This window comes from Nyctibius grandis, chromosome 13, assembly GCF_013368605.1.
Source record: "Nyctibius grandis isolate bNycGra1 chromosome 13, bNycGra1.pri, whole genome shotgun sequence".
NCBI classification, from domain to species: Eukaryota; Metazoa; Chordata; class Aves; order Nyctibiiformes; family Nyctibiidae; genus Nyctibius; species Nyctibius grandis.
Window position 1 is genome coordinate 10,785,658 of NC_090670.1, and position 137,937 is coordinate 10,923,594.

Here is a 137,937-nt window from a genome sequence, read left to right on the forward strand (position 1 = left end):
TGTTACCTCTTATGTGACTGTCCCGAGCAGAGGGGACCAGGACACGGATACTTGACCGACCTGCCTGCCCGCTGCCCCCCCCTCAAGGTCCCACGCCGGCTGGGGGACAGCTGGGACAGTGCCTGCTGGGTCCCAGCCTGTTGCTGCCTCCCTCTCCCTGCCTTTTCCTTACTCAGCAGTAGCATCAACCCCCTCCAACTCATCCGTCATCCCGCATTAGCCATTAGTAAAGCCACCCATTTGCGGGGCTGCAGCTCAAATGAATCGTGTTAGTATTCCAGCTACCGCAATGAATGGCCTGACATCGAAACCGTTTTGGATCGCAGGGAGAAAGCAATCAATTATTTCATTCCCCTGCCTGCTGCCAGCACCCAGGGCTGGAGCACACTCTGATCCCTTAATGGCATTTTGAAACCCCAGTCAAGAGAACAGTGCATTTCATTTCACTCCATGCATGGAAAGCACAAAAAGGGTGTTATTACAAACACCCCACGGTGGGACAGGCTGTCCCGGCTGCTCCCTGGCCCTCTCCTGTATCCTACCGGGTGTCTCCTACTCCCTGCCCAGGGACACACACCCCTGCTCCCCTACAGCTGCCTCCTGCCACAGGGAGCACTGCGGGTAGTCCAGCCTCCCAGGCAGGCAAAGGAAAGGAGAGCAATTATGTGCAAAATGAAAAAACTTAATTGGAGTGCCCTGTCTCTCAATTCACCCATCTAAGGCCATCGAGTTCCCAGCACCAGTGTATATCTCCTGCTCGCTTGCCCTATCTCATGGATAAATATAGCAGCAATTATTAGATGACGGCTCTCTGCCCTCTCAGCAGCATCTCATTCTGCATGGAGCACTTTCAGGCAGACGGCTTGGCATGTGGTACTCTGCAGACCCAGCCGGCCATGCTGGGCAGCTGGCTGTAGGGCATCTTCTGGACACATGCTCTCCTGCTGCAGCCCAAAGCACTCCTCCCGTATGGGAAACGGTGCGAAATGGCTTAAGTCACCCGCCAGCTCCAACGTGATGCAGCATGGCTGGACTTGCCAAGGGGGAAAGCATTCTCTCTGCTAGATGCAGGCCACTCAGGGTCAAAAGAGCGACCAGGGGCAATGGTGCCATGTCTTGTTTTAAGGCACTGTGTTCTCCAAACACTGTCCCTCTAGACAGCCGTCCCAAAGCCATTGTCATTGGGAGGGGATGAGCAGGAAGGACAATTTCCCTGCCCACTGCCTCAGTTTCTGTGGTGCTGGTGAGAGCACAGCTCTTGGTGGTGGAGCCAGTGTTCGCTGAAGACAACTTGTTGCAGCAGTTTCTGTTCCTGTGGCTGCGTGTGAAGAGAAACAACAGGCTGGGACATGCCAGGCTGCTCCCAGTTCCCCTCAGCTGTTATTAAATCCAAGGAATAATGATTTCAGGGCAAACAATCCCATTTCCTGGTTTACAGCACTCATTTTCAGAAGTCTCCAGCTCTTTGGGATCCTGAGCAGACACACTCTCCCCTTGCTGAGCTCTGCCTTTCACCCGCCATGAAAGATGCCGAGCTCATCTCACACTCACATAGTAAGTGGGACTCTCAGCTGCTCCCTCCTCTGCTCAGTGTCTACATGCGCCTTAATGATTTTGCACTTACTTGGAAGACTTTTTCACTCTACAACAATGCACAAAGCGAAGGAAGTGTCATAACCGAGCTCAACAGCAAGGCAAATGCTACGGGACATGACATCCTCCTTGACACCGCATCCCAACTCAGCTGCAGTGGCAGGGCTGGAGGATAGTTTTCAAACCCTTCTGTGAACAGCAAGATCGCACGGCTTTTCTCCATGCAGGTGTTGAGAAGCAGATGGAATGGAAGGTAGGAGCTAAATATAAGCTGTGATTTAAAAGATAAGTGATGGTAAGTGGTTTCATTGTTTGGAAGCAAGAACCTCCAAACTGTTCACTGGGAGAGGCACAACCAACCCCAGCAGACCCAGTAATTAAAAGCAACTGTAGCCCAAAGCAGTTACAGCATTAATAAAGCAATGAATGGAGATTACGCTCCCCCTGCTGTGACTGTAACACCAGCACTCCTCAGCAGCTGAGCATCCAAGGGAGTACCCAGCTGCAACTGCACTGACAGTGCTGATCGGAGAGGAAGATTTCTCTCCATCCTTGCTCATGGGACAGTGAGCCAGCCCGAGGAGCACCCACGTGGGAGGAGGGGAGAAACGCAGATGCTGCAGCTGGAAGGATACCAGAAATCCAGTGCTGGTAGCCTCACCCGCAGGCTTTTTCCCCCCAAGTACCACCCAAAGAAAGCCATTTTTGCCCCAAATGGTGAAAAAGGCTCACATCAACCCCAGCTGAACAACACAGCAGCCTCCTAAGGATCTGTGTGCCCTGGGAGGTCATTCACCAGCCACCCCAAGTGCCCGTGGCAGGGCCCGGGCCGATGGGCAGCACCACCGTCCAGCTGCCACTTGCCTGCCCTTCACCAGTCCCATCACCCCACACGGACAGGGATCCCCAGCCTCCCAGATGCGAAGGAAAGCATTTCTTGAAGGCGTAATCTTCCCTGCGCTCACTCAGCCTTATCAGGTTTAGGAGCTGGCTACGGTATTTAAATGAGCTGAGCTGAACTGAAAAGATTTAAGAGGCAGCAGGAGGCCTCTTGAAGAGAATGAAAGGAATCCTCTACAGCAATGGGGAGAAGAGATAGCGCCTGGACGGGAAAGGAAAGCTCTGACAAGTGGTGAGCCACAGGGCTAGTTAGACACTGGCAGCACAGGGGATGCTGTGGACGTGTTTCATGTGCCAGGGTTGTGCTGGCAGCGGTTGGAGTCCTGCGGCTTGACGCAAATGGAGTATGTCCGCCTGTGATGTCAGCCTCCTTCAAAGGCAATCTTCCACCCCATCTGCAGTTCAAGAGTCCACACAGGTTCTAAGGTACTTGAGTGAGGAGGAGTGTCCCTTGCAACTCCTCTTCAGGACACCTGGTGCCCTTTACTTGAAAGCCAGTCAGCTTTGACATAGGGATGGCTTCTTCACGCAGGGTGAGAAACACCTCATTGGTTACCGTGGGTACATGTCCCCAGGCATGAGAGGACCTCGGTACTCACAAAACTGAGGTCTCTAGACCTCTGCTAGCCCTCTTCTGCAGAAGGTAGCAATGTTGTCTCCGCTTCACAGCTGGGGAAACCAAGGCACAGAACAGCTCCAGGATAAAAAAAAAGAAAACCTCAAAAGTGAGATCAAAGGAGTCTAGAGCAGCAAAGGGACAAAACACATACAGGCAGTTACAGCAGCAGGGATGCTCCTGCTGGGCACCAACAGCTCGCAGCTCCAGAGCAGCTGTGGCACGCAAGGGGTCTGAGCGTGCTGCTGGGGGTCTGTGTTACACGTCCAGCAGTGGCTGTGACCTGCTGGTGAGCAGAGCCTGGGGGAACATCTCTGGGGCTGCTGTGGCATGCCTAGCTCCAACCCCACTCACCACAGGGAAGTAGCAACCTCCAACCACCAGCATTTTCTCACCCCAGCTCCGCTCCCCTCCCTGGGCTCTCCAGGGGAGAGGGCATTGCCTTGGAGTTCTGGCCACACAGGGCGTTGAGTTGCTACTTTGGAGAGCAGGAATGACTGCTTACCCCAGGCCCACAGGATTTTCAAACACAAGTGTCACCTCAGTTCCTCCCATCCCAAGGTACATAAAGAGGCTGAAACAATTTGAAAGCCAGGGCAGATACCATGAAGCCTGGATAGCAGGTAGATGCCTCTGTAGGCATCTAGGTCCCCTTGAAAATTTGAAACTGGCTTGTGACTGGGATTGGGGTCTTAGAGCATATAAGCAGCTTGAACAGAGGAGCTTGCTCAGGGGAAGCTCGCAGCCAAGGCAGGAGCTGGAGGCAGATACAGTGAGTCCCAGATGCATGCATTAGCCTCGAGATTCCCTCCCAGCCTGTGGGGCTTTGCAACCCCCTTCCCCGTGTTCTCAGCCACAGTTTGCCTCCTCTCCTCTCCTCTCCTCTCCTCTCCTCTCCTCTCCTCTCCTCTCCTCTCCTCTCCTCTCCTCTCCTCTCCTCTCCTCTCCTCTCCTCTCCTCTCCTCTCCCCTCCCCGCATGAAAGCTGTACCCTGACATCAGCAAAGCTAAGTACCTGTCCAAGAGAAGAAAGCAAGATTGATTTGACTCCAAATGCTGCCAAATGCATAAAGCCAACACACTGGGAAAAATAAGGCAGGCAATTTTATCCTACTCGCTTTCAGCAACAGTGACATTAGATGTTATTTGATACAAGAGAAGAGCCAATATTTCCAAACTGAAGGGCAATTATTTAAATCGGTATCTTTAGAGGATCTGGAAGCAGTTCAGAACAGGAGCACTGGGGAACAGTTTCTGACTCAGGTTGTGTTTATCGAGGGCCCAACGCATTTCTTGATGGTTTCCCCCTAGTCCAGACTTCCCATTTAAAGAAAACCTCGGGCAAGGTTTCCAAAAGCAGCGTTGTCCCGACTCCTCTCTGCCATTCGTAACTATCAGCTGGGTCAGCGCTAAAAGCCAGTGCCGAAAGCTTTTGCAAACCCCATATTTCCAGCTAGGAGCGAAGGAAGAGCCCCGTTCACCTCACCGAGCACGAGCTCTGGACCCCCAGCCTAACAACATACACGTCAGTCACTGAACCTCCAGCCGGCCTTTGTGGGCGTCTCTGGCACAGTAACGCGTTGCCAAGATTGTGAAATATTAAATGAGGCATTAGAGTCAAAAGAACAAAATTACGCATCTGAAGGACGCTTTCCAATCCCCTCAGGGTTTGGCTCCGACTGCCTGTGACGTAAACGGGTATGGATTTATAGCAAACCTGCCCCAGCACGGGCGCCAGCACTGGCAGGGAACAGGAGGTGGCTCCTGCGGGGTCCCTGAGAGCCCGTGTCTCACGCTTGCCGGAGGCGAGTGCACGTCCACGAACTCCAGCCTCATGCTAGGTGTGCTGCTGCACTGCCCCTTGCTAACGCCAGGTCCCTGGTGATCCTCAGAACCCCCCCAGCTCCCTCCTGTTTCAAACAGGAGGTGGGGCTTTCAGGGCTCAGAGTTCCCCACAGAGCCTGAGGCAGAGGAGGGTGATGGATGAAGGCTCCCCAGTGCCAGGCTATTGCTTTCCCCATAAGTTCATTCCATTTTGCCACAGGAATAGCCAGCAAGCCTCAGCAGGAGGTTACTGTAGGTGCTCATGAAAAGCCCCAGTCAGTGCCTTGGTACGTCCGCAGGCACCAAAGCAGCCTTGCAAGAGTGAGCTTTACAGACCTGATCTGCAAGAAACAAAACAAGGAGGCTCTGCCAGAGTGGCAGAGACATCCTGGAGAGCAGGCAGGAAAACAGAGCAGGTACATAGGGAAGAGATACAGAGATACTGCAGCCATGGAAATCCAATTCCTTGTTAAACTGGGAAAAGGCAGGGCTTTGAAGATGATAGAGTTGATCGGGTAACATCTCTCAAACAGACATGAGGCTGCAGGTTGGAGATGCAGAAAGGCACTTGTGTGCACACATGGGCATGTAGAGGAAGATGATTCAGAGAGCCCATAAGTGTAATACTGGAGAATATGGAGATTAACACAGAAAACAGCCTGGGAAATTCAAATAACCGGTGCCACGCAATGGGCTGAATGCATTTTGAGCAGCAAGCTGCTGAATGCTCTGCAGCTAGGCAAGGGAGATGGCTGCTCCTGACGTCTTGGGCATCACATTAGGATCACGCAGCTTCTGAGGCTTTTTAGGAGCTATTTTTGCAATTCTATGCAGTTATTCTGCAGGACGTTCAGCCCCCATCCTTCCCCAGAGAGGCTCGTCTTTTTCTCTTGGCATAACCTCTCCATTTGTTTGAGGTGGAAGATGGAGGCCTGGATCACAGAGCCATCAGGAGGGCAGGTTTCCTGGCCTCAGATCTTCAGCCAGCTCCTTGCAGCAGCAGAGCCCAAGGACACCTAGAGGGAGGTCTCCAACCTCATCCCAGGGGATGAGGGCAGGAGGGAGCTGTGATCCCCCATACACCAGCTGCACCAGCCCTGCAGCTGCTGCTCCAGCACTGCCCCACCAGTCCCATCCTACAACACTGTTATTCACAATAACCTCTCTGCCATGTAGTTATGGTGGGAGCATGGGCCATTACTCATCAGCATCCTGGCAGAGAGCTGGGAGCTGTAATTAGTCTGCTCTGTGAAGTCTCTCGGGTGCTTCAGCTGGGTACAGTGTTCATCCTGTCCTTGAGTGCCACGTGAAGCTGCCTCCTCCCCTGGCACTGTAGCCTCCTGGGCCAGCACGGCTGCTCTGCCTCAGCTCCATCAGCAGTCTCTCGGACCGGGGAAGTCCTGCACACATCCATGCCTGAAGCCAAGCACCCCAGCCTCAAAGGGTTCGAACCTCACAAGGGGGGTCTGGTGGAGTCAGTGCTCACCAAAGCTGGGTAAGATCTGGCATGTTGTAAAGGAAACCACCTCTCCTTCAGAAGGAGAGGGAGGGATGTTTGCAAAGTGGGACTGAGAAGTGACAACCACAGGAGTCCTTGCCACCTTCAAACTCCAACTGGTCCCAACACACCAGCAAGGATGAAAGTGCCAACATCTCTATTCTGTTAATGAGGAACATGGCAGATGAAGACCATGTTTGCAAAAAATATTTAAAGCACAACTATTTCACCACTTAATCTCCCTACATCTGTGTTGAACCAAGATCCCTTGATGCTCCTGGTCTCTAGGTCCGGACATTTTACCTGAAGTCACCACAAAATTGCCATTTCACACACAAACCCTGAACTCTACTTCCTCTCCTACACCCGACGGGTCCATAAAACTTACCATGCAGCACTTGCACCGTGGCAGACAGGTGAGTGGAAGGGGGCAGACACAGGGAGGGCTACAGGGGGCCAAGCAGACAAAAGGAATCCCCGGGATCACCAGCCACTAAGGACTGAGTAAGTGCTGTCTTAGCAACTTGGACCCCACAGGGTTCCACAGTGCCAGGGATGCTATCCAGGCAGCAAAGGTCTGATGCATGACACCAAGAAACCCACCTCCCTGCCTCAGAGATCTCTGCCTTGCGTGCAGAAGGGTGATGGAAGGGCAATACCCCAACCTGCAAATCTCAGGAGCTACTGCTCTCAGAGCTGCAAGGACAGGGGCTTTAACACAGTGTGGATATTAAGTGAAGACATTTACAAAGTGCAGCACAGACATCAAGTATAAAGCCCAGGGCTGTCTATGGCAGTCAGAGTCCTGGGCTGCTGCAGAACTGATGCGTTACGGCTTGAGGACTGCTAACAGGAGAAGAGGCTGTGGGTGAAGAGCTCCTGCTGGGATAGGCAGGGCTATTTCCAGTCCACCTGTCACAGCTCTAAACCAGCGCTGCAGGTCTTACATCAACCAAGGGAGCTCATATGGTTGAAGGGAGAGAAAGACTTAAGTCCCCTTCTTAATCATAGTGTGCCCCAAGAGACAAGGGCTCCTGATGATGTTGAGAGTGAAGAAGAACCAATGATAGCGGCAGGATGTTGAGATAGGAGATCCAGGCTGCCCTGGAGAGAGGCAGCAGCTGTCCTTGCCTCAGGGAGGCAGGAAAGCATCTTTTAGTATTGCATGCATACAGCTTGGGAATTTCAAAGGGGGTTAAGGGCATACAGTCCACATCTTCCTAATCTTAACTCTTTTTGTCCTGCTTCTCCTAGGAATGAATTGGGAACAAACGCCAAACATCTTTTCTGTTTGCCCAGGTGAATTTACCACAAGAGCTGCAGATCAAAGCTCACCAGTCCCGTCTCAGCCCCTTCGTGGCCTGTGAGCAGCCCTTAGCAACTGTCTCACTGACTATATGGAGTCTTAACTACAGGCTCACGTGGTGCAACTGGTCCTTTTGGTTTCTGCCAAGTATCTCTGAGGATGGATTCCTTCACTCACCAAACCCTCACAAGTCTTTTTGAGACTAGCTCTCCTGCAAAATTAGTTCTGCATAAATAGTCACTGTTCTCTGCTTGCAAGTATTTTTGTGCCTGGAAACGCATTGACTGAAGGAAAGAAGGTCCCTGCAACCTTGACACCTGTCCCTGAACTTGAGAGCACTATTTCTGAACAGTGCCAGACTTTTCCCAGCCTAATTAGGGCTGTCTGAGTCTGAGTAAAACCAGTCCTTCCTTGTGTGGCCAGCTGCTGCATTGTGCCACTAGCCCAGAGAGAAAGCAAGCAACTTAAGCTGTACTGACAGAATTCCTAATGGAATAATTAAACTCAAATAATTCAATTAACACTGCAACTGAGTAATTGCATTTAGAGCATTGCTGTAATTGAGCAATATTTATATTGTCCCAGCAATGAGGATGGGCACGGCAGAGGGAGACAGATGGTGCTAATGAAGGGCAGAAGATAAATGTGAGGTCACTAGATTAAGTGCTCTTCCTTTTTTGGCTAGAGAAGAAAGTCAAGCCATTGTGATCCTGCTGCCTTTAAAAGCCTAAGTAACAGAAATAGAAGAGACTGCAGGATTGCAGGAGCCCACTTTACCATTAATTACTTTTTATTGAAAGCTCACAGCCTGCTTGGCATCTTGTCAACAAGCAGGCAGCTGTGGGCCCTGCCCAGCTAGTCTGTTATCTTAATCAAACGCTGCTTCAGAGTTTAGACATAGCAGCAAATGGGGAGCTAAGACTTCGGGAGGAATTTCTGCCTCCCTTAGCAATCTGAATGAGCCTGCAGCAAGCGTCAGACCAGAAGTCAGGAGAGCAGATCTCAGTAAGATAGAACAGAGACAGAAAAATAAAGCATTCAGTTTTAGGATGCCTCACGTGTTGTGCTAGGTGTAGCTGCAGGACTGAGACCAGTGAGGATGCTCTGGGTCAGTGAAGATGGCAGTTAAATGCCACTCCCACTTCCATTGTAGCCCAGTTGTGGGGAAGAGTGTTCAGACTGGCCACCCCACTATCTGTCAAGTTTGACCCAAGCAAATCCACTAACTCTTCTTTCCCGGAAAAAAAAAAAAAAAAAATTGTAGTGAATGTAAAATCCAGTATCTCCTGTTTTCCTGTCAGTACAGGGGCTTCAGGTGCTGGGTGTTTGTCTTTCCCTTGAGGCTCAAGCTGGTGATCAGCCTTGGGAGTACAGGCACTTGGGTTTTCAAGGATTAGCCTCTCACCAAACAAGAACTGCAGTTTACAGATTCCCTGCCTGAATTTGGAGATATGGGTGTTTCCTGGGAACCCAACTTTATCATTTAGCCTAAGGTGCTGGGAATGGAAAGGTTAACAGCATGGTTAACCCCTTCAAGTCTGTGAAGCCACTGCAAGCAGAGTGTACATCACCTCTAGCTACTCTCATCTGGGTTCTTCACAGCTCTGTTAGTACCACAAATCCGCCTCTCTCTTCCTCTCCCCAAGCAGTTGCAGTTTTGTTTCCCGACTCCCAGAGGTCTCTAAGCAATTTCAATTTGTTTGGCAGATTTTTTTTTTTTAAGAAAGAGTCAGCTGACACTATTGTGCTGTTTGCAGCTCCTCTCCCCTCCCTCTCAGCAACTTCTGAGCTTGGTGGTTAATTACTATGACACCTCTACACCTCTATCAGTGTGAGCTGGAATGATGTTTTTTACACCTTGCGTATCAAGGAACTAGATGGAAAAGAAATCTACTGATGCTCCCACTGTTGGGGAAACCAGTGTGCTGATTCAGGCTCTATCAGGCATCTGAATCCACGTGGATGACAGGCACATCCCGCTCTGCCAGAGCGCTGTGATCACCAAGGTCCATATTAGGTTCTCCTATGTCCACTGTAAGACAAATCCATTGAAACTAGGCTTTGTTAACTCAGCTCACTGCTCTCCTTTGAGGCAAGTTGTCCACACATGCAAAGTGGACTCTGTTTAACTGTACTTGATATAAATTGTGAAGGTCTTTTCCCAGGCTCTTATAGCTAGGAAGGAACACGGGACCCTCTCTGGGTGGGAGAGGGCTGCTAACAACCCAGGGTCTCTTCCAGCCTGTGATCTGGGAGGGCAGCTGGCCATGGGCTGCGGGCATCTCAGTCCCCATGCTGCCACTTGGGTTTGCAGAAGGAGAAAACAGAAGCAGGTCTGTTCCTTTGGGCGCTGAATGTCTTGCTGCAGACCTGTGGCAGAGTAAGCCACAGAACCGAGTTCTGGCTCCTTTTCCTTCAAGGCACACAGCAACACAAGTATGAGAGGGGGACAAATGTCCTTGTGACTCGAAAACCACATGATGGTGACGAGTCTGGATCTGACTCATAGCCCAAGCGATGCTGTAACATACCACCACTGGCCTGCTCTGTCCACCCGAGCACTGAGGTAGAGCTTTAGCATTCATGTCCATGTTTACTGTAGGACCCCATTGTCCCACCACAAGAGCAATCCCAAATCTAGGGGGAGAGTTATCCTTGCTTACTGTAGCAGCTTATGTTCCGAATAAGATCTTGCACACAAACTCATTCCCAGCTCTCTCAGGGAAATATTACCAGTGTTTCTTCAGTTGTGCTTGGGCTTTCTGTGTGCTTTGGGTTTATCAGGTGTTTGAGTAAGAACAACTAGCATTAGTGTGCTCCAGAAAATCCCAATGTGCAACTCCAATAAGCCCAGACACAACACACTATGATGGCATCATCATAGGAGCAACCCTAGTAGCTCCCTCTCTGCATGCTCCCTTTGAAAGCAAGGACTGCAGTAACAACAAGATAACAAAATCCCTGCAGTGGCACTGTTTTACACTGAGGCAGGTCACCTGAGCTGACTGATACTTCCAATAAACACTGGAAAAATCTCTGCAGGTTTGATGAACCCTGCCCTAGGCTTGGGGGAGGGAGCAAGGTCTCCTCGGCTGAGGAAGGTCCCGAGCAGATTGTCATCAAGAGCTGTGTACTGAGATGGCCGATTCCTAAACTCACTAAATGCAAACAAGAGTTGGTCTGTTCCAGCAGGTTTGCTGGAAAAGTGTATGGTTTGGGGTTTCAAAGCTGCATTCTGGCTTCTGTAGGTGGGAATGCAGTTGCCATTAGCCCCTGTTTCTGCCAGCAGTCTGTAGTCAACGCACTTGCTCAGAAAGTGGGTAGATAGATACTGGAACATTTTTTTTAATAGAATGAGTGAAAAGAGTGCTGATGTCTGCATGTATACACACATGTGAAACATACAGCTCAACAACAGGAGGCAAGAGTGCACATACAACTCTCTGACTACCCTGTTGCACGCTAGCCGGTGAAAAAGCAGTCTCAAGAGCCTAGTCTCCAAATCCCCTTGCTTTCCTTGAAGAAACCCCAAACCAGCCGATTTTCCTTCAGACCAAAAGAAGGATTTCAAGTAGTGGGAAACAGCAACAGAAAATTTATTTTGGCAAGGAAAGAGGAACTCATAGTCTTCCCTCACCCCTTGCTTTGATCCAAATTCAATTTTTCAGTTGTGCTTCTGGTCTTGAAAGGTGGGGGGTGGGAAATAATTATTTGCACAGCCCAGTTTAATATCTGATGACTTGTTTCATATCAGCCAGTGAATAGCCCATTTGTGCTTGGAAAGGTATCCAGGTCCCAAAAGCCACAACCACTGTCATCTGTCAGAGTCAACAGCAAGTGCCAGAAGCCAGCTGCATGATGAGGGATAAGCTGCTGTCCATCCCTCTGAGAACCCCTCCAGATCAGTGGGCCACTGCTTTTGACTTTGCTGCAGACCTGTTCTGAAGCCTCGGGGAAGTTGTTCTCCCCAGCCCTAAGACAGGACTCAGCTCTTGTGCAGCTTCCAATAGCAAAATCTCCACTGCACAGAAGAAAGCGATACCTGCATGTCTAGCAGGAACAGTCTGGGAGAGACCGAGCAGCGTGGCTCTCTCTGGTGGTGCGATGCAGTACGCCAGCTTCCATTTCACCTGGCATCGCACGCTCTGCCTGGAGGAGAAGCTGTCACCCAGCAGCACTGGAATGCTCTGACACTTCTAAGTCAGGGAACTCGCTTTCTGAAGACAGGTTAAATACGGCACACCCTCTTCCCCCTTCTGTCCTCTGCAGTGATATCTCCTGCTTCTGTGCCTGCAAATCTGGAACTAAGTTTCTCCACCTCCTAGCACTAAGCAAGCTGATCACACAGGCTGCCCCTGTCCTGCCATACGTTCCAGGGTTGTATCATGTTAAAGGCTGACAGTACACCCTTTCTTCCTCTCGTTTGACTGACAGCATTTATTTTATAAAGATCAAAACACCACTGCAGGGCTGTTGATCTGTGGGGGATGAATGGCATGGTGCACAGCAGGCCCTCGAGTTAACTTGTTCTCAATAGATATTCTCTGTACAGAGGCCTCAAGTCCCACCAGCTCAAGTGTCCACAGCATGTAATGCTTATCACAGAAGCAGCCTTCTCCATTAATCTCTTAGCAGCATCCTTCTGAGGGAAGATATGGCCCTCACCACTTCTATGCCTGTAGGTACAATATACAATGAGTAACTGGCCAGCAGAAAGTCCTGCAAGTTAGAGTGTCTCCAATAGAAAAATGCAGACATAGCACAGTTAAAGAGCACTGCTGAAGCTGTAGCAACCAGCGAGGGAGTGAACGCAGGGTCAGGGCTTTAAACTGCCGCCCTCCGCCCCGGGGACCTGCATGCCCTTCAGTTGAGGAACAAGGTCGTAGCCCACCAGGACTCCTCCAAATCAAGAACCAAGTGGAAACAGCTGCTCAACAGATCACTGCCTGCAGTCCACCACCCCATCTTGCTCAGCAGTTCACCCCACAGGTGCTCCGATTGCAGTTCCATGCAGATCACTAGCACATGCCTCCAAGTCATTCTGGACTTCACATAGCAGGGTAACGCCTGAAACACAGCGCACAGCTCAGCCCCATCTCCAGTCTTATACTCTCCAGTGAGTACCAAAGCATGAGTCTGCTTCCAGGTGACAAATTATTGCATGAAAAAAACACACTACCCAATGGTCTTATTTTTTTTTTTTCCTTTTGGTAGGGCATATAAAAAAGTAGATGCTCTCTTTTGATCCACATCACACTTTCTCCTATTTTTGTCAGGTATGCTGCTCTATTACACAGCGTACATCTTCGTACCAAGAAATACTATAATAAACTCATATGTAAGTGGTATTTAAGCTGGTCCATGATGCTTCCAGGGAGAACAATACCAACAGAAAGAAATCTAGCTTGCTGCCCAGGAACAGCCTAAATCATCCTTATGCTGCACTGCACAGCCTTCATTAACTTACAAATGAATTCCTGCTGTGTCTCATGGCTTTCTTCAGATGTTATTGTTCCAGCCTCAAAAGACAAACAATTCTCTTGATTTAAGGAGCTAGACCGAGATACTGCTTGACTGTGTCTTGGGAAGGGGCAACAGCATTGGAAATGATGTTTTATTCAAGAAAACAGAAAAATTACTTCCAAATAGAGGTCCAATTTAAATAATCTCACACAGCACAAGCTGGGGAATTCATGGTTAAAGAGAAAAACAGAAATGAGGCTTTGTCTCACTTCAGCTATTCTCTTCATTCAGGACTCACATCACAGCAAATAGTTGATCACCTTCATCTCTCTCATCTGAGCACTGCTTCAGGACAACCTTGCGGGGTCTTTCTAGATGATGAAACCCTTTTCTTCATCCAAGAGATGCCCTGCCCCTGGTCTGAAGGTAGCATCTTGCTGCAGAATAAGAACCACTCTAATCCCCTCATTTACCTATTTACCTATTGTTCTCAGAGCAAAGGTTTTTTTTTTTTTTTTTGATAAACAAGGCCTGCTCTAAATAGGCAAAAGGATAGAGTCAAGAAAGTGTATGCGTGTGGGCCTAAAACTAGATGTGACATCCACTGTTGCAGGCCAGGGCACAGCAATCTGTCACCCAGGCACTTCACAGACTAACTCTGCTTACCCAGAACCAGGTGCAGCAAGGGCAACACAGAGAGCCAGGCTGTGGTGAGCATTTGAGAGGGTTCATGAACTGCAGCCACATCTCCCACTCCTCCCACACCGATTCCCCTTTCATCTACTGTTGATAAAAGTAATTGCCATGTGTCACCTTGGGCTGACCCCCGAGGCAAGACAGGGTTCCCAGCTCGATACATCTGTGCGACCTTAGCACTCAGGACCTCTTAGAGGCCTCATAGCTATTCCAGGCACAGCCCCCTTCCCGCAGCTTCTTTTGGCACAGGATTGCTGGGGCTGGTGACATTCTGACAAGAGTATGCTCACCTGTTCTGAGCTCAAGGTGATCAACCGTCTGCTTCAGCACAGTGGTTTTAAAGAAACTTTGATAATTTCTTTCTCCTCCCAGTTGTGCTTTTGCCCAATGCACATCACTCCCCCACTTTCATTGTCTCACTCACACACACACCATTTAGCCTGTCACTCATTGCCTTACAACACAGCTCCAGTCCTATGTGACCCCCTACGTCCCTAGCCCTCAATTCCCATATAACTCTGGGTCCAGTCCTGTTCAACTTATTCATCAATGACCTGGATGAAGGAACAGAGTGTACACTCAGCAGATTTGCTGATGACACAAAACTGGGAGGGGTGGCCGATACACCAGAAGGCTGAGCTCTCATTCAGCGAGACCTGGACAGGCTGGAGAGTTGGGCGGAGAGGAACCTAATGAAGTTCAACAAGGCAAGTGTAGAGTCCTGCACCTTGGGAGGAATAACCCCATGCACCAGTACAGGTTGGGGGCTGATCTACCAGAGGGCAGCTCTGCAGAGAAGGACCTGGGTGTTCTGGTGGACAAGTTCACCATGAGCCAGCAATGTGCCCTTGTGGCCAGGAAGGCCAATGGTATCCTGGGGTGCATTAGGAAGAGTGTGGCCAACAGGTCAAGGGAGATTATCCTGCCCCTCTACACCGCCCTGGTGAGGCCACATCTGGAGTACTGCATCCAGTTCTGGGCCCCTCAGTTCAAGAAAGATAAGGATTTACTGGAGAGAGTCCAGCAAAGGGCTACAAAGATGATCAGAGGACTGGAGCATCCAGTTAACACACCACCATAGTTCTGACAGAAGGCAGGAACAAGTCAAAATGGGAATGGTGGCTCTGCCACCAAAACTGGAGGACAGAATGCATGAACAAGGCAAGATGACAACCTGCAGTTTAGTGGGATACTACTGTAAACTCTATCTCATTTCCACAGCTACAGTACCCTCTACTTAACTGCAATACATTTAATCAAGATGTTTCTTAGGGAACCAAATAAAGCTTGATGATGCTTAATGGCTGGGGCTTAATGGCTGGGTTGTTTAACTGGGCTCATAATTTTGATTAATTAAGATGCCTGCAGGTGTTGGAGTGGTACTTATACAACAGTTTTGATGTTCAGAGGCAAAGGGGGTTTTGTAACCCCTTCAAAAAGATATTTGCCAGTGCTAGTTCAGCAAAGCAAAACTGCCTTCAAGCCCTTGCAAAAAAGTTAACTCTCCTGTAGCTGGCAATAGCCCCCAGATTTCTGGGAAGCTTGGCAGCCTGCATGTCCTTTTGACCAGTTTCCTCTCGGGATGATCTATGGAAAAAAAAAAACCACAACCTTTTGCCTAGGGCAGCCTCTGTCTCCTTGACAGGAAGAAAGTAAGAATGCGAGAAGATCTCCAGGTGATGGTGCATTCAGGCAACGGACCTGATCACAACAGCAAATTGCCCACCCCCAGACCAGTGTTTCTACTCTATTGAAAACAGCAGTAGAGCTTGTCCTTTTGAGCAGCAGAAAATACAAAACCTGGCTTCCTATGAGTTTGTCCCCTGTGTTCATACACTGTAACAGGGCTTCCCCCTGCCAGCATATCTCCCTTTCCCTGCAATACCTTCCCTATCCTGCTATGTCACCATTTTACCAGCTTTCCCTCATGGAGTGGTGTGGATGACCTGCTGTAGCCTGGAGTGTGGGTGTACAGAGTGACTGGCCAGAAGGTACAAGAAATCACACTAGGACTTCCCCCTTTGGCAATACTAATTTGTATTTCCCTTTTCTATTCAGCAGACAGTTTTCTTATAAAACATACTTACCTCAGATTTTTGTCTCTTCAATGCAGATAAAATGCCCCCAGGTTAAAAAATATTGGAGGAGAAAATAGGACACGGTGTGGCATATGCTCATTTCCATAGGAAACTAAAACACCGGAGAGAGGCACAATGAGCCAAATGCATTGTTGTTTTCAGTATCAAACATTGACATTAAATTAAGCAGAACTTGATGATTTAAGGCTTAGTAAATTGCTACTGCCACCTATAAAGGCAATGTTACCTTGCGGATAGAGCATTGGAATAGGGTTCAGAAGAGCAGAGTTATACTCTGCTTTGTCATGGATTTACTGAATGAATTTGGGCAAATGTTATCTTCACATTTATGTGTATAAATACAGGTCAATCTTCCACTTGTAATCTGTATAAGAAATGCAAAAATGAAGCAGCATATTGTCTAGGGAGCACAAAGACAACCTTTTCCCAAGAAACAGTCTTACTGTAACTTCTTGGCAACCACAGGCAGTACAAACTGAGTCAGGAGGAATGATCTCAGCCTTTTCATACATCTGCATTGGTCCCCTCTACACAGCTTTGTAGAGTTGGAATAAGAGACATTCAAGTGCAATTTATGGAAACTTAAGCAAAGACAAATTGGAGTGGCCCCTTAGTGTTATCAACATATTCGACAGCTTGTGATGAATCATAACTGAGGTATCTGCTTTCCAGTGCATCACCACTAAAGCAGAAATTGAATAGTATTATTCTGACCCAAGCAATGGGTCCACTTTTAAGGGAAGTGGTTGAAGTGTACAGACACCAGCTTTATTTGTCCTAGAGTTATAATGCAGTATATTACAAACATGTGAATTCTGAAAATTCCTGACAAAACAAAAAAATACACCTGGAAACTCACTGTCAGTCTTCAATCCGTCACAGAGAATTCATCTTCTCATTAAAGCCTGCCACAAATTTAGCTGCATAGGTACTATCTGCAACATAGCTGGTCAATTATGTTCCTCTGCTTCTACACCAGAAGAATGCAGGACCTAAGCCATTTTGTTTTTAAAGTGCTTATACGTTTTTGGTTAAGTGTACCTCAAGTCCATCAACATGCAAGGCCCTGCTTGTCCTCTCCACTTTGATCATTGAGCAAATATATTTTGTTTCCTGCATGATTAACAATGTTAAATGAACTTATTTGCCCAGCAGCTAGTAAGAGAAACATTTTGGTTACCCATCTCTGTAGATGGACCTGAAGGCCAAGGAAAAGCTTTTGCTGCATTTCAGCCCTTCAGGTGATGCTTTGTTATGCAAAGTTCCTCTTATCTCACTTTTAGGAAGTCTCTCATCACATAATATAGAGAAGGCAGAGTGAAAGGTAACTGGAACTGTTCATTAGAACACATTATTATATTAATTAAGAAAGATCAGAAAAATAGCTGGAGGGACAGCAGGTGAATAGATGACACTGAACCATACATTGTCAAAAATTGTTCAAAAGAGCTGAGCTGTTCAACAACCCAGCTATAGTTGGTTGCCTTGTTCTGCCAGCATAAAGGAGCCTCAGATGTGGATATGGATCCCTGAAGAGCTTTGATCTTCTCATCAAGAAGGAGCTAAGAGGAGATTCTGAACTGGCCCCAGTCCCAGCATTGGAGGCCAAGCAAGAATATTACCACATGCAAGTCTTGCAACAGTAACGAAGCATCAGACTCATTGGCCAGAGCCTCATCGTGCTGCTCATCAGCCATAACGCAAAAAGACTTTCTCTGGCTTACAGAATTGTAATCTCCCGTTTTTCTGATTCACCGAGAATCAGACTGAAGGAAGAAGAATGTTAACCAGAGCAGTGCAAGAGCGGGACAGCCTCAGCTTATAGAACCTATGGGTACCATGTTCCTCCTGACTCATGCAGTTTCTCCAGGGATATTCCCCCTGAACTGTTCAAGGGAAACAATCTACTACTTCATGACCAGTTAGGTTTCAAGAAGACTTCAAACTAAGAGATTGCTTTTGCAAACTTTATTTCTCTATCCATCAGACAAAATTTGTGAAATCAAACTTCCTTGATATTCTCAAGGTGACTTCCAAGGTCTCCTCTTCAGAAATAAAACGAGCTTTACCATTCTTGCTGTCTACAGGGTAGGGGAGGTGCAGCAGCAGCTTCCTGTAAAAGAGGACACAGTGAATTTCAATGCATCGGACCAGGTGAGCAACTGTGATGGCATTGCCAGTTACTCTTGCAATTCGCCAATCAGTATACCAAGGAATGTTCGTTCAGTATATCTCGTTCTCATGACACGTTGGGGGTTCCTGCAATACCTGGTGCACAGCTACACAGGCCCTGAAATATTTCCGACACTATTCCTTTCTTTTGGCTGTGGCTATGACAACGGTTTCCAACGATGGATTATGGGCTCTTGCTTTTGCACAGTGCTGCATTTTAAATGCAGAGGAAGGAGGAGCTGCATTGATAACGCTCTCCTGGTGGTAAAAATCTGAATAATGCCTAAAGCCTGAATGTGCCTTTGGGAGTTTGTCTTCTCTAGTAAAAAGAAATAAGTGGTGCAGCCTGATTAGAGATTCTGGACGGTCCAGTTTCACAAAGGATATGTCTACACTGCAAAGCACAGTTCAGGTATGAGAATGGACTTACACCTATGAAGTTGCTGGGATTTTAACCTACATTGAAGATTAATTCCGCGATCCCCTACCTGTGGCTCAGGCACATAATACACAAAGAAAGGCTGGATCTTGGACTCAGGTACTATTCCACAGTCCCTCGCTCTGTTAGACATACAGCTGTTCCTGCAACAGCTGGCAAGCCTCACGAGGATGTCTGAGTCTGAACCCAACTCTTCTCATTGACAACAGTTCAAACTTACTTGCTCATGAAGAGTCTGGACTCTCTCCCCTCTTATCCCAGGCGTGTATACTAAAAATATGAATGATGGGCCAGTCTTGGACCTCTATTCTATTGACAGTGCAAACAGAATCAAGGACACTTTAGAATCAAGAGATCTGCCCAGACAAACTCTATAAAGCCCAACAAGACAACACGGTAGCATAGATGGGGGTTACTTTAAATTGGGGTTTAAGTCATGCTGATTCTTTTTCAGATCTTTTCAGCTGTCTTGTAAGACCCATGGCTGAAAGAGGTACAGTCAAAACACCTTTGCACCACACCTCTGAAGGTAGCCATTTGCTATAATTTGGAGAAGTCCTTAAAATCAGTTTGGCTTAGAATCAGCCACAGGACTACAGAGTTGGAAACAGTTCCTTTGAGCCCTCCTACACATCTGTGAGATACAGTGTATTTCTGTAAGTACAACTTGAAATCTTGTTTGGTTCTTTCATACTTGCATTTATATTTGCACAAGATGACTTGCGCTTATATTGGTGAAAGCAGCACTGGCTCAGGCTGTACCCAAGCAACCATTAGATTTATGGCAAACTTTTTGTTTGCGAGGCTTGTGACTACAGACAGCTGGATACTAAGAAAAGGCAGATCTGAGTCACCAAAAAGATAGAACTGCAAAAGAAAAAGGATGCTGAGGTTTTCCTACATCTGTGGTATTGCATTAAGCTACCTCTTTCACTACGTATAGGTTCTGCAAGTCACTAGCTGAACAATTATTCCTCTTGATTTTCCAGTTTCAGAGCTAGCACTTCCAAACATCCTTCCACTCCTGTTGCATCTTTGGGTTAAATCCAAGCAGGGGGTAATCGACTCAGCCTAGTTTTGTCTGTGAGAAAGGTGGCTTTTCTATAGTTAGTCCACTAGGGACAGAACTTATTTGGGCCTTAATCCGTGGCCTGCACTTTGAATTTATTTGCAGGAAGCTATTCACATGTGGATCTTCCCACATACCATTCAATGCAGGAAGTCAGCTCAGAGAGGATTAAGCTTTCCTATGAAAGCACTCTATTGTGAAGAATGACTTAAAGCAAAACAGACATGGGAATTATCTAGAAATCTCAGGCAGGGCAACTCCACACTGAGGGAAATAGGGAGGAAGACTGAGAAGTCTGAGAGTGTATCAGTCAGTTCATTATCTTTGTAGGTTTGAAATAGCCCTATAAAAAAAGAACTCAAAGGAAATCTCTCTAGGGAAACCCTGTAAAATTTCTATCTCTGCATCCATGCCTGGGTATGTCCACAATTTGGCTTTCAACTTCTGAAAATGTATCTGCACATTTTTTACCATCTTCAGTTACATATTTGTACAAATGAGTATTTAGAAAGCAAACTCCCATGAAGTCCTTCGAGACCATGGGCAGTTTTTTGCCAGAATTCAGGGCCCTTGAAGCCTTGCTGTTCACATACCCAAAATCTGTCTTAAAGCTATTTTTGCTAGAACAGTATCACAGATTCAAAGCTAGCACACTATATACCTACAGGTGGACTGTGGTTGGTTTTGTTTATATCTATTTCTCATGTGCAATTAATAACCTGATCTTCATCTTTAGCTTTGCTTTCCACACAACATTGAGTTGAAGGCTTGGTTAAACCTCCTTTCAAACAAAATCTTAACTGTATTTCTATCAATTCTGTTTCACTTACTTTTGGGGAGTTCGAAGGTCAAGAACCTTGTCCTGGATATCTAATGTGATGTCCGAGTACTTTGTCTCTGGCAGGTTGATTTTAATCTGAAATGATGGGCAGAGGTAAAGCTGTGATTAGATATGTAGCCCTACAAGCCCTAAAAGATGTCATCCTCATTAATATTTTGATGCTAGTGTCAAACAACAACATTCTGAGTAGGTAATTTGTATCAGTGAAAATATGACAGTGATAATCATTGCTTTCAATAGCTCAGTGATGTGTATTGATATCCTATTTTCTTCAAAATCTTGAGCTGATAACGTACTTGGCAGGTATTCTACCCCCAGCAAAACCCCCTGGCTTTGTGTATTCCAAGGACAGCTTGCTTCTACTAGAAAAACTGCACAACAGTTCTACCTGTCCTGAAGTTCAGAAAGCAGGGAGGTCTTTGATCATATAACAATGGGACAGGATCTCATACCTGTAGCTTTAAAGACTCTCAGTATTGTAGCATTCTGCTAACTTGTGTACCTTGTAATAAACACAGGCAGATGAAAACCATCTCCTTCCCAGCCCCTCTCCTCTCCAAAATTGTGTCCAAGATGAAACTTCATCTTAGACCTACTTTCTGTTTCCCTCAAGTCTGTATGTGGCATATGCATTTGCACAGATTCTCTTGAGTAGATACACGGGTTTTTCAGGTTAGCAAGTGTAAATATCACCCACAAATGCTAAGAAGAAAGAACAAAGAACTACAAGAAAATCCTACAGGAGGCCAAAGGCAGCAATACAGCTTGGTGTTTGCATTCTGTCCCTCAAGAAGGCAGCAAGATTGAAAAAGGCAGAGAAAGAGCACAAAGAAGGGATGGGAGATGCAGGTTCAGCTCACCACCATATCTTCACAGCAGGCTGTGGAGGGGTCTTTCCCGCTCATCCCAAAGAAGACATCCTCTGTTCCCACAGACTGTTTGAATAAAATCTGATACCTGAGAAAGAGAAGCAGTTGTCTATTAATACTGGAGAAGGGGCAGGAGACTAAAGGAGATCGTATTTCTCAGAAGACTGTAAATATCCTCATCACATTGTCTCTCTGCATTTTCAGTCTCCCTTCAAGTCTTCAGCCCATCTGCACTGGGTTTCTGTTCAGAGCCATGACTGAGTTAGCTAGAAGACAGGTGAAGATCATTCACTCCACCTTCCAAGGCACTCACTTTGCTGCCTCTACTTCACTAAACAGCCTTTGCAGGACCCGGAAATGCATCCTAAGTGAATATGATACTTATCAGTTCGTCAAACACCACAAACTCTTGGGAGATGGATTTGAAAAGGATGCTGTGGCAATTATGTGTGTTCTGTTCTGTCATTCAACACATTCTTGCAGCCTCAGCACAACACACTTTTGTCGAATTTTAATTCTTTTGCATTCGGCCAACATTTATTTTCTCCCCCTCCACATCTACAAAATGTAGAATCACGTACTCCCTTGCTCTTGACACTTAATGAATGGGGAAATACAAACTAAAGATTGTATTTAGAACATACACTACTTCCACTAAATTGAGCAAAGTAAGTGGAGTGAGTCACTTCTCTAAGCTGTTGGAAAGAGTGTATGGAAAGTCTTTTTCACATCTGAAACAGGCTGCTCAGGGAGGTTGTGGAGTCTCCTCCTTTGGAGATATTCAAAACCCACCTGGACATGACCCTGTGCAATGTGCTCTAGGGGAACCTGCTTTGGCAGGAGGTCGGACTAGATGATCTCCAGAGGTCCCTTCCAACCCCAACCAGTCTGTGATTCTGTGAGGATTCTGGACTACAAACTAGTGTACAATATGCAGCTTCATGGGCTTCAGTCCATCTGCTCCAGCATTTAGCCCTCCAGGATACAGCATCAGAACACAACGATTAGAAATGCAAAGGCTGCTTTGTGGATTGTCCCTGAAGGCTTTCCGACCTCTACAAACTACAACTAACATGCCTGACTGTATCTATTTCAAGAATGTTTTTGTTATTCTTTTTCTATAAGCAAGGGACAAGAATCTTCCCCTTCTAAGATACAGGTTTTAGGCTGTCCCTTGACAGACTCAGATTGAATGACAAGATTTAAGTTCAAAACTGCCTGCATATAGCCTTTCTTCCTGTAGTACTATTTGTCTCTAAAGAGCTTAATTCTTTGAAATGCAAATATAAGTTGGAGTACTTGATGAATTTATGAGTATGAAAAACGAATGCATCTTGCTTGCAGCAGCAAAAGACAGGTATTTCACACAAATGGCATTTTTGAAAGCTAGTAAATAATTTTGCTGGCCTACTTCCCCTCCTCATATCACTTTATACAAGTGTCTGACACTGCAAATAATCTTACAATGGGAAAAACCAACTCTACGTTTCTGTTATGAGATCAGAAGCTCCCCAAGGGAGAGGTTAGAATCACTCCTAACGTGTTGCCTTAGATGCAACACCGATATCCTTCCTTTCTCCTTCCGTGACACAAACCTTTCAGATGGCTCTTTCACTCAAATGCAGGAGTTTACCTCCTCTTTCCATCAGTGCTATGTAAGCAGCCATGCTCAGAGTCTCAGCTCACTTACTCTGGCTGTTCTCTAGGGTCCCAGGTATCACCAAATTCAGATCCTTCTGGGACCTCCTCTGTATCCCAAATAGCTTTCTTGTTTTCAGATTTCACTTGAAAAGTACCTGGAAGTTATGAGAAAAATCACACTGTCATATTTTGGAATGTCTCTGTTCGTCTGGGTTTGCTGAAAACTTAGATTTTTTTCTAGGCTTTAGAAAAGTCTTTGTATTAAAAGCATTCCAGTTAATGATTACAGTCTCCTTCACCTCACTACCTTATGAATGAGAATTTGCAGAGGGAGGATGTTGTCTCTTCCTTTCCCTTAAATATCCTTTACCCAATTCTATGTCAAGGAAGTCCTCCTTTCAGGCATAAAATATCTAGCACTTCAAAATGGGTGAAGCATAGAAGTTATGAAATATCAATCTTCCCCAAGCCCCCTGACATGAGATTTTTAAGTGAGCAATTTACAAAAGGACCTCCTCCTCACATAGAAATCCACTTCTTTCCATTAATTGTTGAGCACAGCCCAGCAAGGTACTGAAGACACACAAAAGTTCGTGGGCAGAATACTATGGTTTATGCCTGCCCTACTTGGAAAGATATTTTTTCTAGGAAGCTGGTAAATCTGCAGCTTGGAGGTTTTTATAGTAGACTCTCTGGTTCTTGTTGGAATCCCAGGCAAACATACTCCAGTTGTTATATTTGCCACATTTCCTTTCCTGCTACACTCATCCTCATCCTTGTTGGCTTTTCTTATGGCTCATAACTAAGCTGCCCGATAATGTGACAGCATTAGCTCCAGGAATAACTCCACATTAACTTTGCCAGGACTAAACTTGTCTCCCTTTCTTTCCTGAGTACAATCCAAGGTGTTGACACAAATTTAGGAACACTCAAAACATTTGTTCTCATCGTCTGAGAGTCTGCCTTTCCATATGATGCCAGAATACCTGGAGTCAGGTAAAGCATGGAATTGTCCAGGGTTTCCAGGCAAAGAACTAGATGCAGGAAAGAGAAAACTGAAAACCGTCCCGGCCTGTTGAGGGCAGCACTGAACAAAGCTGCTTTTTCTTCCCATGTGTGGCCTAAATAGGGCTGTGAAACTTTTTGGGGGAATACGGTATGACTGTGTTTCACAGAACAGTTCATAGCTCTTCCTCCTCACAGGCACAGGTTCAGTTACACGCAATTTACTCCACGAAGATCCTTTCAGGTGAGTACTTAGAAGTCCATCTTCCTTGTTTGCTCTGAGTGAGCATTAACAATTCCATGAGAGTACTTACATGGAGCTTCTTGCTGCTCAGTTATGATTCCCCTCAGCCCATGACTAGGCTGTGCTCTGTTTACCTTTGCCACTTGAGCTTATTGTGCTCTGGAGTTACCCCTTTCTGCTTCTCTTTGTCTATTTTGCAGTTAAGCTTTCAGGAAAAGAATAATTTTACAGTGTAATAGTAAAAAGGTAATGCTCTTTCCATCTCAAAGGTCAGTGACCACTCTCTTCTGGAAGCAAACCCTGTCAGTGGTAACTTACTACAGCTGGTATAGTCTGCTAACATGGGACTGAGTGCTAAAACATACAAACACTCCTCCTTACCAGTGGTCTCTTTCTTTACTGGTCCAATACTACCAGGAGTCATGGTGCTAACAGAACAGTGTGGCTGCAAAAAGGGCAAATGGAACTTCAATCAATTTTCATAGAGCCCAGCTCAGGAGCAATGATCATGTCAATAAATATAAAATGTTATCTGAGGTCAAACAAATCCCTGCTAGAATCCAAAAAACATTATCCCACACTTTCACAACCGAACCACTGAACACTGTCTCTTCTTCACTCTCGCCCAGCAGAAAGGGACCTTGACCCACTGGGCTGAAGCAGGAGTCCCAGAAGCACAGTATTACAGACAGATGTGCTTTTTGAGTATTAGTTTCCATGGCATTTTGGCATAATTTCCATGCTTTGCCTGCCATGACAATATTGCAGGAAACCAAGGGTGCTATGTGAAAAGCCCATCACAGCATTTAGATTCCTTTTGACAGTAGAGATCATATGAGGCAACAACATTTTCCTCTAATTATGAATCAATTTAGTGCTAATAGGCCAATGTGAGGCATTTCTCTATAGACGAAGATTCCTTGGTTTGATAGCAGTGCTTCATATGCACAGAACATTAAATCAAATCAAAATAAAGATTTCAATTTACCCAGATTGACTCAGACTTAATTGACATCTCTTGTGGCAATTTTCCATTTCTGTCTCTGAAGTGTCATTCATTTTATTAATAAGATGTAAACAAATCCCTTTAAAATCAGGATGTTTACTGCAAAGATGTACAGCAATAATGTCAGTTTTAAAAGGCAGGCATTAAACAGCTGAAGGGTAGTTAGAGTGTGAAGGACCACATCTACCACCTACTGAAAGGAAATTTCAAGGGATATGCACCCTTTTATCCCAAATATTACTCCCTTGGCACTACTAGTGCACAACTGCTGGGTCAGCCAGCTGGCTCTTTGTGGAGGAGTGATTTGGAGGAACACTGAGGCATTTGCCATTTTTGTTATCCATGTCATAACATGACTTGTTCAAAATCCTAAGAGACTTGGCAAAGTTCTGAGCCTTCAGAGGCCTCCTACACTGCGATTGTTGGCACCTGTGGCCCTCCTGGGATATTTCTCCCTAGATAAAAGCAGCAGTCGCATATTGCAGGAACAACATATGTTTTCCAAAAGCTGTGATTTTCATCTAGTCCTGAGATGAGTTGATAAAGAGGAATGGAAAGATAATCATTAATCATTCTCATTAATCAATCTCATTAATCATTCAGATCATTCACCTTAGAATGATTACTCACCCTTCCCTATTCTACAATCACCAACAAATCTATTATACTTCAATGATCAATTATCTGTACAGTTCTTCAATGCCTGAGACACAAAGTTACTACACTCAGTCACCTCTGGATATTTTAGTCTTTACTCAGAAGTTGAGCAGCAACTTTTTTCCCTTCATATGAAGTATTTAGCAAAAATTGCCTTCATCTCTGGCAGACTTCAGGGAAAAGTAGGGGCAAGTCTAAAGTATCTAAAGCTCTTTCAACGACATGTTCTCATTTCCCTGAGGCTGAAAAATTAAATCTACTTCCCATTTTGTGGCCACAATCTCTCCTTGTTTTCCTGGGGCATCTTCCTTACTCTCTCCCTCAAGAGCTTGTTATCCTAAAAGTATCTCCTAGCTGTTGCAGTCAGTCCAGAACCTTCTAAGGTTTTCATTCTCTTTTTATTCACTCACTTTTTACTCACAAAGAGAGATTTGCTTCTCCTCAGTTAACAAGGTTAGGCTGTGGTACAACACATGAAAGAAGCAGCATTTCTCGTTAAAGACTCACCACATGTTCATCCTCCTCCTTATCATCATTATCTTGAGTATCACGAAGCAGTTTGGCAAGCAACTGCAGAGAAGAGCCTGAGGAAACACTATCCATGTCAATAACCACTGCTCACCTATGCAGAAAACACAAGTGACAGATGAAGAAAGAACAAAATGTGTTCTGTATTGTCCACAAAGCACAATTTTCCTGCTGTGTGTTCTGGAAGGATAAAGTGTAGTGATGTCAAAACACATATCATGGAACATAATCAACTGTCCCTCTCTGTGCTCAGATGATGGACTCTTTTGCTCCACAGGCATTAGTTGCAATCACAGCTCAAGTCTTACAGTGACTATTAGCTCTGGAAGACCCCACGTCAACATGGATTTGCAGCTACTGCAGCCAGGGCGAGGGCAGCAGGGTGCCTTATAGAAGAGAACCATAGCATTGTTTTGGTTGGAAATTACCTTTAAGATCATCAAGTCCAACTGTTAATGTAGCACTACCAAGTCCACCACTAAACCATGTCCCTAAGCACCACATCTACTCATCTTTTAAATACCTCCAGGGATGGTGACTCCACCACTGCCCTGGCCAGCCTGTTCCACTGCTTGACAACCCTTTCGGTGAAGGAATTTTTCCCGATCTCCAATCTAAACCTGCCCTGGTGCAACTTGAGGCTGTTTCCTCTCGTCCTATCACTTGTTACCTGGGAGAAGAGACTAACTGAGGGGCCAGGCAGAGCTCTTCACACAGGTTCTCTGCCCACCCGCCTTGCTCCAGGCAGGCTTGGGACGGCCCCAGCTCCAGGCCCAGGCGGAGGGAACGGGAACACCGTGTCAGGGAAATCCGCCCGCAGCACGGCCCCGCTTTCAAGCTGCACAGCGGCTCCCGACCCGGCGGGACGGGCCCCGGGACAGCCCACCGTCCTACAGACGCACCGAGCGCGGCTCGGGTCTCCAGCGGCAGCGAGCGGGCGGCCGCTCCGGCCCGCCCAAACGCCCCGGGGCCCCCGCACGGTCTCCGGTCTCCGGCCTCCAGCCGCCCTCCGGCCCCGGCCGCGGCCCCGTCACCGCAGCAACAAGCGCCGCTGCCCCTCGGCGCCGCTGGTGGCCCCGCGAGCCAATCCGACCGCGCCGCCCAGGAGCGGCGGCGGCAGCGGCCAATCGCTGCTGAGGGCGGGAAGCCCCGGCCAGTGGTTGGGGGGCGGGGGAGCGGGGCGGGTGCAGAGTGGCGGTGAAGTGCGTCATCCGTGCGCGCGGGCGGCGCCCGGTGCTTGTCGGGGCTCGGGGCAGCCGGGGGTGGCTGTGGGAGCAGGGCCGCCGCCGCCGCCGCTGTCCCCCTGGGCCCGGCGCTGCTGACGGCGGCGATCGCTCTTCCCGCAGCCGCCATGAGCCAGTTCAACTTTGGGTCGGGCGCGGCGGGCGGCGGCTTCGCGTTCGGCACGGCGAAGGCGGCCGCCACCACGGCCACGACCGGCTTCTCCTTCTCCACGCCGGCCGCCGCGGGGGGCTTCAGCTTCGGGAGCGCGGCCCAGACGCCCGCCAGCAGCCAGCCCGCCGGGCTCTTATCCTTCAGCACGCCGGGCACTGCCGCGCAGCCGGCCAGCTTCAGCTTCGGGACGCCGGCCACGGCCACCGCGACTCCGTCGGCAACCGCGTTCTCGCTGGGGTGAGAGGCCGGGGGCGGGCGGGTCCGGGGGTGGGGGTGTGGGCTTTGCTGAGCGGCCCTGGCCGGGGGGGGGTGCGAGCGGGTGGTGTCCTGCTCGCTGCTTGGGAAGCGCTTCGCAAGGGACTCTCGAGGCAGCAGCCCTGTTGCTCTGGTGCCTCGGAATTCCCGCTGCTCTGTGGCTCGTTCGGGAAAGCGTCCAGTGAGAGCTGCTATTTGTCGGTGCTGCCTTTCTTAGATGGGTTTTGAGAAGAAGCTGTTCCATGCTTCAGTCTGTAATTGGTGTATTGACGCTTGCGTGAAGAAATGGTAAGACTTCGTGTCCAAGCATAAAACATCTTGTCATTTCTGATCAGAATCTGGACCGCTCGGAATGTTTCTCCAGCCGAGTGGGACCGTTTTGTCCTTAGGCAAGGCTGTAATCTGTGAGGTGATTCTTCAGAACTGCTGTTGTCGTAGCTTGCCAGATGGGAGCAGTGGGAAGAGGGCTTGAGTGGGGACCAGCAGTAGAAGTTAGTTGACAAAAATAGTGTTATGTAGAGGAGGTGAAGAGGGTGCTTAGGAGCAGAGCGAAGAAGCAACTTCGTGTACACTGCTATAAATGTCTTCTGGTGTCTGGGTGGGTGGAGGTCATTAAGGGAGAGTCAAAGTATAAAGAGACTTAACAGAGGATTGCAGGTGACAGGAGGTGCAGTACAGTATTTGTCAAGATTGAAACGTTAACCTGGTCAAGTGCAGTTCTTTTTGAAAGGTGGTTTCTGCTGTCAGTAAATGGTCTGTAAGAAAGCTGACTTGGTACTTGACTGGATGTGTGTCTCAGATGGGCTTCTTTTCTTTTCTTCTCTAGGGCAAATGCACCAAAGTTAAACTTTGGAGGCAGCACTGCAACTCCAGCTACTGGAATCACAGGGGGCTTTGGCTTTGGTAGCTCCACACCAACCAGCGTGCCCTCAAGTCAAGCAGCAGCCCCTTCTGGCTTTGCATTTGGATCTGCTGGCACCACCACCACCACCACTCAGTCTGGGACAACTGGAGGCTTTACTTTTTCCAGTGGTACCACAACTCAGGCCGGAACAACCAGCTTCAACATCGGCACTGCAGCTCCGCAAGCAGCGCCAGCAGGGTTGACCTTTGCAACAGCACCTGCAGCTGCTGCCACCACTGTTGCCAGCGCAGGAGCTGCAACACAATCAACAGCCCCCTTCAGCCTTGGGGGGCAGTCTGCAGGTGAGTGCCTGGCCTTGATATGGCACCTGTAGTCAGGAAGCCTGTCAGCAGGGAGGGCAGCTGGGGATGGTGTGGAGGTTCTGCTGCCTCCTGCTACTGCTGGTGTGAAATGAAGTGAGTGGCTGGAATCAGCGGTTTTTCCAGTATGCTTATTCAGGGTTTCAGTGATGAGTAACAATTGCTCTGTAGCCTTTGGCACACTGTTTTCATGGGAAGTAGATGTCTCCAACCTCATGTGTTATTGAACTTGTATTGATCATTTGTTTTCTTGGGGCCAGCAGGTAACACAGACAGACAACCCGATCCGTTAGGATGCCAGCAGTTGTGCCTGAGTGCTTTTGTTTCTTCACATTACAGTAATAGGCAGAGTTTGAATAAGCTCATGAGTTTGTCTCTTGTCTAGGCCAGTCTGGCCAAGCAAAGCCTGTATTTGGGGAAGTTTCTCAAGACAGCACCTTGGTCTGGCTGGTTTTTGTGATAAACCACTGTATACCTTCCCAGCAGCAGGAACGTGCCCACTCGTGCAGAGTCCAGCAAAAGTTCAGTTAGCAGCTTTTGATCTACTTGTTGGTGGCAGTGTGGGCCTCAGAGGGAAGGTCATCAGCTCTGGGGTGAGGGTGATGTTCATCTGTATTAGAATCCTTCTTGGAAGCCTTTATAGGCAATGAGCTTGTTAGCCCTGGTTCATTTCCTGGATAATACACAGTATTTGCTACATTGAGTATTAACGTTTCTCTTATACTCTTATTGTTTCTAACTTGACTCTCACTATGATCAGTGGAAACGACAGTGTCTCTGTAGTGAGAGGTTTGTCTTTTACTTATGCTACTTGTTCCAGTTCTAAACTTTGGGTCATTGCCTTCAACAGCAGCTACTAGTGCCCCCACAGCAACGCTGACCACTAGTACCACCCAGGCACCTGCTCTGTCCTTTGGAACCAAACTTGGAGGTAGGAATTGATTTCTGGAAACAATTACTCAAAACTTTAGTTACTCTACTATCTTCTGGGAACGATTTTTTAAACTGGAGTCTGGAAATGGGCTTAGAAGTGTTTGCTACTGTGATTTGCGATGACATCAGTAATCTGTGACAGTTCATACAGCCATTGACCTTAGTATCCTGTATTTTTTCTTGTGTCCCACATTCCAAATTCCATTGTGTACTTATTGCTGGAGCGTAGTGGAAGGGAGCCACAGGTTTAAAGGGTACATTGGAAAAGAGGGAGTTGAGGTAGAATAAAGAGGAAAAATAGTTTAAAATTCTTACATCTATAAAAACCTGGTGTAGATAGGCAGATTTATATTGCATTCTCAGCATGATTCTTCTGGAATGGGTGAGACCTTGATGTGGTCTGGTTGTACAAGATGGATGCTTTTTCTGTTTGTAGTAACATCCACAGCTGCTACAACTGCCGCTACCACCACAACCTCCGTTCTTGGTTCAACGGGGCCTACACTGTTTGCATCTATAGCGAGTTCTTCAGCCCCGACATCGTCTGCCACCACAGGCCTCTCACGTAAGACTCAATATACAGATTGTATCTGTTGGGGGAATAAATGAGCAGCGTGGTTGGTGCTACTGTCAGTAGTGGAGCTGCACGTGCTGGGGTAATGTGGGAGAATTCAAAAGGCAGCTCTTCTTGCTGTTGGCTGCTTTCCCTTTTTGTGATTTCTGGCAAACTGTCCTCAATGGTGAGGCATGGCGGGTTTTGTTCAAACCAAAGCTCGCTAGATTCAGAGCAGGCAAGCAGCATGGGGCAGTTTTAGCTGTACGTGAATTTTTTGTTTCTCTGTCTGGGAAGTATCGCCACGAGTGAGCTTTCTAGCGATGTTTTAGCTGCTGTCTTTCAGACCCCAGTGCCTTGATATGCCATATATGCCAGCCTAACAGCTTGTATTTTTAGTAGCTCTACAATGCTTACATTGCTACTCTAGTTCCAAAGCTGACCTTAATCTTAGTGTTTAAGAATGCTTTTAAGCCAGTGGGCCTTCTCTGTTTTATCAGGATGTCTGAAACCTTGTTCTAAGATGATACTAGGTGGGTTGTTTCCAGGCATCTGAGATGTGACCAGGGTGTTCCCTGCGGTATGTGCAATTGTATTACTTATCAAGTAGACTCATGCAGTGATTGCATTTCCTGCCTGCCAGTGTCCAGTGCCCTTTGCTTATTTTAGCATTTGACAGCAGTTCAATGTTAGATAATTGAAAATAGGTAAAGACAAGTGACAGTAGCTTGGCACCTGGGTTGATGAAGTTTCCTGGGAGAATTGCAGAGCATTCTGGCTCTTTTATAGCTTCAGCCTGCCTTTTTTCATGTCGTGCTTGGAGGATCCTTCACCAAAAGAGTGATCCTGGTTAATACAAATAAAGTTGGGATGGAGATGGGTGAGCAGGCAGTGTAGAGCTTTTCAAAGGGGCACAGTAATTAATGGGTTATGCCAACTCTTGATGTTGTCTTCTGTTCACAGTTGGTGCCCCTTCCACTGGGACAGCCAGCCTTGGAACGCTTGGGTTTGGATTAAAAGTTCCTGGAACAACAGCTGCCGCAACAAGCACTGCCACTAGTAAGAACTAGATGCTGAAAAAGAGAAAGAAGCCAGACTTCAGTGCTCTGTAGTAGTGTAATGGGCCACACTGGTGTAGCAGCACAGCAGTTCTAATTTCTAATGTCCTCCAGTAACTGAAAACAACACAATATTTCTTTTTCCGATCCTCCTTTTCCATCTCCCCAAATGCTCAATGCCTAGAAGTGCCGTGTGACTGGCTGACAGTACTATCTGACAGATGCTCTTAGCCTTGTGAAAACGCAGAAATCTCATCTTCTGCAAAGGTGCAGGAGAGGAACTGGGTGTGCTGGTAGTTGCTAGGTCTAATATTAATAGATGAGGAGATTGAGAGGGGTGTGGGCTAATGCTGTGTTTCTTTGAATAATACCCAGCTTAAGTGCAGGTTGACAGTTCCTCATTTTACTAGAACTACTAGTCAGGCATTTATGGTCCACTACTTTTGTGTCAAGATGTGCTTCGTTCCCTTCTCGACAGACATGGGATTTGCTTTTTGTTAAAGGGACCCATTTGAGCTGGTACAGCACTGCGCTTGGAAGTATATATTGGACCTGTTCTGGATTAGTTAGATAGCAGGTGTGTACTCTTCTGTTGCTTGACTAGAATCTCTTCTTTCAGGCACTACTTCTGCTGCTGGCTTTGCTTTGAATCTCAAGCCATTAACTACGACTGGTACCATTGGAGCTGGGACTTCTACAGCTGCCATAACCACAACAACAACCAGGTGAGTATTTTGTTATAATGGACTATTTCCCGATCGGGGCAAGAGGCAGTATTAATGCTGGTGTCTGGTGGAGGAAGGGTCAATGAGTTGTTGTCATGTTGGTATTTTGTGTTTTGATCTTGTGTTCTGTACTGTCTCGCATTTCCTCTCAGCACGCCTCCAGTGATGACTTATGCCCAGCTGGAGAGTTTGATAAACAAGTGGAGTCTGGAACTGGAAGACCAAGAGAAACACTTCCTCCATCAAGCTACGCAAGTTAATGCCTGGGATCAGACGCTGATAGAGAATGGAGAGAAGGTAAGGTGACAGTGAGTGTAACCTGATTTTGTCTGCTTAGGTCCTTAAAGGCCTTAACTGTTACAGATGCACCAAGCCATCTAGTGGGACTTTCTACTTGTAAAAAAATAGATGTGAATGATATCTGGGTGCTTTTGAAAGACTCGGTGTATGTCTGTTCTGGTCTGTACCCATTTAAGCTTGGAAATCTGTTCTGTGAGTTCACACTGTAAGTGGAGCTTTCAAAGCCAAACCTCCATTATTCAATTTTTGGTCTTTAAATGTTTGTTTCTTGTTTCTAGTAGACATTTGTATGGTGCTGGCTTTCTCAGTTCCACCACTCTTCTTTTATGAGTGACTTTTGAGTTTTCATAATATAATTGTCTTCTGTTTCCAGATTACTTCATTACACAGAGAAGTAGAGAAAGTGAAGCTTGATCAGAAGAGGTACGAGACTATGAACACCTGAAATGACGCAAAAAAGAAACAAAATCTTCTTGCATTGTGGTATGGCAGATCTAGAATGTATATAACCTGTAAGTTGAGTAGATAACATTTTCTCTTTTCAGACTGGATCAGGAGCTAGACTTCATTCTGTCACAGCAGAAAGAGCTTGAAGACTTGCTGACCCCTCTGGAGGAGTCTGTGAAGGAACAGAGTGGGACTATCTACTTGCAGCATGCAGATGAAGAACGGGAGAGGACGTAAGACAACAATCTGCTTGGAACATGGAATGAGCAGACTAATGTGGTGGTGATGAATGAGCAAGAAGTAGAGTTGGGATGCATGACAATACTGATCTATCAATGTCTTTGCCAAATATGTAATCCTGCTTTATGCACGGCAACTTAGATTTTAGGAATTAGAAATAGGTTACTAATTTTGGCATAATCTCTGAAAATTAGTGCTTATTTAGTGATATAAGTGATGAGAGCAGAAGTCACTATGTGTGGCTGAAGCATCCTTGTAAGCCTTAAGTGTTGAACTGTAGCACAGTAATTAAAAGAAGTGTTTGGTTCAAGAGAGATGAATCTTGAAGAATCTGGACTAGCTGGTTCCTTCAGTTCTGACCAAAACTTCAAGAAAGCCCACCACAATATTGCTTGTCTGTCTCCATGTATCTATCAAAAGAGAAAGAGGTTAGGAGTTGCTTCATCTGTGTAATAGAATGTCTCTCATGGTGCTGTTCCCACATATCTGCCAGCCTTGGTTGAAACGTGTGGAAGCCAATTCTGATTGCCCAAAATTGGTCTGTCTGGTAGCAGATCTTCTGAAGTTCACTTTAAATGTTCTGACCTTGGTTCCCATGCATTTTGTAGCTATAAACTGGCTGAAAACATAGATGCTCAGTTGAAGCGTATGGCACAAGATCTGAAGGACATCACTGAGCACTTGAACACATCAAGAGGCCCAGCAGACACGAGTGACCCGGTAAATCCAAGCTTTATTTTTTTTGTATGTTGGTGAATAGACCAAGGATATTTAAACAGTCCTAACTCTTTGTTTATCCATTCATGGAATCATAAAGTCATAGAATTGTTTTGGCTGGAAAAGACCTTTAAGGTCATCAAGTCCAGCCATTAACCCAGCACTGCCAAGCACTCATGGATACTCTGCTGCTTGCAGTTTCAGCCTTGGAAGGGCATTTTGTTTTGTCCTTGAGTTTGTTCTCTTCTGGTAAAATTTTCGTTATAACACAGCACAAGCCAGCCTGACTCATGTACTTACTCTGCAGTTCTCTTAATAGTTTTCAAAGTATCTCACTGGTATGAACTCTGGTTATTTGCTTGTTTAATTCTGCCTAGATTACAGCTTGTTTCAGAGTCATTTTTCAGTAAAAATTTCCTTTCAGTATTGCAGACTGAGTTGTTTCCCATTCCTTTTTACTTTCACCACCTGAAGCCCAAGATGATTAATGTTGTGATGGTTCCCACATCTGAATTGGAATAAGCCTAAGCCATGGGCATATACTCTAAACCAGTCTGTTGTCTTGATGATGAAGAGAAGCAAAGCAACACGGTTGCTGCACAGACTTCCCTGGGAAAGTGGCTGCTAAGTTAGTGGAGCTGTACCTATGAGAAATTTGATTGCAGCATGTTCCAAAGGCAGGGACAGGGAGGCTGTCTTTTACTGCTCTTAGTTTTTATGTACTGTAACAAATGACTTGCACCTTCTCTTTCTACTCAGCTTCAGCAGATCTGTAAAATTTTGAATGCCCACATGGATTCACTGCAGTGGATTGACCAGAACTCAGGTGAGTGGTGTCTTGCAGCTTTTTGGGAATGTGAATAGAAAGCCTGTAGCATGTGTGCAAGTGTTTCTTGAACATAAATGGATTCCTGAAGATCCCTGAGGAATCATCATCTTCTCACCTTCAGTGACACTGTCCCTTCTATGCTTGAATTCTCCTGATGTGTGTTAAAGGCCTCTGCTGACAAGAAATTCCTGGCAACTGCTAATGTATAAAAAAGCACTGCTTGAAACACAACAGTGCAAAGCAGAGGACTTGAAAACCTTATACTTTGTTCTGTCAAACTAAGGTTAAATATTTCAGCTTCTAAAATGTTGCGGGGTTTCCCTTTGGAATGGGAAAATTGGTGAGGGGGGGTGTGTGTGTGTTTAATGTTACCATCCTCCCTGCTATGGGAAGCTAAATCCAGGTAGGACTGAGCAGCATGTATTTATCTGCGGGCACCGTAACTGTAGAAATTTTGCAGTAGCAATAACTGGAGATGTAGTGCAGAGCAGATGATGCACTCAATAGTGAAAACTAGATAGTGGAGTTACTATTGTTTCTTGCCTTGGATTCACCCTTAGCTAGTGTAGCCTGGTGTCATGCTAAAAACAAACAGAAAAAAGGAGCTGTTCTCACAGGGCGTAGCTCCTGGTGAGGGATTCAGGAATTCTACACAGTTTTGATTTTAACTGATGTGAGCAGCCACACGGGGGCATGGCAGAATAAAGCAGTGCTCCTCTCACCAGCACCACATTGCACTGTCTGTCTGCTTTGCTGTGAAAGTGCTCATACCTGGTGTACTTCTTGGGTGAAAGCACGCCCATGCTACTATTCATGTTTAAACAGTAGTACTGGCTTAGGTCGGGATTTAATTTGGCTTTTTCTCCCAGACCATATATGCTAACTTCTGCATTGCAGACATGCCTTTATCAGCAAATCTGGTGCAGCTCCTATGGCATCAGAATTCTGACTTTAGAGAATGTGTGTGAAAATAGCAGTTTCCTTAAGTTTTCCTAGAAAGGAGAGCCATTTTTTCCTCTGTCATTCAGTACTGAAGAAATTGTCTTATCAGTTAATAATGGTTCATTCTCTTTGCTGGAAAATGTACACGTAAAGAACTAGTTCATCTTCTGTTCACCTTCAAACAAGAAAGAAGCAATAGGCGTAAGAAATTGCTGGTTTTGAAAAAGATTAACGTATATCTCTGTTTCTGTGAGGTTCTTAGCAAGGAGAAGAATTCCTGTTTCTGTGTGCACTTTGGTGGTACAGTGGAAAAACAATGCAATTTTGAAGTAAGCCTTCACGTGGCCCTTGCCATTAGTAAATTGAGTAGGCCTGGGAAGGCCTGAACATCTTTTTGTATGAAAAAAATATTAAATCCACCCCGACCAGAACTAGGATATGTGTGCTGTAGGTAATGTTACCAATTTGCTTCCTATGAAACTCCTCCAGGACTGTTTCACACCAGCCACTGATGTTTTCTAGGCATACTCCTACATAGTGGCTATTATCTTGTCTGACTTGTTAAACAATTATGTGCAACTGTGGCATTTGATTCAAATTAATGTTAACCTACGCTGCCACAATTAAATGAACTTGCTGAAATGGATGCGGGGTGGTGCTGCTTCCACAAGTGAAGGGAGTGTTTGGCCAAAGCCTTGTTCTGACCTTCTGCCTCCTCCTGAGAGAACCAGAAAGTGTTCTCTTTCGTAGTTACAGCTGAAATCCGAGAGAGATCTGTGAGACAGTGAAGCAGACTGCCATTTTGTGCCCTAATCATTTTTGCGTGGTGATTTTTTGAAAAGTGACACACTGAAATATGTTGCTTCAGGTGTTACTGGAAGATTCTAGGTTAGGCATGCTGTACGAAATAAAACCTAACCTGGAATATCTATCTCCAAGCCACAGGCTGACATAATGCCGTAGCCCTGTCGAATAGCTTCTGATAAGCTTTCATAGAATGAAATCAGCAATTGCTTTAGCTTGTGCCGAGGTTTTTGTATATTGTGATGCCTGCTGCATTTAAAGTTGGTGATCAATGAGTGGCTTCCGTATTTCCAAATAAGTGATCTGTAAATAACAGATGATCTGTGTTGTGGCTGCACGTCCTCTGCAGCTCTGCTGTTGGATTGCACTGTCTTTTCTGTATTTACAGTTAAAAGCTTGTCATGGCTGTGTGATATCCTGCAAGAAAATATGTATATGCTTCTAACAGATTATGTGGTTCACTTGTAATTTGCATAATTCAAAGCGAGTTTAGCAGGAGGTGGGTAGATGAAACTGCTTTATAGAGCAATAGCTTTTTCTCAAGCTGCAGACCAGCTTACAGTTCCTGTTCAGGGAGGGTTTGCGCTGCTCTCTGCTGCAGTGCCCTGAAACTGCAACAGACTGGCATGGTAAACTGTCAACAGCATATCCCAGGACTGCTGTGATTTGGCCTGCTGGTCCCTGAATGCCTCAGGATACTTTTTAGACAATCTTCTTTGCCTTGGAGGGTTAGCAGGGCTTTGTGGAGGAGAACCCAACTTCTTTGTGCACTGACAAATCTGAGTGACTGTCAAAATTGAAATGTCTGTCTTTCTCCTTCTACAGGCTAAACTGCGCAGGGTTGTGTTTTAGGGTGATTGTAAGATTAATCACTTGTTTCTCCCACAGCTGTGTTGCAGAGGAAGGTGGAAGAGGTGACAAAGGTTTGTGAGAGCCGCCGCAAAGAGCAAGAGCGCAGTTTTCGGATCACATTTGATTGAATGACTCTAAAGGATTGACCTAAAATCTCCATAGAGAAGAGAGGTTCTTGGGGACCCAAGTTTCAAATTATGATCTGTGTTTGTTCCTTTTCTTGCAATAAAATTTGTTTGTTCCAAAGCCACTATTTGCAGTGTCTTACTGGATTTCACCCACTCCAGTCTGAGAGAGACTGCATGAAGTTTGTGCAGAAGGTATGTGCTCTTCATCTCTGTTCTCTGTAACTGCATGCAGACTGGTGAGATACACAAATGCTGCCCTTGAGGGATTTAAGGGGTATGTGACTCCATGGCTGAGCTCTCCAGTACTTAAATGTAACTTGAATATCATAGAGTCATAGAATCGTTTTTGTTGGAAAGGACCTTAAGATCATGAAGTCTGACCGTTAACCTAGCACTGCCAGGTCCGCCACGAATATGTTCAGTTGGGACTTCATACGGTTTTATTCAGGTCCTTACAGCGATGGTTTAATGAAGAGCTGTCCTCAGAAGGAGCTGCAGCGGTCTGAGAGACTCAGATTCCTCATATCACTAGCTGGAGTTTGTGTTTAAATTCGGTGTGCTTCCACTTCTGAAAGTGGGCCTTGTTTTCTGCACTTTTGGCAATAAGCTGTTTTTGTGCTGGTACCTGTAAGCAGAATTTTTAAGCAATTAAAACTCATTATATGGGCCAGTAGGAAAATGGTACTTGTGTGGTGATTTGGTGTAGTGTAGCTTGTTCAGTCACAAGGGTGCAGGAAAGAACATCAAGTCTGCTGCAAAGACTTTTTAAGAGACAGTCCTATCACTGCTTTTTGATAAAGTGTGACTTATAATGCACATTCCTGTATCTCTACTAATAGAGGCAAGTGAGTGATCATATTTAGCATATATGTGATTCATATGTGCTCACTGGATTCTCCTTTGCCTTTATGCTTTGCTTCTGCAGAATGCTGAAGGGGTGCAAATAACGCATGGTGGGCTGTACTGTGTCTTCACCCTCTGCCTGCACCCAGCTGCCTTGTTTTATATATTGTCCCCTAGAAAAAAGGCGAAGGCCTGCTTAATAGAGTAATTTATTGACTTTAATGTGACTTGTGAGTTGCTCTTTCCCTTTTCCCTGTGTGCTGATTTCATCCTGTTTAAAGGAGAGGGAGGGCAGTCTCGTAGATGCCGTAGAGGAGACTGCTGAGGGACACGGGGGAAGCCCTTGCAGCGGCCTCCAGCCCCTTCTCTGCGGGTTTTCATCCGCGAGCGGAGCCATTTAACTGCCTCAACCACTGCGAGCAGTGACTGAGTTTTAGCTGCGAGGCTTGCACGGAACGGCACATGGAAAGGCCGGGCCCCGCCTGCGGCCCCGGCCCTGCCCCGCCTGCGGCCCCGCCCGGCCGCCCCGCGCGTCCCAGCGGCCCCTGCGCTTCTGGGCGGTTCCCGCGGGCGCTGCTGGGAGTTGGAGTCGCGGGCGGCGGCGGCGGCCGGGGCTGCGAGGCCATGCGGAGGTGAGCGGGGCCGGGAGCGGGGGCTCCGGGCGAGCTCTCCCCGTGGTTCGGAACAGGCAGCGCGGAGCCCGTGTCAGCCCGTCCTCCGGGTGACCGCGCGGCCCGGTTCTCAGCCGGCGCCTCAGCGGGCACGGCGTCGCTGTGGCGGCGGCGGTGCCTCGGCAGGCTGCCGCCTTTTGGGCGGTCCGCCGGGGCCTGAGACCCTCCTGGAGCTGCCGCGTCCCACAAGTGGCACCGGACGCTGTCACCTGAAGCTGGGCGGCGTGCCCACCCCTCGGCGGTGCGGGGTCGGCCCAAAACGGCTTCCCGGGACAGGCGTGGGTTCCCCCCCGGCCCACGGCGGGGCTGAGCCGCGCTGGTGCCCGCGGCCTGGTTCTGGGACACCCGACGGCCCGGCAGAAGCCCACGGTGTAGGAGCTCTGTCCCCAAAAGAGGGGTCAGCAGGGCCTCTGCTGCCGCACAGAAACGCGTGCTGTCTGCAGGGTGACGATGGGTGCGGTGTCCGTCTGTCTGTCTGCGTGGAAGCAGGTGACCCCAGGAAGGGAAAAGGGGGCTTTCCAGAGAGTGCTGCTCAGATTCACTGTTTGTCTTCTCCCTTATGGTTTTCTTTCTTGAGTCATTTGAAACTGGAAGTGTCTGTTTAGATACCGGTACAAAACAACTTTCCAGCAATAAAGATTGCATGCGATTTTTTTTTTTAAAAAAGCTTCCTGGGGTATATTTAGTGTTCTCAAAGTAGTCCCAAATCTATTGGCTTTTCTAGTTAACATTAGTGGGAGCTTCGGTCAAGTAGTTTTGGTCCCTTGTTGTGCTTTAAATTCTGTAAAAACAGTCAAGGAGGTAGGGAGGCTGTAGCAGTGGTGTGTTTTGAGCAGTGTTTTCCCCGTTGCCTTACTGACCCCCTCCTTGCTGTGCTTGTGTGCCTCAGGGTCAACAGCAGCCTGGCCAGCGATGAGCTCCTCCTGGAAGACTTGGAGACAGAAGGAGAGAGGCAGCTGAAGAGCCTCCTTCACCACCAGCTCGATACCACTGTCTCCATCGAGCAGTAAGTCCTGATCTGGCCCCTGGGGGGCTGCCGGGAGGGGCCAGTGAGCAGAGTCTGGCCACGTTAGGGGCACCAGCAGCATCGCCTCACTGGGGCCTCATCCCCAGGGAGCTGTTTGGTGCAGGCTGTTGTCTGCCAAAACAGCTGTGCAAACCCTTCCTCCTCCACTAGGTCTCCTGCCTGGGCACTCCAGCAGGAGAGGAGCACTCCTTGTTTTCCTGGAGCAAATGCTGGTGGTGAAAATAACCAGTTTGCCTGGGCCAGATGCAGGGGTGAATTTCTAGGCTGGCGAGCTCATCCCCACCAGGCTGGCCTGCATTTGCACCTGCGGGGTGCTTGGTGTTAGTGTCACGTGGTGCCTCCTGCCTATGTTGGGGCAGCATCCTGCCCTGCAGCATCTTGTGGGCTTGGAAAAGGGTCAGGAGAGCGTGGCTCAAGTGTGTTTTGGAAATACGGCAACTCTGCCTAGGTGCAGCAGGAGCAAGTGTGGTTTGGGGGAGAGGCCAGCCCCTTCCTATTCCCCCACTTTCTCAATTCAGTGCTAAGTTTTTTCTGTTGTTCTGTTACGTTGGGTTGTAGGTGTAAGTCAAAGCGGAGATGCTTTGCCCCTGCAGCTTTTTACAAGCCTTTTGGGGAAGAGGCTGCGGGGGCTTTGACCTTGTCACAGTTCCAAGCCCTGCAGGAAAGCAACAAAGAAACTGCCTCTCTCCGGGAACTGGGGCTCTCCGACTCAGAGATCCTGCTCTGGAAGAACCAGGCTTCAACAGGGAAGGTAGGCATGCTCTGCTCTGATGTGAATGTGGTCAGGTCCCTCTAACTCCTTGGCCTGTGGCACCCGCGTAGAAAATTCAAGTCCTTTCTAAGCCCTCTGGTGAAGAATGGCCACTCCACGAATCTCTTGCCTTTAGGCCAGCATGATCCCACATTTCTTCTGGCCTGTTTTCTTCGATGGAATGGTCTGTGCTAAAAGGTATGGTGGAGAGAAGAGATGGTTCTTTGGAACGCAGCAGGACCTGACTATATTCCTGGCTCTGCCTTGACGGTCTCAAGCAAATCATTTCACCTGTTTATACCTGTGTAAGAAGGCTTTAAAGGCTGGAGGACAAAAAGGAGGAAATGTTTCAAAGTGCCTCAATCTCCTCCTTTCTGTATTCTGACATCCCTGGATCCCATGGCTGGCCTGGGATAGCTGTCTGTAGGGAGGGTTTTGCACATTCCCCTCAGGGACTTGCAGATGCTTCAAGGGACTCGAAACAGCCATGTGAAAATAGCAGTGCAGAGCTGTTAGACCAAGCGTGTGTTTGCAACGACGTGCTCCTCTTTGGGTGCAGTTTGCAGCAGAGCAGTGCCAAAGCAGGTTTCTCCCCTTCCCCACTATCTTCACACTTTTCTTTCACGTTCCAGAGACAAGGGGCTTTCGGGGTTATCCTGTGTCAGGTGCACGGAAGTGTCCTGCTCTTAATTTGGTAAAGCAGAAGGTGCAAAACAGAACTTGGGCTGACCCTTGGCTTCCCTCTGGCTCTCCTCCTCCTCCTGAGCAATAGCTGTGTGCAGGAGGAAGCTGTTTCTGGTAATCATGGGTTTGTGTCTCTTCAGCTGAAGTCATTACTTGGTTTGGTGTTGCAATGCAAACCCAGCCCTGGTGTGGCCTGCATTAAAGCTTGGTTAGAGAGGGGTGGTGTTAATTTAAGAATGAAAATTAATGTCAACAGTACCAGCTGTTCTATTTGGTATGGAATCAGTTCTGGGATGTTTAGAAATAACAATTAGCATGGAAAACACTACTGTGACAAAAAGAACCAGTGACATTAGGGTACGTCTTCTACAGCTTGTGAGAGAAGAATATTTAGAGAGAAAGCCAGAGTCAGGTAGTGATGTGCAGCTTTGTACATGGAGGCCCTGAGTGAAAGATTCCACTAAGGAGGAATCAGCTGAGACAGAGGGGACTTCAGATTGTCTGCGGAGCTCTTGGCAAAGTACTGAGTGAAGGCTTCTGTTATTTTCAGCTGCTAAGTTGCAGCTTTTTTTGTAAACAAAGTACTAGAAATGATTTCCCAGAATTGCCTTTCCATATAAACAGCCTTTTGTGCCCCAGGGAAGCTGTGAAATGGTGAAGGGAAGCCCTGCAGATGTGGGCCCATGCAGTCAGGCGGGAAGGGAGAGATACCCTTGGGAAAGTCTTTGTTAGATTGTGCTCAGTGCAGGGAGCAGGCTTGGTTTCTTGCCTGAGGCAGAAGGATCTGCTACAGTAATTCTCAAACAATTTGAGAAAAGAAAATCCACCTACAGCCCCATAAAAGTGTATTCTCTGGATTCTGATAGAGGTGGATGGGGGAACAGAAATGCTCCTGCAGAAGTTGGGGTTATGTCTCTCTGCTTTGGCAGCACGGGTCTGGTGAATCTTAGCAGGTGCCAAATGGCAGCTTGGGGTCCACTTCTCAGCAAATAAGGTTTTCTCAAGTGACGCCAGGGTCCTAGGGCAAAAGCTTGGTGGAAACTTGAGCTCAGGGATGCTATAGGCGTGGCAAAAGAAATGCCAAAGGGGGTTTGTGCAGTTACTGTAGGTGGCCTTAGAAAATGGCTATAGCTGGCAGAGGCAGGGACTGCTGGGACAGAGGGACACAGGCACCATCAGACAGTGAGGCCAGGGGAGGGAAAGCAGCACAGAAAGGTCAGGAGAAAGGTGCTGTTTCTCCACTTCTCTCAAGAACTGAGGCTTGCTGAATGGTTGTATTTTTGTCCTGCCCTTGCAGAAACAGGACCTCTTGGTGACCTGCTCTTTGGGGGATGGTTGCTAGTTGCACCCACTTCAGGGCTGGGGTATGTGAGGTTTGACTGCTGGCTGAGCCTCTGAAAAGGAGACACGTGCCATATCTGAGCAAAGCTGTGCCTGTCTTCCAGGGCTCTGGGCTGGGAGCAGCCCCGCAGGCCACGCAGGACCGACTCCATGCCATCCAGGAGAAGATGGAAGAGCGTCAGCGCATACTCGCCCTGCCCCAGAGGTTTGCTGGCAGCAAGCAGCTGAGCCGGCGGGAGATGGAGATTGAAAACGCCCTCTTTCAGGGAACAGACCGCCACTCCTTCCTCCGGGCGCTCTACCACCAAGGTTTGTGGGCTCAAGGCTGTTCCTGCCTTTGCTCCAGCATGGAGAGCCGGGGTGTGTTGGAGTCCAACACATTTCTGTCTGGCCTTCTGTCCCTGAAGACATGGTTCTGTTTTGGCACTGTGGGGAAGGAGATATTTTCCTCTCTTACATGAGCAGATAGAGAGTGGGCTCTTTGAAGGGTTTAATATAGAGGCTTGTAAAGTCCATCTCTGTTTGGAGAGCATGGATCTCATTGATGTGCTGCTTGTACTGCAAAGCCCAGCTTGATATGTGGAAAAGAAGCTGGGGTTATGCTTTGGTAGAGCCCAGAGGTCCCCACCGAGCTGCACTGAGTGACACGAGGTGCCTGTGTGGGGCTAGAGATCATCCATTCTCTGATTTAACTGCAGTCTAACAAGGGTAGGAAGGAAGCAAAGGCACAGAGCAGGAAAGAGTAGGAGTGACTTGTTAAAGGCCCCTCCCAGCAGCCAAAGTGGAAATGGAGCCCAGTTGCTGATTCCCAGTACTGTGTCCATGGGATGACAGCACTTCTCGCCCCAGCAGTATTGTCCCTGAGCATGTGGCTTAATATGACTTTTCTGGATGGAGAGTCAAGTGTTGTCCAGAGATGGCAAAAACTGCTCCAGTCTGCTTTAGCTGGAGAACATGCAGGCATGAAGCTCCAGCCCAGAATGGTTTTTGTATGTAAGACAGTATTAAATAGAAGATGAAGAGGAGCTTCTAAACTCCAACTTGTAAATACTGAAACACCACTTTGATCAGTGTTGACGCTGTTCAAGCTATAATGTCCATCTGACCCAGTGTCCTCTGGCCCCTGCTCCCTCCTTTGGTGTCAGTGTTGTGGCGTTTAGCAAAATGAAGAGGCAGCATGGTTGAGGCTTGTAGGCTGGGAGATGCCCCTCTCACTTCTGTCCTCATTCCTATTAAATAAAGGAGATCTCATTTGTCAGTCCGTTCCATGGACCTTTAAACCCAGGAGCTTAATCTGATGTCCTTGGAAGGAAAAAGTTTATTTCCTTGTAGTCGTGTAGAAAGGCAGCATGGCACATCATAGAGTCATAGAATTGTTTTGGTTGGAAAGGACCTTTAAGATCATCAAGTCCAACCGTTAGCCCAGCACTGCCAAGTCCACCACTAAACCATGTCCCTAAGCACCACATCTACATGGCTTTTAAATACCTCCAGGGATGGTGACTCCACCACTTCCCTGGGCAGCCTGTTCCAGTGCTTGACAACCCTTTTGGTGAAGAAATTTTTCCTGATATCCAATCTAAACCTCCCCTCGCACAACTTGAGGCCATTTCCTCTCATCCTATCACTTCTTACTTGGGAGAAGAGACCAACACCCACCTCACTACACCCTCCTTTCAGGTAGTTGTAGAGAGCGACAGGGTCTCCCCTCAGCCTCCTTTTCTCCAGACTAAACCACCCTAGTTCCTTCAGCTGCTCCTCATAAGGCTCGTGCTCTAGACCCTTCACCAGCTTCGTTGCCCTTCTTTGGACTCACTCCAGCACCTCAATGTCTTTCTTGTAGTGAGGGGCCCAAAACTGAACACAGTATTTGAGGTACAACCTCACCAATGCCGAGTACAGGGGAACAATCATTTCCTTAGTCCTGGCCGTGCATGCAGGAGGAGGGAGGTGTGTTGGAGGAATCACTAGAATGTGCTGAAATGTGGCTGCTATTGAGGACATCTCTGGAAGAAATGAGCTCTGTACAAAGCACTGGTGGAGCTACTGCTCTCTGCACGTTCATCCTGAGCTGGAACACCAGCACTTGCTGGCTGCTGGGACTACTCTTCTTGTTCTAAATAACCTGCCGGCCTGGTTGGCAGATGCGTGGAGGCTGGGTTGAACAGGGTTTCTCCTGTCTGCGTCTCTTTCTGCAGTCTGTGCGTTTTCCAGGTTCTTAGTGGTAGTCACATTACCGTGTTTCTCCGTTGTGGACTAGATGACACTCAGAAGAGGGTAACAGATGAAAAGGACCCCATGGTTCATCTGGAGAGTGTTTACCAAGAGCTGCTGAGCAAGAAGTGGCCTGAAGAAGTCCAGCCTACCAAGAGTGAACCATGCTTGTGCCCTTCCCTGGCCCCGCAGGGCCCTGTGGCTGAGGAGTCATCGCTTCCAGATGAGGAAGAGCGGGCAGAACAGGCAAGAAGTCCCAGCCTTCCTGCAACAAGGCCCCACCAGTCCCCTCCAAGGCATGTGATTATCAAAGAGCCTGTAGAGTTTGTCCCAGAAGAGGAGATCTGCAAGAACCGCCTCTCAGAGGAAGAACTCCGGAATATACCCAAGTTCTCATCCTACCATCCTGGGGAGCCCAACAAGGTGTGTTGAGATGAACCAGGATTTATTATCTTCCTCTCTAGCATGCCCTGAAGCTGCTTCACCAGGCAAAAGCTCCTCTTTGCTTGTGACTGGCTGTTTGGAGGGTGCTTGGTTGATCCTCCTGGCCAAGGGAAAGCAGCCTCCACTCTGGGAGGGAAGGGGACCTTGGATCTATTGGGAAGTTGCTGGGCTTGGCAAAGAGCTGTACTTCAGACCCCAGCCCTTCCTTGCTCTGGCAGGACACCACTCATGATGCCCTCTCCCTGTTTGGGCCTGACTGGGACCAGCCATGACTTTACTCAAACTGTGCTTAACTGGTAGCTGGAGCTTGTTGCATTTTATAAATAACGAGCTATCAGCACGTGGTGCAGGCAAGCATGATGATGCCTCGAGTCCAGAGCTGCCTTTCTCCGTACACCCACCTGTCTTCTAAACTCCACCTTTAGCATGTGGGTGGAAGGAGGACTCTGGGATGGCAGAGGGGCGGAACTAATTCGTACCTTTGAGGTGTACGGACTTGGGACCAGGTTGAAAGATGTCTGTTTGCATGGCACAGGCTGGCTGACCCTCTGTCTCTCTGGAACAGGTGCTGTATTTGAAGAACCTGAGCCCTCGAGTGACGATGAAGGACCTGGTGTCCTTGTTTGCTCGGTTCCAGAAGGAGGACAGCCCACCGATCCAGTTCCGCCTCCTGAGTGGCCGGATGAGGGGTCAGGCTTTTATCACCTTCTCTGGTGAGTCGCTGCCTTGTGCCTCTCAGTTCTTCCCTGACCCACGAAGGTGCCAAATCTTTCCACAGTGCACTGAGCTGGTGCCAAGCCTGCTTTCCAAGGGGAAGGAGAGGAGTTCATTCCCTCCTCTTCCTGTCACCTCATAGTCGTTTCCCTGGACTGGAAGGGGGTTCATCAAAACAGAAAGGATACAGTCTGTTACATGGCTTATTTATATTCAGCACATCGCTCTGGCTGGAGGATCCCAGCACAGCACTGGATTGCGGTGCAGGCTGAGGGTCTGTGAGCCAGGAACATCTGTGTGAACACCACGTGTGTCTGCCAGAACTTGCCATGTAACCTGCGTCCATTCTATTCTCTTGTTGCAGATATTCAGTCGGCCCAGGATGCCATGCTGTTGGTGAATGGGTACAATCTGCAGGGGAGGCCGATGGTGATTGAATTTGGGAAAAGCAAGGGGCGTTTGCCAGAGGCTGACTCTGCCATCCCCTGCTCCTCTGCTGACTCTGCCATCCCCTGCTCCTCTGCTGGAGAGAACCCCCCTGCCAAGTAAGGGGTGGATAACCAGGAACCTTGTGCATTTGCATGGGCCATGGGAACTCCTTGGTCGTAACTGGGACAGTGAAGGACTGTTGGGAGTTAACATGTAGGTCCATAAATCTCAAAGTGGGGAAGGGAGATTGCTGGGGACTAGGCTCTTCCTTGAGAGAGATGGGCACTGTCTTCACACTGTTGGGGTGTACTGGCTTTTTCCTCCTGTTCTACATGTGTCTGCCTTCTCAGCCCTTTGTGGTGAGGAGGGAGGGAGGAAGCCATGTAAATAAATGTATTTATTACGGTATTTCCTTATTCACCTTTGTCCCGTGCACATCTTCTAGAGCCAAGTGTGCTACACTCTGCTGATGCAGGACTGTGTCAGCAGAGTTCAGTCCTGGGAGCTGGAGTACCTGACTGCTGCGGGGACTGGTGGGGCTGCTGCCCTGTCTCTGGTGGCAGCAGATACGTTGCTTTAGGACAAAAAAGAAGGCTGCCCCTTTTCTTCCAGACACTTTGGCTGCACCAGGTATCTAATTACAGGTGCTTTATGATCACAAAGATGTCTTGGCTCCTCACTATTGATCCCTATAAAGCCCTGTGGCATGGAGGATGGTTGTTCTGGTGGGGTACCATTGTGGCAGACGCCGTGGTTTATCTGCTGACCTGTTTTAGTGCTTTTTGTGAACAAGGCGAGCTAACGTCATACGCTTCCCACAGTATCCCAGCGCTCCTGGGAAAGCAACGTCCGAGGTCTTGGTGATGGTGGCTGAGGGAACCCAGGCTTTCCCAGCAGAGCTGAGTTGCAGGCTTCCTCTGCGTACCTACATACAGCCATGTGGACAAGAGGAGTGTTCCCGAGTGCCGTTGTTTTTCTCCCTGCTGCCATCCCCTCCTTCAGGCTGCGTGACTCCCCTCACAGCTGTCCTTCTGGTAAATGCACTTGCAACAACACACAGATACACTGATCTGGCCAAGCCTGCACAGGATCTGGTTCAGAGCAAACTGAAAATGGAAAGAGAAAAGGGGCTGTGGTGTTGCTGAGCACCAGCTTTGCCCTGGTGCTGGCAGGCTTTGCCCTGTACAAGCGCCAGAGGAGGCGGCATTGCTGTGGGGTGGTTCTGGGCCCCAGAGCTGCGAACAGACCATGCTTTGCCTGCCATGTCCTGGCAGGAGAGCGGGGCCATGGCAGCGGTAGACCCCGGGGCTGCTTTCAACCCTGTCCCCAGGAGAGTCACCCAGGCCCAGGCCTGTCTGGGCCCACGTGCCCCTGGAGGTGCCGGAGGCTGAGGCTGCTGCCGGCCCCCTGCCCAGGCTGGGGTTTGCTGGCACAACCCCTGCCAGCCCGGCCCGAGCACCGGGACAGCCACCGGACTCTGGTTTCTGGCACCTTCACCCCCTGAGGGGAGAGGCTGGGGCCTCCCCGCGTGCTTCCCCCGGTGCCTCCCCGCGTGCTTCCCCCGGTGCTGCCGGCTCGCCTCATCTGCGGCTGCCACCGGGCGCCGCCATCTTCTTGTACGGCTCCGGGCGCCGCCATCTTCTTGTACGGCACCGGGCGCCGCCATGTGGCCGCGCCCGGCGGCGGAGGAAGGGGCGTTACCGCTGTCAGTTGCCCGCCCGGGAGCCGCAGTGGTGCTGTAGGGCCTTACCCCTTGGCAAGTCAGCAAGGAGAAACTTGCCCTTTTTTTCCCCTTTTGTTGGTCTAGGGAGCTGGACGGAGAGAAGAGGATATTGTCGTCATCATCCGGGGAGAGCGTGGAGCAGCAAGTGAGGCAGGAGGGAGAAGGCTGCAGGAGCCAGCACAAGGAAAGCCGTTACGCGTGATGCTGCAGGGCTCTGCAGGTCCTCAGCCCTGCCTCGCTGTTATCCGTGTTTCCTCCTGCCAGGAGAGATGTGAACGCCTGAAGATGTTGAAGCATCATATAAAATGAGACTTTGGTTCTTATCTGTGTACAGCTTGGACGTGCTTAAAACTCCTAACAGTAACAGGGATCAGGGCAGTTCCAGTCCCTACACTCAGTCCTACCCTGTCCTACCTAGTCCTAGTGTGTTCCTGTTCCTTCCTGCCTCTTCTGGCTAGAAGAGTATGCAGAAAGCTGAATGCTTCCTCTCTTGGGGTTGCAGTACTGGTCCTGTGTGGCCTCTTTCCCCATTTTCAGGTTAACTTGTTATATTAAAGACTCTGATGTTTTGAATTTTCAGAAGTGTCTTTCAGACACGGCTGCCCAGGATGGGTTCTCTGGGCAGCTCTGTGACACTGCAGCAAGGGACCCTGTGTGGCAGTTGGTGTTTCGAAGACTGCTGCAAATGGTGAAGCTCCCGTTCAGCTCTTCCCTTTTGGATGGAAGGCAAGACGAGGCGAGCAGCTCCAGTGCTGGCACGACCCACAGTGGAGCTCTGTGGCACAGTGTACCAGGGTGTTTCCTGAACTGGGGAAACCTCAGGGGGGCGGAGAGACCTGCCAGGAGCCAGCAGCTAGTGTGAGAGCAGCTGATGAGACCTGGATGGTGCCAGGAGCAGCTGCGGCCAAGCCCCCACAGCTATAAAAGAAACCCCTGAGGAGTGTCAGCCAGGGCATGGCACAGCAGGGCACGGAGGAAGGGTGCTATAACTGCTGGCTCAGTCAGGGAGCAGTGGTCTCTGCCAGGCAGAAGGCTATATCTGCAACTGATGCAGCTTCCCAGACAGAGCTCTGGTGGGAACATGCTGCTTTCCAGGTGCCAGGCTGCAGGGTGTGCCCTACTCTTACACCAGTACCACCAGTGAGCACACCTGTGGGAGGTGCACCCTGGCAGAGGAACTCCTCAGCTTAGTGGCAGAGCTCTGGGTGGAGGTGATTAGATTGAGGAGTATCAGGGACTCTGAGAGGGAACTGCACCCTACCTTCCCTGGGATGGGCCTGTCAGGCAGACGGGACACATGATACAGAGGATTCCCTATCCTCTCTCCATCTGGCAAAACGTGGTGACTTAAGGGATAGGGGGGAATGACCAGTTCCTACCCAATGCAGCAGGCGCATCTCCTCCATAACTACCCCACCTTCCCAGGTGCCCCTGCATAATAGGTACGAGGCACTGCAAGTGGAGCCAAACAGTGATGAGGACGATGGTCCATCTAGGTTGGAGGTGTCGACAAGGTCAAGTTGGCTTGCACCCCACATCAAAACCACTTCCATTAAGAAAAAAAAACAGGCTATTATCATAGGAGACTCTCTTCTGAGGGGAACAGAAGGCCTAGTATGCCGACCAGTTAGTGGGGTCCCCTAGGAATCTGCTTTTGAAGGTATTGGTGTCCGTGAATGCTGGTCATTTTTTAAGAGCACAGAAGTAGGCAATTCCAAAGTGTTGGAAGTCAAGCAAGTGGGGCAGAAGGCCAGCTTGGATGAGCAGGGGTCTTCTTCTAGAACTTAGCTGGAAAAGGAAAGTGTATAGACACCGGAAGCAAGGACAGGCATCACAGGAGGACTACAGAGATACTGTTTGCCATTGTAGGGAGAAAATTCACGTGGCCAAAGCTTGATTAGAGTTCAAGCTGGCCAGCACTGCAAGGACAACAAAAAGGGCTTTTTAAAATATGTTAACAGCGAAAGGAGGATCAGAGATAACATTGTTCTGTTGATGAGGTCAGTCACCTCACAAATAGGGACATGGACAAAGCGGAGACATTTAATGCCTTCTTTGCCTGTCTTCAACACTGATGATGGGCCCTGGAACCCCCGGAGCCCTGTGTTGGAAGACTGTGACCGGGGGGATGATAAACTTGCAGCTGACCCTGAACTTGTTTGAGACTTGCTGCTCCAGCTGGATGTGCTAAGCCTATGGCGCCCGATGGGGTTCATCCCAGGGTACTGAAAGAGCTGGCTGATGTCATCACGGGACTTCTCTCTATTATTTTTCAATGGTCTTGGGAGTCTGGAGCCCCCAGTTGACTGGAAGCTGGCAAATGTCCGAATTTTCAAGAAGGGTAAGAAGGAAGACCCTGGTAATTACAGGCCTGTCAGTCTCACTTCAGCGCCTGGTAAAATTACGGAGGTGGTTATTCTGGGAGTTACTGAAAAACACTTGAGAGACAATGTAGTCATTGGTCATAGCCAGCATGGGTTCCCAAGGGGAAAGTCCTGCTTAACCAACTTAATTTCCTTTTATGACAAGATCACCCATATAGTCGACCAAGGGAAGCCAGTAGATGTGGGGTTTTTTTGAATTTTAGCAAAGCTTTTATACTGTCTGTCACAGTATCTTTCTGGACAAAATGTCCAGCACACAGCTAGACAAGTCCATAACATGACAGGTGAACAATTGGCTGATGAGTCAGGCTCTAAGGGTTATGGTAAATGGAGTTACAACAGGCTGGCAGCCAGTCACCAGCGGGGTTCCCCAGGGCTCACACTTTTTAAAGCTCACTTCTTCCCCAGGTGCCATCCTCTGCATCAATGCCCTGGCCTGCTTGGACCAGCAGTTTCACCTGCACTGTGAAGCTGGAAGCTGAAGAAAACGGTGCATATGGGACTGCTGTTTTTCCCCTTTTCTCAAAAAGATGACTGGAGTCTAGAGAGGAGATGGACCGCAGGAGAAAATCAGATCCTTAACAGCAAGGTAAGTGATAGGTTGCAGGTTCTGCCCCACACCATATTCTGTCCTCTGTCCCTTGTTTGGAGTCTGTACTGAGGCCATGTCAAGGTCTTGGTGAGATGCAGTATGCTGGACAGAGCCCTGGCCAGAGCTAGTGGGTCTGCCCTGGGTAGTCTTCTCTTCCCTCCCTTTTTGAGAGAGGGGTCTGCAGGACTCAAATGCTCCTTCATCCTCCTGTGTCCAGGCAGAGGAGGGGAGCAGGGTGGAACAGACGGAGGAACAGAAATCCTTGCCAAGTTGGTGTTTTTAAATCCTTCTGGTTTCTGTGTATCAGTGTTAATACCTTCACACCCCTGTGTGTGGTTAACCATATCAGCTCCATGTGTACAGTTCTCCAGCCCCCTGGTCAGTCTGGATGGCAGCTGACGTGACTGCCTCTCCACTGCTGGAGAGTTCATCTCCGTCTGTCTATGAATGGCTCTGTACAGAGGACATCTTTACCCAAAAGAAGCCAGATACCTTTTGGCTTCCAGCAAGGAAGCAGGTTTCTGGCTGAGAGAATTTCTCTGGATACGTCTCACGTTCTCTTTAACTTTTGAGGGGGTTGAGATAGGATTTATTGATTGATTGATTGATTGATTGATTTTCAACTTCTCTTTCTCCCCTTCCTGAAACCTGTACTGCCCATGTCATGAGGGAGCAGTGTGGACTGCTCCCACACGGTGGCACTACCTGCCTGTGTCCCGCACTTGTCCCTTCTGCCTGGCCACTGGGCCTGCCCACCGGTTGCCCAGGGAAAGGCCTGCAATGGGGCTGCTGGGTTGCCATGAGAGCAGTCGAGTGGACCTTGGCACCTCTCTTTCTGTGGCCCTCTGCACATGATGCAGCTGGTTGGTTTATCATACATCTATCTGTTTGACCTTCTGCTCCTCCTTGCAGGATCTTGGGGAGGGAGAAGGCCACTGGGTTACACCAGCTTTGAAAACATTATGTGATAAGAACAGTCCTGCTCATCCCTAGCTGACTCAGAGCAGTAATTCTCAAAGCTGCTTCTCTCATCAGATAGTGGGGCTCAGAGCTCAGAAGATGGAAGGCTTGCTGTGCAGTAAGAAGTACACGTGTTACTGCCAAGCTGTGTGGCAGAAGCGGAAAGCAAAGGTGGCGAGGTCCGCAAAGGAGAAGGCTGAACTGACGGAGAGACCCAAGAATACAGAGATGCAGTTAGGGGTGCTGAGGGGGGAACCGGTGTCCTGCAGCGGCCCAAAGAAAGAAGACGTGAAGAGATCGGAGCTGTGGGTTGGCTGGTTGGCAGTCCCTGTCATCCCTAAGGTGGGGGGAGAGGGCAGGAGTCATCGTGGGCTGCTGTTTCCATAGGACACTGCTTCCCTGGTATCCATCACCCTGCTGTACAGGTAAGTGGGTTATAAGGGAGGATCCTGCTATTGTGAGGAGGTAGAATCACCAGATGAATCCAAATAATTGATCCAGCTTCAAAGACATCCTACCGAAAGGTGCTTTGTCCATACTGTATCTCTCCTGTACTGTGGCACCTTGCTGCTGGATCCCTTGCACAGTGTTGGGTCTGTAACGGAGATAAGAATGGGATGGAGCAAGGAACCCCAGTGCACATGGTACTTCTGGTAGGAAGGGGGATAGCAGCTGAGTGTGTGATGGGAAGTATCAGATCCAGGCTCTCACCACTGACTCTCCTCTTGGCTTTTGCCCTCTTGCCCACAGTGTTATGTAGAAGCTTAAGAACCTGCATATGAAAGTGAGCTGGCTTTTCTCGTTCATCCTCCCCCACTTGGAGCTCCAGGATTTTAGCTTTGAGTCGGATCAGGTGGATGAGATCTTGCAGACCATACTGGAGGAGACTAGCCTCATATTGTAATAGTCCCCTCTCTCCTATCACTGTGCCTTTTGCACATGATCATTAACAAAACTGTGGTTTCTTTACTTGTGCTTTAGGTCATCATTCTGGAGGGGCAAGGGGTTCTCCTCACCCTCCTCTGATGTTGCAGGACCAGCATGGCTCTTCTGCTCCCCATTGCCGGGGGGCTGGGTTCCCCAGGTGGTGGAAACCCAGAGATAGTGTGAGCAGAGGGCACTGCAGCATGGGCACGGCTCTGAGCACAGCTAGGCTGGGTCATGCCTGGCCAGTGGACACCCCCAACAGCCTCTTTGCTGCACTCCTTAGCAGTCTGGGTTGAGTAGCAGAGAGGTGGGGAGACCCTGGCTGTGGCTGCCTGGCTCCTGGTCCAGGAAGTATCCCAGGAGAGTGCAGCCCGGCCACTCCTCTGTGGCCATACTGGAGTCTTCTTGTGATTAACACAGCTGAGTGGCTCGAGCTAGAGCAGCATGGTGCTGAGGTTCAGGATTTGGTCCCTTTCACTCTGGGAAGCAGTCTCAAGTCCATAGGTCTGATCAGCCCACGCAGCAGCTAAACTAGGTCCCTGCCTGTATTTTCCTCTTGAGTGCGTCTGTTTGTTTCTTAAATAATGTAGCAACACATTTCTTGAACTAAATTTATCTTCCCGTGTAGCTATGGGAACAGTCGGTGGTACGGTGACGCTGGGGCTTGCAGTTAGATCCGCTGCAAGGCTCTGGGCTAGCGCAGCTGAGCCCAGCTTCTTTCAACAGATACTGTCCTGTGTGGGAGCTTCGCCTTTAAACTTTCTTTTTAGGCTTATTTTCTTAGACTCTTCTTTAGCCAGCAGCATGACCATCCTTTTAACCTCTGAAATGTCGAGGACAAGGTGTTTGGAGGAAGATGTGAAGTTTGAGAGCAGCCAGACAAGACACGGGAACAATTGCACTCAGACCAAAGGATGCTGCAGCTCCCTGTCCTGCCTCCAGCATGGTTCATGGGACGAAACTAAGGGCAAGGGCAAGTCCGTATAGTTCAATATTGTTCAAGCCTGTACTTAGTTCCAGCTCAGAAGCTTCCTGAATCAAACATGGTTTCCTACAGGTATAAGAATGACCGGTTTAAAGGAGCTGAGGAGAAACCTCCTTACAGTCATGCCTTCACTGTCCTTCCTGAAGTGCGTTCTCTTGCCCAGATGGTGGGTATGGAGGACAGTGCGTGGGTGGCCAGCACAGCATTGCTCCTTTGACTCAAACACTTAATTTATCCTGGAAAGGCAGGAGACAATGTGACAGAAACCAGCAGCTTAGGTGGTATCACCAAACAGCTATGTGGACAGAGAGTGCCCCATCCTGCATGGTAAGGACTTTACCACGTCCTCTCCCCCGTGGCTGGACTTACACACATTACCACATAAGTTACTTTCACTGTTACTGGTGGAGATAGAAAGGATGTGTCTACACAACTGTTTTTCCTGCAGTCTGTAGGTGCTGTCTCTGTGTCTGGCATTCCTGATTTCCTGTCTTGTTGAATGCTGTTTCATTTTCAGCTTGTGTTTCTAGATCTCAGAGCTGTTTCTGTGTCGTCTCTTGACGTTTTCAGATTGTGCTGTTGTGGTAGGTTGACCTTGGCTGGACAGAGATTTTCTTCAAAGTTTTGGAGCCAAGAAGACACTCTCTTCACAGCTGGTGTGTCCGTATCTGGGCAATACATCGTTGCCAAGCTGTTAGAATATGATGCTGGGGCACTTTGAATCACCTCCCTCCCCATGGCCCATGTGCACAGGACATCGTCTGGATCTCTGGAGACCTCATCATTGTCTAGATCACTGTAGATGACTTCCAGCACTGCTAATTCTCTCAGGTACTGGATGTCTTCGTCTGCAGTAGTCCACTTTCCTGGGGAGTTCACAAGATCTTCCTTGAATGGATATCTTGCCCTCACACTTGAGAGGAGCCGTCTCCAGAGACTGCAAATCGCTGCCTCTTTTCCAATTCCTCTCTCTGTTCCCCGGTTTCTAGCAAGAGCTCCCATCTGTTGAGCTTCCCTACCCGATTGCTGGCTGTTGGCCCTGTTATCCCAGCATCGGAGCAGCCAGGCAGCCATCTGCTCACCTGGCTGGCGGCTGTAATCTCTCCGCAGGCCTCGAAGTTCTGATGAGGTGAGGGACTGGGTAGTTTCCACTTCTTGTCTGAATCCTCTCATTCCTCCCTCCAATTTCTTTGCCGAAGGACCGTCTTCTTGATCAAACCTTTCCTCTTCTTCCTCCTCCCTCACTAATTGAGGACATGGACCTGTTGACCTCCTTGTCCCCCATTTCTTTTCCACTACTGGGACCATTGCTGTAGTTGTTGTTTTTTGGGTCCCTGCCTCTGCAAGTGCTGACCTGTGGCTCAGTAGGCACAGGCCAGGCCCCAGTACAGTGCTGGGAGCTGCTGGTTTTCACTGGGGGAGGCGAGGCACCCTTCTATCAGGTGGTGTGTCAGTTTGCCAGGGTTACTGGCCTGTCCAGGTGTAAAGTCCCAGGCTATGGGAGGTGACAACCGCCCTCGGCACCTGCCCAAATCCTTCCACACACCCAGCTGCCCAGGGACCGGCCGCCTCTGGGCATGTTTCAGTGTCGCCTCACCTGAAAGTTGTCTCTCTTACACCAGGACGACACCAGATTCCACAAACCCCATAATATGCCACCAGTGTTAATTAGCAGTACTGAACAGCTCACGTAAGGGTGAGTGAGGACCTCGGGAGCCTGCCTAATGAAACCACCCACATCAGTCCCGGGCAGGAAGAGGGAGGTGCATTCCCTCACCCTCTCCACAAGACAGCTCCCGCGGCACGGCAAGGCCATCGATGCCAGGGCAAAGCACGTAGCCGTTGTTTGTGTTAACGTGTTGCCAAGCTCAGCAAAATGAAGAGATAAGCAGTGCAGCCAGCAAACTCCGTGACCCGCACAGGAGCTTGCCGCTTCATAACTGCTATGGCTGTAGCACGTGTGATACAGAACTGCCGTTGCCTCGTGCCCCACGTCGGGTGCCAAAAAGGACCGTGGTGGGTTGACCTTGGCTGGACACCAGGTACCCACCAAGCAGCTCTATCAATCCCCTTCTCAGCATGATGGGGGGCAGGGGGAGAAAATAAGATGGAAAAGAACTCGTGGGTCAAGAGAAAGGCAGTTTAATAAAGTAAAAGCAAAGGCCACGCATGGAAGCAAAGGAAAACAAAAGATTTATTCTCTACTTCCCATCAGCAGGTGATGTCCAGCCACTTCCCGGGAAGCAGGGCTTCAGTACACATAGTGGTTGCTCCGGAAGACAAAAGTCATAATAACAAACGCCGCCTCCTCCTTTCTCTGAGCTTTCACTGCTGAGCAGAGTCACATGGTATGGAATCTCCCTTTGGTCATTTTGGGTCAGCTGTCCTGGCTGTGTCCCCTCCCAAGATCTTGCCCACCCCCAGCCCTCTGGATGAGGGGGGAGCATGTTGGAGAGCCAGCCCTGATGCTGTGGGAGCACTGCTCAGCAGCAGCCAAAACACTGGTGTGTTATCAGCACCTTTCTAGGTACCACTGCAAAGCCCAGCAGTGTGAGGGCTGCTAGGGGGGAAATTAACTCCATCTCAGCCAGACCCAATACAGCTCTTTACTGTTCTCAGGTCAGTACTGTGGGTGGTAACACTTGAGCTTGAAGGTAGCTCCCTTATCCTTCCATTCATGGTGTGAAGGTAGCGTTTCTTATCTCCATTCATGTATGTTTTTTTGCTTTTGACGTCTTGCCAGCTGGTCCTTAGACCACAGGACTATGCCCCATCACATTTAATTTTCAATAGAGCTGTTGAGGAGATGATTGAATCTGGACCAGGATATCCCAATGAGTTGAAGTTTCTTTCACAACGTTTGGGACACTTGCATTAGTTTTTATGGTTGTGTGAAATATGGTGTGTGAGGTGCAAAATAGCCAGAGATCTTGAGGAGCTATCATACTTCTGATTGTGCTTGGAAGTTTTATCCCAAAAGCCAGTCATCCTTTGAAGCATCCCCCCCGGGCAGGGGAGGAGACTGACCTTTATTTTCTTCTCCAAAGCTGCTTCTAAAGCAGGAAATGTCCACACCTCCTTCAGGCTTCATCTCAATGCTCTTCACAGCACATACGTGTTGAGCTAGCAATCTTAGCTGCTGCTGCTGCTCCTCTTTGCATCTTGTTTATTGCATCCCGTTATAACTAGCTCTGGGATTTGAACTTTATCCCTAATACTACTTGACCTTATTTTTTTAGAAGATTATTCACAGACATCCCTGACGTTTCTCGTGTCACGTGCGGAGCCAGCAGGCCAGACCCTGTGTCTGGGAGGGAGCTGTGGCAGAGCCTGCACAACTCAGAGCTCCTCCTGCTTAATTTCTGCCACCCGGGGAAAGGAGAACCCGTTTGCATGGTGTACAGAAAACAGACGCTCAATTGTTAGTGATAGGAACGGGATTTGCTGAATGAGGAGGTGGTGAGCAAAGGGCAGCTTTGATGCAAGCATCAATCGGCAGAGATCCGTGAGCCTGTGGAAGCGTTTAACAGCTTGTGAACAGTTAGCAGGCTTCATACTCTCACCTCTCTGTGTCCCTCATTACCAGCAAGGCAAACTATATGCTCCTTACAGCAATACGTGGGTCTTCTGACATTTCTTGAGCTGATTTGTTTTCCTCAGTGTAAAGAAATAACACACAAAGCGGTTCTGCGATGGAGCGTTTCCTAAATGGATGTAACTTGGCGAACGCTGCAGCTATTAATTTTCCTTAGATAAGCTGGTATCAAAGTACCTGGTTTTGAAACTTGGCACTTCTCTCCGGCATCTTTCAAAGCTTGCTCAACAGTGCCCATGCCAGCAGATTGATGCCATAGTAGTTTGAGGGGATTAAGTTGTGTAGTGAAGATAAATACTTATTGCAGGTGAGTAGGTCAGAAAAGCATCTCAAAGATAAGGCTGTTTGGCAAAGCTTTCTCCTCCCAGAGCTCTCTGTGTCCTCCCTGTCAGTATCGTGTTGTGCCCCACGAAGTCCTGGGGCTGTAGCCAGCAGCCCTGGCAAGGCTTGGCAGGGAAACCCAGCCTGTCCTGCCCTTGCCTTCCAGTGTTGTGAGGTGTGCGGAGCAGGAGGGTGGTGCGAGGAGCCAGGGACGAGCAGTGCCGTGCTGCCCCTTGGCTTACGCTGCCGCGGGCGGTGCAGCTCTTCATCCCACCGGTGAGCTGGGAGCTTTAGCGCCGTGTCTGTGGGCAGCCTCCTCTGCTTTGCGAAGATCTCCCGTGGGAAAGGGTACTGTGCTCAGGGACAGCTGAGGATAAGCTTGTCTCTTTGTACAAGACTGGGCTGCCTTTACAGAGTGTTTTGCCCTGGTTATTCCCTTTTTTTTTTTCCCCTGAGGTTTTTACTCAGCCAGAAGTACTGAAGTTGGGTGGATTAACTGCATCTGCCTGTGACCTGTGTGGTAAAAATTGCCTATTTCCAATTGCAGACTTTCAAGCCAGAAATCAGCCCATGGGGCTTACGTGGGATGCCAGTCACCCTAGCGCATCTGGGAGAGGGGATGTGTTGGTGGCCATAACTCACAGCAAGGCCCTTGTTTGTGAGCAGGCCCTGGGACATCAGCTACAGGGACAGGCCTTCTGTAGCCAGCTCTGCCCAGGGAGGTGGGAATTTAATGTGTGTTAGTGGGCTCCTGGCAGCCACAGTTCTTCATGTCTCAGTCCCTGGGGCTGACCTGCAGGGGCTTTGTGCTGGGAGCCGCTGTCCCCTTCCAGGGCCTTTGCTTTGCAGCAGAGAGGTCCTTCTCCTTGCCAAGGAATGTCCCTGGTCCCAAAGCACCTGCTTTCCTCACCTTGAAAACAAGGAGCTAATTGTTTTTTCCATCTGCTGTCTCTTACCTGCTGGCCTCCCCTGGGAACGGGCAGCCTGTGCCTCTTCCGCCTGCATGGAGATGGATAGAGCAGCCTTGCATGGGCCAGCGGCCGGACCTGCCAGCTGGCAATCTGGAAACACCATTAAACGAAGGTGGGTTGGGAAGAGCAGAAGGCCAGTGAGGAAGCACTCAGTGGCGGGGAAGATCAGAGGTTAATTGCCTCCTCGCCTACCCACGCTCTGTGAGATGCGGTGCCTGGCCTCCGCTGCAGCCGTTGAGAATACAAAGAAAAAGGGCAGCGCCCTCATTCCTGTAAAACTGTACTGGAACAGCTCAAAGGACACTGGAGCATCACGGTCGTGGAGCCAGTGGTGGCTGCGGTCTGCCCGTAGCTCTGTAATGCCTGCAGACTCCCTGGGCTTCTCTACAGCTTGGAGAATACTGAAGGCTGGAATTGCTCACGCACCACCCCCCCCAAAAGGAAAGGGCTAAAAATTCGGGTAATGAAAATGCATCTGTCAGAGCAGTCTTGGGCGCACCTGCCAGGCATAGCCGGTGGTGTGGGACTTTGCTCCAGTCACCTCAGAAACCCAGAGAGACAGTTTTTCTAGGAAAGCGAGTTCAAGGCAATCATGCTGTTTGTGACGTGGGTCTTGTCCTGGTTTTAGCCTTTTTTAGCAGGCTGGACATCCCAGAAATAGAGGGTGTTGTAAGTTCTGTAAAAAAAGGCACCTGCCTTGAGGAAAGATTAGTTCTCCGGTGTGGGAAAAGCTTCATCAAAGCATACCCTTCCTCTGAAATCCTCAGTGGAGATAAGAGGCAATGCCAGAGCCGGTGAAGCCTCCTGTTTTCCCTACTTACAGGGTGACTTGTTTCTTCCAGACTCCCAGCACACAACAGAGAGCTTGGAGGGGCTCAGCCATGCCTGGGGTCTGAGTGTCTTCTAGGTGTGAACCCAGGTTAGCAGCTGCCAAAATGTTGGTGCCCTCAAGTGTACCCTGAGCACGGAGACGACAGGCTGGTAGACTGGATTGCTTGGGATGACTCTGCGGACTGGCTACTGTGGTTGCAGCTTGGTTTATCCATGTAAATGTGTTTGGGATCCTCTGGTCTTCATCTCTTCCGTGCAGCACGGTGCTGTTTAATCGGCAGTGGAGCGGCCGAGGGTGCAGGACAATTTATCTTTAATTCTCTCGGTCAGTTCTCCAGGACAGATTTTGGCTAGTAATGGAGTCTGTTTTCACTGATATTTCTGTAAAATCCCTGGAAGAGCTTATGTTTACTCCACTATAAAAGTGTGTCTTGCTGATAAAGCTTATTTTGCTCACTGAATTGGTGTAGGTTCTACTGATAAAGCCTGCTCTCCCTGCTGCAGATTTCATGTATGCTAGGTTTGCTGAGATGGCTAACGTGAAGTTCCTCTAGCGTAGATTAGGCTCAAATTACGGAGAAATCTATTTGTGATGTTAATGTAATGCCTGGAAGATCAAATCTCCGTGTCCTCTTCACAGGTATCATGGTTTTCTGAGATAAACACTTTTATGACTCTCCTGATAGATTTCTGAGCTGTTGTTCAAACTCAGACAGGAAGGTGCTTTCTAGCAATCTCCTCTGGTGCACCCAAAGGCCTCTGTCCCCTGCAGTGCCACGGAGTTCATTCCGCCCTGTTTCCCTCGTATCTTTCTTTAAAGACCAAAAGATCCCTTAAATCACCTTTAAACAGGTCTGTTCCAGGAGGGTACGGAAAGCCATGAGTTTGTGGACAGGCTTTGCCTCCGACTGAAGGAGGAGCTTCAGAAGAGGAGCTGGTTTCTCACTACCCCGCACCTCCATTGCAACGTCTCCCATTAAAACCAGAAGAGCCAGGCACCAAGGGACTCAGGGCAGTGTCCCGGCTGTGTGACTCCAGATGGGGCCATCCCCAAGGCTTCGGGAGGGCAGGAAGCCTCTGAAGGTAAAGCGTGAGTGCAATTACAGTGGAGCATCATAGATGCCCTGAGGTGAAACCATGAGGCTGTTTCCTGGGCTAGAGCGTGGCCACCAGTGGGGACATCAGGTGGGGCCTGGGGCATGGCTGGGGTGGGGTGGTGCATCTCCCATTCCCACCAGGACAGTCCATGACTTGAGCTGTTGCTTAGCCCAGCCTGGGAGTCAGGATTTGAAGTGCCTGAGAGAAGCCCCTCTTCATAGCACATCCTCTGCTGCTCCTGATAAGCTGCTCTAACGTCATGGGTAGGAAGAGTTTGTCCTCTTCCATGCTAGCCCTGGCTTGCCAAGGGGCCAGGAGGCTCTGGCGCGGTGCGGGAGGCAGCTGGGAGTGTGCCGCGGCTGGGAGGAGGGTGGAGGAATGTGGAGGCCTTTTCCAAGTGCCTCGGCCCATCAGGAACTTGGCCTGAATTTTCTTCCTCCTCCTGCCTTTCCTATCTGAGCACTTCCCAGGGGCTGCGGGCAGAGACGGGCTCTCCCGGCACCTGGCCTGATAATGCTCAGGGAGCTCGCGTGGATTGTTCACTGCTGCTTCAGATCACCTGCGCTAGGCAGGAACGAGAGGCAGGTCGGGGATGCCTGAAGGTGCTAAGCTCTTCTTGCCTGGAGGGCTCTGGGGAGGCAGGAGGTGTGGGATCTGGCCGTGTCTGGGACAGACCTGTGCATGTTCACCTCCCCGGGCATCCCTACCCAGTGCCCTGCACGAGACGGGGCTCCGCTTGCACGGGGCAGTGGCTGGGCGCTGCTGGGCCACGGATGCAGGAGGGTGCTTTGGCCAGGGCATCGCCGGGGTGCTGTGGGTGGGGGTGCCCGGTGGGCAAGGGCTGGCTGCAAAGGCCTTGGAAATGAGTGGGTGTCGTTCCCTCTTCAGAAGAAGTTGGGACTTTTTGCGTGTTCCTCACGACCACACAATGAGGTTGCAGCCCCTGACCCAGGTGCGGCTGCGGGTTTGAGTGAGCTGGGCATTGATAGTGCCTCTATTGCTTTTGAAGATAAGGGCATGTTAATATTTTATTGCCCCCTTTCTTCATCTGAGGCACCATCCAGAGCAAGAAGAAGGGAGGGGAAGGACTTGTTTCCTTGTGACAGGGAATTAGTCATGGCAGCCTGGCCCTCCAGCGAAGGACTCCCTGCTCCCCCATGCCGTCCTGCCAGGTGAGGGGTCCAGCCCAGAGCCCGGAGGAGGGAGCCCTTCCCCACCCAGCCCTCTTCCCACCCCTCCTCTGCTTTCCCCCCAGCCACCCGTTCCTGCCCTGAGTGGGGCTGTGCTCCTCCATGGCTTTCCTATGGGAAAACCTGGAGCACCCTCAGCTCTTCCCGCTGAGCTGGTGAGGGGCAGGAGGTGACCCGAGGGGCCGGCTCAGCTCCATGGCTTCACTCACTCTCGCTGCTGGCAGAGCTGGCTCCCGGGGCAGTCAGGGCTCCCGTCCTCTGTGGCCCTGGGCTGGGCCGCATCCAGCCTGCACTCAAGGACCCGGCTTATCAATAACAGGGAACATGGCTATTGCGTGAAGCAGAGATAACCACGGCCACCGCATCTGTGCACGCGGCCCCCTTCCCTTCCCTTCCCTTCCCTTCCCTTCCCTTCCCTTCCCTTCCCTTCCCTTCCCTTCCCTTCCCTTCCCTTCCCTTCCCTTCCCTTCCCTTCCCTTCCCTTCCCTTCCCTTCCCTTCCCTTCCCTTCCCTTCCCTTCCCTTCCCTTCCCTTCCCTTCCCTTCCCTTCCCTTCCCTTCCCTTCCCTTCCCTTCCCCGTTCTCCGCTCCTGCTGGTAAAGAAGTGGAAAATCCTTTTCAACCTGCCTTGCCCTGTAGCCAAGTTTCACATCTTTGGGTGCGTTCAAGTTAAAGGCAGGAAAGCTGGAGGGGAGAAACCTTCCCCTCCCCGAGCCCACCCAGGGATAATGCAGGGGCTCCCCCTTGGCTCAGGGGGGCTGGGGAAAGGCTCACCCCCCTTTTTGGGGTGATGCTCGTCAGCTCCTCTCCTGCTGTGGCGCAGCTGAGGCCGGCGTGCTGCACCCACGGGACAGGCACCTGGCATTGCACGGGTGAGAAAGAAACCCAAGGGGCTGTTGGGGGTGCTGGGGCCCCGTGCAGTGCCTCTGCCCGGCGCTCGTCTGTCCAAACCACGGGTGTTTCTGCACCCCAGCTCCAAGCTCTGCCTGCCCTTGCTTGTGCCCGCTGCCTCTCTCCTTCGGGGGGGAGCCCTGCAAAAGCTGACTCCTCTAAAACCAGAAATCTTCCCTTCTGCTGCTTGAATTAAAATGTTAATAAACCCAGCAGCAATCAAGCTCTGCATCAAGCATTTCAAACGCCCCTTTGTTTAATTAGCAGAGCCCCTGCCCGCAGACACAGGCAGCGCTGTCCGGCCCCGCCGCCCGGGGTGGGAGGCGAGGGGCGAGGACGCGGCGCCCAGGAATTCCTCCTCTTCACAGGCGTGACCTCTCGTACCAACTATTTTCTTGCCTCCTCTCTGCGTCAGCTGCCCAGAAACAAAACTTTTATGGCTGAAGGACTTAAATGAACTCGCGGCATCTCCTGGGGGGCTGCAGCTGGCAGGCTAAGCCCCTTGTCCGCTTCCCATGCCCAGCACCCAGGGCTCTCATTTCCCCAGGGCAGCCATAAGCACTTCAGCCAGCCCCGGGCTGGGGCGGCGCTTTGTTCCTTGGCCATGGAAAGGGCGTGCCTGGCCTTTGCCTTGAAATCCACCCGGGTCCCCTCCAGCAAGTGTCACCGTGGGGATGGCTCCCTGGATGGCCCCTTGCTCGGTGAGGAGGGGAGAAAGCATGACTTGCGTTATCAGGAGCCTGTTAACCCCACGGCAAACATGATTTCACTGGTGCAAGGGTGATGGTGGTGACGTCTGAGTGGGGAACATGGTCCCTTCCTCTCTGGGACCTAATCTTAATTGCTTTATGAGAGGCCAGCAGGTAGACCAAAGCCTCCTGCTCCCTGGGGGACAGGAAGCCAGGGCAAGGGAGTCCCTGGGCGGCCCTGTGCTGTGGGACGGCAGAGCGGGGGTTATCTCACCTCTGATGGTGGGACATCAGAGGGGGCACGGTGGTTAAAAGGTTCTTGCTCCTCGGTGGGCTGCGGGGCTGGGCTCCTCTGCTGCACCTCCTCTCCTCCTGCTGTGCCCACATGCCCAGCAACCCTCGGTGCCACCGCGTCCCGCGTCCCGTCCCGTCCGCGTCCCGCTGCTGCTGGTGGCTGTCACGCTGCTGCTACTGTGCAGGGCTGCAGCCACCAGTGCGTCCTGCCGCTGCCAAAGGGTCGCGTGGAGCCCTCTTGGCCTCCGCCTGCCCATCCCTTGTGGCTTACTGATGTCTCACTGGTGGTGTTTTTCCTCCCAACACAGCCCCTGCAAGGACCCCCGGGCTCAGGATCTGCCTGCGAGACCCCTCTGCAGCTGTGATGGGTGCTCAGCCTCCGCCGTGGCCAGCGGCTGCTTCGGGTGCTGGGGACCATGTTGCCTCCTGGGTGCCGGTGCTCACAGCATCCTGGGATGCACCCGGGGGGGCAGCAAATCCCCCTGTGGGCACCCCAGTCCCAGTGATACCTGCACCCTTAGAAGTGAGCAGTGCTGGGGGGGGGGGTTGCCTGCCATTAGCCCCCGGGGAGCTGCACCTGCCCCTGCTGGCACCCTTGCAGTGGTGGCACGTGGCAACCTCCCAGCGCAGTGCCCAGGGACAAACCGTGCAGGGGAGTGACACCCCTCCCACCCCACCAATAGTGCTCCCACCTGCCTGGGCTCCTGGGTGGCAAAGCCACGGAGGCGGGGCGGGGGGGGACAGGCCAGAGCAAGGGCCGGGGGTGCCCTCTGCACTATGGACCCGCCAGGTGGGCGAGTGCGACCCCCACCACAGCCCACCCTGCCAGGGGAGCTGCCAGGGCCCCTCCGTGCTGCAGGAAACTCAGCCACAGCCTGGCTAGAAACACATGATTTATTGCAACATCAGTTTGCAAACAGCGCTCAACCCCCCCCCAGCAGCAACTCCAGACCCGCACGGACACCCTGACCCCCCTGTGATGCCTCTGTGGCCAGCGGGCTGGTCCCTGGGGGCACAAGCCCACCCACCCCCATCCAGGCAGGCTCGCTGGGGCTGCGGGCTGGGGTCCCGCTGTGCCAGGGGCTGCCTGAGGGCTGGCAGCATGGAGGAGGGAACAGAAGCCGGATTCAGGGTCCTTTGCTGATGTAAGCCACCAGCTGGGACCTCCGAGCAGTTGCGAGGTTCTTGGGATCCCTGGGGATAGAGTGGGGTCAAACCCCCAAGCCTGTGAGCTCGAGGGCTGAGCGTGGGAGACGCCACCGTGTCCTCTCCTCTTACCGCGCTCTCTCGGTGCTAGCCGGGATGCTGTGGGGAGCCAGGAAAGGCGCCAGCCCGGTTCCCACCCGCAGCCGCTACACGTAGCCTGTCAGGTTGTAGGAGTTGACCTCGCTCTTGGTCTTCTGCATCTGGTTGACGGAGGGCCGGGGGCTCTTGCCTGCCAGCAGCCGGGGCTGGTAGGTGCTTGCATAGGTGGCCGTTGGGTCCCGGGGAGGGCAGGAGGTGCAGAGGATGAAGCCACCGATGAGGGAGAGGAGGGAGGAGATGATGCCCAGGTAAAGCGCCTCCCCGAGCTCGAACTTAATGCTGTCGGGGAGGATGGGGTTGTGGAAATCCCGCAGCACCACATGGATGTTCCACACCAGCGGGATGAAGCAGAGCAGCCCCCCAAGGACGAACACCACGCCGCCTGCCACTGCCACCCGGTCCTTTCCCGGTGAGCCCTGGCTGAAGACAGTGCACCTCATGCCCACGACGGTGAGGAGGCAGGCGAGGGAGGAGACGGCGCAGGAGCTCACCATCAGGGCTTGGGCTGCCTGGATGTCGGCGGGCAGGTTGAGCAGGGAGCTGTAGATATCGCACTGGGTGATGCCCGTGCTGTACGTGGCGCACTCCATCCACAGCCCCTTGGTGAAGCTCACGGCCGTCACGATGCTGGAGCCGATGTAGGAGCTGGTCTTCCAGCTGGGCAGCAGCGTGGCCGTCAGCGTGCCGATGTAGCCCAGGAAGGCCACGGCGTAGCCCAGCAGCTGGAGCCCCATGGAGACCATGGTGGGGGCTGGCTGTCACCTCCCTGGGGCTTGCGGCTTCTCGCCCGGCTCGCCGGCGGCTCGCTCCCACGTGCTTACCTTCCCATGGCCCCGCTGGCAGCTCTGCTCGCTACACCGCAGCTCCACCCCGCTCCCTGGGGTGCTGGTTTTGTGCGGGCACCGGCGCGTGGGTGGGAGCCGGGGGAAGGAGAGGTTACCTGCAAGAGTGGAAAGCAATCCCTCCCCGATTAACGATTGACCCAAGCCCGTGGAGGAGCGCCAAGCGGCCTTTCACCTCCGCTATCTCCCCAGCCAGACTTCAGAGGCAGAGCAGCGCTGCCCGGGAAGGACGCCAAAGCCCTCCCTTGGCCGGGGCCGTGGGCAGGGATGGAGAGTCGGTGGCTGGCGAGGGGAAAGTGCCTGCTGCCTTCCTGGGGGTCCCTTGTCTTCTGTGATGTCCTGAGCCAAGGAAGCCAAAAAGGCTGTGCCCTGTTATCTGGGACCTGCCGGATGCGATTTCAGGTGGTGGCCCTGAGGCTCCCCCAGCTGAGGAAGGGGGATTGCGCTTCATTCCCACCCGCGCGGGGCTCACCCAGGGCATCTGCAACCACCCACCACCCACCCCAACCTGCCGGGGCTCTGGAGGGACAACGGGGTGCGCCCACCTGAGATTGAACCATGGCTATTGGCCTTTCCGTGCCGCTGGGGACAATGGTGGAGAGAGATGCATGTGATAGCGATGCCTGTGCCCCCAGGAGAGCCTGGAGGGCCATGGAGGGCAGAATTGAATCAAGGCAAAGCATGCTGCCTGCACCTTGGGGATGCTTCCCCGAAGCACCCTGGCCGAGCGGGGTGTCCTGTCCCTTGGTGGACTGAGCACAGTGGGGTGGCAGCTCATGCTCGCTGCCATCAGCGGGGGTTTTTCTGCTGGTGCTGTCTCCTGCCTGCAGCCCTGGGTGCAGGCAGGGGGGTTTGGCAAAGGCAGTGCAGTGGAGTGGTTTGTTTTCGCTCTGCCTTGTTTCAAAATTCCCAGTCCCACAGTGTCTTGCGAAACTGGACTGAGCCCGTGCCACACCGCACCGACACTGTGGCCAGCGGCCTCACGCCCTGGGAATGCTGGAAGTGCCACCACCGCCCAGTGCCTCCGCTCATCTCCCATCCCTGTGCTGGCACCTCAAATGCTTGGTACCAAAGTTTCCCAACTTTCTGTCTCCTTTCCTGTGTGCTAACCAAGACCTCCCCCTCCATTCCAGGGGTGTTGCTGCAAAAAACCACCTGGGGTGCTCGAGGTGCCGGCAAAAAGGCACAGGAGGGTCATGCTGGAGCTCTGTGGTACTTACGGGGGCGGCTGGAGATGCAGTGCGGGACCGAGGGTGTCCATGGCTGGGGCTCGCCCGGGACCGGAGGTGGCTGGTCGGAGCAGGGCGGGCAGCCGGGGGCCCCGGCCCGGCGGATCAGGAGCTGTGAATTGTTTAGCTACAGCTTTGCAAAATCCACCTGCAAATCTCAGCCTGGATCAGAGGCTTATTGCAGATCAGAATTAAACCCTTTCAGTGTCGGGAAGGATTGGGGAGCTGGGATGCCTCGTTTTGCTTCTTGTCTATTAAATATCAGAGTAGGTTTGCCAAAGGGGCTCAGGCCTGTGGTTTGCTGTCACCTTTCTGGCCAGCCTTGGTGGCTGGCAGGTGACTGCGTGCCACCGTCCATGTGTCCGCTTTGGGCTGCGTCACCCGTGCTGAGGTTGGAAGGGCAGTGAAACGCCAGCAGGTTCAACTCCCCATGCCCACGGGGTGAGCTCGAGCTTTTGGTTTGCTCCTCCTGGCCCTGCTTGTCCTCCGCGGGGTTTGTTGTTGTAAGACTCCTGGCCCAAATGAGGAGCAAATGGAGACGGTAATGAAGGCTGCGCTGGCCCCGTGCCCCCTCCTGCTCACCGGCTGCTGCAGATGGAGAGGGGCAGAGAGGGCCCCTGGTGACAAATTGTGCTCGGAGCTGAGCAGGGTCTGGCTGGCGTTTGGACAGGGGTGTTTGGATGGTGATAGCAGAGCTACAGCAGGGACCATTTGCTATTTTCTTTCCTTGTCCCAAATTGAAACCCTCCCGGGAGTGGGAGGTGACCTGACCGGCAGGAGCAGCGGGCAGGGATGGGATGCGTGGCAGTGCTGGGCATGGGGGGTGAGCTTTGCACCCTGGAGTCGAGAAGCTTTTCTGTACCTCCCAGTATGGTGCACATCTCAAAAAGCCAAAGGAGAGGGCAGGGAGCACAGGCAAGCGCATGCTCTGCCCACTGCGCCAGCAGTGCGGGAACAGGGCCTGGCAGATCTCCAGGGCGATCCGAGCAGGGGCCATGGATGCCTGAGCAGGACCATTGCCCTGCCTGTGCCTGCGGGTCCATCCCTGCTGTCTGTCTTCCCTCCCTGTCCTCTCTTGAGCATCCCGTCACCTGCCCCCTGGTTGCTCTGTGCTTGCCGCCACTGCAGCCCATCACACTGTGCCCACCACATGCCCATCACACTGTCCTCACCATGCCCATCACCCTGTCCCCAGGGCATGGCCATCACATGGTCTTCATCATGCCCATTGCGCTGTCCCCATCACAAGCCCAGCACACTGTCCCCATGGCATGCCCATCAGGCTGTCCCATCACACGGCCGTTGTGCTGTCCCCATCCCATGCCCATCATGCTGCCCCAGCACTCCCCATCCCTTCCCCACATCCCCCCCTCCCTTATGCAAATAGCTACAAAGAGCACTTAATCATCCTTGTTAATTGTCTCTGCCCTCCCCGGTTCCCCCATGGGGATTTTCTCACAAATGGTGTCTAACTTTTCCCTTCTGTGTTTTGCTTTTCCACCAGAGATCGCAGCCCTCCGCCCCCAGCCTCCCCCTGCCCCTCTGTTTACACAACTGGGACAAATTTCACACCCCAGGGACCACTGTCCCCACACCCCTAGTCCCTCACTCCCCTGCCCTTGCCCCTGCCCCTGCCCTGAAGAATTTGTGAGTCACCGGCCGGGGCAGGGCTATAAAGGTGTCCTAGCCAAGGCTCTGCAGCGTCGGAGGGGACACCACTGCCTGCCACCATGGAAGCTGCTGGCTATTGCCTGCCCCCCCAGGGGCTCCGGGTGCCTGTGGCCAGTGCTCGCTCAGCCCTGGGGCTGGAGCAAGGGGGAAGGTACGTGGGTGCTGCGCAGCCTGGGGGGGACAGGGGAGGGTGGGGAGGGCAGGGGGTGAGCGGGAGGTGGGACGGGGAAGGCTCCAGCTGGATTTGGATGAAGGCTGTGCAGCTCCCTGCTCTAATGGGGACCCTTCTGATCCTGGTGGCCATGGGTGGGAGAGAGGGTGCAGAGCCCGGGGAGCAATCCTGGGGTCTCCCAGGAGTGCTGGAGCAGGGCAAGGAACACCAAGGCCAAGGTGGTATGAGTGCACCTGCATGTGCCCAGCACCCCAGCCACGCACTCAGGCAGGGGCTGAGCCGGGCAGGTGAGACTGTGGGGCTGGGGGGGAACAAGGCAAGGGGGGAGCAGGGCAGGGTGGGCGGCTGTCACGCTGAACCTGCTCTCCCCACCTAGATCCTTGCCTCTCTGGAGACCGTGGCTGCCCCGAGCAGAGGAGGGAACCGGGCGGCGGAGGGAGCAGACAGACACTGTGAGTTCTACACTCCCTGCTGGGTCCCCCCGTTTCCCACTGGGAGGGTTGGGGTCCTTGTTTGGCAGAAAACCAGCCTCTCAACCCAGGCCCCTTCACCCCCGGCCCTATTGCACAGCAGCACTGTGTCCCCCCACCTTCCCTGGTGCATCACCCCTCTGCCCCACGAGCCACGCAGACTCACCGGGGCAGGGCCAGGCAGACCCCCCCCGGCTCGGCACAGCCGTGCGGCAGGGACCTGAAAGGGCCGCCTGTTCCCAGGCCTGGCGGGCATTCCTCAGGGGGTTAGCGGGATGCCTGGGCATGAGCTTTTGAGCACGGCGGGGAGATTACACTGGCAAAAAGCCCATCAGGGAGGGGGGTAGATGCCAGCTTCCTTTGCGGGGGCATGAGGACCTAAACCCAGGGGCAGAGGAAGGGGGAGAAGCTGGCTTCAGGGCAGGGTGACCCTGCAGGGGTCTGCCAGGTCTGTGGCGTGTCACCCCTGACAATGGGAGAGAAAGGTCCCTGCCCTCGCTGCCGGCTGGGGTCCCCATGCGCCCTGTGGCTGCCATGCCAGGAGGAGGGGGCAGCAGGAGCCCCAAGGCAGGTACCACCCCGACCGTGTCTCCTCAGGCTTGGACTCGAGCAGCGGCAGGGGATGGCGGCCACGACAAAACGCTGGCGTTCTTCCAGCACCCGGTCAGGTATGACCCCTGCCACCGGGCACCCCGGCCAGGCCCGAGGGCAGCGGGCAGGCAGGGGCCCTCAGCCCGGGGCAGGCGGGGGCCCTCAGCCCGGGGCAGGCGGGGCCCTCAGCCCCGGTGTCCCCCCACAGGCTCCTTTGGCCCAAGTCCAAGTCCTTTGACTATCTGTACGGCGTGGGGGAGAAGCTGCTGGAGAACTTCCCGGTGCAGGCCACCCTCTGCCTCTACGAGGACTCGGGCAGCGAGGAGGAAGAGGAGGAAGAAGAGGAGGAGGAGGAAGCGTCAGGGGACGTGGTGGCAGGGCCCCCGCTGCAGGCGGGCAGACCCGGCACGCCGGTGTGAGGGCGCGGAGCAGCAGGCGAGGGCAGGCCCGGAGGCACCGAGGAGGCGTGGGGCAGGCAGCGGGCACAGAGCCACCGCCCGGGTCACCGCGCGGGCCACCGGCCCCAGGCCCTACCCGCCCCCGGCCCGGCGGAGACCGCGCCCCGGCCGGCCCCGCAGCGCCGCCATGACTACACCTCCCGGCAGCCACCGCGGCACCTCCCGGCAGCCGCCGCCCTCGCTCATTGGCTGTCAGTCTCGCTCGGGTTGTGGGAGGAGCGCGTGGCCCCGCCCACTCCCCGGCTCCGCGGTCCTATTGCAGCCGCGGGAGGCGGTGCGCGCGGGCTGCGGGCGGATCGATTGGCCGAGGGGCGGTGCTGGGGCGGGAGGAGGCGGGGCGGGGGCGGGGCCTTCCCTCCCCGTCGGCGGGAGGGAGCGGCTGCGGCGGGGCGCGAGGCGCGGGGCCGCCATGAGGTACGGGCGGGGCGGCAGGCGGGGGCACGGGGCGGGGGCACAGGGGCTGCGGGGCCGCTTGTGGGGGGCTGGAGGGAAGGGGCCGGGGCCGGGGTGGTGGGGGTCGGGGGTCCTGGAGCCGGCAAGGGGTGGCTGGGCGTCCGGGGGAAAGCCGCGGAGGTGGGGGTGACGGTGGGGCAGGGGGTGACGGTGGGGCGGGGGGATGTGGCAGTGGGGCAGGAGGTGGCAGTGGGACAGGGGGATGTGGCAGTGGGGCAGGAGGTGGCAGTGGGGCAGGAGGTGGTAGTGGGGCAGGAGGTGGCAGTGGGTGGGGTTCATCTAGGACTAGAAAGCCCTGCTCAGCTGGGCAAGTTCACATTTGGGCTGATGGTGCAGGTGAGTTGCAGGGGGACCCTGCTGTGGGGTGACACTAGAAGCTGAGGGCGATGGAAATAATTTGGAGTTGGGTTTGGGGAAGGCAGGGCTAGTGCTGGGATGGAGGGGCCGGGGCAGGGGCTGGCCAGGGGCAGTGCAAGGATGGGCAGTGTGGGGTCGGATGGGATCCGAAGGCTGTTTTGGGAGGGTGAGGCATCCTGGCACCCCACGGGGACCCCGCGGTCCCTGGCAAGTGGAGCCAGTGCAGCCTCTTCTCCTCACTGTGGATCTTGGCACGGAAAACCCCAAATATTGCTGGGATGCTGCTGAGCGGCTGGCAGCCGCAGCTACGTGATGCCAGGAGAGCCGGCAGCCTCCCTGCGTGCCGTGGCACGTCACTGGTGTCTGGATCCCCCTGACCCATACCTGTGCCCCCCAGCCTGGTGAGGAGGTGCCGCCTCCCAGTGTGCCCCCATAGCTGCCTGAGGTCTGCGGGGGGCCGGCACCGCACATGCACCATATTTTACCAGCACGATTTCCTCCTTTGGCATCAGTGACGGGAGCGGGGGCGGAGATGGGGGGAGCCCGGGGGAGACACAAATGTGCGACTGCAGCGTCCTCGCTCTCATGGCTGCATCCCTCGCGCCTCCTCACGGTTGCCTTAGCAACCTCCTATCGATGGGGTATTTATAGAGGAGGCGAACGCGTGTTGGGAAGCCGGGGAGGGGGGGGACTGGGACTGGGTGGGCGTCTGCTAGGTCAGCCTCCAGCTCCAGGCTTCTCCAGGCTTGCGTGGCTGTGCGGAAGCAGGAGGGATGCTGCTCGCCTTGGCGTCAGCGCGTCCAGCTTTTCCTGCTCATTGGAGCCGGGGTTGGTGGTTAGGAATTTGCGTGTGGAAATAAAAAATAAGTGTCTGGGATGTCTGCCCTTCTCACAGGCATCGTTCATGCTTGTAGGCTTGCATAGACCGCGCTTATTGTTGCACTGGAATAAACCATCTCTGAGCTCTGACACTGGGTGGAAAAAAAGTTAAAGATTAAATCTTCCTGACGCGTTAAACGTTTTGCCCGATGTGTGATGTGGGTTATGGAGCTGGGGGTCCTGCCAAATCTGGTCTGGAATGTCCTTAATTCTGTGTCTCTGTTCTCCTGTCTGTCAAAGGGGGAGAATGCCTGTAACAACAAGCGGCACAGAGGCTTTGTGTGGAAACGGTGGCAAGTTTTCCAGGCCCTGCGTTCTTTTATCCTGTGGGTTTGGGTCTCCCAGTAAAAAATGATGACAACAAAAGCAGGTCAGGTAGTCCCTGCTCAGAGCTGACGCAGCCTGTGGGGGAACGCACGGACCCGGAGGGCTCTCGGCTGCTCCCACATCCCCCAGAACGGCTCAGAGAAGCGGGGTTGGGCACGCGGTTTCTCGAGAAAAGGCCTCCTGGCGTGGGCTGTGGGGTGCGGGAGGCGGCAGGCCCCTCCCAGGTGATTCTGGTGCTCTGCTGCTTTCCCTCGCTCCTGCTTGAGCTCCAGACTGAGGTTTGCAATCTGAGTTTCACAAACTGTTGGAAAGAAGCTGCTTTCTGCTTCTGGAGACAGCTCCAGGCTCGCTTGGCCTCTTGCCGCTTTTGGTGCAGGAACCTCAGAAACCACAGGACACCTGGTGCTGGCAGGGAGAGGTGCTGGGTTTGCTGAGAAGGTGGCTGTTGGTGAGGGTGGTAGTGCCTGCTGTGGTGGTGTGCATCAGCCCTTCCCTGTGTCCGGATTCCTGCCTTTTACGTGAAATGAGAAGTGCGTTCCTCGCCCTGCTGACCCCGTGCACGGCTCTGTGCTGTCCCTGACCCCGCTCCAGCTGAGCGGATTCAAGTGCTTTGGGGATAACTCTGAATATCTGAAGTTCTGGACCTAAGATCAGCACGTGGTTTAGTTCCTGCTGTTTCTAACCACATTTGCTCATTCATAAATCCCTGTGGGAGCTGGTTAGTCCTGTCCCCTCTGTCTCCTGACAGAGTTGTGGCTTTGCTGCAGCAAGGTGTCACACAGGGCTGGAGGAGATGAGTTTGCCCAGAACAGCCTGATCAGTGGGGCATCGAGCACAGGGAGAGGACAAAGCATGAAAAACAAGTGAGTGAAACTCTTCCTGTGAGCAGAGATGGATGTACTCTGCTTCTGCAGGACTTCAGTTTTGCTCTTGTGGGGTTTTGTTGAGTTTAGTTTTGCTTTTGAAGCACAAAAGGTGCTTTTCCAGCTGGAGAGCTGTTGTCCTGGGTGTGCAGGGAGCTCTGTCACTCTTGCTGCTGCACTCAGCTTGGCCCATCAACCTTTAGGAGATGCATATCCTTTTCTTTCCTGCTGTGTAGTCAGCTTTATGGCCATGGAGAAAACAGTATGGCCCTGTGTATTGCAGATTATGGGTAGGAGTTGCAGAAGTGAGAACTGGCCCGGTTGTGAAGTTGATTTAAAACAGGATGACTGCTTTACCTGTATCCATCAATCTCTTATGAAAGGGAAGAGCACCAGGCTGCTCCCCGCAGCTTCTGACACGCAGGTCATCTTGTCTGCTGATGAGATATGGGGACTCTCCTTCATCCAGTTCTTCCTACTTTGCTTGTCTGCAGCCCTCTGGGCTTCTTGGGCAGGGCCCGGGCCCTGGCCCTCCCTGGGCTGGTGCAGCACAAGTACAGCATAGACCTGCCCCAGGCTCTCAGAGAGCTGAGGGTGCCCTGGGCCCCTCCGGTCCCTCCAGCCGTGCAATGAGTGGGGAGGCAGCGTGAGTCCTCTGAAGAGGCACCGCTTTGCTGGGAACTGTCCTGGGTCCACCAGCCAGCACCCTGCTTTCTGCATGAATCTGACCTTGGGTGATGGAGGTCTTGGGCTTCAGGGGGTGAAATTTAAGCTGTCAGTGACTCTCCTGTTTTCTTCCCCGCAGGTAGGCAGGAGCCCCCCGTAGCCGAGTGAGGCAGCATGGCAAGTAAGTGTTCCTCAGTCAAGATGGAGAGGTGGTGGTGGTGGTGCTGGAAGAGAGAAGGGGGATGTTTGACAGCCACCTCTCAAGGGGTGCCTGTGCTTTTTGGGGGGTGTTATTCTCTGTGGGGAGCAGATGCCATCAGCTGTTATCCCTGGATGAGGTCTGAGGTCCGGCCTGACTTGTGCTTCTCTCTCCCCTGCGCAAGGTGGGAGTCGAGAGGAGGTGCTGAAGGGCTGACCTCTCCGGGGCTCCCCGTACGCTGCAGCATTTCTTTATTTCCGTGACGCTCGCTGTGCAAGGCAGGGCCTCCCTGAGGCTCTTTGGACTGACTGGCCCCTCTGCAGAGGTTGCTGGTCTGCACTGACATCTCCTAGCGACGGTGCTCCTCGTGGCCCGTGACTGGCATCCCATGAGCTGCCCATCCCGGGGGCCACGCTGCCTTGTAGCCTGTGTGGCCGGTGGCACCCGGGCTCTGCGTTCCCCGTGGATGGGCAGTTGCCTGACTCGGCCCCGCCGGGATCTCACTGCCTCTTGGCGTCTGAAGGAGTGCCTGGCAGATGGGGCTGCTCGGGGCCAGCTGGGCTGAGGCTGGCGAGGGTGCAGGGTGGAGGATGGCGTGTGGTCTGTAAAGAGCTGGACTGAACCCTCCCTCGCTCTTCTGGGCAGCCTGCGTGGAGGCTGCGTGCAGCGATGTGATGGGAGCTCAAGGAGGACGGCAGTTGTGAACGGGGAGATGTAGACATCTGGCTGGGATCTCGGGATTTGCTCGGGGTGTCGCTGGAGCCAGCTATGAAGGTGGAGGCAGTAGCCACGCTGGGCAGGAGGAAGATCGAAGAGATGACAGGTATGTTGCCTCTCATTATCTGTGCTGTGCTAAGTGGGGGAGGGACAGGGATCTCCAGGCAGTGTTTTTAAAAGGCAGTTTTATTCTTCTGTTTGTGAGGAGGGTACCCAGCTGGGTCCCTGCCTTCCTCCACTGCTGCCTTTTCTCCCTCCCAGAGCTCAGGTGCTGGCTCACCAGCACTTACTGGTTGTGGGAGGTGTCCCCTGTGGTGGCAGAGTCCCCTGCCAAGCAGTCCCCTTCGTGGTGACCCTGACGTGCAGGAGGGGGGTGTGGTGGTCAGCATGTTCACCATCATGCGCTCTCTGGCAGCATGCAGCCCTGGATGACCCTCCGCAGACACAGTCGTGTGTCATTCTGCTGAGAAGCAGCCCCGGGGGTGTCCCCACAAGCCGGGCAGCAGAGCAGTGGGGTGGCAGTGTGGCCAGGCCTGCCTGCCACCAGGGGCCAGCAGCACCTCAGGAAACCCAGCAGGGATGCTGTGAGCCCAGCCCTCGCTCCTGCTCCCCCTGCCTACAGCTCTGATCTTTCCTGAGCACCGGTTCTCCAGCTGGTGTGGGGAGACTTGGAGAGGCACAAGCGGTCAGTACTGAGGCTGCTGGGCCTTGGGAAGTCCCCTCTGCCCTGCGGTTTGGGGGCAGTTCCTGCTCAGCTGTCTGCTCTGCGTGTCGGCTGGGGATCCAGGCTGGCAATGAGAGTTGGCAAGGCTCTTGTTTCCCGAAGGCCATTGGTTTTCCTGCTCTGGTCCCCAAGCATGTGGGAGCTCTTTGCACTTTCCGTGTAAAAGAGGGAGCAGTGACTTAGTTTCTGCTCTTCTGCCATTTCTAGGTCCCTGAGGGAAATTGGATGTGGGGAGAGGCACACACCTCCATCACAGCATGCTCTCAGTCGGGACGTTGCTCATGATACCTGCCTGCCTGTGTACCTGTTTTTATTTCCCACCATAGTGGCCAGTTCAGCCCGGCAAAGCAGGGAAGGGGTCAAGTGGCTGGTATCTGCAGGGATGGAATACCCTGACAGCGAGATCTGCGGCCAAGCTTGTTTCTCCAAGGTGTGCTGAGGAAGTTGGAAAGAGGCTCGGACTCAAGTGCCGAGGAGGGGAGAGTTGATACTACAGCCTGATCAAGGTGGGAGACAAAGGAGGTGAGGCCGGACTTCTCCACCAAAGGATGGGACATTTGAGGAATGGATGGTGTCTTTGTAAAATTTCATCTCATTCTGGAAAAGCTCAAGAGAAGGTGGGTCTGCCAGCCTGCTCCCTCTCCAGCCAGGATAGCCCTCCTCAACTGCGAAAGCCAAGGCAAGCTGATCCCTGCCCTCCTGCAAGATGCCTTCTGTGCCTCTTGAAAATGCTTTTTTGGTTGTCCTTGTTAAAAAAAAAAAAAAAGAAAGGTTTGCATAATAAAGTTAGTTCTGAGGGAAGGTCTCTGACTCACATCATTCATGCTGCTCTTCATTCACACCTCAGTGGTTCGGCCCTCTGCAAACTCTCACTGAAGCAAGCCATTAATAAATCACAGGGGGAAAATGCACTTACACAGCACAACGAGAGCACAGTGCCTCCAAGCAGGGCGTGGTGTAGCGCAGTAGTAGTTGCTTGCGCCATGATCTTGTCCCTGCCTTGACATTTACAGATACTCTAGCAAATACATTGCTGTATTGTTTTACGAGCAGGACACATGGAAGGTAAAGCAGAAGGAAACCTGCTGGTCTCTTGTAAAAGGCTCCTAATGAAAGAAGTTGGTGGCTTTTCACTAACTGTTAAGTTTGATCTTCACCAAGCTCCTTATCGAGGGAGTATTTCTGTGTCACAGCCAAGCTGGTCTAATGGGAGATGCTACCTGTCCCCTTGCCTCCTTGTCCTGCATCTGTTGATGTTGCTGCAGTGTGAGTTGGTTCATCTGGTTGATCCAATGGAAGATTGAGCCTGAGGGCAAAGGAGGTAAATAGGTTTCTGTGGATCAGCCAGCTGAACTGATTCATCTTCCTCAAGGGAAGCACCATGATGATGTGGCTGGGTGGGAAGAGATGGTGCCAGTCTCCAGATGAGCGTGTTGAGCTGCATTACGGAAACACTCTTATGAAATGTGTGCAGGGGATGTTTGGATCCTGGAACGGTTGTGGTTTGTGTGGAGTTTCTGCTTTCTGGGCAACAACTCGCTTGCCTCTCCTGTGCTGCTGCAGGTCCTGGTAGGTACTTGCTCCCTGCACCCCATGGAGGTGTCCTTCCTGCAGAATATGGGGGGAGAGGTTTTGAAAGGGCTGTGTCTCTTGCAGGCAGGAAGGTGCTGTTCCTGCTCAGTCTGGCTCTCTCACTGCATGGTCTGTGGGAAGATCTGATATGGGCAACAATAGAGCCTCCCGGGCTTTGGGATCAGAGGAAGGTTTGTGAGGTCTCTGCACCAAAGTGTAGTAGGGATGAGAATGTGATGCCATGTGAGGAGAGGTTGCTCAGGCCCCTTTTGGTATCTGACTCATGACCCCCTGTGCTGTCCCTGTGCATTGGGGATATTTGTCCTTGTTGGGCCTGGGAGAAGACACAGTGGTTTCTCTGGGACCTGAACAGAGCCCCTGAAGCCACCTGAGCTTGCGTGACCCCACAGTGGCCAGCAGCGGGGACACCAGCTTCCAGCAGGCTGTCTGCCCTCCTCCTGGGGGGCTGTGGAGGCATGAAGCAAGAGAGGAGGCTCTGGGGCGATGCACGGCGGGGGCTGTGGAATGATGTACAATGCACTGTGTGCTTTGAGTCTGTCTTGGTGCTGGCCCCGTGTCTTGGCAGAGGCCTGGCTCTGTGTCCCAGCCCTGCAGGGTTTTCCTTGCCCGGTGGGATCTCCCTTGCTCTGCAGCAAAGGGGCAGCAAGGTGAAATCCTGTCAAGGGCAGGAGATTGAAAACAAATCTTTCTGGAGCCTTCTGTCTCTCCTTCAGCTGCCCTGTGTGGTCTGCAGCTGCTGCTTCCGATGCCTCCAGCATCTCAGCCCCGCTGGAAGGATGCTCCAGGTGCTGTATGTCTCTGAGCAGACCCCAGGAGTCCTGTGCCCCTCTGGCTGTGCTCCCCCTTGACGGGCACTCTGCTGTGCTGACTGAATTGTAGCCCTGGGCTTTTGGTGTTTGGGATGCCTGTATCAGCTAAATCCCATGGGAAGCCAGGTGGGAAAAGCTGGCTGGGCAGAGGCCAAGTGTGGGGTTGTCCTTGCTCAGCATGTCTCTGCCTTGTGTGTTGCAGTGTTCTTGGGGGCCAGGAATGCCCACTCGGTCCTGAAGCGCTTTCCCCGAGCCAACGGCTTCCTGGAGGAGATCCGGCAGGGCACCATCGAGCGGGAGTGCATTGAGGAGGTCTGCAGCTATGAGGAGGTCAAGGAAGTGTTCGAGAACAAGGAGAAGACGGTGCGTTTGTCCTGCCCTGCTCCCCAGTGGATGTGTGAGGGCTTACACCTTAGCAAGCTGGGGACAGAGAAGGAAAGCACGGGAGGAACAGCCTCTCCTGTGCCCTTAGTCCTCTTCCATCTGCAGGCAGCACGCTGTGGCCTCGCTTTCCAGCATGACTTTCCCTTCCCAGGCAATGCCCTCACCTTGGCATTGCCAGGACACCTTGCCCACAGCTGCATGTCAAGCTGTCACTCCCATAGCACGTGGGAAATTTGTGCTGTGGTCCTGGACTCTCCACGCTGGCGTTGGTGTCAGCCAAATTTCCCCCTGCTTGGTGTGGGGGCTGTTGGCCGCTGTTGAGGGGTGTCCCCATGATCTTTTGTGTTGGTTCCCACAGCGCCTCAGATGCGGACAGCCCTGGTGAGAGTGGTAGGGGATGGCTGAAAAACTGCCTCTTTTGTGGGCCTAGGGAGGGTAGTGATTATTGCTGGTGGTGGTGATGAGGTGCTCGTCCTATCTGCAGCACATGGCGGTTGCTTCTCTGTTCCTGCCACAGATGGAGTTTTGGAAGGGCTACACCAACTCTGTCTACTCTGTCAAGGACCCCGGGCACAGCACGGAGCGCTCAGACGCTATGTACGTGGTGGTACCCCTCTTGGGAGTGGCGCTTCTAATAGTCATCGCCCTCTTCATCATCTGGAGGTGCCAGCTTCAAAAGGCCACCCGCCACCGCCCTTCCTATGCCCAGAACCGTTACCTGGCCAGCCGAACGGGACGCAGCCTCCCCAGGGTCATGGTGTACCGGGAGCGGTCGCAAAGCCAAGGGGAAACCCAGTATCAGCGAGAAGCGAGCAACCGGCTGGCTGGAGATGGCAGAGCTGGGGGAACTCCTCAGCAAGATGGCACCCTCTACCCACCGGAGCATTCGGTCTCTGTCCTCTCCAGACTGTCCAGTGCCACCCCTCCGCCTTCCTATGAGGAGGTGACGGGCCACCCGGAGAGCAGCAGCAGCGAAGAGACTAGTGTCTCCTACAATGACCCGCCGCCCAAGTACGAAGAGATTGTGGCCACTGCCCCTGCTGTGGGCAAATAGCGGGTCTGCCTCCCTGCGGCCTCTTCACACACTCACGCTCACCCACCCACCCTCCCTTTGCCGTGCCCAGGACCCCCTTCAGGTGCCACTCGGCACTCCGTCTCACCTGCACAAGCTGGTGCCATCACACAATAGCCTTACCCTCCTAACCAAAAATAGCTGTCCCCAAGTGGGGTGAGGCTGGGCTGCGGGGACGGCTCTGGAGCCAGCCAGCCGTCCCCTGCCCCTCACTCCCTGCTCACATAAGTGCTGTAGCAGCCAGAGCAAAGCGGCAGCTTGTTCCTGGCTCAACGAGGGGGTCTCCCCATGGTGCATTTGATTTCCTCACTTCCCCTTTGAACAGACATTACATTTCCCATGATTCAAACAGCCTCGCTGCCTCCCTGGGGCACTGCTCAGCCTTACCCCATGTCCTCACCAGGCCCTGTTTTGCTGCTCGGGGCTCTGATTAGGAGGTGGGGATGCAGGAGGGATGTGGCGAATTTCTGTCCATCCCCACAGTCAGTGTCCACACTCTGTGTCTGGGCAGAAAGTGCCTCCCTTGTGTGTACTTGCTGCCAGGTGTGAGTGGGGAGCCCGGTCCATCCTGCGGTGCCTGTAGCGATATTCGCTGTCCAGAGATCAGGGAGGATCAGTCAGGGAGGTGCTCTCTGATCCCCTAGATCCCTTTGGAAAGGAAGAAAGGCTCGTGGTGGTCTTCTATGTGAGGTAAGTGACTTCGGAGTAGCAGATCCTTTTCCTGATGCTCTCTGCTTTCTCCCTGTGGGGTGCCAGGCAGCTGGAGGTCTGGCTGTGGCAGAGCTGGCTGATGGGGTCATCTCTGACCTCGAGCCAAAGGTGGTCCCATGGCTTTAAGTGATGGGGATGCTCCTCTTTCTTGGAGCATGGCCTGTCTGGTGTCTGTTCCAGAGCTGGGACACCGGCACAAGGAGATTGCAGATGGGCCAAATGTTCCCTCTCCCAACCCCAAACCTCTCCATCTTGCCTGGCCCCTCTCTTTAGGGCTCTTTGTCCTCCAGAGCAGGTAAAGGGGAATGTGAGACCCCACTCTCTTCCAGGGCCCTCTGGTGGGCAGAGTGCTTGGTGGCCATGGCCATGGTGTGGAGGGCCTGCTGAGGGAGGCGGCTGCAGAGGTGAGAGCAGGCTGATTGTGCCACGACCCGGTGATGCCGGTGGGTCAGAGGTAGGGCCAAACTCTGTTGTGCCTGACCACTGGCTGGTTGTGGTGCCAGGGCAGGGCAGAGCCAGGTCCTTTGCTGTGGGACCAGCGTGTCCCCTTTTCCTGAGCAGCTGCTTTTGGGGTTCAAGCAATGGGGCTGTCCTTTCCCAGTCGTGTCTGATGGGTGAAAAAGGGGGTTGTGCTCTCCAGCCCCCCAGGAGTAGCCCAGAAACTCCCAGCACTGCCACCCCTCAGTGTTGACCCCAGCACCAGTCTCTCCACCAGCACCGAAAGGCTATTGTACATGCATCGGCTGCCTGCACCCTGCTCGGTCCCAGCGATGCTCACACAGCAGGTGCCCTCAGCCCAGAGCTGAGGCTTGCCTGGTGTGGCCATTCCTGGGGCACGACACGTGGGGTTGGCAGCTGCTGGCACCTTGTCTGTCCCCTCCCAGGCCTTTACTCTGCCTTTTGGCCTTAGCAAATCGGGGTTATGGGAAGACCTGACAGTGAGCATTGGGGTCAGAGCCTGGAAAAGACCGGAGGGAGACAGAAGGGCACTTGTCATCCTGTCTTTGATGCTCGGTTATTATCCCTGCAGTTTGTATTCTGTAAAACTTGGTATATTTCTGTGCAAAACAAAAGGTATTTATTAAAAAACCCTCACTGTCTGAGTGGCACAAGGTGGCTTTTTCCCACAGGCGGGATGTCTCACTGGGTACAGCTGGATTTCCTTCTCGTGGGGGTGCTGGGGCTCAGCTCTGCGGGGTGATGGAGGCAGCTGTGGGACGATGGTACCAATACCCACCCTGGGCATGGCTGCAGCACAGTCCCCAGTGAGGAGGGGACCATCTCCAGAGATCAGGTGTGTGCTGCTGTGGGGCTGGGAATGAGCCCCATGCATCTGACAGGAGCCTTTGACTTCACTGGGCATGTGGTGCAGCTCCCTGTGAGAGCTGGAGGGTGTCCTGTGAGCCCTGAGCGGTCGGTAGGTGAAGTGCAGAGGGATTTCCTAAGGTCTTTGAGGGGATTTAGGTGCACAAGTTGTCCTGCCGTTCCTCTGTGTGCTCCTAAATCTCTTAGATAATCCCCTTTAAATAGCAAGACTAGGGCAGCGTGGGATTTATTTTAAGCCCCTTTCAAAACCAGATTTTACGGTCGGGTCTTGGACTCTGTCCCCATTCAGAAATGTTTAAAACTGTCGTTCATCCCAAACGGATCGTTTTATGGATGCGGACTCCACCAAGAGGCAGGATAGATGAGCTCGGGCACAGCTCGGCGCTTGGATGGCCGCCATCTCCGCTCCTGCCCCGGCTCCCAGGTTGGCATGGGGACATGCTGTGGCTGGGACCGCCACGGGCAGCACCCCTGGGGTGCCGAGAGGAGACGGGCTGAGCCCTCACCTGGCAGTGTGGATTGGTTTGGTCGCAAACACCCCTGGGCTGCGTGTGCGTGGGGACACGGGAGACTGGTGAAGCTTCTGGGTTTGCTTCTGTCCCCCAGTTCTGCCCCTGGCAATAGCCATCCTTCTGCTCTGGCAAACTTAGAATCATAGAATTGTTTTGGTTGAAAAGGACCTTTAAGATCATCGAGTCCAACTGTTAACCCAGCACTGCCAAGTCCACCAGTAAACCATGTCCCTCAGCACCACATCTACTCGACTTTTAAATACCTCCAGGGATGGTGACTCAACCGCTTCCCTGGGCAGCCTGTTCCAATGCTTGACAACCCTTTCAGTGAAGGAATTTTTCCTGATATCCTATCTAAACCTCCCCTGGCACAACTTGAGGCCGTTTCCTCTTGTCCTATCACTTGTTACCTTGGGAGAAGAGACCAACACCTGCCTCGCTATAACCTCCCTTCAGGTACTTGTAGACAGCAATAAGGTCTCCCCTCAGCCTCCTTTTCTCTAGACTAAACAACCCCAGTTCCCTCAGCCACTCCTCATCAGACTTGTGCTCTGGACCCCTCACCAGCTTCACTGCCCTTCTCTGGACTTGCTCCAGCACCTCAATGTCTTTCTTGGAGGGGACCAGAACTGAACACAGGATTCAAGGTGTGGCCTCACCAGTGCCAAGTGCAGGGGGACGATCCCTGCCCTAGTCCTGCTGGCCACACTATTTCTGATACAAGCCAGGATGCTGTTGGCTGCCTTGGCCACTTGGGCACACTGCTGCTCACATTCAGCTGGCCATTGATGGACACCCCCAGGTCCTTTTCCCCCAGGCAACTTTCCAGCTACTCTTCCCCAAGCCTGTAGTGGTGCATGGGGTTGTTGTGCCCCAAGTGCAGGACCCAACACTTGGCCTTGTTGAACCTCATACAGTTGGCCTCGGCCCATTGATCCATCCTGTCCAGGTCCCCCTGCAGAGCCTTCCTACCCTCCAGCAGATCCACACTCCCACCCAGCTCGGTGGTCTCTGCGAACTGACCGAGGCTGCCCGCCGTACTGAGGGGCCCGTTCCCACCGCCGCGCCAGGCCGGGGGGGGTGCCCGCTGCCCCCGGGGAGGCGCCGCGCTAATGAGTCGCAGCTCGTTAATTACCCCGGCTGCAGCTTTGAAAGGGCGGCGGGGGGGCCGCGGGGAGGGGCGGGCTGTCCCGGAAGACACCCACCCCGCCCCGGCTGTTTACAGGCCCGACAGTTGCCTCGAACTGCAAAACAAAGTAAGTGTGTGTCCGTGTCCATGTCCCCCTCCCGCCGCCCCCCTCTGCCAGGCGCGGAGCCGGGACGGGGCTCTGTGGGGAGCGGGTCCGGCAGCGGGGGGTGCTGGGGCGTCCCTGGGGGGCGAGGGGCGGGATGGCTGCCGGGGAGGGCAACGGAGCCCCCCGGGGCCGGCCCCGCTCCGCATCCCGCGTGTCCGAGCCCCTCACCCCCCTCGCGGGGTCCGGGACCCCCTCCGCTCCTCAGCGCACCCCTGAGCCGAGGCCGGGGACGCGGGGGGCGGACAGGTCACCCCGGCTCTGCGACTGTGGCAGGACCTGAGCCGGGTGACAAAGCCCCTTCCCCTCCCCGCTGGCCCCTCTGTGCCGGGACAGGTCACAGCCCCGAGGTGAGGGGCAGAGCGTGGGTGAGGTCAGCTGCTCCCCCCAGCACCCCCTCCTAGGAGGTGAGTACGGGGTGCTGGGTCAGGCTGGTACCCCCACCTGCCTCGTGTGGAGCGTCCTGGGCTGGGGAGGGACGGGGAGAGGGAGGTTGTGGGGTGTCCCTTCCCAGGGCAGGTTTTCCTGGCTTGCAGGTCTTAAACCTGCTCACACGCTTTAGTGTGCCCGGAATTTCCTGTCGCTGCAAAGCCGAGGCCGAGGAGCAGTCGTGTTCCACCGGTGAGGAGGGTTGCTTGGCAGTAGCTAGAAAAAGCCCTAAAGAAACTTAAAAGGAGGAAATTCAGCCACTTAAGCATTCTGTTCTTATGGATTTTGACAGCTGTGTTTTTTTTTTTTCTTTTCTTAATAGCTTAGTCTCTCAGAGCCTGCTTCTCACTCCGCTCCCACACCTCTGCTCTTTGGGAGCTGCAGCGGTTTCATAGGTGATTAGAAAAAGAACCGATTTGCCCTATCCAGATTTATTGTTATTAATATATGCTGGTTTCCCGGAGAGCAGGCTGGGAAAGCAACACAGGGTGTTTGCTTCTCTAAAGCACCAAAAATGTGAAGGAGAAACTTGGTGGTCTCCATGATTGTGGACCGTGGGTCTGGGTGTCTGATGCAGGTTTCTCCTGTGGGACTGACACCGCTTTGGGACCATCCCTGGACTTATTGCCCCACTCCTGAGTGGGGGGTTCCTGCAAAAATCCACTTTCTTCGAGGTTTTGGGGAAAAGCAGGGCACATGTGTGTTGTGACACCATGGGCCGGTGTCACCCATGCCACTGTTGGGTCTGGGCAGGGTGGTGGAGAAGGTGTGGGGCAGCGGGGGGCTGCTGTGCCCGCGCACACGGTGCCTCTGGGGCAGACCCTGTTGCAGAGATGGGGATCTCATCTCTGCGCAGCTGGAAGCAGGAAATCGCTGCAGCTGATGCTGGGCAAATTGCTGTCTCTTTAATTAAAAGGTTTTTAATGACAGAGGAGGAGAGAGCAGGGTGAGGCAGGTGAGTGCTGGGCGTGCTGGTTATTGCAGATGCGGAGCCAGTTCTGCCGCCCTCGTGTACCTGGAGTTACAGGCCTGGCTGCTGCAGGGGATGGCTCAGGGGCCGCATGTCCCGTGGTCCTTCGGGCTTCGAGAGGCGGTGCTGGTCCGCAGGGATTTCCCCCTGCTCCTCTCCCCTGGGTCATATCCCAGGGGGTGTCAGGGGGCTGGGGCAGGCGAGAGGGTCTGGGGCGCCCTGAGAAGCAGCAGCGAGGGTGGTGGTGGGCAGCCCTGGCTGCTGCCGGCTGGGAGCAGCATGGTGGGCTGGAAACGCAGCGTCAGACACCCAGCTGCTAAATATAGTCCTGGACGTGATCAAAGAAGGCAGGGCCTGTGCTCGCTCCTGCTCGCTCGCCTCCTCTCGTTTCCCCCCCTGAGCTTTGAAGAGGAAAACCTCTTCTTCCTCTGGCTGTTTGGGCTGTGCTGGAGCAGGCAGCTGCTCTTATGGTGGAGATTTTGACCTGGAAGTAAAAGGGGGGACCTTTTTGGGCATGGTGAGCTCAAAGGGCAGCAGCAAGGAGGGTGCAGGGTGGCTGTGCAGGCACGTGGCATGTCTGGGACGCTGGGGCAGCGCTGGGGTCCAGCTGGGGTCTGCCAGCCTCGGCAGCCCTTGCTTGTTGGGGTTTTCTTCTCGGCTGCAGCTTTTTGAGAAAGAATAAAGAGTGCATATGCTGGGAGCCAGGGAGGCTCCTCCCAAAAATGTGCATTGATTGCCTTTTGCTTGCATTGCTCAGTGACCTTGGGACATTGTGGCCCCAGGGCACTTCTCAAAGCCCTGGGACTTGGCAAAGGGGAAACTGAGGCACGGGGCAGTTGTGTGTCCTGAGCAGCTTCAAAGCCCCAGATGGTGTCCATGTCCCATGTCCTGCTGCTGCTGTCGGCTGCCCCCAGGAGCAGTGAGAGCTGGGGACTGTGTCCTTCCTCAGTGCCAGTCCCCTCCTGGGTGAGAGCTGAGCTGGCAATGGCCTGGGGGAGCTGACGTCTGCTTTTCCTTCCCCTCTGGGAGGATGGTTCAGCATCTGGCAGTGCTGCTTGGGGCAAAGTCCATCTTATTCAGCTTGATGTGGGTCACTCGAGGAGACAGGTGCTTGATTGGGCAGGGAATGGGGTATGGCCCTGGGGATACCGCAGCAAAAGCGTGTGTGGAGAAAGAGTTTAGTGCTCAGTTCTTCTTGTGGTAACCTGGAATCTTACCACCAAAATGTGGGTTTTGTTTTTAGAAAGCCTCATTTTTTCCTTGAAGGTGTATGAACACAAAAATGTGCTCCCAGCCCTCCAAAACACTTCTGGATGGAAAATATTTTTTTTCCACTAGTGTTAGGGTATACTGAACTGCTCTTCTCCCACAGGTTGTGCTGAAACTATTGCCCTTTCCTCGATATCACCTGAGGCAATAGGTGCTTTGGTTCCAGGAAACGTAGGAGTTTTCTCCTTCCTCACCCTGCCAGTTCCCACCTGCAGCGGCCCTGTGCCCTTGCCCCCACCAGCTGGGCTTCGTGGGACACCCTGTTCTCTGGGACAGCTCTGACGGTGTCTGTCTTTTGGGTTGTTTCTGCCTGTGTTTTAGCTGTCTTACAGCATGTGTGTTGTCCCTGTGCAGGTGCCAGTTTGGACGAGCTGCTTGCTACCGCTTTTGCTCAGCTTTCTTTTCCTCTGTGTGAAACCCCAGGGTGCTCAAGCAATCAGAGGACAACAGAAAAGATGTGGCCATTTTGGGGCCTGGACCTGAACAGAGTTCGCTGTGATCTGGTCTTCACAGAAGCCATCAATCAAAGGATGCAGGTTCCCAACAGGCTGAAGGTAGCAGATAGCTTCAGCGCTGCGGACAAGGAGTCGGTGACAGAGGATGTACCTCCTTCCTTTCGGATGCACATTCCTGACAGGATTTCTCTTGAAGGTAATGTCCTGGGTTGTCTTTCTGGGTGGCTGAAGGTTGGTGGGGCTCTGTATCATCCTAGGGAGTAGGATCCTCTTACGAAGTTGCTTTCCAGTTCATGCCCCTCTGGGCTGTCCTGCTGCTCACTCCTGCGGGACATGGTTTTGGATGTATGTCTGGTAACACTAGACACAGGGTTGGCTCTCTTACATGGGTGGATCTCTCTTCTCTCCTGTCCTGAGGGCATTCAGGTTGGTTTAGTTCTTGCCTCTCTCCTCTCTAGAAATATCAGATGCCAGTTTGAGGCCCATCCTGCTGAGCCAGCAAAAGAAGGTCCCCTGTGTCATGGTGCACGTGTCCCCAGACTCCTCTGCGCAGCCCACCTGCCTCGGGGAGCTCCCTCTTCTGCACGGAGCCAGCAGATCAAGCTCCCAGAAACGCAAACGATCGGTACTGTGTTGAGAGCGGATGGGGTTGCCTGTGGTGGGAAGGGGGAGCAATTCCAGTGCTGGGTTTCTCCAGAGGTCTGTTATCAGCCCAAGCCAGAATTCATCTTCCAGAGTGCTACCTCCTCCTAGGAGGTCCTAGGATTGAGGCTGTAGGGGTGGTGGGATCTCTTTCTGTCCCATAACCAGTACACACCTGCGTGCTGGGACATTGATTCAGCCAAATCACCTACTGCATTTTGTGAGCAGGAGGTAGGCTGAGGTAGGGGCAGTCCCCCCACAACCTCCTTCTGCTACTTTTGAAGTCCCTTTTCAACCACTGTTTCTCCTGGGTGAAGTATGAGATGGAGCTGTTTCATCATTGTAGCGTAAAGGGTTCTGGTGTCAGAGTTGAAAGCAAATTTTAACCTTGTGTGAAACTAATTCAGAGGCCCCTGGCATGGGCAGGCAAAGGCTTGGTTTGGCTGCTGGAGCTGCTGATCTACCTTCTCAAGTGCTTTCACCTCTGTGAGATCCAGGAGCCGTTCCCAGATGCATTAGGTTCAGGATTTTTGATCCGATAGAGATCGGATCAGCAGGCTCCTTGCTGGTGACCCTAGCTCTGCTCTGAGCATGTCTCCCCACCTGCTCCAGCATCAGCTTATCAGGTTTGGGGCTCATGTAATGCTCCCACCGCTGAGTGCTTTCCCTGCACTGATGGGCTCCTGCCACATGCAGACCATGCAGGGCACCGGGCTGGGCTCGCCCTGTGCAGGGTCTCTGTGCTAACGTGGTTGTGTTTGATGCCAACAGGGCCATCACAGCAGCAGGTCACAGAGGGAGAGGACTTCAAGTGACTGTGCCCAGCTGGCCTTAGCACAGCCCGGGCCAGCACCATGAGCGGTGAGCACAAACCCAGAGCTGTCTGGGACGGGTGGGGATCAGCATCTCCTGTCATCTGTGCTGCTTTGATGCTGCTCTGGTGTCAGTGCCCCGAGGTGGGGGGGTATCCAGATCAGAGCAAGGCAGTGCCTGACAAGTCCTACTGTTGCATGAGAGGAGCATGGCTTCTGGTGTCAGAGAGGCTTGTGCCAGGCAGCGTTGAAGGCAGCTGCGTTGGTCCCAAGGATGATGAGCTCTCTGCTGAGATGCACGTGGGACAGCATGTCCCTTCTCACAGCAGGCTGGGAGCACTGTGGTCCTGGCCTGGCCATTGGGCCAAGAGGACCTCGCTGCCTGCTCTGAATTGTCACGGTCTCTCTGCTCTGCCCATCTTCCTCTCAGTGCTTTGCAATGTGCTCTCTCTGCTCCAGCACAGCATGGCAGAGTGCTGGGGGCTCTGGGCAGGTGACCACTGGCGAAAATGAGGCACCAGGGCTTAAACCGGGTTTCTACAAAGGTTGTTGAAACTTGTGGTGCCTTGCAGACAAGGTGGGCTAAGAGCACACTTGCTTTTCAGCTCTTTGAGTGTAGCTTGTGAGCAGTAGCGTGGTGTTAGTGGTTCTCTGCTCATGGCCTTGGGCTCTGGAGTCTATCCAGTGGAGAAATTGTCTCTAACTTAATCCAGAGCAGAGCCACTTTTCCCCCTAGAAGTCCAGGTTGACCTGGGTAGCAGGAGAGGTGCTTCTGCAATTCCTGTGAGAGCAGGCTGTGAAGATCTGGTTATCACACAGCCATGGTTGGCTTCAGAGGAGTCAGGTGACTGTCTCTGAGCCTGGGGCTGCTGGAGGGAGTTCTCCCACCTGGTGACACAGGGGTCCTGGGTGCTTATGGCATTGCTCAGAGATGCTTGGAGCTGCTGAGGAGATGAAGGGCACCATCAAATGCCAGGCTGTGCTGGTGCTCTACGAGGCCAGGAAATAACAGGGTGTGATTCTGTGTGCACCCCAGGCGCGGACACGTGCCCTCCTGCCTCGTGCGCAGTGCCCCGCTCCCCTCCTTCCAGAGACGGGCAGGATATACTCCATGCAGAACATCTTCCAGACCATGTACCACCTGGACCAGGTGCTCTTCCACCCGTGTCCAGGACTCCCTGCCAAGACCCAGTGGCCGTCCAGTGACTTTGGCTTATCTCAAGCCACCTCCCTGTCACTCTGCAAGGACTTGCCTTTACCTCACTAAGGCAGGAGCCAGGCATGAGCTGTGTAAACAGCAGGCTGCACGGTGCAGGAGCAGGATGGTCCTGCCCCAGACTCTCCTCCTCACCTGTCCTGTCTGCTAGCTCCAGATGCCTGGCCCAGGAGCGCCTGGTGCAGCCAGCCTGGATGCACCCTGCTAACCCAGTCCAGCTTGTGTCTCCTGCTTAGCTTAACACCCGTCTCCTGGGCACCCTGAGTGATCAAATGCCGCTGGTGACTTTGGTGGGATTTCAGCTGCTCTTCGCTGCTAAGCAAGTGCTAATTTTTCTGCATGCCGTGATAGCCTGATGGAGAGAAATGTGTGAAGGGAATCAAAATCCAGAACAGACAGCTTGACCGAGGTCCTGTCCCTGAGACACCTTCTCCTGCAGTCTCCCAGCACCCTTGGCTGTATCTTGGTCACTCTTAATGAACCTTTTCCATGATCTGGCTGCACAGAGTTACTCATCCCATAGCCGATGCCTCTGGCCAGGGTGCAGTATGTCTGCATGCTCCCTGGAGCAGGTATGCAGTGACCTCGGTCTCTCTGGATGTGCTGGAGCAACTATCTCCACCACACTCTTATCTGTGCAAGTGTAGTAAATTTAACATGTTCAAAGACATCATTGCAGCCTTAAGGTGTCCCCACTGCTCTAAGGCTGCTGAGCACCCGGAGGAATGTCTAAATACTTCTAATTCTCCTTGAGCAAAGCCTCCAGGCAGAAAGGGAGGAGAGCGACAATCCATCATTGGTGCCATCAGTGCCTTCCCTCCCCAGCCTGTGCGGAGGTGCAGGCAGCAGAGCTGGCTTCTGCCTGTGGACAACGCAAAGTGGTGTCCCTGCTTTCAACCACAGTAGGCTGACTGTCTTCAAATGTTGCTTTTGGTTTTGTTTTGTAATGAAGCCTGGGCATTCCAACAGATCTGGTTAGTGGCTATGTAAGACCTTCTCCCTCCTCCCATCAGCAGTGGAAGAGGTTTAGGCCATGGTACCGTGAGAGGTGGTAGCTTGCAGAGCTGCTGTAATGCAGTGGGGTGAGTCCCAGGCCTCTCCCCAGGTCTCGATCTCCCTTTGAAGCCGTCCATCTTGGAATGCCTCTTCTTGGTACTTCGCATCACTTCGGATGCATACGGTATCTCTTCTATACAACAACTTTGTACCCTTATGCAACAATAAAAATAAAAAAACGACTGAGCTGACTTGTTTGTCCTGAAATTTTAATAAAGAAAAGTCTGATCTCGGACAGAGACTGGAATATTTGCCTGGCAGTGACCTCTTGAAGGGTATGAGTCAGTGGGAGCTGATTTCTAGTCTCTAAAGGGTGTTCAGCTATATCAACTGGGCTTTTTCAGTCAAAAGCTGCAGGATAGGTCCCTTTTTAATGGCTCCGTGCTGGGGGAAATTGTATTTTCTTTGTGTTGTGACTTCCATTTTACACTGCAGCTGCATTACGTGGAGGTATTATCTCACGAGTGTATTTTCAGACAGAGATTCACTGAATCTCTGTGTGCTGTTCTGGCTTGTCTTCAGCGAGATCAACATCATGTTGCAAACAGGAATAAATACTCTCTCCTCCCCAAGGTCTCCGAAGGAGTGGTGTTAGACACTCATTAACCTGTACGGTATCAGTGAGGGCCCATGTGAGTTACTGGTGTGCATAGGGGAGTTTTGGTTATGGAAGAGCTGATGTAGGCCTAGCCTGTGGTGATAGGAACAACAGACCAACCATGGCAGTTCTGTTTTCTCTCACTGTGGATCTACTTTATTTTGTGGTTTTATTTTGTGGCTTGGTGCTGTGGGCCCTGCAGCAAGGCTGTGTCTCTAGGGCATGCCCTGGAGATCCATGGTCTGTGTTGCCTCTGCGAGTGCAGCAGCTAATCCCAGTGGTGCCCCTTTTGTTTCTGGGGATGGAAGAAAGTGATGAGTGCTTGGGTTGCTTGTTTATGTTTCAAGTTGCAGGTAAAATTTGCTATAAGAGCAAAAAGTGATAACTTTTTTTGTCAGGGAGGTGGGGAAAGTGAGCTTGTGGTGTCTGGGGATCCTGGAGAGGAACAAATCCTTGTCTCAGCAAACACAGGACCCTTTTCTGCTGGCTGATGCAGTTGCTCAGATAGTTCCCCCCGGCTGATGGCTGCTTCCCAACAGTGGGATCCTCACCTGCTGATGTAAATGAGATCATCCCTCCATTTCGGCATTGGCCCTGTGATATGTATTTACCTGACTGGCTCTAAAGATGATTTGTCCAACCCTCAATGAATTCCTCTGACTGTAGAGAATGAATTTTTGGTAAATACGACGTTTTCTCTCTGTTGGACCTCTAAAGAAATCCAAGCATGCGTTTTCCCTGTTGTCTGTCATGGCATGTGCCGTATGTTTTGTTGTGGTCACTATGGGGTGCGTGGTGGAGGGGTATAAATATGCATGATGGGGGTAAAGAAGCAATGAGTAAGTGCTGTGCAGGTGCTGTTTTCTCTCTCCTGATGCTGCATCCAGACAGCACATCCTGGGCACGCACACGCTACCTGCATGGCTCGGCTCCCCGTGGCAGTGCTGTGTATGCAGGAAGGCAATTGCACCTCTTGAGCAGTGTTTGTCCATCTGCATCTCTGTTTTTCTTCCCCAGCTCCCAGGAGGCTGGACCAGCCCCAGAGAGTGCCTTGGAGGAGGTCGGGGTGGCTGAGATGGCAGCAATGAGAAAGCAGGTGAGATGGGGGTGAAAGGCTGCAAATGTTTCCTGGGAAAACCATAGGTGGGTGGGTGAGGAGGCTCCAGGGGTCTGTTGCTCAGTCCTGATGGCTTGGCATTGCCAAGCTAGTCCTGGCTGATGCTGCTAATGGGGAAGCAGGGGAGGACTACATGTCTGTTGACCCATCAAGCTCCTACCCTGAGGGACTGTAGGGCTAGTGGAGACAGCCAGACCCCTTTGTCTGCTGGCAGTAAAGGGCTCAGATGCTCCTCTGATGGGAAGGACCTTTTCCTGAAGCATCTGCTCAGGAGCTGATGTTGTGCTGCTAATTCTCCCACACAAACATAGCCGCTGCTCTGGAAAAGGAGGACCTGGAGGAGTAGGCAGCTCCCATGCCTCCATTCCTTGCTGTCCCATGCCTCTGGGAAGCAGCCACTGTCCTGCACTTTGCTGCAGGGCTGACAGTGACCCCTCTGCTTCCCTTGCAGCTGATGAGGATCTCGGGGAGGCTCCGCGTGCTGGAGGAGCAGTGCAATGCCTGGCGTCAGAAGGAAACCCTGGTCTACTCCATGCTGATCTCTGCCTGCCTCATCAACACATGGCTCTGGCTGAGGAGATGATTTCCCGTGCCCCAACCTCCCCTGCCCAACCCTGGCAGGGTGGGTGAGGGCAGGGAGAGAATCCTTGCTCGTGTACTTGCAAACAGTAAAACTATGTTTCTTCTTAACTTGACCTGCTTTTTGCACTGTAGGACCTTGAGGATCTGTGTCCTTTAGGCCCTGATTACAGTGAAAGTGCCACCCCTCTCCCATGCTCTAGCATCAGAGGTGGGTGAGGGAGACGATGAAGCTGGACCTTGTGCCACAGCAGCTGGAGAAGGGTGTTAGGGAGAGGTGGAGTACAAGGAGTATGGCCCAACAGGTGTAGTTCCAGGGCTGGGCTGTGGCTGCAAATGCTCTACAGTGTACACTAGCAACCACCTTGTATGTTTGGTGAGGTCAGTGCTTGTGTGGAAAGCTGCTGTGAAGGGCCCAGGTCTCCTAAGAAATTGGTGGCTGATACAGCAGGTGTCCGTCCTGCACGAAGCAATGGGAGACCCTCTGGCCCTTGGGCTATCTGCCAGAGGAGATGCAAAACCAAGGCGTTGGGTGTTTGTGGACGTGGGGTCCTGTTACAGTCTTGGACTGTGGTGGGCTGAGTTCCCTGACCAGTCCCAGCTTGGATAACTCAGTTCTGACCCCATAAAAGTCCTCAGCCAACTGCTGTGGTCTGTTCCTCATCTTCTACCCCAAAAGCTTGTGTAGAGTGGTTGAGTGTTTTAAACTGCTGGTGGGTTTTCTTTTCTTCCTTGTGCAACTGCTCTTTGGTGGAGGTGGTGCTGCCAGTTCTCCTGTGCCATAGCCGTTGCTCTAGGAGGCATGGAGCTGGAGGAGCCAGGTGCTCCCATCCCTGCAACCACTGCTGTGCCACTGTCTCTTTGGCCCCCATCCTTCTTGAGGCAGTTCATCAGCGGGTTTGCAAATATTCAGATCCAAAGTGACTGGAAGAGCATTGCTGAGGTTTGGGTTTATCCAGGAGCTTGGCTCTTTCCTAGAGAGATTTACATGGGAAACCTCCCCATGGTGACTCTCTGGATTATAAAACCTCATACCAACAGTGACAGCACCAGACAGGCCGTGGAAAATTGCCCATCAGGGCAGCCGTAGATATTTGTTAGGTTGCTAATGCCAGAGGACAGGATCGCTCCCAGGTCTGCTGCCAAGCTGTAACTTCAGCGACGGTGCAAGAACGCAGGTGAGGGGAATTCTTGGCCCAGATGCTCTTTAGCTAAAAACAAGCCCCGTTCAACAGCTTTGACATTTCTTTCCTTCTGTGGAGTTTAGTAACACTTGGTTGAGATGATGTTGAGATGCTTTTGGTGGCTCATCAGCACATCTGCTGGAGTCGTGCCTGCAGGCTCTGGGGGCAGGTTTTGGCATGGCCTAATGGGACCTCTGATCCACCTATAAGTAATTGTAGCTGGATCTGCATGTCATCCAGATGTCCCAGGAGCTTATTTACAGACATGGACGCTTGGGTGTTTTCTGCCTGCAACTGCATCAAGCATCTGTGACTAAATCTGGCAGCTGGACATTGACTAATAAATAACTGTCCCACAAGGAATTGCAGGGCTGAACCCGTGCCTGATAGCAGAGCTGAGGAGAGCACTGAGATTTATTGCAGATGAGGGCCAAGATGGTGTGGTGGGCTTGGCGTGCTGAGCTGTGGCAGGGTGTCTGTGAAGGATGGGAGCACTGGTGCAGGGGTGGTTCCTCTGGCTCAGGGATGTGGTCAGGGTTACCAGGGGACCTTACACAATGGCTCTGTGTGAGGGGGCTGCCGCTGTGTGACTCATGCCAGGAAAGTAGGTAAATCGTTTGGCTGGTTTCTCTGAGAGGTGCAAACATGTTTTGGAGGAAGTTTGTGGTTTGTTTTTTAAGCTATATTTTAGGGTGAGAAGGGATGGCCCTTTGGGGGACACACCACCTTCAAAGTGTGGATTGAAGATGTTTGGAGGAGAAGGTGATCAAACTGTATGTGTTCTCACAGGCTAATTATTGCCAGGTTGTAGGGGATACAATATGACTTTTATGTTAGGCATAAATCCTGGTGTAAATCTAGAAACACTGACCCATAAAACGCATATTTTAATAAAATCCTTGTGTTCTGGACATGTTTCTTCTACCAGCCGTGGAGTCTGATTCCTGGTATCCCAGTGGATGGGAACAGGTAAGGTTCATTCCCTTGGCAGCAGGACTCTGACCTGGTGGTGGATGTCTCAGCCATGCATGTTTATTTAATTGGACACTGGATTTCTGACATCTCTAGAGCTACAGGCCATTTGGCCCGCTGGTGTAAAACACGCATGCCAGCCACCCTGGCTGGGGGGATCTGGAGGAGAAGACTTTCTGGTTAATGACGTCCCTGTTGGGGTGCGATGCTTTTATTTATTTCCTTTCTCTCTTCCCTGCCTCCTCCTCCTCCTGGCTCTGCTTTGTCCAAGGGCAGCACATGTGGCAGGGCTGGGTGTCTCCTGAGGTCGCTGCCACAGCGATGAGCACGGAAAATAAAGTGTCTTGTGCAATACGGTGCTCAAGGGAGCAGCGAGGGAGCAGCGAGGGAGCAGCTCCTGGCGTTCCCGTGTTGCTTTTGAAGGCAGTTGCAGACAGGGAGCAAAAGGAGAGGTGGAAGAGGAACACGTGCCGCTGCTGGTGCTCCTGGTCCGTGATCTGTCCCCAGTGCTGGGGTCTGTGGCGTGGGGACAAGAGCAGAGTGATGTGTCCCTCGCTGCTGGGTGCTCACCCAGCCAGCACCCAATGCCACCAGAAGCACCAGCCAAGGCTGCATAAATTCTCTTTCTTCCTTCGGGCTCCCTGCTGTCCGGGTTTTCAGTGAGATCAGAAGAAGTGGAATTTAAGGCTTTGAAGGAAAAAAAAAATGTAAAACTTTGATAGAGAAGGGACTTGCAGTGCTGGTGCTGTCAGATCAGCACCCCACGCATGTGGCAGGGACTGATCCAGCCTCGGGGTGAAAATTAACCTCTTCCTTATTGCCTTGGAGATGCAAATTTTTTGCTAACTGGTTATTGCAATGGCTTTGTGGACAAAATACAAGGATGGAAATTGGTGAAAGATGCATTTCATGATCATCTTCAAACTCTGCAGCTCTCTTTGCTGGGACTCCAGAGCAGCACATTTGGTCTCCTGCTCCCTGAGCGTGAGAAGAAGTAACTGGATGAAATGGTGTTAAAATGTGTCTACTTCTGCAAATTCTCCATCATCATTGCAGTAGCTGTGGCGCAGCCTGTGAAGCAGGGAAATAGTCACTAGCTTTGGTTTTCCCTGGGGCAGAGGGCTGGGAGGGGAGCAGAAGCAGACGGACCAGGAGGCAACCCCGGTGTGTCCCCTCGTGCGGCAGGACCTGAGTCCAGCTGGGGGTCAGCTGGCTGTGCCTGGCCCGGGTGGGCAGCGACCCTTCCCCAGGGTTTGCTGGGGGCTCAGCAGCCCCTGGACCCGAGCTGCTCAGGACGGCTGCGATCTCCAGCCGGGCTCTGCCCTGAGAGATGTCTGGGGTCCCTCCAGCCACCAAGGAGGTGGCAGGGGGAGAAGGGGACGAGTGGGTAGGGAAATGGAGCATCCCTGAGCAGCGCACTTCCCTCCTCCCCTTTCATCCCCCAGACACAAAGCTGGCTGCTATTAACTCCTCTGAAGGGTGCATTGCTGCTCAGGGCGTCGAGGATGCTCAGGGGATGGGCGTGCTGTAGTGACGAGACACATACAAACGTGTGCATCCTCCCCGTGCACCACAGAGGACCCTCTGCCACTGCCGGGGTGCTGCCTGGCCACCTCGCCTGCTTCCCTGCTTGGGCAGGGACAAGGGCAGGAGCACAGGCAGCTCCGCTCGTGCTGGCTTTGCTTTGCACCTCAACACGTGTTTTAAAAGCCTGAGTACTCTGGAGACAGCCCGGGAGGCTTCTGGGGGAGGGATGATCCCCAGCCACACCTGCTAGCCGCATTAGGCAGCAGCCAGGCGTTGAAGCTTCGGGGGACACCAGGCTCGTAAGTGGACAGTGGTGGCTTCTTGGCAGCAGCTTTGCTGCCCCGGGGAGGTGGCTCGCTTGGGCGTGCGTGACCGTCTATGTGCGTGCAGCGTGGATGTTGTCTTTGTGCGTGTCGGTAGAGGTGTACAAGGCGTTGCCTTCCCCCAAGCAGAGCCTCAGCTGTGGGCTGCACCGTGGGAGAGCACGAGCGTGTTGTCTCCTGGAACCTGCCCCATCTGTGTGTTGCGGGTGTGGAGGGGGTACTGTGCCCCGAGGGGAGCAGGCAGGGCAGCCAGCGTGGGAACGCGTGGTCTAGGCAGGGCTGGGCAATGCCTGCATGCCTTTGAGTCCGTGCGCGTGCAAGTCCGTGTTTCTGTGAGGTGTTTTTGCATGGTGTGATCTATACTAGGGTGCAGCAGAACAGTGAGGGCTGCATGTGATGCTGGGGCTGGGCCTCATGGGCACCTCTTGCTTTTTAGATAAACAAACCCCAGTGAAATCCCACCCTTAACAGCTTCGCAGCAGCCTCCATGTATTAATGTAGGGTCTTCTCTGCTGCTCTCTGAAACCAGGTGGTAGCTCTTGCCAGCAGGAACCTCAGAAAGGCTCTTTTTAACTAGCAAACCTTAATTTCCAAAGCAGGGGACGTTTCTGCAGGGACGAGAGGTGGGGCTCCCTGGGCAGACCACCGGCAGGTTGCAGTGCCCTGGGGAAGGAGGGCGGTTGCTCAGGTGCAAACACCCTTGCACACGCAAAGTCTACCCTGTGCTGCTGCATGACAGCAACTCGCTGCCCGGGCTGGCCTTGCACTTACATCCGTTACAAGTCTGTTTTCTTGTCCTTGGGCAGGCAGTGCTGCTGAGAGCCATGGGCTCGTTGTTGTGGCACGGCTCGTTGGGGATGCTGTTGCCCTGGCAATGGCTGAGGAGCCTGAACAACGAGGAGAGCATCTTTCATGGGCCACAGGCAGATGTGGGATCTCTTGGGAAGGGTGGAATGCTTTGCAGGACAGGACTCTTACTGCAGCATCAGCGATGGCTAGTGGTGGAAACCATGGGGTGGGCACATCCCATGGGGTTTGACCCTCTCTCTTCCCGTGCCATGCTGTATGACTGTGTTCAAACCACGTGATGTGTCCTGCATGGCTCTTCTTGTGACTGTTTTCGTTCTTTGCAGGTCTCGGGGGCAGGGTGTGTGCCCGTGGTCTCCTCACACGGAGGATGACGGCCAAGAATAATGGTCTGCAGATCTCACCGGCCAACTGCCACCCCTGCCCACCCACCCGAGCCCGAGTGGAGGGTGATGTGGAGGGGACAGGGCTCAGCGCCAGGAGGTCAGGCTGGTCCCTGGTTTGGTTGAGGGAGGCAGCGGTGGGGCAGGGGAGGGGAGGGCCAGCTCGGTGCGTCTGCTGAGGCCTGGCGTGGGCAGACGCTTCCTCCGGTTCGTCTGGCTGTGGGCAGGTGCCCTGGTGGCACAGTGTGGCTGTGACCTGCCCCTTCTCCCCACTGCAGGACCTGCTCAACCCAGGATGACACCTCCTCAGAGCTGCGCAGAGGGGCTCCCCCGGACAGCGGGGAGCAGCCGGCTGCCTCCGCTTTCCAAGGCAGGCGAGCCTTGGCCAGGTACCTGTGTGTGCCGCTGGTCTGGGGTGAGCCCCAGCCTTTTGTGCCTGGCTTTGACACTGGGGACTTGCATGAGGGTCGGGATCCCCTCCTGCTCTATGGCATTCCAGGGTTGCAGGAACCAGCGTCTGTGGATGCTGCTCTGCGTGTCCCGGTGCCCATGGAGAGGGCTGCGGGAGGGGATGGCTCCGTCACCCCTGGGGCCCCGGGAGGCCTCGGGGGCTCCGTTCCCTTGCAGGCAGCCTCATTCCAGCCCAGTTGCCCACACATTCCTCAGTCCCTGTGGAAACAGCAGCAGGACTGGGGACGGAGCCGCGGGACTCTGCCAGGGTGGGCTCTCTTGCTCATATATTCTTGGTCCCACACCATCACCACAAGGAGGGAAAAGGGAAATGTTTGGGCTTGAGAGGGAGCTGTGAGAGTTTTCTTCTCAGCTGTAGCCTCCCTGCTTGCTCTCAAGCTTTTGCTTTCTCCTTGCTCCGCAGACACCTCCTGACTCTGCCTCTGTCTCCCGTCCAGGATAGTCCGGCTGGTGCTGGTGCTGAGGGACTGGGCCAGCAAGAGCTTGCATGAGGAGCAGCAAAGGCCAGACCCCTTCCTCGAGCGCTTCCAGGGCCCCGAGCTCCAGACAGTGGCTGCAGGCGCTGGCAATGATCTAGAGGATGAGGAGACCGAGGAAGAAAACAAAAAGTAGGGTCCCTTCCCTGCGGCCCCAGCTGTCCTTGGCTGGAGATCAGCCATGCATGGTGCTCAGGGGCTCCCAGCAGTGATGGCTAACGGAGGTGGATGGAGATGGGAAAGGGGGAGGTAGGACGCAGTGCTGGGAAGGGTCCTCCCTGCCCTCTCCAGCCCCTGTCCTGGCAGCCAGCCTGGCTTCGCTGGGCTGTTGTGCAGGCACACAGGACCTGGTAGTCCAACAGAAAAAACCTGGCCTGTCCCTCACCCATAGGGTCTTCTCTCCCCTGGTCCGTGTCCTGGTAGGAAACACACATTGCATGGCTCATGACAGCTAGCAGACCTCCCCGTTTTCAGAGGCGTTCAATGCTAGGGTTGGCATTTGGAGCCAGCCCTGGGTCTGTAGAGATGTACCTTCAGCTTGTGCGTATGAGGAGCCGGGGACAAGCCAGGGGATGCGGGGTCTCCACCCAGGAGACCACAGCAAACACAAACGCATGGGATTTGCCAGTCTCATTCATCATCTGCAGAATGAAGGGAGATGAAGGGAGTGTGTATGCTGCCCGTGCCCCCGCCAAGAGCAGACACTGTGACGGCAGCTTTCTGAAAAGGCTCTTTCAAATCCAGCCCTTTCATCTCCTCAGCTCACACTCCCGGTGAAAAGCAATAACCTGGCTTTTCTTCTGCTGGCTAATTAAAGGGCAAAGCTCACGGACTACTCTGGACCCTACCATTATACATGGTAATTAATACACCAAAAAATGATTGCTTTCTGTAGGAGAAAAATATCTGAGCCTTGTATCTGGGTCTTTACTAGTAATGGAAGAAAACATTCTGCCCTGCAAGGTTAAGGGGAGCTTATTAATTATTAGAGGCAGCTGAAGCGTGCTGTGAAAGGGCTGCTCAGTGCCAGTGGGCTCCTGGGGAGGCTGTGGTAACTTCTGCTGTTTTCTAGGTCCTCGGCTCCACAGGTAAGAAGAGCCTCAAGTCTGGCAACTCCGAACACGAGCTGCTGTTCACGGCCGTGGGAGCCTCCACGGTTGCAGGCTTGGGTGCAAAGCCTTTGGGAAGAGGCAGATGATTATTCCCTCTTCCTGGGTTAACCCAGAGCCCTGTTTCTCCAGCCCTGGCCCTGCTGTCAGCGTAATGTCAGTGACTCTGGCCACCTGCCGTGGGCAGCACTGATGATTGAAAGCTGAAATGACTGATGTAATTAACACCATTATTGAGGTTATTAGTGCTTGTGGGTGTTACAACAGTACTGGCTGGCTGCAGGTGAGCCAGTGCTTCCCGTGTGTTGGTGCTGTATGTCCCAGGGAGCAAAGTGCCCTTTTCTCAAAGAGCATTTGACTCACACTTTCTGAGCAAAAGACAAGCCCTTTGACTGGCGGGATTGGACCACCTGCCTGTCTGTGGCTGTACCCAGAGCGAATGGGAAGGACCGCTGCTGGCTTTGCACCGAGTGCTGGTCCCCATGCTCCGGGTGCCGCAGGTGCTGCTGCCTTTGCAGCTGGGGAAGGAGAGTTCAAGGCAGAGGTTTTGCTTTTGAAGCTGTCAGAAGCACTGGGGTGGGCACAGGAAATCTGTTGGCAAGTGGGTTGTTTTTTTCCTATCACGGGAGGGAGTTTTGCATGTTCAAAAGCTGGAAGGGAGGGGAGGGGGAGAGGGAGTTTTGCCCTAGCAGGCTGCAGCAGCTAAGCCTATCAGCCCAGCCACAGAGTTTCTCTTCCCCGGCTTCTCCAGTGAGATCTGGTGACTGGAGTGCACACATCTTAGAGCCCCAAGATGAGCAGGATCAAACACTTGGGAGCGGTTCAAAGGCTGGACCCAGGACTGAGCAAGACTGCAGGCAGGCAGCTGTGAGATCGTGGTCATGGCAGCCTTGCAATGCCAGCCACCCCCTGGGTCGCTGCCCTGGGGCTTGGACATCCCCTCCCGGTGCTCCCGCTGATCTGCAGCACACTTTCCTTCCTGCTTTAATTAATCTTCTCTTAAGATCTGTCTGGCACTAATCCATATCTCATTTGGGAGAGGCAATGTCATGTAATGAGAAGTTTTCTGATCACCCTCTTCCGTACATCTGTTTCTGGCTCTGCCACTGGGGTGCTGTGTGCATGTAGACCACCTGCCTTGCCTTACCGTCCTACAATTTCCTCTTCTGCAACATTACTGAGCCCGGTTTTGGGGATAAACAAGCTTAAACAGTGCTGGACATTTTTGCTCAGCACTGCTGGGATTGGTTTTAGCTTACAGGCTGGCACTCAAACTGCAGCTATGTTTATGCCAGTCTAGTGCAAGGGATGAAGGATGTGGCTAGGATAGTTCCTTCCAACCCTATTTTATGTTTAGCCATTTATTCATACATTGCCAGCTCTGGCTTCTCTCTGCTTCCAGGAAGAAATGGCAGATCTTTGTGGTGGACCCTGCAGGGGACTGGTATTACCGTTGGCTGGCTGTCATTGCACTTCCTGTTCTCTATAACTGGTGCTTGCTCGTAGCCAGGTGAGCTGGGAGGTTGTAGGGTCCCTGTCTCCTCTCATCCTCCTGTTCTCCTGGTTGTTGTGGCTCAGCCAGGATCAGACAACTGACACTGGTGGAGCTGGGGCTGGTGGGAACCCTGCTATCACTGTGACTGCTGCGGTGCAAAGGCAGAGCATCCGTCCTCTGGCCCCAGTTGGAAAGGACCACGATTTTGGGGTAAAGCTGCAAGGTGCACTTGGGAGGTAGTTTCAAGACATTGCTTTACCTAGGTCAAGGTAGGGCAGATTTTTCAGAGAAGCGGGTTTTACTTTGTAGAAGAAGGGCAAGTGCCCAAGCTCTGTTGCAGAGAGTTAGGAGCCTCAGAATCAGCTTATATTTAGCTGTAATAGTTGGAGATGATATGAAAATTTGTTGGTCTCACCACCCTCTTTTATGACCTTCCTCAAGGGCTTGCTTCAGTGACCTGCAAAAGACCTATGTTGTCCTCTGGCTGGTGCTAGACTACATCTCAGACTCTGTCTACATTGGGGACATAGTGATCCGCCTGCGCACAGGTAAGCAGAAGCAGCATCCTGCCTTGTGAGTGCTTTGCTTTAATCCCCTAAAAGTGGAGATGAGCTGCAAGGGAGAGGCCTCATCTACAGCTCCGTTGGAAGGAAGGCTTTGTCTACCTTGGCATTCACTAGTACGAAGCAGTATCCGGAGAAAGAAACTAATTCAAAGATCTGAGAAATGGAGTAAGTTTCAGAATGAAAGATTAATCATCCCAGTTTTCAACTTCACCTTTGAATAATTGTACAAAATTACCTGCATTACTATTAGTATTCGGACATAGTTGAAGGTCTGTAGCTCTGATTTTGCATCAGTTAAGCTAATGAATTATCTACACAGAAAAATGGTAGAATTTAATGTTCTCAGAATGCGGCAGGTGGCTGTACATTTTCTGTCGGAACTGCAATAATTCTTGATCTGGAGGATGGAAACCTTTGTGTCCCCATTTCATCATGGCAAGAGTAAATCCCTAAGTGGTATCTTTAGGTGGCTTTTGCCAGATGAAGGGCTTGAGTAATAACAAATGCTTGTAAACTGAGTAGATCAGGTGGGACTGGTAATATTTGGATGACCCTGTGTATGTGTGCACACACATGCATGGCATACCATCAAATGTTTCTCAGAAGTGCTTACAAAGTCTGCAGAAAAGTTGAATATAAGCCAAGATAATTCTGTCATTTGCTTCTCTCTTAGGTTTCTTGGAACAGGGCCTCCTGGTTAAGGACCTGAAGAAGTTACGGGATAACTACATCCACACCTTACAGTTCAAGCTGGATGTTCTCTCCATCCTGCCCACAGACCTGGCATACTTTGCTGTGGGATTGCACTGCCCTGAATTGCGTTTCAACAGGCTGCTGCACTTCTCCCGTATGTTTGAGTTCTTTGATAGGACTGAGACCAGAACCAGCCACCCCAACGTCTTCCGCATCAGCAACTTGGTTCTTTATATCCTGGTCATCATCCACTGGAATGCATGCATTTATTATGCCATCTCCAAGGCCATAGGCTTTGGAGAGGACACCTGGGTCTATCCCAACATCACAGACAGTGAATATGGGTCTCTGACCCGGGAGTATGTCTACTGTCTCTACTGGTCTACGTTGACCTTGACTACCATCGGAGAGACCCCTCCCCCTGTGCGTGATGAAGAGTACCTCTTTGTGATCTTTGATTTCCTCATTGGTGTCCTCATCTTTGCCACCATTGTGGGGAATGTGGGATCCATGATATCCAACATGAATGCCACCAGGGCAGAGTTCCAGGCAAAAGTTGATGCCATCAAACACTATATGCAGTTCCGCAAGGTAAGCAAAGACATGGAAACCAAAGTCATCAAGTGGTTTGACTACCTGTGGACCAATAAGAAGGCAGTAGATGAAAGGGAAGTCCTCAAGAATCTCCCTGATAAGTTAAGGGCAGAGATTGCCATCAATGTTCACCTGGAGACACTGAAGAAGGTGAGGATTTTCCAGGACTGTGAGGCAGGTCTACTGGTGGAGCTGGTGCTGAAGCTTCGCCCTCAGGTGTTCAGTCCAGGGGATTATGTTTGCCGGAAAGGAGACATTGGGAAAGAGATGTACATCATCAAGGAGGGGAAGCTGGCTGTGGTGGCAGATGACGGAACGACACAGTATGCTTTGCTCACTGCAGGAGGCTGCTTTGGTGAGATCAGCATCCTCAACATTAAAGGGAGCAAAATGGGCAACAGGCGCACAGCCAACATCCGTAGCTTGGGCTACTCTGATCTCTTCTGCCTGTCAAAGGAAGATCTTATGGAAGCAGTCACAGAGTATCCTGATGCCAAAAAGGTCTTGGAGGAGCGTGGCCGGGAGATCCTGATCAAGGAAGGGCTGCTGGATGAGTCAGCTGAAGAGGCAAGCACAGAAGGGAAGAGCACGGAGGAGAAGCTGGACAGGCTGGCCTTGAACCTGGACACACTGCACACCCGCTTTGGCCAGCTCCTGACAGAGTACAATGATGCCCAGATGAAGCTCAAGCAACGCATCACTGTTCTGGAGTCCAAGATGAGTCAGCAGGATCTGGAGGACTTCTTCTCTGATAGCTCAGATGGTCTGCTTGAAGACGAGGAGAAAGTTTTACTTGGTGGGATGCAATGAGGGGATGCAGAGGTCAGCTGGATGATGTCTGGCCTTGTGCTGAAACAGTGTTTACTATTTCACGAGGCAGATCCTGTAGCTGCCTTGTCAGGGACTTCTCTCAGGTCCTTAGCATTGCTGCTGCCACTGCCTTGATGGCAGCTCCTGAGATGTCTCGAAATCAGTTGATTGTCCTAGGTCCTCCTCTAGCCTGTCCCTTTTCCTATTGCCTTGATTGGAGACCTTGGACTTGGATCATTAAAAAGAGGAGAATGGCTAATGCCACTGCTAACATTTCCTCCCAGCTTCTGCAACAGGTCTGTGCCCATCACACCTCCTTCCTCCTATTTGCCTTAGTAGAAGGTGGGACGTGAACCTTGCATGGAGGGGTACTGGACATGCTGAGCTCCCACGTATGCTGAGGAGATGCAGAGTTGTGGTGGACAGAGCCTGCCTGCCATGTGCCAGGGACCAAAGAGGAGAAGGGCTTTGGAAGATGACGCATGCCTTGCAGATAACAAAAACACCCCAATGAGAGACCAGAACACAAGCCAGATGTTTACAAATGCGTTTTGGGTTCAGCCTTTATAACTCACTTTAGGTAAATAGTCTCCACTGAGTGCTGCAGACACTCAGTCTGCACCGAGAGACTCCTTACCCGCAAGATCCCAAAACTCAACTAAGCCAGTCCAAATGGTGCCTCTTACATCTGCAAATGGGGAGGCTTGTCTGGGTCACTGCCACTACCTAGGTCATCTCCACCACCCACACTGAGGCTGGACATCTAGCTGGAAGGGCGGGCAGCTGCCATCCTCCTGCCTGCTTCTCTTTTCCCTTCTGCTATATTTGGTGCTGTCAAACGGCACCTGCCGCGGGCAGCTTGGTACCCCGAACACCGGACCTTCCTGGGGGACAGCGTTCCCAAGCCCTCCCGCTGCGGAGGCAGTGGGGTTTCCATTTGGGCTGTGGATGTCTCGGGTGACAAGTACAATACAGAGGTAAAGACCGTGGCTTGCTGGCCCGACAGCGCCTGTTGTGCTATGTGCAGCAGGGAGACCGTAACTGTCTCTCTCCTCTATCCAATGACGGCCAGATGTGCCAGGAAGGGTTTGACTGAAATTACATGTTTTTAAGGAACAAAGCAGTGTTGGGATCCAACTGTGCTCGTATTTGCTTTGCTGTGGGGAGCTCAGAGAGAATGCAGAACACATTTATTTTCTTAGGCAGGAGGTTTTCTTGTACTCAGCAGGAGTTTTGGGGCTTTGCAGGCCCGTTGCCTTCTGGAGGAGAAATGAGTGGCAGAGCCACAGGGGTACACATGTGCGAGGGTGAAAACGTGGCACCATCGCATGCGCCAGCAAAGCTCTGCCAGGCTGTGCTGCAGCCCTGTGGGCTCCATGGTGCGAGCAGCTTGTTGGTGAGGGGTGCAGCGCAGGAAAGGCCACCAAAACCCTACAATCCACAGCAACCTCAGCACAAGCAGTAACGCCATCCATGCCTAACCGTGCTGTGCAGGTGCTGGGACTGGGGGATGCAACCTCACTTCTCGCTGTGGTTGCGTAGCTTGCTCTGACCCGCATGTAGACATCTGGGACCTCCTGCTCCTGCCCACTGGGTCTGTGGGGTGGGCTGCAGCTGTTTTCCAAGGAGAAGAACGTTTGGTGGAGAAGGGAATTTTGGAGGAATTCATGTGCTGGGTCAATTTTAGCCAGTTGTTTGGCTAAAATAATGGGATGACACATGGAGAGGTATCAACCCAGACAGGTTCATGGTGGAAAACTGAGGGTACTTGCTTTGTCCTTTCTTTTCCCTCCAGTATGAGACTGCCTCTCTCCATTTTGTACGAGAACTTTCCATTTAAAAGTAATGGCCTTGCTTTTTGGGATTGGTGGGGGAGGGAAGGTTAAATTACCAAAACTGGAATTTGGGATAAGATTAAAAAGTCGTTTGTCTGTAAATTAAATTGTAGGGTTTCTGGTTTGGTTTTTTTTTTTGGGGGGGGGGGGTGTTGTTGTTGTTGTTTTTGTTTGTTTTTGTTTGGTTTTGGTTTTGGTTGGTTTTGTTTGTTTGTTTTTGTGGTTGGGTTTTTGTTTTTTTTTTTATTACTGAGATGATTTTGGTTGACGATGAGGTGGTTTCTGTTCTGCTTTTTCTCATAACACCAAGAGCCCTGGCTCCCAGCTTTCCCCTTTCCTGGGATTTATCCCTCCTGAATTTACCGCTCATTCCTTGACCACGGCAGGCAGGTAGCTCGCAGAGCATCCTCCCTGCCGGGAAGCAGAGGCGGGCGGGCATGGCACTGGATGCAGCCCCGCAACCGGGACCCTCCGTGCGGGCCCTGTGTTCGCAGCCACTCGCGTTTCGGCAGGCGTGGGGCAGCCGAGCGTTTGGCAACACAACCTGGAGTGTTTCCCGATGGAGCTGGAGCTGAGCTGGAGCCTCTTCCATCACCCCGGCGCTTCTCAGTCCCCTTCTGCCTGCCCCCACGCACCTAATCCGTGCCCCTCTCCAGGGGCTGCAGGTTGGGGGTCTGTGGGCTTTGCTGCTCTGCTGCTGCTGAGCAGGGCTGGCCGGGGGGATGCTTAGGGTGCCTGGTAGCTTAGGGGACGTTCTGGCTTATTCTAGGGAAAAAAAAATAAAAAAGAAACAAGACCACTTCCTCCTCCAGTTTTAATCCGAGATAATAATCCACTGGGGAAATTTTAAGCCTCCAGGCAAATTACCCCAGAGGATGGCTTTGTGAATTCAGAGCAGATCCTACTTGTTTCCTCAAGGCGGAAAGCCAGGAAATCATAGATTGATGAGCCGCTTGATGGGCCTGCTAATGAAATTAGCAGCAGCTCCGTGATTTTTTTCAGTGAGCAGGACACCGAGCGTTAGAGAGAAGCACACAATGGCACAGCTGCACTTGCGGGCTGCCTAAATTCCCAGCAGAGCGGACACGGGGCACAGCAGATGATACAGCTTTGGCTGTGGTCCATTTTACAGGTGGTTTCAGTACATACCTCTGTCCCGTAAGGCTCTCCTGGAGATGGGGCTGCCAAAGGCTGCTCCTCAGGGCTGGCATCCAGGAGGAGAAGCTGAGGGTGCTCAGTGTAAGGGTCTGCTCAGCACCCTGCAGAGACTTGCCTGTGCACCGCGGTACATTAAACTGCTTTGTTCGTATATTATCAATCGTTTCCTTCTTTTAGATCTCTCCCATTGCAAAAAATAATCCCCTATACAACAGAAACTTTCTCAGCTGTGTGTTGTGGGTGGGAGACATCAAATACAGAGCAAATTATTGACCTCCAGAGAGGTCAGACTGGGGGGAAACGTGTTCCTCACCAGGCAGCCACCCCTTCCAGTGCCACTGAGCCAGGGAAGCCCCCTGACTTCTGCGACAGATGTTTTTCACAAATCTGCTGCTACGAAAGAGTAAATCTTCAGACCTTGCCTGCCTCTACCGCAGGAAAAGGGCTGGGATTCGTGGGTGAATCAACCATAAATGTGTCGTGTGGTGTGGGTTTCCCTCCTTCTCTCTGAACACCGCTTCTAGGAATGAAATAATCATCGCTGGGTGATACCCAGAAAAAGCACTCTCATCGGCTTCTGGGAAGTGTAAGTACCTGTTTTGCAGCTGGGGGAAATGGAGAGAGCTTGCCAGGACGCAACAGTGATAGCTCCTGCCTCCTGGCTACCTGCTTTTAAAATGTTCATGCCCCAAAATAACCTCTTCTCCTTAGGCTGTGGACAGCAGAGCTGGAGACTGCAGCGCAAGAGACCATCTTTGGGGCTTTGCTCCTTCTCCAGAGGTAAGTTAGGTCAGCAAGCTGCAAGCAGGGTTCATATGAGTTTGGACCATTGGATTTTGGGATTGCAGAGTGGGCCTGGCTTCAAGCCCAGGGTCTGGCATGAAGCCTGAAGCCTCTGAGTCTTGCAGCACAGCAGACTCACCCCAGTGAGACCTGTTATGGTGCATGCAGTGCTGGACAAAGGTGTGAACCGCAGAGGTTGTGGGGATAGTTGGCTCACAGCTCACTGGGATCCCCAATGACTGCGGTTCTGGCATGTGGGCAGGGGCAGCAGTACAGCTGCTCTTGGTGCTGCTGAACTTGGTGATGGTCTTCATAGTGGTGTGCCACTGCAATAGTCTGCTCTGCACGGCTGAGATGGGGTCTGGCTGTCCAGCCGAGACCTCAGCAGTGGGCAAGCTCCAGTCTTTCTCTGTCTTCCTGACTGCATTGTGTCTCTTCTATGGGCTCAGCTGGACCGAAGTCTCTTGAAAATCAGGAAAGTTTGGAGGCAGCTCCAAGCTCTCCAGCACAGGCCCCTCTGAGTGCTCCCTAGATGGCTTTGCCTCTGCCAGCTCCTGCATCCTCTGCACCCAAGGGAACCAGGGCTGCCTGTGTGCTGCTGGTGCTGCCTTCCCAGGAGTGAGGCACTATAAGCAGGGGGTTGCTGTGAGCAAGATTTCCACCCGTTCTCCAGGGGCTGGGATGTGGAGGTGGTGAAGGTCATGAGACTGCCATGCAGCAGTTCCCTGAAGGGGGATGGATTGCTCACGAACATTTGGATTCAATAGTTCTGAAATCAAAGCACTGCCTGCTTCTCCTGCAGGTATGAGTGGGGTTTCAAAGAAAAGGCTCTATGCTCAGCTTGTTCTCATGGTCCGTGGGCGATGCTGGATGTGCTGTGTCCTGGGGCTGATCCTGCGAAATGGCTGGAGAGGACAGCCATCACCCACCAGCGTAGGAGCTACTGCCAAAGGGGTTTTGGTGGTGCTAGGCAATGTGTGTTTTCTTTGCAGCCCCTGATGAGTATCTGAGTACCTTCCTGAGGTGTTTCAGTGAATCTCGACTCACTGAGGTGTGGTCTGCCCTTTGGAGGGGAAGGTTGGTGCTGAGCACCCAGCATGTCATACAGACTGGTGGGTGCTCAGTCCCAGTTTTGTCTTGTGGAGCTCAAGCCCTCTATCAATCAGCCCTGTTTTCATGTGCGTTCTCAGTGTGGCATGGGGGCAGTGTCACCATTCCCACGAGCATGTTTCCCAGCCATGAGGAGCAGAGCCAAAGTGGCTGACCATTGCACCCCTCTTGCAGGTGGCAGGAGGCTGCAGACCTTCACTTTGTGCAGGTCCAGGTCAGCCTCTCTGTGAGCTCCCGTGCTGACTGTCTCACTTGTTCCCCTCTTCCTTTCCTGTTCAAAATACCAGGGTGCTGCCTCCTTCTTGGTTAAACAAGCAAAAGTACCCATTCCTTCCTGAATCAGAGCATGTATTGCCATGACAGCAGCTCAGGGCGATGGGTGAGCAGGAAGTAAAGCCACCTCAGCCATCTCCCTTGGAGAGATGGAGGGAAAAACCTGGGACCCCTTCTTCCCCTGACCCACCAGCTTGGGGTTCCTGAAGGTGAAGGCTTGCTTGCCCCATCATGGGGCTCTCTCTGGTGCCCTCCTCAGCCCAGCCCTGCAGGTGGTCTCCTAAGAGAAACTCCCCAGGCGTGTGGTCCATGGGGGAAAGGCTCAAGCTGAGATGGTGGTCAGTAAATCAGTTGGTGCAAGGTGGGGTTTGGGAGAGCCTAGCAGGCTCTGCCCATTGCTGGGAGCTCCACGGTGCAGGTAATCTGTGCCAGGGCATTGTGGGGTGTTGGAGCCAGACAGCCTTGTCAGGGTTGCAGTGGTAGGGTCTGAGTTGGGTCTTGAAGCCAGGATCCAGGCTTGGGCTGGGTGACATTGGCACAGGACTTGTTCCCTGTAAGCTTGCCACCTTTGCAGGGACATCCTTCTTGGCTGGTTCCTCCAGCCTCTGCGATGGGAGACATGTCTCCATGCAGATGGTTTAGGGTGAGAGCCTGCAGAGCCAACGTCTGCAAGGAGGGATGTCTGTAGACTGCAGGTGTCCTTCCCTCTCCTTCCTCTGAGACTTCAGTCACCCTTGTCCCCTCCCTGCCTCAAACGACACATTTTTTTCCTGGACCTGTACCTAAACATTGCCTTTTGGTCTCAGCCACATGTCACATTACGCCTTCTGGACTAGAGGGTGGAGGGGAGGGAGGGGAAATACAGTAGAGGATTTAGGCTTATCCTTCTTGGAGCCAGATAAAGTCTGGAACAGAGAGTGAATCCCTCTGCCTGCCTGCCTGGCCGGATTACCTGCAGCTGTAGCAGGACCTTTGATCTCCTCCCTGCGTGTGGTGCGGGATGGGGAGCATGCTGGGGGAGTGGCTGCTGGCCCCCCCTGTGTCTGGCTGTGCGCTAGGAAGAACTACCTGGGTGCTTTGCTAGGCGGGATGGGATGCAATAGCTTGGGTAGGGCAGGCTGGTGTCTGGGAAAAACAAGGTACGCTGGAAGAAAGGGAGAAGAAGGAGCTTAAGTGTGTGCCTGCAATCCCCCACAGCTTTCCCTGGAGATCAGAGGAAGCCCTAATAACACAGCAGGCAGAGGGTGAAGATTGTCCCAGGGCCCATGCCCATGATGTGGATGCAAAGCTCGCTGAGGAGGCTGTCAGGGTAGTTTTGAAGGTAAGAAGTTTTGAAGGTGCTCTGGCACCTCTCCGAGAAGCTTTTGGAGCATATCCAGAGCAAAAGTCCTTGCCTGCAGGATCAGCCTTACTTCTGAGCCCTCAGATGGTGATGCTACACTTGGGTACCCTGCTTCCTTTGTAATCTAGGCCATGGTGGCATCTGCTTGGTGTGTGTGATCAGAAGGATGGGGAGCAAGCTTTCAGTCCCAGTTTCTGGCTCTTTTCCAACCCCATGAGGACAGCTATCGGCAGCTACACAAGACAGAGGGGTGGGAAGATGGTGATATGGGTAATGCAGAGCAAGAGAGCAGCAGTTTCTCACCTCATGGGTGGCTGTGGGTGCTTCTGAGTCTATTCATAGCTCTGTCACTGGCAGAGTGCTGTCTAGGTGCTCTTCACTTGGCTTGTCTCGAGGCACAAAGTTTTTGCTCTTGTTGAGCAGTGAGGATTCAGCAGCCACCTTCCTTTCCAGACAGACCCATGCTGGCCAGGCACAGGCAGCCTCAGCTCCTGTCTTGTCATAAGCACCTTCCTCATCTAACGAACTGGGTGTTTCTACTGAGAGAAACCTAGCCACAGCAGACACCCAAGTCCCTGATGATGGTCTCCATCTCCCCCGTGCCCATTCCCATGCAACCTATAGACACTGACTTTGGTGCTAAAAACCATCTTCTTGTAGCAGGGAAGATTCGATGGTGTGCAGAGCAGATGAGCCGTGGCCCATCTAGACTGGAAGTTGTCTGGATTTGCTGGCCTCAGGCACCCTCCTAGTCCTGCATGTACCCGCATCACGAAGACAACATATTCGCAGTAACCTTTGTGTGTGCTGTGCCATTGCTATAGAAACACATCCTAACTGTGCTTTTCCTCCATTTCAGGGGCTGTGTCTGCCTGCCATCAGCTGGTCTTAAAAATACATGGGGCAGGCCAAGCTTCAGTGAAGGTTCACATGGAGCTGATGTAATGGGAGTCTTGGAGACTTCTCTGGCAAAGACAAGACTTAGTGTCTTGGGGACGGTGCGCTGTAGGAGCAGGATTGTTAGAGCAGAAGTCTTCCCCAGGGTAAGAAATCACAGGGAGCAAGGATACACCCGTCTGGAGCATTGCAGCCCTGCTATCCCCCCTTCTTCCAGCCTCCTCGTCCCTCTTTCCTCCCTGGCTTGCTCCGGATAGTTTTGAATGCCACATGAATCGATACTTTTAATTAGCTGCCATTCCTCATTTCTGCTTTAGTGCTTGGGTAAGCAAATTATAAGTGAGCATGTTGTGGTGAACTGTTACCCTGGGTGGGCTGTAAGCACAGGCTGTTTCTTACCCCCGGGAGGACTGGAAGGCTGCCAGACATTGGGACAGGGGCTGAGAGAAGCGGGTGGGGAGGCATGCAAAGGAGCTGCAGAGCTGCCTGGCTTGTTTGGGGTGCTGGGGGGAGCTGTGCAAATGGCCCCTGCTTGAGATGAGGGACTTGGGGCCACCCAGCTCTCTGCCAGGTGGCCAAGCTCCTCTGTATCCCTCCACCTGGTTTTCATGGTGGGGAAAGCCTCCAGATTAAGAAAGTGCAGCTGGCATGGGCACACAGAGGGGTTTTGCCAGGGTTAAGGAGCCCCACACAATGCCAAGTTCTGGGATTGCACAGTGGAGCAGAATCTGGGGGGCTGTGAGGCCCATGCCAGCCTTCAGGATGGTACCTGTCACATCTGCCCCCAGGAACATCCTGAGGGAGGCTGCAGGAGATGGAGCAAACAGGGATGGACCCTGCTTGGGATTGGTGTGGGGCTGAGCTCTTGCTGGCAGATACTCTGAACTCAGCCCTGCAGCATCCTTCCAGCCCTGCTCAGAACCAGATGAATGCTGTGGTCAGACCCATGGTGTCTGCAGGTGGGAAGCCCCAGCAGCCACAGGGGATGCCCTCTGCACTGAAAAGGGATCCTGCTGATCCCCATGTGTGGGAGCAAAGGGGGCCCTGCTGCTACAGGGGCTCAGCATGGTGTAATACTCTCAGGAGCTTGTACAAACTAGTAACATGCTGCTGTCTGCATGGGTATAGAGATGCTTTCTCATGGGCAGACTTGTCCTTGGCAGAGGTTTAAAGCCTCCCTTTGCTGCCTCTGGCCCAGGCTGCTCCTGGGGATGTGGTTCAGCTACCTGGAGCACGGCCGATGGGAGCCAGTCAGTGCTATCCCCTAAACCTGCCCCTGCAGCAGTGTCAGCAACAGACTGAGACTAAAGCTCTGTGCTTTTCCGCTGTGCCTTTGTGTGCCAAGGCCTTTGATGCAAGGTGAGGACCAGTTGCTGAAGGGGTTCTTAGAAGTCACAACGGCCGTGGTGGGCAGCCATGCAAGGTGGAGGTGGTGAGTTAGTCTCTGCCCTGACCCACAAACGCGCTTTGCAGGGGGGAGAGCTGCGAGGCGTGAGCTCTGACTCTGCCCTGAGAAGGGTCTCTGTGAAGGGGGTGGTGTTGAGCCACCAGCTGGGTGGCAGCTCCCTGCATCCCACCCACCCCAGGAGGCAGGGCAGGACCAAGACGTGTTAGCAGAGCTGGGGGATGTTATCTACCAAAAGCCAAACACACCTTCTTATGCCAAACCATGAATTTATTGTTAGTCTAAAACTTTTAACAATATAACCAAAAACGCAATGAACAGTTGTTATTATTAGTCTAGTTAAAACGATACTAACACTGACAGCCTATTGATTCTGCAATCAATACTTAACAAATGCCATCAGCAGTTACAAGCTGCTGTGCAAGTAAAAGCAGGTGTTTCCCCTGTGCCCCTGGTGCTGAGCTCCCCCGGGGTGCCTCGGGGTGCAGGCAGTGGGGGCAATGAGCCATCACCCTCTTCAGCTCTCTGCCAGGAGCAATGTGCTGGTCACTGTGGGGGTTTCGAGAAACATGAGTCCACTTGGGGCTGGTTTTATGTGTTTTCTAGCAGGCCTTATCCTCGGCTCTTTCTTCCCTGGTCTGTGAGTTCACGTTGCATCTGACTTGACTGAGTCTGGTGCCTTGCCCATATGCAGGACATCTGATCTCTGGCGTTTCTCTTACCCCTGGGAGGGATTTTGTTCAGCTCCCAAGTTTGCCTTGACATCCATGAGATGTGGGTAGCCCTGGGGTCTTTTGCATCATCTGTGCCCACATCTTTAAGGCTTGGGCTTGGAATGCTGCTACTGCAGCTTACTTTGGGGCCCTAGGTAGCTCACCCTACCTCAGCTAAGGAATTTTTAATCATTTGTCTATGTCACAGTTATGAACAACAGGTGCTATACTACAGGATGAGCCTTTTCTGTTCCCCTCCTGCCCTGGCGGTCCCTTCTCCCTCCTACCCGGTCTCCGGTCCCTGTCTGATGGCTGTGTGCTGAGCAGGTGTCCCTGGGCCACCCCTTGCATCCTCAGTGCACTCACGAATGTGGGCTGGCAGGAGCTGCGGAATCCAGGCATGGCTCATGCTCACCTTCCAGCCCCCCCAATGAAAGCGAAGTATAAATGATTATTCTTAATAATGTGTGCTGATACACATGACTTTATTTTCCTGCTCTGGTTTCTGATAATGTGCTGGCCTTGAAGGGAAAACTCCGTTACGAAAATAAAAAACGTTGAATGCAAAACCTTCAATGGAGCCAGGAGGCAAAATGTGGACGGACAGTTCCTTTGGCTTGTCAGAGCCTCTGAGTGATGGGTGCCAGTGGACTGCTGTCTTTAAAAATGACCTTTTGTGAAAGACAAATTGAGGCAAAATGTCTCATGAAAAAAAAAACCACAAAACCCAGCAGTTTATGGAAATCTTTCTACTGCAAAGCAATGGCAAAGGTTCCCTGTAAATTGGCCTTGGCTTGATTGCTTTCTGTCAGACACGAAGGGCATAGCTTGTGCTTTCTGTGAGAGCTCAGACTTATGGACCTGTTTGCATGGAGTAGTTGGCTGTTATTCCTTTTCTCTCCTCCAACCTTGGTCTTGGATCAGGACAATGGTGAGGTTCTGCTGCTGATAGACCTCAGGCTGAGACGTTTCCTAGCTGCTCAACAGCACAGGTTGTGTTATCTCTGGAGCCAAGCAACAGCCCAGAAAATTTCTCAGCTGTCACCTCCAAACCCAGTTCTGGCCAGGAGTGGTGAGCGCTCCAGAGACCTACCCAACCTGACTATCACACTGCCGTGCATTGACCCACCGAACTCGCCCTCCTGCTCCAGCACAGGATATTCTGCACTGGTTTCTGCCGTGGCAGTTCGTGACTTTGCCATGCAGCATTTGTTATGCTGGGTGCCACTGTGCTCCCCAGCTGCTGGCTGGTCCTGCCCCCTCCCAGATCCACGTCCGAATGTGCCAGCCACAGCTGGGATGCAGGGGAGGGGCATCATGTCAGCTGGAGGGGTCTGGGCTAAGCTTGGCATCTCCAAAGTGCCTGCTGGAGCAAATCCCAGCGCCTGGGGCCTCCCATCCCCATGGCACTTCACTGCCTGCTTAAACCCATGCCCTTTCTTCCCAGCCTGTTCTCTCTTTGTGGAGTGGGTCAGCTTTATGCTGTGGGATCTTCAAAGAGTCAATGAATCGTATTGATGTTGTTAATGTTCTCTGTAAATTCAGAGAAATTGCCAGATGAATATTTGATGAGGCTAATTAAGGCTGAATTACTGCCACACTCCTCCTTCCCTCCCTCTGTTCCCTCTGCAGTGTGGATGAGAGTTTGGTTCCCTAACATGTCCTGTCCCCAAAGCCCTGGTCTTCTGGCAGTCATGAACTGCTGTGGCCTGTGTTGGAGCACAGCAGCTTTTAAAACAAACAAGTCAGCCTGAGAAGTCTCTGAAACCACACCATGCTAGAGGCTGGGAGCATGGGGCAAGTGTCCATGCCTCTATCCTCTGTTCCTATTCTCATCCTGGTTTACTCCTGGGGCTTGTTATAAAGCCACAGATTTTTGGGGTCCTGGTTCTGCACTGGTGAGATTTAAGGTTGTATATGTACTTGCTTAGCTTTGTCTGGAGAACAACAGGCACTTCACAGTTACGAGCCATCCTTATGAGAGCTGCGATAGACACAGGGGACTGATGCTTGCTGAGGACCCAGACCTACCTTCTGGCCAGGGTCTGGGTTTCCAACCCTACCTTGTCCACCACAAGTAGCTGTGGTGGCTGTTAATGAGTTTGAGCCTCTGTTAGTGCTTTAAGCCCAGCAGAGGATAAGCCAGTCTCTGACTGCCAACCTTCACAACAGATGGATCACCCAGTGGTTTTGGGTGTCACTCTCGATATGCTATGTGCCCACTAAATGTGTGCTTCGGTGGTGTCCAGAGATGGGGCCTCCAGCGTGCTTGGGTCCCACAGAAATGCAGGAAAATATGGACCAGACCCTTTGCGAGGGTTTCAGCCCTGCCAAGCCCTGGGGAGGGATGGCCAGGCAATCTGAGCATCCATCAGGTTAAGCCCTCTGAAAAGTGGCTGTCTGCTCAGTAAGGAGGGACTTTATTTTCCTGCTCTGAGACAGAAAATCCTTCTCTTTCCCCTTGTTCTGCTTGCCACAGCATGGCACACATTAACGATAATGAGTTAACGAGCCAGGGTAAGTGATAGGGCTTTGTTCTTGGCCTCTTTTTTCCCAATTCACCTTTAAGGACATGAAAGGTGAAAATAAAACGAGCAGCTCTGAGGGCACAGCTCCATCCTCCCCCTTTTCTCAGTCTGTCTTTTATCCTTTCATCTGCCTTTCCCTGTGTCCTGCTTTGCCCTGCTATGCCCTGATCGAGCCAGCGTGGAGAGCTGACGCCACTGTCAAAGATGCCCTTATCTCCAAGGGTATGGCTGGCGTTTTGGATTCAGAGATGGCATTAGGGTTGAGGTTCTGACTAATCTCCTCCAATAAGGTGTGTCACAGCAGGAGTCAACAGGGCAGAGGGTCTGACGTCGCAGCTTGGGTGGCTGCTGCCTGATTTATATTTATCCTGTTCCCAGGAGCAGCCAAGGGGATGCTCCAGCCCTGCCAAGGAGGGGTTTCTTCTTGAGAGAAAGCAGCTCTCTCTGCCGGGCTGCTCCTCTCCCCACCCCTGCCCAGAAGCCATGTGGGCATCGCAGGCTGCCGTGCGGTTCCCTGCTTGGTGTCCCTCTCACCGGGGAAGGGGAAATGCGAAAAGGAGACCGACATGAGCTACACATTGTAAAGCAGGACAGGTGTGCTCGGTGAATCGAGTGACAGGCAGAAATAAGCACAAAAGAATTAGATGGATAGATAGGAATGAGGGATCAATAAACCAAGACTAAAGATAGCAAGAGAGATGCACTCAGGGCTGTTGACAGAGAAATAGATGTTGCAGCCAGAAGGATCCTCAAATAAGAGAAACATCAAATGAGAGAGATGAAGCTTAGAGAAGGGTCATTTTCAGTGCACTTCACTGCTGGGCCAGGATTAGCCCAGACAATACATGTTTAATGTTTCCTTTTTTCTCTCCTTGTTTTGAACCCCCTGAGTGGTGGGATGGGAGCAGCTCCACTAGACCCACTCTCGGCTACTGGATTCAGACCTCCGTGTTAGAGTCAGCCCATTGCATGTTTTGAAATAATCCTTTCTCAGGCACCAGCTCAGCCAGTGAAAGGCTGCTTGGAGCAATGTCGTGGAGCCAGGCTGCGATCTTGCTGTCTCTTGATCTTGCTGTCTCTTGATCTTGCTGTCTCTTACCTGTGTGCTGTATAGCCATATTCCAGATGTAAATCAAACTTAGCCATAACTGAAACCTGGACACCGCCTGACAGAGGGATGTTAATGGGAGGGGATTTTGGTGGGGTAGGAAGTAAAGGCTTCCTAGGTGTTGATCCCTGGCAGGTTGATTTGTTGCACTAAACCTGGGTTTGGCTGGGTTGGTTTGTTTTTCACCATTCTAATAACCAGTGAGCTTGTTAGGGAGTCCCTGAGGCATCCTATAATACCTGTCCTTATGGGATCCTGGTCCCCAGGTATTCCCAGCACAGCTCTCTGCCTAAAAGCCGATTGAGTCTGAGGAAGCCTCATGCTCTGGAATTGCTTTAATTCTTAAGGGCTGATCTGAGAAAGGAGTGAAAAAGTTCAGCATCTTCAGAGCAGCTGTTAATTTCCTCTTGTTTTTATTAATTAGGTGAGCTACTCCTCATCTCCCTCCTTCTCTCTGGGCATTTTCTTAAACCCTGTGAAACTACTGAAGGCAACCGAAGTCCACCCCTTCTCTTCAAGTATCCTGTGAGGCCCTGCCAGAGCAGGCATCCCCCTCTGGGGCTGTGATGGAGGCATCTTCTCTGGTTCTGCAGGCTCCTTTCTCGATCATCTCCTCCACAGCAGAAGACACAGGGCCTCCTGCTCTGCTGACCTGCAGCCTGCCCACTAGACAGAAGAGAACGGCCATGGATGGGGACAAGTGACAGTGCACCATGCTCTGCAGAGGTGGGCTTCTCTCCACCGCCCTGCAGCTGGCTGGGAGGGCAAGAAGTGGTGGAGCAACCGGTACTGGTGCTGCTCCAGGAGCACCTGAGTCCCCTGTGACAAAGGATGAGGGAACGGGGAACCAAAATCCCCTCTTATGCCAAAGAAGTGTTTGCAGAGGTGCTTAGGAGAGATGATGAATGGAGGTGGCTGCAAGTCCTCTGCCAAGGCTTAGGAAATTTGGGGAAGCCTCCAGCTCCTCCTGTCTGTCGGAGGCTTGGGCACCCTCTCAGAGCATGCCAGAGCCTCATGGTCACTGTCCCTGGAGCTCTGTGCCCTGGCTGGTGTCTCTGCAAACCTAGCAGGGCTGAAAAGCAAGGAGGGCTCAGAGGGGTTCATCTGCTCCAAACCTGACCTGAAAAGATAGAGGGCAGACATGAAGCAAGAGCCTGAAGGGACTGATTTACCTGAGGACGGCTCAGATACCATCTCTGGGAAGGTGTCCCCGTTCAGTGGTAAGAGCAGGGAATGGGATGAGCTGCGAGAAGGGAGCGAGCCTGTCCTGCCTGGGAGATGCCTTACTCCCCCGCCGCCTCCGGTTTACGCCAGCACAGCCCTTCCCGAGGGAGGTATTCAGGCTCGGAGCGCTTTGTTCAACAGGCTCGCAGCGATCAGCGCACTGGATCCATTTATCAGTCCCAATGCATATTTAATGCTGCAACGGTGAGCAGAAGTGAAGCAGTGTTCACAGACAAGCAAGCTGGGGAGCTTTGCCATGGCCGTTAACAGTCCTGCATTAATTATGATATAATAAATAATTCACAGGGCTAATAACAAAGGCTTGTTTTTAATGGTTGTGGAAATCCCAGCTTGCTCCTGGAAGAGGGGGTGAGAAAGCAGTGTCTGGCTCTGCCTCTGAACCAGTTGGACAGCAGAACGCATGGGTTCTGCTGGGGATGCTGCGCTGGCTGGTGACATTTTGGGGGATCTGTACCCCTTGCTGGTCCGTGCACAACCCAGGGGCATCGTGGGTCTGCCCAGCACCTGCCAGTGCGTGCAGAAAGCCCGGGGGGATGAGGCATCAGCTTCTCCTGTGGGCCCAGGCACTTGCTTTTCTGCTGCTCGTGTTGGGGATCAGGGCGGCAGCCAGCTTGTTCCCCAGTGCTCCCTGCGCAGCCCGCCCAGATCCTGCACTGAGCATCTCTGCCGTGACGCCTCCGCAACCCCACTCCTGCCCTACGCTTCCCCTCCTTCTCCCACCTCGTGCCAAAGATTGTCTAATTTTGCTTCTTCATTTAATCTTGTCAGGTGGAAAGCGTGTGGACCCCAAGCCCTGCGAGGGCATTGATCCCGTGGGAATCCTCCCCTGGGCAAGGCAGCTCCCGCTTGGCCCCTGCCTGGCAGCTCTGTGGTTTGTCCTGCCTGTATCTCCTCTGTCTTTCCTCTAAGCCATTCATTCATCCCTTCCTTCTCCCCATAACCTACTCTTTTACTTCTTCAAACATTAATATGGATGTTTTCTTGTGCCACTATTGTCCTTCAGCTTAAATAGCTTTTTCCCCTTCCCTGGTGTTTACCCTCCAGATGTATTTATAGAGAAAAAAGTCACATCACTGCCAGCTTGCTTTACCGAGGCTGAGCAAGCTATATTCTTCTATACTGCTTTTATACCATGTGCCCTCTGTTCACCAGCTCACTCAGGAGCCCTTCTCTGCTCCTTTTTAACCTTCTTTAATGTGGATAGCCTTCTGGCTTAGCCACCAGTGAATGACCCTGGGCAAGTCATTTCACTTTTCCTGCCTCAGCTTCCCCCTACCTACAGAGAGAAGACAGTGACCCCGTCCTGCAGCATGGGGTGGGTTAGGTGCTATAGGAGGTAAAAGAACTTTCTCCTTCCCAGCCCTGGTCCCTTATGGGGGCTCATTTCATTACTCTGTGAATTTACATCTTGACAGAAACATAAACTGAAGTCATATGGGACATGAGTCCTGTCCCAGACCATTGCAGGCAGCCTCAGAATAGCTGAGCAGTCCAAACAAGCATCCAGAGTAGGCTGAATGCTGGTGATTCACACTCATCACATAACACATCCTAGGTCCTGCCATAAACCTAAATCTGGGGGGAAAAGTGGTGATAAAAAAGTTTTCCAGGGAAAACAACAGCAGCTGGAAACTTGTGTGATGCCACCTCTCTGATCTGTTGATGCTGAAGGATTTTTCTGAGGGTCTAACCAGTGCCCCATAGACTGCTGTGAGTGGGATTGTAACACCTCCCCTAGACTTGCATTTCTTTCTTCTGGGGTCCCATCACACTTACAGTTTATCAAGGCTTTCCTGGACTCATAGACTTGGATCATTTTCTTCCTTGGCCCTTCCCAACTGATGAGCCCTTGATGGGCTGTGGAAACAGCTGTTCCTAACCCCAAGCTCATGAGCCTGAGCCCTGCATGCTGCCCTCCTCATTCTCCCTCTTGGGGGGCTCCAAGCTGTCTTCTGCTGGGTTATGGGCTGTGCACCCTCCATCTGCTCCTGGCTTTGTACCAGCATCAAATGTCATCAGCATGAGGTTACGAATGAAAAAATTGGTACGGGTCACAAACCCGCTCTGCAGGGAGCTCTGCTGATACCTTCCCTCCAGCCTCGTTCTTCCTGTTCCAGGGCTCAGTTTTGGCTGGTTTTGGGTTCTGCCACTCCCCCGCATGTCCCTGCTTTGTTCACCATCTCCTGCAGAGCACCAGCACTAAGACCAGAGAGGTGAGACTGCTCTATTCCCTTTGCCTTTCTCTTTCAAGACACTTATCACATTAGCCTGGGAGGATAAACCCGCTATGTGTTTTAACCCCTTTTTCTTTTGTGTTTATGCTCTTCATCATCCTTTTCTTCCTCCTCCTGCTTTGCAGCCCCTTCTGCTGAGATGGTACAAGGAACAGAGTGCACCTAAGAACAGGGGATGTTTTTGCATGGATAAATAGCCACCCTTGGACTGTTCCCATCTGAGACAGGAGACATTTCAGAGGAGTCCGGGACAGCCCCAAGTACTGACTCTGTTGACACAGGAGAATGCAGCAGATTTCACCTGGGAAGTGGCTGTTTGAACAGAGGAGTGCAGCACAGCTCAGAAGTGCTTATGTCTGGAGAGTGGGTGTTTGCGCAGGGGAGCAGCGCGCTCACCTTGCTGTTATAGCACAAAACAAATGTTTGCCCAGGTGAGTGCAGATCCCAAGCTCAGGTTTTGCTTTGGGTGTGTGGCTTTGGAGCATACACGCAGGGAGGCCCTGCCTGAGCGAGTGTTTCAGGTTAAGTGTCCTGCTCCGGACGTCTGAAGGCAAAGCAGAGGCTTGAAGGGCTGCTCGGGGTCTCTCCCCGGGCACCTGCTGTGCAGATGGAGTGGGGTGAAGGGCTGCGCCTGGGCGGCTCATTCACAGCTAAAGCAGGGCTGGGGGAGGCAGGACCCAATCTCATTTCTCAAGAATTAAAACGCATAAAGTATGCACTGGTGAAAAAATGCTTTTAATATTATTTTTATTAGACATATTCTCTCTCCCTCTCTTTTTCTTGTTCCAAGAGGACTTGGTGAAGACAGCCCTTGACAGATTTCCCCTCCTCTCCGCTTTAATCAAATTAATACATTTTCACATGACCAAATTCCTATCACACTTGCCAAGTCTTTGGAGAAAGTCTGGGGGCTGGCACCAGGGATTAATCTCAGTGCTCCTTGTGCACCTGTGGAAGGTGGCAGCTCGTGCCTCTTTGCATTCAGCCATGGTAAGACACGGCCACAGATGCTCTGATGGTTAAAGAAGATACACCTCCATCTTCCCCACACCGCTCCACATCATGGGGCGGATACTGTGCCTGCCATGGCAGAGAGTGGCTCTGGTGGCCAAGCGCTTCTCCCATGGCACAGGGAGGAGGAAAAGAGGAAGAGCTTGGAAACTGGGGTAGCTTGTGTCTTGGGGTGGGCTGGCGGATGTGTTGTGTGGGGTTAGGGCAGGACCCGCAGCAGTGGGGATGCATCCAGAGAGATGCTCTGCTGCTGATGGGAAAGGCTCGTGTTGGGAGCGCTGCGAGGCGGTGTGGCTGTGGGGCGGACAGATCCCCCATTGCATTGCAGCCATTGTTTTAATTTCAGAGCAAGCATTAGTTTTTATGCCATTAACAGGAAAGGGAGTAGACTCAGTCCTTTTCTGTCACGGGGGATAACAGGAACAAAAAGTACCAAACAGCTCCATGAGATCCAGGTGGCGTTGCAAGGCAGCCTGCCACCTCCTTGGCCCTAAATGTGGTAATTGCTGTGGTCCTTAGGGAATGCAGCACCTTCCAGGAGCTGAAAGCCCCCCTCTACTCCGCCAGAAGCCCCTCTCCTTCATGGCAGTGCCTGGGACACGTGTGGGCCTTTGCAGGCAATGGCGGGGGGGCAGGTCACACACAGGGCTGGGGGTTTCTGCCTCAGCCAGCCAGGTGGGTTTGCGTAGGCTTTTGTTGCAGCAAACATCAGTTACTGTGGGGATCAGAGGGAGCCGATTGCCAAAACGGCTGTGATGAGGGCTGCTGTTGTGGTTTCCGTGCTGGAGCTTGTGGGCTGGAGAGGAGGAGGCAAACCACAATATTTATACCGTAAAATGTGCACTTTTTTTTGAGCTGAAGCTTGGGCAGCATCCCAGCCCCTCCATATGGGCTTGTAGACGTTGCTTACCTGATTTCTTTCTCTCTCAGGGAGAGCATGACGTGGCTGCTTGGTTGCAGAGGGGCAGGCAGGCAGCTCCTGTGGCCAGTCTCTGGGGATGCAGTGGCTGCAGTGGCTGTGGCTGCTCTTCCCCTGTCCCCTTATGCCCTGGTGTCCCTGGATGGAGCCTGGGGTTTCCTTCCTTGCTGTCGGTGCTGGCTCGTGGGAGGTGGCAGCGACCCATCTGATGTGGACCCCAGGCTCAGGGGGAGGCTCCTGGGTTTGCCCCATTGCTGCTGAGTTCACGGTCCCCAAGTCCTTGCCATGAAAGCTTTACCCACCGAGCATATCTGCCCGGCCCAAGAGCTTGCCAAGCTGTGCAAGGACCTGAGGGCTGGGATGGAGGGAGGGACATGTGCAGGGTGCAGGCAGAGCAGGGTGCATGCACCCCAGCGTGAGCTCTGCTCAGTGGCGTCCATGTGATGCAGGGACAGATGAGTGGCTTGGAGAGGGGGCAGAGGTTTTGTACATCTTGTGCTGGTGAGGAAAAGATCTTCTCAGGATCTGGCCCTCTCCAGCCCTGGGAAGCTGCTTTGGGGCTGTGTCCTCTTTCCTGTGGCTGGGACAAGGGGAACTGCAGCGGCTGGGCTGGAAATGCAGCGTCGTTAATCAAGGCTGTGCGAGCAAGCATGTGTGGGGCTGCTGGTGTGTGCCACTGGAGGGGACCGGTGTGATGTCCTCGGGAGCTGAGCCTTTTGGTGCATCCTGCATTTGGGCTGCAGCAGCCTGGCGGCGTCTTGACCCTCCTTGGTCTTTGGGAGAGATACTGAGCCTCTCTGCAGTGACTCCTGTGTTATTTAACCTCCCTCCCTTTGCGGCTGGCCAAGAGCTGGCCCTCTCTGACTGTGGCAGCCGGCGCTCAGCCCTACCCAGCTCTGAAAGTGCAGGCAGGAGCATGAGCCCCTTTCCACGGAGCGGCAGCCAGCGTGGGGAGGCTCATTTTGCAGTTATGCTGTGGAACAGTGGTGTTAAATCTTCCAACCTGTCCACCGGAGACAGCCCCTCTCATCCGCCTGCTGACAAGATTTAAGATGGTCACGGATAACTGGCTTTAATTACCGCTGTGCTCATAAATCCTTCCGTTATCCTCTTTTGGGTGAGCTCCTGCCGTCACCCACACAGTGGCTGCTCTCCGTCTCCAGCAGCAGGCAACCTCCCCCTGCTCCCCTCGTCTCATGGTCCCTGCCCATTCCCTCTGCCCTCCACGTCCATGTGCTGTTGTACACTTGGTATCTCGTCCCTCCCACCCATTTCTGCGACAGGGACAAACTCCCTACAGGTGCAAGAGTGCTGGCTGGGCAATTTTCCCTGGTGTTGCTCATACGGTTTCCCATTGCTCCTCCACCCTTGCATCTAATGTCCGACACCAATGAATTCCCCTCTCTCAGCTCCCATCCTGCTGGGGCTGTTCAGCCAGGCAGGGCATGATTCAGCTCTTCATCATGCCTTGAGGTTTTGAGTGACATTTGTTACTTTCTTCCAATTCTCAGCTCATTTTTGACATGTTTTTGGCTCTGGCTGCCCAGTGGTATTGATTAGACTTTTTATGGAGTGAGTGTTCTTCCTGTACTTAGTTATCATACAAGACATGTTTCTGTGCTACAAGAGCTATACAATTAAAACAAACTGAAAAAAGAAAATAAAAGAAAGAAAAAAAGCTTCCACATAAAACCAGACCTTATGTCCTACTCCTCTAATTGCCTGTGAATAGAGAAGGCAAATAATTCTTCAAGGCTTTTTATTTCATTTTTAAGAGCATTGCTTTTTGCAGACCTCTGGCCCTAAACACAGGCTGATAAAGGTTTATTTTGGGTATATAGAGAAGACCATAATGGTTTCCTCATCCCTTGAGAGCACGGTAACCCCACCAAGGAAGGAGAGCAGTATGGACTAGTGATAGGAGTTTTACTGCCACAGGGACTCTCTGTGTGCAAAGCATATTACAGGTTTGTGTAGGGGAAGGGTCTGATTTTGGTTTCTAGACACTGGGATTTAAAGGTGGCAGTAAAACCCCTGCAGCCCCTCCAAGAGTCAGCGCTGATCATGGGGCTGATGCATCTCAGCTGCCGCTTGACCTTGTAGCAGGATGGGAGAATGAATGGGGGGGGCCTTCCCTCTTGGGACACAGAGGAGAGCATGTGTGGTGGTGAGACCCCTTACCCCGATACACTTGTGGTGAAGCAAAGCTTGTCTCCCGGGAGAGCCCCTGGGTCACCGGTTTGCAGGAGGTTTTAATGGTTAGCTCTGGTGATGCAATGGGGATGCACGGGGCTGCCTGGCCGTGGGCTTGCAGCTGACCCTGCGGGTGCTCCTCCATCCAAGGAGCTGCCAGATTTAAAAGAGGAGGTGAAGGAGGCACTGACGGGGTCAAAATGAGAGAGAGCACAATAGAAAAAGCCAAAAAACACCCACAGCTTTATGAATGGCAGCCAGGAGTCGATTGGCACTGATGGCTAGCTATGGACCAAGGCGGGACCCTGGAGCTCAGGGGTCACTAGGGGAGGAGGTGAGGTGAAACAGCCATGAATCAAGGAGAATGGATACAAAGAGGGACCTGTGGGGGTAATGCAGAGAGCCACAGCCAATGCTTTGCAATGCTGCCCTGGGAGCAGGGCCAGCCCTGGCAGAAAGTACGGGGCTACTGACGCCCGAAATGCATCTGAGGACGGGAGACAGTGGAGGGAAGAGCTGCTGAGCATCAGATTTGGTGCATCCAGGTGAGGAAACCCCAGGAGCTGTTGTGGGGTGGACCGCCCTCCCCGACCTCGATGGGGAATGCAGAGTCTTGTCCACTTGGCTCACAGCCGCTCCTGCTGAAATATTTGCATTTGGGGTACGGACACCTGCCAGCCAAATCTGGGTTGGCCTGAGCAGCTCTCTGTAGCGGCCAAACAGCCACAGGAGATGGAGCCGGGCTGGCTCACCATCTGTCTGAACTAGTGGCAGGGCTGTGGCGCTGGCTCCAAAGGGAGCTGAGCCTTGCGCCTGTGCCGGGGCAGAGTCCCCGGGTGCGGGTGTCCCCCCCGGCCAGCTCTGCCAGACCAAGAGGCCGCAGGGGGGCCCCGTCCCACCACCAGTGGCACAGATAGAGGTAACCACATCTGGCACTGCTGCTCTCCCCAGCCATCGCTAGCTGAGCAGGGGGCTGGTTGGGATGCCAGGCTGAAAACGGAGAGGAGTCCTGCGTTCCATGGGTGCCAGTTTTGAGGGAAAGCACTGATCCTGGGCCAGTTTTCCAGTCCATTTGCTTTTTCCGTGGCTTGATGGGGACATTAAATGGCAGGCATTACATGCCAAGCTTGGGCATCACGTCCCTGTGTGGAGAGGCCGATGATGAGCAGATCTTGGGCATGGACACAGTGATAATCTTTAGCAGAGCTGACTGTGGTTGTAGAGAGGAGCCTATCTGCAGTGAGAAAACGAGCCAGTGTTCACAGCAGGAGCTCGTAATCCGGTCCTTCCCCAGCCCTGGACCAGATTTTTCAGGCTTGAGACAGAGGATTTAATTTGTGGACTGCAGCAATTGGGGGAGAAAATGCTTCTGCAAATGGACTCTGTCTTGCTGAGCTCCAGGTGGGCCATCGCCTTTGGCTGCACATCCCCAGGATGACGGTGAGTAACCCCGAGACAGCAGAGCAAAGACTGCACACCTCAGGTCTGCCCCAATCCAGCCCCAGGCTCTCTCTGCTCCCAGCAAATGAACTTTAAACAAGGTATGTTTTTCCTCTGTACTTCCCTGCTCATTGACTAGATTTCCAATAAGATCACTGCAGGTCTTGAGCAAAGTTTCCTAAGTTAATCCCCCTGAACATAATCATCAGAGAAACCCTTGTTTTTGCAAGGCTGTGCCTTACACTTGTTAGGAGGTGAGCGGCAGCAGCTGTCACTGAATAATCATTCTCATTAACTCGTCTTTGTATCTTTCTTTTGCCGGATGAAACCCTCTCTCCAAAACACAGCCTTGAGGGCTGCTCAAAAACAAAGCAGACAAACAAAATGAGCTAACAAAGCGGACAAGGAGAGACAGGACCGGGGAGGCTAGAAACCCTTCCACCACCTTGTCCTATAGACTAAATTTAGAGGGAGAACATGCCCCAATTCCTGATCCCTGCTGGGCCTGAGAGGACAGACCAAGCCAGCTGCACAAGCTCCTGAGGCATGGCCCAGGTCACCCTCTCTCCCATCCCTTCATCCCTCCACCTGCTGCCAGTGACTCCTCCAGCACAGACCTCATCACTACTGCCCCTACACTGGCCTGCTTCCATCCCTTGATGAAAAACTGCCCACATCACCTGGGGCTGTTATTTTAAGAAAACTCTTGTAAATCAAATGTGAGCTTAATTTTCAGGATATGCTGTTTTGTGACACTTTTTGCAATCCCAGAACCCAAAGCCACTGGAAGGGCACTCTTAGTCTCTAGTCCCAGCTGTGGGTCAGCAGGTAAGGGTTGTAGTCCTGGCTCTGCTACTGGTTTCAGTGGCATAAATGATGTGGGATCCCAAGTGCCACTGACCCCTGCAAACTACAGAGACCAGTTGCTTTGCCATGCTTAGAGATGCCACCAAGTGAGCAACCATGAGAAAATTTTAGGTCAAGGGTTTCAAGCTCAGACCTCAAAGTTAGTTCCTGAATCCAGGTTTTAGTATACTCAGTGTGGCACTGGGGTCTGTCAGGCTTCTGGAGCTCTCACAGACCTGCTGGGACATCTCCCTTGCCTCTGTGTCTCCACTTCCTAACAGCCCTTCTTTGCCTCCTGCCATGTCCAAGACCCAGCCTCCTCTCAGCCTGCCCTGAGCTCCTCTAGCTCCAGCATTCAAAGGAGGGAATTGCATGTGGCCTGCTGTCATCTCTGCCTGCAAATGGTGAAATACTCAAAAAAGCAGATGCAGAGGGAGATGAGGGGCAGGAAGGAGTAGTCCTTCCTCTGAGGAAGGTTCCAGGGGCCATGAGCAGAGAACATACCAGAGAAGCACCACGGCTTCAGGCAGGACAGGGAGGGTGGGGCAATGGGCTGTATTTCTGGCTGTGAGCCACTGATGCAATGCTCCATGTTGGAAATGCGGTCATATGAGAGTGATGGAGAGAGCAAAGGGACTTGGCTGCTAGAGGGATCCCCGTGAGATCTGTGGGAACAGCACTGTGACAGAAGTTCTGAGGTGTTGGGGTTGTTTAGTTGTGTAGCCAGAAGGACCCTCTCCTGTCCCCACACTGCAAATTGTTCCTAGGTGTTTATCAGTCTGGGGACTTCCCCCCTCCGCCAGTCCCCAGCCTTTCAGAGAAGCAGGATCCCTGGGAGCCCATCATGAGATGAAGAGCTATCTGCCTCCTTCTGCTCTTCTTGCTGCTTACCTCTGGGACACTGAACAGTTCTGACTTCTATTTGACCAATGGTCTCCTGCTGACAAGGAGCATACGGCCAGGGAGGGTATAGAGGGAGAAGAGATAGATTATTCTTAATTGACTAGAACAGATGAAGCTGACCTTCAGAGAAAAAAGCCATGAATCTTCAGACAATGGAGTGAGTGCCATGTGGATTTACTGTCCTCTGGCTTTAAAGGCCTGACCTCCACCACCCCTCTCCTGCTCTTGCAAGAGAAGAAGGACTAGGAGGATCTGCTGGTCAAAGCCCTGATTTACAGGTGTCTCCCAGCTACAAGTATTAGCACACATGAGCTTTCAGGCATGTTTTCCCTGCAAGCTGATCACAGCTAACGGACAAGAGGGAGAGCAGACAGACAGACATGGAAATAGCACAGCAATAGATGGAAGGACACAGCCTTCACCAAGGTTTTTTCTAGCCTTCTTTGGAGAAAGAAAATCTTCTCTCTAAGACCAGGAACCTCATTAAAGAGATCTAGAGGAACCTGTTTTTTTTCTGTTGGTGATGATGCCTTGATAATTCAGCTTGGGGGAAGGCAGTACACCTTCCAAAAAAGAGTGAGAAGTTGAACAGGATTTGTTAAGCCTTGGGTTGTTGAGGGAAAACTACCCTACAAAACTTGCAGTGCTCCATCACTGAGGCAGCAGGGACCAGTTGAGCTGGAAGTATGTGCTGTCTTCAGAGTGACCTGGAGGATCCCAAATCTCTTGCTGTCTTTGAAACAGGGTACTGTGCTCCTGCCAGAACAGATGGTACAGCATCTGCCTTTTCCTCTGCTCGATCAAACCTCATCCTTGATGTGGCTGGGAGCGGTGGGCATAGCTGCCTTTTGCTGCAGCTCCAGGGCTCGAGCTGTACGAAGAGGGGTGAGAAGTTGAATGTGATGGTAGGGTCTTTCTGTGTGGTTTCCGCTTCTGCAGTGCCAGTAGTCACCAAGCATGCATTGTTGATAGATTCCTATCAGATGCTCGGTCACCCTGAATCAGCAAGGCTGTGTTGAAGTGTACCAGCTGCAGCCTGGCCCCTCCTGCAGACTCTTGCTCAGTACCAGCTAAGAACCAAGAGAAGATGATACAAGTAGAAAAGAGGATAAAAAAAGCTTTGTTGCCTGAGAGCAGCTCTGTGAATATCAGCCAGTTTCTTTGTGGGCAAATCCAGAAGCACGACCAGGGTTTGTTTGACTAGCTCAGCTTTTCTAGGGAAGAGCCAGGGTATTTGTATCTCTTAGGACCTGGGAAAGGCATGTCCAGGCCTGGAGCACCTCATAGGGGCTGCCGGGGCCAGGAAAGCAAGTGGCAAGAAGGGACAGTGTGTTGACAAGGGACAAACCAGTATCTTAGCTGCAGTCTGAGCATGATAGTCTCTCCAGGAGCTGTGTGTGCATGTGGTTTCCTCGCTCCTGTACTGCTGTGTCTTGGTGTTCATCTCTGCTCTTCCTTGGGACAGGAATGGATCCCACAGAATAAGGCAGAGAAACTCTCGCCATGCTGCTTAGTGGCAGTGCACTGACAAAACACATCTCCTGCAGAAGGAAGGCAAGGTTTCCAGAGGGCGGCACTGCTGGCTTTGCTAGTAGGCAACGCAGGCTTCTGCCTGGCAGCTCCATCGTTTGTCATCTGCAGAATGTTAGGGAGGGAGAGGAGATGGGGAGTGACAGGTTGACCCTCTGGGTGGTGAGTATCTCTGCACGGAGGAGGCACCAGGAGAGAGCAAAGGAAACCTTAGGGTGATCTGCAGCGCTGGAGGGTCTTCTTATGACAGAAGGTCCTCTCCCAACTCTCTCTTTGTCTTGGGCTGCTCCACGAGGTGCCTCAAGACATATGTGGTAGTATTAGGGAGTGATTTCAATGGCTACTGAAGCTGTGTTTCAACTGATAGGCCCAGATGTCCCCTGTGGACCGCCTGCTCACTCCACATTTCCAGTAAGCCTGCAGCTCAGCGGTGCCCAAAGCTACCTGTGTTTGGAAGCTGCACATTGCCTTTTCCATCATCTTTGCTACAGCAGGCTCGCTGCTGGGCTGCCCTCCTGCCCTTACAACTCTCTTCCTGAGCAGAACCTCCTCCCTCCCCTGGCATCCATCACGGCCCTTCCCATCCTGAGCCGTGATGATGTGATCCTGCACATGCGGAACTGTGGCTCCAGCTGCCGATGCTCAACCTCGGGGAGCAGCACCTCTCTCTTAGAAGCAAAGGGGTTCATCTGAATGATGGGTGTCTCTGAAGCATTTGATCATGTGAACAGAGGGATGTCTCTGAGTGTCATTTCCCTCAGTGGGGCGAGGTGGGCTTTGATCATAACTAATTTGGCTACGCAATCATACCAAGTGTGTACAAGCTCAGGCTGTGCATCAAAGGGGCTAATTAAAAGCCAGTGCTTTTGATGTGGGGTGGTGGGACAGAGTGTGACTCCCACTGGCACTGGGGATCAGCATGCTCTGAGAGGCTGCTCCCTGAGAGGCTGCCTGCAGTCCTGGCTGGGTTGGAGTTGTGCCGGAGGGGTGCTTAAGAGAAGCAACACTGGCAAGGGCTGGGCCAGGAAGAGCAAAGCGGTGCAGTGCCTTGGGATAGCACATAATCTGTGCACTTCCCTAGCTGATGGGATGTAAAGGTGCTTTTGGGTACTGTCGTGCTGATTTCTTTTTGCTCTGTGTCCTCTCTAGAAAAAAAAACCAAAACTGTACCATGGACTTGGAGCAGCTGGGCTGAATGGATCCATCTAACAGCAGCTTCTGTCTTGTGGCTTCTTCATGGAGATCAGGTTGGTACCATCAAGAGATGAGGGCAGGACACATCCCCTCCTGAAGTAGGAGGATCTACACACAGTGGATCTGGAAAATTATTCCCCTGCACTGAGCGTTAGTATGGCCTGGATCACCTTTAGATGCAAAGGGAGCGACGGCAACTGGCTTGTCTAGAGTGACCTGTGTGTAGGCTCCTGACGTTAGGGGAGATGAGTCCCACCTCTCCTATGTTTGCTCTGCAGTGGAAGAGCAGCCTTTGGGGCAGGTGTGGGGCAGAGGCCATATCCACAGCTGCCACTTCTGTGGTTGTGTACTGTGAAAATCCATTCTGTGGTCACAGACATGCTGACCAGATTTCATGGTGCAAAGTGGGTGGGAGAGGTCTTGAGGAGGCAACCAGACGCCCTGAACTGGTAAAGCAGACAGAACAACAGGAGCTTTGGAGTAAGACAACAGCCCTTCACTGCTGCAGCCTTAGCTGGGTCACCAGTGCGGTGGGCTTGGTCTAGGGTCTCTGGGGAAGCTGCCCTAAGACAGGACTCTCCTTCCCTAGCCAAGTTTTGATGTAAGTAGTTCCAGCTGCTGCAAAACTGCATGTTCTCTTTCAAGAAAAAGCACGAAAGACTTTTTCCTTGGTCCTAGATGGAAACACAGGCAAAACCTACAAGCTTCAATCTCTTGCACTACATTAGGGTGGCATAAAGGGGAAGAAGTGTAGCTGTTATAGCATGGCACAGCCTTTTCCCTGGCTGGATGACACACTCCCTGCAGTATCAAACGTCTGGTGTTACAGCTGGCAGAGGACAGTGTCCATAGAAGGCATGTTGTCTGGCAATGCAGAGATCAGAGAAAGCAATTTTGCAGAAAGGTAAGTGAAGGGATCAACCCCTCTAGGGATGAACCCTGGATCCTGGGGTTCCAGCTCCATCCAGATATATGCACCAGTTGCCGGGACTGACTGTATGGGCACCTTTCTGTCACACTTTTGTAATCTTTATATTCTGATCCTGCAACACCTAGTGCTCAGAGGGACTGCTGTCCCCAGGCAGGCAGAGCTGCAGTGGTCAACACGGTGCTGCAGAGGCTTCTGGCATCTGGACGCAGGGTCCAGGCTCAGGCACTAACTAGCTCTTTTCTCCTGCTGTCACATCTCTCTCAGGTCTTGCTTATGCTGCCAGGCACAGCTCTGCCTTTGCAAACTGATTTAGTGCTGCAGTACTAGGGGCTCATGCAAAGCACGGCTCTGGGGAAAAAAAAAGCATCTGTAAATCACCTCGACGGTGTTGGATTCCCAGGGTGGGCAGCTCCAAGGACTGCGGTGGGGGAGGAGCAGGCTCGGACCCGGCTGATGGAGCTGCTCTGCGGCAGACAGGTAGACAGCAACTCTGTGGTGTTTGCTCTTTATGTGTGTCTTGGGGATCTGACATATCCACCTACAACCTGCAAGTGGGACTAGCTAAGGTTGCCTTCTCCAAAGGCACTGGTACAATGCTAGGGTGGTTGGGAACATCGTGAGGATAGTAGGGAGCATCATGAGCATGGTTGGGAACCGAGAGTGGCACATACTGAGAGCTCTCCCAGGGAATGGAGTGATGAGACCCATCTGAAAAACGTGAGCCCTGCTGCTGTGTTTGGAGATCATTCCAGTTGTTGCTGATCCTCAAATGTCTTCCTTGGCAGCATGCTTTTGAAATCCAACTCTGTGTCACAGGGACACCTTTCCCATCATCCCCGCCATGTTGCACATTGAAAAGTGCACAAATGATGATCACAAGGGCAAGCCCCTTTGTGAGAAGGAAGACTGTAATCTTCAAAAGGGATGTCCAAGAGAAACAAGTCTTGGATCCTTCTGCAAATTACTCCTCTTCCAGTAGTTCCAGCAGTGGCTGTTCTTTGTATATTTTTCCCAGGCTTTCCACAGGTTTATACAAACTTCATGTTATAAATATGAATTAAACTGGGGACTTCTGGGTTAAATCCTCCAAGGGGTTGTTATTTTACTTCTTCCACTTGGGATTTCTGGAAGAATGCAGTCCCTAGCACACACTTAAATCACAAGAAAGTGCAGGAAACATTAAAATCTTTCCTACCTCTATTTCATTAACCTCTTTGCTTTCTGAAGGACTGGCAGCCTCATAAGAGCATATTTTCACAGTACAGGGTACTGTTTAAATGTCTGTCAGGAAGTCCTACCAGAATTCCGACTCTGCTTCTACTTTTCAAGTCCCAAATATTTTTTTTTTTTATTATTGTTGGTGAGCCTGGCCATCTTTTCATTTATTTCTTCCACCTTCAATTGATGCTTCCTATTGAAGAAATATCCACAGAGTAGACCTCATCCTCTTGATTTCTGAAACCCCAACAGACCCTGTAGCACATCCACTAACCTCTGAAGAGTCCCTTGGATTTTTTGCTCTGTGGTTTCCTTTGCCTAGTCAGTGGTGAGCATATTTCTCCCTCATTTGTATCCCATTCTTCCCTGCACAGCCCTATCAGTCTTGCCACACTTGAGGTTCACTCTCATTGTTAGTGCTATTATGTTTATAGCTATACCTGTTCATACAGTGATGGTGTCGGGTTTTTTTTTATCTCCCAGATCTTGCTAAGCAGCAGATGTGATCTCACATGAGAGCAATATTCTTGCAAGCAAATAAGGTATTGTTATGCTCATTCCTGTTATGCTTTTTGCCTGTTATCGTGGTGCTGTACAAACTTGTAAGTCAGGCTTCCCTGAAGAGTTTCCCTACTGAGCAGGAATGGCAAAGGCAGGCTAGGAAGGAGGATGCAGCATGCCTAAGTGGGGATTTTATATTTTGGTGGGAGTGGAAGTTCACTGAAGATGATAGGGAGTAACACTGCATTTTCAATTATCTGCAGAATTTTTCAAATCATACATATAAAATAACAAACTTACAGCAGTCTTGGCTGAAACGATCGGTCTTGGAAGCAGTTATTAATTCTTAATCACCTGCATCATGTAATAAGCCTCACAACTGCTTGCATTACTCAAGGTGGATGAGATAGCAGGCAGCGAGACAGCATGAGAAGCATGCCCCCAACAACAGATACTGAGAGCTGCTGTGCCCTGCTGAATTTGGGAGGATAAAGCTTCGCAGCAGGGTTAAAAGGGAAATACTGATAGGGAAACACTGATAAACTGAGCTGTTCTGGGAGCAGCAGAACGTGTGCAGCCTGGTCACTCTGGGGCTCCTCGTGCCATGGGGTTTCTCCAGAGTTTGCAAGGGGGATTATGCCCAGGCTCTGAGATTACTCTGGGGTGGGAAAGTGCAAAGTTGTGTCTCTCCTCCCTCTGCCCAGCTGCTCTTTGTTCATCACACATGTGGGACAGCTCTCTGCTGCTGCCTCTCCCAGGGGTTCACCCACGCACAGCTTGGCACATACTCCACGACACAGAGGAGAGGATGGATGAGCAGAGGGAGGTAAAAGGAGGGGAGGTGGAGAAGTTTTCCAGTTTGGAAAATTGTTTTAAAGCTAAAAAATGGAAAATAAAATCCCCCACTGGGAAACCCCTTGGAGGATATCAGAAAATGAGGCCGAGTAGTTTCTTTGGATCCTGTGAAATTTAACACAGATTTGTCATCTAGCTGTCAAACCCACTAGAACTGTCTCACTCTCTATTAATAGTTTCATAGATTTTAGCGATTTTCCAGCTCAAAAGACCATTCTGTTCATCTCTTCTTGCATAAAATGGGCTATTCCTGTATCAGGCCACTCTGGCCAACCATCATCCGCTCTGGCCAAACAAAAGCTTATCTTTCCAAAGGATCGCCGCTGAGATTTAAACACTTCCAGGCACAGAGAATCCGTCACATATTTGGTGAGTTCTTGCAGAGGCTAATTGCTCTCACAATTAACCGTGTCTTTCTGAACATATCAAGCCTTCCAGCTGCCGCCTTTGATCCTGCAGGCAGGGATTCAGCTAGGTTAAAGAGCTCTTAATCATGAGGTTCCCCGTCTAGGGACTTGTTCACTTCAGCAGCTTTGTCTGTGGTCTGCTGACCTGTGGGACCTTCCTCAAAGCGTTGTGACAAGAAACCTGGGAGCAGCTGCAATGTCAGGAAGCTTCAATTAATTGTACATGGGTCATCACCAGAAAAATATCAGAGGTTCGCTAAAGGGAAAGAGTCGAAACTGTTGGTTTGTGGGTCTTTGGAGAAATAGAAATAGGATGCAGTTGTTGCAGTTGTTGCACCCACGTGTGGGAAGGTGTGGGAGTGGTGAGAAGGTGTGGGAGCAGTGGGGAGCTGCTGCTGGAGCTGGTGGAGGTGGCACAGCGCTGGAGTGCTCCTCCTTGCTGTTTTCTGGAGAATCAGCTGCAGAGAGTTGTGACTAACCTCATAATTAAGAGCCAGTAAAACCTTCCCCTTGCTGCCATGGCTTCTCCACGTGGCTTGTTAACGGCTGCATCCCAAAAAGCTGATTTAGAAGTGTTTTTGGGACTGGGACATTTTTATGAGGTGCTGCTTTCACACCCTACTGCTTGGGAAGCCCAGGCTGCCTTAATTAAAGGCCTGGAGGGACACAGCTACAGCTACAGGATTAACCAGGGATGCCTCTGCAGCAACCGTGGCCTGGCTCCCAGTGTGGGATGAAGGCTAGTCTGGGACCCCCTGAGCGCCCAGCTCTGCCTCGAGGGGTCCAAGGACAGGGCTGGTGCCTGTTGAGGGGAAGAAGGACACATTTGTAGTGCAGGATTACTTTTCAGGGCTTGTCTTCTCAAAGCCCCCGAAGCATCGCGCTGGTTCTTCCTGGGGATAATCCATCATGAGACAAGTCTCTCCCCTGCACTGGGCTGTATTGCACAGTGACTGTCCTTGGAACCTAAGTAGTTTGGATGTATGACTCCAGCAAAAGTGAGACCCAACAGTAAATGAATGCAGGTATGGGCTGGAGTGGAACTGCTCAGCCTTTTGGTTTGATGTAGCAGCTATATTTTCTCCAAATTAAAACATATTCCCTATCTGCCATACCTCTATCTGTTCTGCAAGCCGAATGCTCTGATTCATAAAAACCTGCACATGGCCTATACTTAGTAAATGATAACAAAATTATGTGTTAATTTAGTTAGATTTCTTGAGACAAGCAGTCCAGATAGACATGTTTAATGCACAGATGATGACAGAAATTTGTATTTTTCAAAAAGAGCAGCAAATCTAATCTGTCCTTTCTGATGGAGAACTTCATGAATTGCACAATCTCCAAATGCTCTTTACTCATTAACCCTAATTACTGAAGCTAGTTACATACAAATTTATGTTTACGACTGGGAGAGCAGGAAATCTAGTTATTTAAATAAGTATGTAGATCTGTCAATTTTATTAACCCTTCTTCTCCCTGCAGAGAGCGTTGTGATCTGAAAGGAAGAAATTCCAAAAGGCCTCGCATGTGTGATGTACCCTGGTTTCTAACTGCCAAGCAGGTATGAGCTGCAAAGCTTGGTTTCAGTAATGAAACATCTTCTTTTAGTTTATTAAGACTAGATTAGAGGTGATGTGATAATGGTCTGGGCGTACCTACATCCAGGGGGAGCTTCTGGGAGGCTCTTTAATCTTTCAGACAAGAGCATCATGAGACTGGAGAGTTAGCCAGAAAAAAGGTTAAAGGTGTAGCATGCAATGTGAGTATAATTATCCAGAGGAACAGTTCCCCAAGGGTGATGTGTGATGCTTTCAACCAGTCTTATTTTGGAAAAGCGACGCAGAACCACCAGTGGGATCCTGCAGGGAGCCCCAAGAAGCAGCTCCCACCACCTGGGAGCTATTCGGGCAGAGCGAGTGTATTTATCTGGGAGCTCATCTCAATTCCAAGGCTTCCAGGTGGGACTGGCATGTTGTATATTTGTCCCAGAGTTTTGGACAATTGCTTTCTTTTCAGCTTACTGGTTGATGCGTGGTTCACAACAGTTCCTGGGAATTTATGATAGCCTGGGGAGAGCTGGTGAGTCAGGAGGCAGGCAGTCATTAATTCCCAGTAACGCTTTGGACTGAGTTCATTACTGTTATCAGAAGATGAAATGATGTGAAAAGTAGATTTATTTATTTATGTGAAGCTGATGCAGTTTGCTTTTGGAAGACACTGTGCTCTGGGGAAAAGCAGTGCCAGTTCATTGGCAAGGGCGGAGCATGAATCCTCTCGCAGCTTTGTTCAACGCGGAACGGTTTGCTGTGTGTTTGAAGCAAGAGGTTGTATCAAGATCACTCCAGTGAGACTCAGCTTTGCAGTCTCTGTGAAAGGAGAGCTCTCGCTGTCCTCGTAGACCTTTTTTTTACTGCCTTCCACATGTCAAAGGCAGGTCTCGCAAGCTCTTGTAGAAAGAATAAGTTTTGCAGAATGGGACTCTCACGAAGTGTCCTGCTGTAAAGGGCTACTCTGAATCAGAAACTGCATCTGCTCCAGAAACTGTCTCTGTCTCTCTCACACCCTCACTCCAGGTTCAATCCTTGCCTCTGCTTCATCGCCAGGAGGGCATTTTGGTGGTTGCAGAGATGATTCAGGGCTGTTCTTCCCATATCAGGCCCTGCAGAGTGCCGAGGAGGAAATGGAGAGCTACCCATTTAAAAAGCATTTAGCAGATTACAATAAAATTAATCTGGCAGTTGCCAT

General features: G+C 52.0%; 7 protein-coding genes and 1 long non-coding RNA gene across 9 annotated transcripts; 6 read left to right on the top strand and 2 right to left on the bottom strand.

Annotated features, from left to right (window-relative positions):
• Positions 1-17,977: 17,977 nt before the first annotated feature.
• On the bottom strand, positions 17,978-27,486 carry DNAAF6 (dynein axonemal assembly factor 6). The gene is made up of 7 exons (XM_068412076.1): positions 27,136-27,486; positions 26,445-26,559; positions 24,656-24,719; positions 23,075-23,180; positions 21,376-21,472; positions 20,505-20,590; positions 17,978-18,107 (listed from the first exon to the last, which is right to left on the bottom strand). Exons 2-7 carry the CDS (start codon positions 26,538-26,540, stop codon positions 17,978-17,980), a joined length of 579 nt encoding a protein of 192 aa, XP_068268177.1. The 5' UTR covers positions 26,541-26,559; positions 27,136-27,486.
• Positions 27,487-27,712: 226 nt separating this feature from the next.
• NUP62CL (nucleoporin 62 C-terminal like) lies at positions 27,713-37,985 on the top strand. The gene is made up of 12 exons (XM_068411966.1): positions 27,713-28,097; positions 28,942-29,321; positions 30,190-30,270; positions 30,709-30,837; positions 31,789-31,884; positions 32,503-32,608; positions 32,761-32,905; positions 33,282-33,331; positions 33,454-33,588; positions 34,204-34,315; positions 35,072-35,138; positions 37,776-37,985. Exons 1-12 carry the CDS (start codon positions 27,817-27,819, stop codon positions 37,865-37,867), a joined length of 1,674 nt encoding a protein of 557 aa, XP_068268067.1. The 5' UTR covers positions 27,713-27,816; the 3' UTR covers positions 37,868-37,985.
• A 1,291-nt stretch (positions 37,986-39,276) lies between these two features.
• RBM41 (RNA binding motif protein 41) lies at positions 39,277-47,401 on the top strand. The gene is made up of 7 exons (XM_068411923.1): positions 39,277-39,342; positions 40,271-40,387; positions 40,967-41,159; positions 43,289-43,493; positions 45,445-45,821; positions 46,408-46,555; positions 46,921-47,401. The coding sequence occupies exons 1-7, from the start codon at positions 39,335-39,337 to the stop codon at positions 47,103-47,105; spliced, it is 1,233 nt and encodes a 410-aa protein (XP_068268024.1). The 5' UTR covers positions 39,277-39,334; the 3' UTR covers positions 47,106-47,401.
• Positions 47,402-65,787: 18,386 nt separating this feature from the next.
• CLDN2 (claudin 2) lies at positions 65,788-66,483 on the bottom strand. Its single transcript, XM_068412098.1, has one exon. It carries the CDS (start codon positions 66,481-66,483, stop codon positions 65,788-65,790), a length of 696 nt encoding a protein of 231 aa, XP_068268199.1.
• A 5,029-nt stretch (positions 66,484-71,512) lies between these two features.
• Positions 71,513-77,159, top strand: LOC137669779 (uncharacterized). Of its 2 annotated transcripts, none has more exons than XR_011049164.1 (4): positions 71,513-71,587; positions 74,858-74,899; positions 75,563-75,740; positions 76,566-77,159. It is a non-coding gene; the product is annotated as an uncharacterized lncRNA (long non-coding RNA). The 2 variants fall into 2 exon arrangements; XR_011049163.1 differs by having other exon boundaries at positions 76,685-77,159.
• A 1,715-nt stretch (positions 77,160-78,874) lies between these two features.
• Positions 78,875-80,583, top strand: PRRG3 (proline rich and Gla domain 3). Its single transcript, XM_068412144.1, has 2 exons — positions 78,875-79,123; positions 79,662-80,583. Exons 1-2 carry the CDS (start codon positions 78,875-78,877, stop codon positions 80,196-80,198), a joined length of 786 nt encoding a protein of 261 aa, XP_068268245.1. The 3' UTR covers positions 80,199-80,583.
• A 781-nt stretch (positions 80,584-81,364) lies between these two features.
• On the top strand, positions 81,365-95,299 carry LOC137669826 (mitochondrial fission factor homolog B-like). The gene is given in 8 exon segments (XM_068412145.1): positions 81,365-81,381; positions 83,912-84,021; positions 87,149-87,376; positions 87,639-87,805; positions 88,594-88,656; positions 88,658-88,683; positions 92,522-92,600; positions 93,073-95,299. Coding segments are annotated over 8 exon segments (822 nt in total). The 3' UTR covers positions 93,205-95,299.
• Positions 95,300-98,340: 3,041 nt separating this feature from the next.
• On the top strand, positions 98,341-106,513 carry CNGA2 (cyclic nucleotide gated channel subunit alpha 2). Its single transcript, XM_068411829.1, has 6 exons — positions 98,341-98,496; positions 98,675-98,785; positions 99,305-99,475; positions 101,855-101,962; positions 102,389-102,495; positions 103,187-106,513. The coding sequence occupies exons 1-6, from the start codon at positions 98,384-98,386 to the stop codon at positions 104,608-104,610; spliced, it is 2,034 nt and encodes a 677-aa protein (XP_068267930.1). The 5' UTR covers positions 98,341-98,383; the 3' UTR covers positions 104,611-106,513.
• Positions 106,514-137,937: the final 31,424 nt, after the last annotated feature.

Excerpts from the sequence above, each read along its gene's own strand:
- DNAAF6 (XM_068412076.1), bottom strand. The coding sequence starts at position 26,540 with ATGGATAGTGTTTCCTCAGGCTCTTCTCTGCAGTTGCTTGCCAAACTG. Across the intron at positions 24,720-26,444 it reads AGGAGGAGGATGAACATGTG|CCACACTGTTCTGTTAGCAC; the intron begins GTGAGTCTTTAA and ends CCCTTTTTGCAG. Across the intron at positions 23,181-24,655 it reads AGTAAAGAAAGAGACCACTG|GTACTTTTCAAGTGAAATCT; the intron begins GTAAGGAGGAGT and ends CATAACTTCCAG.
- NUP62CL (XM_068411966.1), top strand. The coding sequence starts at position 27,817 with ATGAGCCAGTTCAACTTTGGGTCGGGCGCGGCGGGCGGCGGCTTCGCG. Across the intron at positions 30,838-31,788 it reads TGCCACCACAGGCCTCTCAC|TTGGTGCCCCTTCCACTGGG; the intron begins GTAAGACTCAAT and ends TTCTGTTCACAG. Across the intron at positions 32,906-33,281 it reads TGATAGAGAATGGAGAGAAG|ATTACTTCATTACACAGAGA; the intron begins GTAAGGTGACAG and ends TTCTGTTTCCAG.
- RBM41 (XM_068411923.1), top strand. Across the intron at positions 40,388-40,966 it reads ACCACTGTCTCCATCGAGCA|GTGTAAGTCAAAGCGGAGAT; the intron begins GTAAGTCCTGAT and ends GTTGGGTTGTAG. Across the intron at positions 45,822-46,407 it reads ATCCTGGGGAGCCCAACAAG|GTGCTGTATTTGAAGAACCT; the intron begins GTGTGTTGAGAT and ends TCTCTGGAACAG.
- CLDN2 (XM_068412098.1), bottom strand. The coding sequence starts at position 66,483 with ATGGTCTCCATGGGGCTCCAGCTGCTGGGCTACGCCGTGGCCTTCCTG.
- PRRG3 (XM_068412144.1), top strand. The coding sequence starts at position 78,875 with ATGGGAAGCCAGGTGGGAAAAGCTGGCTGGGCAGAGGCCAAGTGTGGG. Across the intron at positions 79,124-79,661 it reads TCGAGAACAAGGAGAAGACG|ATGGAGTTTTGGAAGGGCTA; the intron begins GTGCGTTTGTCC and ends TTCCTGCCACAG.
- CNGA2 (XM_068411829.1), top strand. The coding sequence starts at position 98,384 with ATGACGGCCAAGAATAATGGTCTGCAGATCTCACCGGCCAACTGCCAC. Across the intron at positions 99,476-101,854 it reads ACCGAGGAAGAAAACAAAAA|GAAGAAATGGCAGATCTTTG; the intron begins GTAGGGTCCCTT and ends CTCTGCTTCCAG. Across the intron at positions 101,963-102,388 it reads TGGTGCTTGCTCGTAGCCAG|GGCTTGCTTCAGTGACCTGC; the intron begins GTGAGCTGGGAG and ends ACCTTCCTCAAG.